Source organism: Pinus tabuliformis, chromosome 5_1 (assembly GCF_031772625.1).
Source record: "Pinus tabuliformis cultivar Carrire ecotype Pingquan chromosome 5_1, CPIR1, whole genome shotgun sequence".
Classification (NCBI taxonomy): domain Eukaryota; kingdom Viridiplantae; phylum Streptophyta; class Pinopsida; order Pinales; family Pinaceae; genus Pinus; species Pinus tabuliformis.
Window position 1 is genome coordinate 610,839,044 of NC_142305.1, and position 144,179 is coordinate 610,983,222.

Here is a 144,179-nt window from a genome sequence, read left to right on the forward strand (position 1 = left end):
GATGCAAGGAAAACAAGGCATGCTAAGATTAATAATTAATCAAAAAGCACTAATAACAATAAGTATATCCTCAGGAAGTTGGACAGAAGATTCTATATGTCTCATAAATCTGCTATTATCAAATAGAGTTTGTACAGCAATGATATTCGAAATTGGATGGCAGGAACAAGGACATGTCAGTCATCAGTGCAAATTATGGGTTCAAGCAGCTATCGAACAGTCAGTCAGCATGTTTCAAATCTTTAGATGGGATTTATTAGATGGAGTTGAGTTGGCAGTGCAGTCTTTGCCAGACTTTAGAAAAAGAAAAAAAGATTCTTTTCTTGGAATTCAAATTGATCCATTTGCATATGTGAACAGATGAAATAAAGATGATTATCTCTTTCCATCAAAGAGTTTACAGAAAACTGCAGATTCGATAAAGTTTTCTTATGACACAGGAAAAAGTTCACATGCACCACAAAAAGAAGAATCTTCAATAGCAATTCATGATCCAAAAGGAAAAGCAAAAGTTGAAGATGAAAGAGAAACAGTATTTGTTGATGTTTATCAAGATGCGCAGGTACAAAATGACCCCACTTGGGAGAAGGAATATTTATCGTGGCTTACATCTTCCTGGGAAAATCCATATCAAATTATTGAATAAAACTTATTGATCAACTATTATTAATATTGTTAACTAATACAAGATTTTTTAAATAATGTTAAAGATGTAATGGTTAATAAAATCACATTGTGGTTATATTAATTGATAAAATATACTTTATGGTTATAATGTAATTAAAATCCAAAATATAAAGCTTTGAAAGAGGGAAAAGAGGTTCCTTGGCCATATATCAACAAAAAACAATTTTCTTAGTCTCTTGAGTTTCTTCACTATTAGAGTCTTACCAAACTATGACAAGTCTTTGGGTTGTTCTTGGGGAAATAATATTTTGTTCCCAAAAATTTATTAAATCCAATGCAATTTGATGTTGACATTATATTAATAAATATAAGTGTTTTCATGGCTAACATTTAATGATTAATAGTTGTATTATAATATAAAAGAAGCTTTCACTATTGCAGAACCTAATGTTGAGCATTTAAAAGTGTTTGGGTGTGTTGTACACATGCACACACCATATGAGAAAAGAAAGAAAATATAGATTGCATGAGCACAAAAACAAAAGACATACATCAATAGGGATTTGATCTTTGGCCAAAAAACACACTAGTCAAGATGAATAGTAAGCCCAATTGTGATCATATTGATGTGGAGACATTCATACTATTCGAAGAATCAAATAGTGATCAACAAAAAAAAATGTAAGAATGTTCAACAAAACGATTATGAATTAGATGTAAAGGTCAAAGAGTTGAGAGAGGACAACACACTGATTTCATAGGAAGTGCCTCTAATTTGACCACCAAAAAATGAGAGTCAATGACGTGTTGGCATTATGATGCATGTGTTGTACTTGATGGCAACCCACTCGCAGAAGAACAACTCACTTATATATAACTAGATGAATCTACAGAAGAGATATCAGATGTGACAGAATACATGGGATGCAGGACAGCTCAAAGGAATCAGATGACAGTTCTCAGTATGACAAGATAGCTTTGCCATCAAGTCCAAAGGCGGAGATTGTTGGCATTATGATACAAGTGTTGTCCTTGATGGCAACTCACACAGATGACAGATCATAGTGCAGCAAGTCAGTAGCAAAGAATTGATGATCAGACTACAAAGAATGAAGAAAGAAGAGTATATACATAGGTTCACTATATACCAAGTCGTGTACACATGCAGGTTCACTATATACCAAGTCGCGTATATATGCAGGTTCACTATATACCAAGTAGTGTATACACGCAGGTTCACTATATACAAAGGTGCGTATACATGCGGGATTGCTTATCAAAAGTCGCGTATGCGTATGCACGGAAAAGCGCGTACATGTGGGAAAGCTTATTTTTGGGTCCATGGTATTTAGAGCTATGGTTTTGGACCTTGGTATTGCGTCCAAAGTGTTGAACCCGGGTATTGGGTCCCTAGTATTGGTTCTAAATGGTTTTGGACCATGGTATTGAGTAAGGCCTAAGACTATAAAAGGAGAAGAAGATCATTAGGCAAATGAAATTTAGAAAATCTTGAATATCTGATGATGTATGAGATCCAGTATGCAGGTTATGGGTTCATGATACCTTGCTTGATCTAAGCTAAGGAGAAATCTCAGCGGTTGATGGAGAACAAGATCTAAGGATAGATCGGGATCTAATGGCTTGGAATGAATCATCTCTATACAGTTTGATATTGTTAAGTCTAGATCTGTATACTGACGCATGTAATGTTCTGTAAATATTATGATCTGGGTATAACTCAAGTTTGGAATAGCTGCAAATCATGAATGAATATTTACAGATGTATACGCTGGTTGACTATGATAAAAGTGTGTACATACGCAAGTTAGATACATCTAAGTAGCGTATACCATATGAGCTATGATGTTTGAAGTTACAGGTGGTTCTAGTTGTTGATGAGTTATGATGACTGTTTACTAGTGTCAGTATTCTACATATTCAGTTTGGTTGATTGTGTTTAGCTTCAGTTTCGATGGATGAGATCTATAATGGATCAGGATCATAATGACGTATCTTTATGTGATCTCATGGACTAGATCTGGTTGCTAACATATGTATTATCCTTGTATATGTAATGATCTGGGTATGTCTGAAGTCAGGAAGTGCAGTGAAGTTATAAGTAAGTAATTGATGACATATACACTGGTTCGCTTTGGTGAAGTTGCGTATACACGCTGGTTCGGCTCTTCCAAGTAGCGTATGCACTCTGATGCATGATTTTTGATGATACAGTTAGATCTGAACATTGTTGCAGAGTTCTGTGTTCTGGTGACTGCAGTTTGTTGACAGGGTTTCAGTGATTCAGTATTGGGTGATTCAAAGATTGATGATGCTAGTGTTGATTGATTGTGTGCTTCAATGATATTGATGGGTCCAGTATGAAAATTGGATGAAACGTGGCCTTCAGATTATGATGTTGTGTTCCATGAGTATCCAGTCTAAAAATTTATGAAACATGGTACCTGGAGGAAGAAAGAGAAGGTTGTTGCCTTCTGTAGGTCGGAACCTATGTACTAGTACATCATATAGTACAAGAGATAAGGGGGTGGTAGCTCCCTTCCAGTAGCAGCTAGAAAACGAGTAAACGTTGGAGCATTTCAGTAGGCCGACACCTACGTACTAGTAAATGGATTGGCTAGTACAAGAGCTAAGGGGGTTGTAGCTCCCTTCTAAGAGAGTCTGGAGAGCGAGAGAAGGTTGTAGCCTTCTACAGGTAGAAGCCTGTGTACTGTTGTAAGACTGCACCAGTACAGAAATATTGTAAAAATAAGTTTCTTATTAAAAGAAGATAGAGACGAATTGCAACAGGTGGTTTTCACCCACATTGCGTTTCCACCTTATATCATGGTGTTCATGTGTGCTTCTTGTGTGTGATGATCTATTATGTTTTACTACTCCTATTTACTGTTCATATGGCTAATAATGTTCCGATGCACCCATTAAGGATCAACTAATTGAATCATAAGTTTACTGGATATACGCTTGTTGCACTACACACAGTTGCGTATACACGCGGTTTGCCTTAACTGAAGTAGCGTATATGAATCTTAATATGGAAATGAAAAAGTTATATTGATTTGATAATACTGATTCACCCCCCCCCCCCCCCCCCTCTTAGTATTATTTCCAACAATTGGTATCAGAGCAAGTCCTTTGGTAGAAGCTTGATCGCTTGAAGGAGATCCGTAGAACAATGGGAAAGAAGCTTAAGAAGAAGGCGCTTAAGAAGAAGAAGATATCTCACAAGAACTATGAAAGTGGGAGAATCGATTAGGGAATATGTGGAAGAAGCACTTCAGATTCAGAATCACTTCAGAATGAAGATGAACAAGCAAAAGAACTATCAGGTATGAATTTGTTATCCTCTGGTGATACATTTATCCATCCATTTGAAGATGATGAAAGTGATAGCGAAACAACTGAATTTGCTCTTATGGGTGAGCAAGAAAGATATCAAATAGAGGCAGAATTTAAAAGGCTTACAGACAAAATTAAAGATCAACAATATCTATTGAACAAAAGGGAATGTGCCTTCAAAGAAGAAGCTACCAAACTAAAAGCTCAACTAGAGGAAGGAAACAAGGTAAGGAATTTATTCAAGGACAAGGAAGATCAATGTCAAAAGTTGCAGGATGAAGTGACATCATTAAGAAATGAAGTCAATGAAAGGAGCACAACAATCAAGAAACTCAGAGATAGATCCAGTTACTATGAAAGTCTTGAAGCTACGATCCTCTCGCTAAAAGAAGATCTTGAAGAATCAAATAAGCAGAATAAAGAACTACTCCAAGCTCTTGAAAAACAAGAAAACGAAGTTCTTGAACTAAGACATCAGTTGGAATAAGGAAGAAAACATGAAGAAGCAGTATCATGAAAAGGAAGATCAACATCAGGTTGAGGTAAATATTCTAAAAGATAACTTAGAAGAAAAGGATAAGCTCTTACAATTTCAAGATAATACTAAGATCTTGGATAATATCCTTAGTAGTCAAAGGTCTCCTGCTATCAAAACTGGCCTTGGTTTTTATGAATCTGTTGAAGATGAATCTAGCTCACAAGGAAGGCAAGGAACTCTAATGACAAATCTAAAAATAATCAACAAGGAGATGAGAGGACAACCCCATCAACAGCGAAGGAAAGAAATTCTTCAAAGAAAATCTTTTACTCCTCCGATGAATAATGTTGAATGTTATGTATGTCATAATCTTGGACATGTTGCAGCCAGATGCAGAAGAAGAATGGTTCAAGACCATCACACAGAAAGATCATCACATTCCAGGTACTTTAAGGGATATTGCTTTGCTTGCAATATGTTTGGTCACAAAGCTGTTGATTGCTATAGAAGGAATATGAAACATGTAAGATGTTATGCATGTAACAAGCTTGGACATACAACAAAGGAATGCAGGAACAAAGTACGGGAACCATACCAAAAGGAGAAGACATCATCACACTTGAAGATATGGAAGAAGAAGGAAATACAGTCAGAAAGATGTGGCACAGCACAATATACAGACATAACAGACTCAGAGGGAGCTAAAAGTGCAAAACTTCAGTGTCATAAATCTCATACACAAGTTTCATAAAGGGAAGTCGTGTATATACGCGAGTTAGTTACTGCACAGTTGCGTATATGTTAGTTTGAGGAAAAGCAGTAGGGACAGGCTCACGAAAAGGGTCTGATATGATTCAGTCCATTAATTGCTCTGTTTGATAATGGTTACAATCTGCTGATGATGTGTGGAAATGTCTTGATACTTGTAAGATGTTTAGAAATGTTTTGATCTTAACTTGTGGATGATGATGCCTTTCTTGCTGATATATGCATGATCAGATCTGACAGTAAACAAGATGGCACAGGTTCAGGGGGAGCATATGCTTTTAATAATGCATTGTTGGCATTATGGTTAGTAGTCCTTGGTGATGATGCTTATATGGCTAAATGATACATCTTGCTATGATATGGTTATGAGTTGTCCATGACAAAATCTCATATGATTCTTGGGGTTACATAGTTGGTGTTCAGATCAGATTTGTGGTTGATTCTCTGATGATGCATATATGGTGCTTACATGGTGATCTTCATAAGGATAAGGAGAAGTACAAAGCTTGAATACACAATTTCATTACTTGATGATGAGTCACTCATATGCTGTTGTCGACATATAATACAGTTATGATGCAGGATTCCTATAGTTCTTGGCGTTCACATGGATGAGGATTGTTGTTGTTGATGATATCAAGAAGTCTTGACAAAAGATCTTGAGCTCAAGATACATAGTGCTATATACAGTATGCTGGATACATGGATGATTACTCAAAGTTTCATTGTTGGAGACATGATGATGATGAGTTCTTACCCATATGATGACAGGTTGATACTTACATATGTTGATTGATACAGATGAGGGATGTCCCAGAGTGTTGATACATGAATGATATATAAGATCATGCAGATCTTGATGTTGATATGGCTATGGTGTCTTTCGCATATGATGTAATTTGAATGATTTTATAATGCTCAAGATCAAGAGGATGAATTGATATCTATATGCAGACATATCTTGTCACAGGTTGATGCTATCTACACTAATGGACATATACAGGTTGCTGGTCTAGATGTTGTTGACAGATGCTTATGGAGCAAATCATACACTGTGTATGATAGTTGTTGATGACTATCATGGTCTTGTTTAGATGTTTGGTCTCTGTTATAAATGTCATGTATATCATTCAATGTAAAGGTCATATCAAGACTCATGATGTAATAGTTTGTCTCTGTCTATTGTAGTCATTTGATGAATCCCTTTTGGTCATATGATGTAAATTGTACCCCCACTATGCATGGGAAGAATGATGTAATATTTCAGTCATGATTGGTATCTGGTATATCCCCACTTGGTTGGGTGGATGAGTCAATATTGGTATATCCCCACTTGGTTGGGAGATGGATGTCTCTATGAGTCTTTGGTGTTAGGAAGGTCATTTATGATGTATAGAGTCATGTTCTTTTTGTAGGACATCTTTTTGCAGTCAGGGGGTGCATGAACAGCACACTTTAGTAGAGCAGAGATTTTAGCATGGACAAATCGGTACACCTTGGCATATACAAAGGGCGAGCTCATTCAGAAATTTCAGCAGATACTCAAGGAGAGTACGGACAGCAGAATGTTTATCAAGGAAAGAGAATATCTTGGTCCGCCCTTTGCCCTTGATGTCAAATGGGGAGAATTATTTGGTGTTGTTGCCATCAAGTCCAAAGGGGGAGATTGTTGGCATTATGATGCATGTGTTGTACTTGATGGAAACCCACTCGTAGAAGAACAACTCACTTATATATAACTAGATAAATCTACAAAAGAGATATCAGATGTGACAGAATACATGGGATGCAGGACAGCTCAAAGGAATCAGATGACAGTTCTCAGTATGACAAGATAGCTTTACCATCAAGTCCAAAGGGGGAGATTGTTGGCATTATGATACAAGTGTTGTCCTTGATGGCAACTCACATAGATGACAGATCATAGTGCAGCAGGTCGGTAGCAAAGAATTGATGATCATACTACAAAGAATGAAGAAAGAAGAGTATATACGCAGGTTCACTATATACCAAGTCGTGTACACACGCAGGTTCACTATATACCAAGTCGCGTATATACGCAGGTTCGCTATATACCAAGTAGTGTATACACGTAGGTTCACTATATACAAAGGCGTGTATACACGCGAGATTGCTGATCAAAAGTCGCGTATGCATATGCACGCACTTTCATGCACGGAAAAGCACGTACATGTGGGAAAGCTTATTTTTGGGTTCGTGGTATTTAGACCTATGGTTTTGGACCTTGGTATTGCGTCCGAAGTGTTGAACCCAGGTATTGGGTCCCTAGTATTGGTTCTAAATGGTTTTGGACCATGGTATTGAGTAAGGCCTAAGACTATAAAAGGAGAAGAAGATCATTAGGAAAAGGCAATTTAGAAAATCTTGAATATCTGATGATGTATGAGATCCAGTATGCAGGTTATGGGTTCATGATACCTTGCTTGATCTAAGCTAAGGAGAAATCTCAGCGGTTGATGGAGAACAAGATCTAAGGATAGATCGGGATCTAATGGCTTGGAATGAATCATCTCTATACGGTTTGATCTTGTTAAGTCTAGATTTGTATACTAACGCATGTAATGTTCTGTAAATATTATGATCTGGGTACAACTAAAGTTTGGAATAGCTGCAAATCATGAATGAATATTTACAGATGTATACGCTGGTTGACTATGATAAAAGCGCATACATACGCAGGTTAGATACATCTAAGTATCATATACCATATGAGCTATGATGTTTTTAAGTTATAGGTGGTTTTGGTTGTTGATGAGTTCTGATGACTGTTTACTGGTGTCAGTATTCTGCATATTTAGTTTGGTTGATTGTGTTTAGCTTCAGTTTTGAAGGATGAGATCTATAATGGATCAGGATCATAATGACTTATCTTTATGTGATCTCATGGACTAGATCTAATTGCTAACATATGTATTATCCTTGTATATGTAATGATTTGGGTATGTCTGAAGTCAGGAAGTGCAGTGAAGTTATAAGTAAGTAATTGATGACATATACGTTGGTTCGCTTTGGTGAAGTTGCGTATACACGTTGGTTCGGTTCTTCCAAGTAGCGTATGCACTCTGATGCATGATTTTTGATGATACAGATAGATCTGAACATTGTTGCAGAGTTCTGTGTTCTGCTCTGTGTTCTGGTGACTGCAGTTTGTTAACAGGGTTTTAGTGATTCAGTATTGGGTGATTCAGAGATTGATGATGCTAGAGTGATTGATTGTGTGCTTCAATGATATTGATGGGTCCAGTATGAAAATTGGATGAAACGTGGCCTTCAGATTATGATGTTGTGTTCCATGAGTATCCAGTCTGAAAATTTATGAAACGTGGTACCTGGAGGAAGAAAGAGAAGGTTGTTTCCTTCTGTAGGTTGGCACCTACATACTAGTACATCATCTAGTACAAGAGCTAAGGGGGTGGTATCTCCCTTCCAGTAGCAGCTGGAAAACGAGTAAAGGTTGGAGCATTTCAGTAGGCCGGCACCTACGTACTAGTAAATGGATTGGCTAGTACAAGAGCTAAGGGGATTGTAGCTCCCTTCTAGGAGAGTCTGGAGAACGAGAGAAGGTTGTAGCCTTTTACAGGTAGAAGCATGTGTACTGGTATAAGACTACACTAGTATAGAAATATTGTAAAAAGAATTTTCTTATTAAAAGAAGATAGAGACGACTTGCAGCAGGTGGTTTTCACCCACATTGGGTTTCCACCTTATATCATGGTGTTCATGTGTGCTTCTTTTGTGTGATGATCTGTTATGTTTTACTGCTCCTATTTACTGTTCATATGGCTAATAATGTTCTGATGCACTCATTAAGGATCAACTAACTGAATCATAAGTTTACTGGATATACGCTTGTTGCACTACACACAGTTGCGTATACATGCGGTTTGCCTTAACTGAAGTAGCGTATATGAATCTTAATATGGAAATGAAAAAGTTATATTGATTTGATAATACTGATTCACCCCCCCCCCCCTCTCAGTATTATTTCCAACATGACGATGTTGCATGTACATGACCATCTTGAACACTTTAGTAAAGCATTCTTCCTAAACTAGATAAAAAATCGCACTTAGGAGGTTTAAGAAAAGGTTGACCCAATGAAAAAGAAAATCTATGTGTGGACAACTCAATAAAATGAGGAAGCTACTCTTGCTTCTAATTATATTTAGGATTTTCATGCTTTAGCCACTATTGTAAAGCCAATTATTCTCAAAAGCTTATAGTTGATAAGGGAAGAGAAAGGATTATGGAGGACTACGCTTTTCCCTCAAAATTGAGACACAAGAATTCACTATACTTCCATAGGAAAGAATGCCAATTGGTAGTAATTGTTGAGAGGTGTATCTTGAATTGTGACTTCTTGCACAACTTAGGTGTAAATGTGCAAGAAGTGAAAGTTTAATTTCTCTTGTTGAAAAGTGTGCAACAAGAAATGCTTGTTGAGAATACAACAAGATGATGGAGCTTAGTGAAAAGAGTCGCCTTCACTAAGTGGGCCCGCAGGCTATTTTTGGCGCAAGTCTATTTTTAGACTATGTCTATTTTTAGACATATGGATCATGTCTATGGATTGCAGGTTGCTGTTTATGGATGATTGGTCAAGTTGGGAAAAATAGATGGACTTCTATTTTTGATCAAAATGTGAATGATCACAGTGTGAGTGATCAAAGTCTATTTTTAGACTGGCTGTCAAAAATAGAAAAGTCAAATATTATTGTCTCATAATAATATTTGGACTATAAACTTGATCTTATTCTCTTGGAGCACTTCAGAATGAGCTACGGATGTGGTACATGCAGATCCCACAAGGAAATACGTGGTTACCTATGGGATGACTAATATTTGCATGCAGGACTTCAGTTAGAACTCAAGTGAGTTGAGTTTAGTGGACTGGAGGTGCAGTTGATGGAGTTGTGTTCAGTTTAGCTTTGTTAAACTGGTTGTATTTAGTCTAACTGATCAATAGACTAGAGATGAGTTGGGTGAATTAGTTATTAATTAATTCACAAGTTATTAACTCATAATACAACTAATGAATACATCAGTTAACTCAGTTGCATGTCAGTGCATGTTCAATTCAACAGGGACAAGTGGTAGAGAATCAGATTGCTATCAGTTGTGACTATAGTTGTGCATCAGATCTTGCACAATGAAGGGATTGAGTATGCCAATGAGTTTGCTCACGTATTTGGCCCACATTTTAGCCTTTGCTCACGTCCACAAAGAGTGAGTGACTATTTTGCAAGTGAAAAACGAGTTTGGGAAGCCATTCTCATCAGTTCTTGAGCAGGTATTGAGCAGTGGAGGCAGGCAAGCAGCGGGGGAGATTTGGAGATCAAATCTGAGCTGTATTGTGTGTAACAGGTGGAGATACTTGTGAGAAGTATTATGCTTTGTAATGTTACATGATTCAATCAATATAATATACAGATAGTGTGGGGTTTTTAGCGAGATGCTTTCCCCGAGATACATACTGTGTTTATGAGTTTGATTGATGCTTCTATGTGTGCGTGTGAATGTTTCTGCTTCTGTAAATTGATGATCAACGTAGAGGAGATTATGTATTATACATGTTCCACTTATAATTGTATGATCAGGATAATCTCTGTGAATATGTGTTAAATTATTCAAAATTTCTACATCTCTAGGTCTCTTAAATTTTAGAAATCTAAATGAAATATTCTAGAGATCTTTGGAATATTAGTGAGTTGGTATTGATCTAATCTTATTCATACATATTATTGTTGAGATCAGTGGTTGCTAAGGTTAAGGAGATTAGTTATCTCACTCGAAGCATAAATAGGACAAGATGTAAGAAGTGGTACACACACATGTTAGACATCAAGAATACTCAAGATATCAAAGAAGTTTAGTTCAAAAAAATCATAGCACAAAAGAGGAGAAATGGTTATATTATATTGAACAATGTTGTACAACAGTTTAGTAAAGTGTAGATTTAAATATCCAACAGCCAGATCTAGTAGGTTTAAGTGATCAACAGGGAGATCTAGTGTATATCTAAGTGTTTAGTAGCTAAAAACCTTAGTTTTGAGGTGTCTTTGTAAGTTTTGATCATTAATGATAAGTTTATGTGAAAGACATAATTTCATGTGTGATTGAAAAAGTTATTTTGCTTCCATTATTTATGCTTTCCAAATATATGTCATTGTTGCATGTTCAGAATTTTAATTATGTTATTAAAGTGATTTAACATATGATTATTTGATAAAGAAACATAGGACAAAAATCATGTTGAGTTTGGAAAATTTTATAGTAACGAATTAATAAAATCAAATATAAGGTCAATGGTGCCATTTATAGGTACAAGATTAAACTTGTGAAAGGTTATTCCCAAGTTGAGATACTAACATTTTCTCTAGTTGAGAAAATGATCATTGTAAAGACATTATTGGTTTTTGCCACCGCACAAGACCTTGAAGAACATGAAATGGATACATCAAAATCACTAAGATTTGTATGAAAAATTATATGCAACAACTCAATGTGATTGAAGTTAAAATTTCAAAGCATTTGATGTGCAAATTGAAAAAATGTGTTGTAAAGGTTGAAACAAGTCTTAGGATCACGGTGTGTTTAAATCGATGTTATCATAACCAGAACAGACTGAAATGACCCTGCTCGTCCAACCCTTTTCGAGGGGAAACCAATTTGAACTAGTGTCACGAACCGGAAAATTCCCATTTGGTACTGAACCAGCGAATTTTGTACAACGCTACCAAAGAAACTTCGAATGCAATTTAATAATAATAATTTATGAGTAGGGAAGGCTAGTATTTGACTATATTTCCTTACTAATGCTATGTAATTACTGGTAATGTTAAATTCTTAAAGTAAAATAAATTCTCCTTTATCTTTCATTTTCATCATTTTACTTAAATTTTTAAAATTACATTACCATTAATTGACTCAGGATGTTTGAGAGTAGTCCCAAAACCTCATTGCTTTTGTAATGAACTAAAATTATATAAAAAATAAACATAAATAATGCAAAAGATAACAAAAAGGATTAATGACTCATTAGTTAGCAATTAATGAAAATGTATGTCCCTAAGGACATTAATGTTCGTGAAAGGGTACTTACCTGGCTATATATACAAGACTCTCATTCTCATTGTAATCATCCTACATTAATTCTTTAATACAATATACAATTTACAATTCTATCCTACGGTGGATGTCTTTGTCTACGAAGTATTGTAATATTTCCGCTACGTATACGACTTTTGGTAGTTACATTGGTATTAGAGCCACGTCTAATCCCAACTTTTAGCCATCAATTGTTTGTCAACCTTGTTGTTGTCAAAGAATTCAAGCACAGTTGGAGGTTCTCCATTCTATTGGATTCACTGTCAGGCCTTTGGCCATTGAAGAAAAAAAGGTCAAGATTTAAAACTTAAAAAAAAATAGATTATATATATAAGAGGAAAAAAAAATAAAAATAAAAATAAAAACTTATTAAAAAAAAAAATAGGTTTAAAAAAAAACGAGTCAAAAAAAAATTATATACAAATATATATATATATATAGCACAAATAAAAATTATAATAAATTAAAAGTTAAAAAATAAAAAATAATTAAGATCCGTCGAGAGCCATCGTGGCACACAACCCTGCCCACACCATCGTTCAACAGCCATCTACAGCTGAACGAAGCTTCCCCTCGCACGAATTCTTGCATGCAACTGCACAGACAGCGTCCGCCATCTACACAGAACGATCTACTCGATGACCAGCTGCCACTACTCCTCTGTGTATGCTCGACTGCCCACTCTCCCTCACCTGTTTTCGCTGCCTACCGTCACCACCCGTACAACTCCGTCCTTTTTTTTTTGCCTCCTTGTCATCCATTTGCTGCCCGATCTTGCGCACCCATTGGTCCAACCACAGCCACAAGTTTTGGTAAACCAACCATTACCCTATCCATTCCACCCATACGCTGCCATACATGTCAGTCGTGCACCCTTCTCCGTCGTTTACCTTCGGTCTTGACGCCGCCTATCACTCTCTCGACACGCCGATTAAAACCCTGGTCAACCACCGGAGGGCAACTACTAATTTCATTGGTCACATATTTCCGTTCGGTTATAACGTATCATTGGTATCATTTGGTCACATTAACTATACCATTTGGTCACGTTATAATTCAATTATATAGTTATATAATAATTATATATATTATATAATTAATTCAATTAAAAATAATTATTATTATTATTATTTAATTTTAATATATATATATAATTTAATTAATTAAATTATTTATAAAAAAAAGGCGATTACATAACCTTTAAGTTCATCTTGACAAGGCAAATAAAGAAGTCAAAATGAGTTCCACACAAGAATCACTGTTTTGGACTAAATGTCCATCTTGTCTAAAGGTAATTGGATATACATATATTCAAAAAAATTGCAATCTAAGGTGTCCAAGGTGTGGAAGACTATTTAATATAAAAGAACATCAAGACGATGAACAAATGCAAATAAAACTATTAAAGAAAGAGATCATGAAACTTCAACAAAAGAGCGAAGCCTCAAAGAAGAAATATAAAGATCTCGCAAAGTGGTTTCATGCAAAATCAGCAAAATGCAACGAAGAAATTTGGCATCTAAGGAACCACAATGAGAAATTAATTTCACAGATTAAAAAATCCAAAGCTGAGAAACAAAAATTAAAGCAAAAAAATGGAAGTTCTAAAGAGAAATTTAACATGAATCTGTCGAAGAAGGAAGAAGAAAATTTATGTTTAAAGACCCTAAATCAAAGGTTTTTAGAACAAATTAAAAAAATAAAAGATCAAGAAAATTATAATAATGACAAGGTTAATGATTCAGAAAAAGAACTTTTACGTCTAACCAAAATCTGCTTAACTAGGTTAAAAAACTTAAGGCTACTAAGAAATCATTGAATAATAGATTTGAAGAACTTGTCGCAAAGGAAGCATCAAAATCTCTAGATGTAACAGTCCACGCTGAAGAAATAAACATTGATTTCACTAATCTCACAATTTAGGCAAATCCAAATCCTACTAAAGTAAAGACATACTCAAAGGTTGTCGTTCAAACGATGGACGCTCCAAATGAGGATTCAGTAATCAAGTCAACAACAACAATGCCTGAGGAAAATCAAGAAACTACCATAAAAATGTTTAAGGAAGTTCAAATGAGAAAAATACCTTATCTACATCTGAATCTCAAGAGTAGACACCTTAATCAATCTACAAGTCTATATCATGCAGAACATAAACAACAAACTTATGTTCCGAAGAACACTGAAGTGAGCTCAATCCAGTCATACAATAATTGTTCACCACACATCTCCAAGGATCAAAAGATTCCCCAAAAGATTAATCTAGGATGGTGTGATCCGTTTTTAATACGACAATTTTGTCTATCGCTCAGAACATCATATCGTCTTGTATCAACATAGATAAAAGCTCAGAAACGAGAAGATATTGCGAACAACATAAGAGATCTGATCCTTCATCAGTAAGCTTTGAGGACAACTCTTTTTTGTTAGGTCCCTGTACTACTAGTGTAACCCCTTATTGTTATTAGTACAACCCCCTTATTATATTGTTGGGCCTATGTAGTCCCCATATTGTTATTATTGTGCCCCATAGAAATCCGCTATTATTATTATTGTGCCCTTACATTATTATTGTTATGTCGGCTCTGATTATATTATGACCCATTAGACTCTTATATATAGAAATGGGGTCTTGTCATTTGTATCATCCAAGAATTGTTCATTTGTGTAATGTAAAGGAAGTTGCCCCCTTGAAGAGACTTATTTTGAAGGTGTTTATCTATCTTTTTGTGAGTTGGTTTTATAACATTTTCGAAGGGGAAGGCAATGTAACGAACTAAAATTATATAAAAAATAAATTTAAATAATGAAAAAGATAACAAATAGGATTAGTGATTAATTAGTTAGCAATTAATGAAAAGGTATGCCCCTAAGGACGTAACTGTTCATGAAAGGGTACTTACCTAGCTATATATACAGGTCCCTCATTCTCATTGTAGTCATCCTCCATCAATTCTTTAATACAATATACATTTTACAATTTTATCCTATGATGGATGTCTTTGTCTACGAAGTATTTTAATATTTCTGTTGCGTATACGACTTATGGTCATTACAAGTTTTCATATAGAGAAAGTAGAATTTTAGATCCCACTCAAAATCCAACAGACTTACCATTTTTTTAAGATTATAGGATTGGGGGGATTGCAATGTTTCCATTGGATTTTTTCATGTACAAGAGTATGGAACTAGCATTTAATCAAAAGCACCAAGCCCTATATGTGTTTCGATGTTTGTGGCATTGATTGTTGAACTCCTCTATCATGACTCTACTAAAAAAGTACCCATCACTCCAACAAAAACTTGACTTGACATGCTAAGTTTTTCTATCTTATTTTAATGCTTAGAGAATGATATTGATGACGGAGATCCCATTATAGGAAATGATTTTGATGATATGTAGATATTTGTTGCAGCATGATTCTTTTTTGGATGTTAGAAGCCATCTAGGACCTATTTGTTGATGTATTATTGGTTCATAAATGGATTGCACTCAGTGTTAATCTAGTTATGTGCACCCTTACATGCTATAGAAATGAGAACTTTGTTTATTTGTGTATAAATGGGCTAGATTCATATGGATGCACATGAATATATATGTTTTTCCTTGAAATTTTAATATTTTGTGTTTTGGGTTGATTTGCTTTTTGGTTAATTCTTTTTACTAATTCTAGTCTGATTCTAACCGGTTCCCGATTTTGGGGAGAGCCACTAGTTCGATCAACGTTTCAGTTCTAATAACATTGGTTTAAATGGATTGTCATGGTTTTGTTTGTGGTTATGTTGATATGTAATATATACATTAAGAGTCTTGGTTTAGGATTTCATCAAGTTAGCTTTGTTTATTGACGATACATTATTTGTTAGCATCAACAAAAATCAAATGAAGCATGTAAATCGTCCCATTATTGTTTGTATTTTGACAAACAACAAATCAAAAAACAGAACTTGTTTTTTTTTAAACCAAGGGAAATATATTTTAAAGTGTTTGGAACAATTCTCCATCACAAATTGACTAATAATGAGGACCAATACAAGCTATCAATGATAAATTGTAATTTGCAATCTTTTTAAAACTAAGAGAAATATATTTTAAAGTGTTTGGAAGAATTCCCCGTCACAAATTGCCTAATAATGAGGACCAATACAAGCTATCAATGATAAATTGTATGACTCTAATTTGTAATCTTTGATAAATTGTATCTAATTTGTAATCATTCATATATATATATATATATATATGTTTTTTTGGTTCAGTCTCAACCATGTTAAATCTATCAGTGGTCGTTATCTTTGGAAAAAAAAACATTAAGTGTTTAATGGAACTATGAAGTATGACTTAACCTTACCTGTGTGAAAATTCTTAGATCTAACAATCTCAGGAATCCTACTACAACCAGCGAAATCTACTTCACCTAGATCGTAAATTACATCACAAACTTATTTCAAATTTCTTCTTGAAATATTGAAGCAAATTACTGAAGCAACCTACACCAAATTAAATATGATTCTCAAAACATAGAAACTGAGCAAGAAAATACAAACACATAGGACACCATTAGTTTTGGACAAATGTCCTTGGAAAAACCCAATGCGGGAAAACCAGTGCAGCGACTCTAAGGGTTTTATTATTATTCAGGAGAAAATTTGAGTACAATTCTGAGATGTTCAACTAGCAATCTGATACAGAGAGAATATTAGACAAACGAATGGTGAAATGACTTCACCCTATCACTGGGAGAATCAGTCACTGATCCTGCTGAACTAGAGCCTTTGTGTCACCCTCTACGTGGCCTCTGTGCAAAATTGCGTCACTCCCAACAGTGTTTGTGTCACCCCTTTTGGTATTACGCTGCCCCTCTTCTGGATCCTCTGTTGACTAAGAAAATCGATCTTTTGCCTCCCAAACTCACACCCCGACTCCCAGCAACTGAAACTCGACTTTCCTTAGCAGGAAACTTGACTTCCCCTCTAAGACTACATTGCCACTGCGTGGACCAGCATCAGCATCTCTCTGGATGTCTTTCTATCCTCCCTCTGCTTCGTACTCTCGGAAATTCCTTCTTCTGTATTCTCACTACCCCTCTACTGCAAAAGATCTTCTTGATCAAAACTTTCTCTTGAAAACTTCTCACTTCAAAAATTCGATCTCTTGATCTCTCTTGGTGTGTCCTCCAAATGACCCTCAATCCCCTTCTTATATTTTTCTGTTGGACAACCAACAACATAGATTAACTCATAATCAAAGGCTCAGATTGTTTTGGCTTGATCTTTGTGTTTATCTAGAAAATTCACCCACAATTAGATTAATACCCATTAATATTTTAATTTTCCTAAGTTTAGACTTAGGAACCCCATTAAAAATATTAATTATTTTAATATAGTCATCTCTAAGTGGAATTTCCCAAAACGGTTTCTGGTTTTTTGGAATGCATGCCCAAGCCTCCCTGCAAAATTTGAGGCCTAGATCACATCCGATGTTATCCCAAATCAACAACCTGATTATGTTAAAAATATTTTTTTGCTCATAGCATATCAAATACTAACTAGAGAAGTTGCCTATACACAAGTCGGTCACAAAAAATTGTCATTATGTGCTTGACAGAGCAGCAATTTATGTAAAAGTCATCTCACCCAACTTCACTCACCTAGCCTAAGTCGAGGTAAATGAGCATATTATTTCTTTGTTACAGTGAGGAAGGGACAACACAAGCATGGATGCTTGGAATAATTTAGACTTGAGTTCAAGCATATTTTTAGCATTTAAAGGAGAAACTTAATTTTAGTATGTTGCTGATATTTCTGAACATTGGTTGTTGCCTGTAAGTAATTTTCAAATATCGCAAGCAACAAAGAATTAATTTCCAAATAAACTGATTACATGCAACTCCATGCAACTTGTCACTGATATAGAAAATAATTATTTTATGAAACAGAAAAAGGCAATGAGGCATGGACCTTTTGCAATTAACATGTTGAAATTGCATGTTGCAATTAAGGGTGTAATCTTCACTTTGGACCATGACGGAATCATATTTGTATAATTATTCCATATGTATTTATGGTAAGACCAAACTTAGACATGTAAGCTCATAACCCCTCTTGGGGAAAGTGCCCAACCCCTTGAGTTGTGTATACATACACCAACTTTCCTTTGTATTATTCCCTCAAATAATTCATTCGTACATTGTTAAAGTGATTAGCCTATGGGCAACATTCTGTATTGATCTCTCTTGTCCTTTGGTTCATTTATCTCTATCTCACTCCTATGCTTGGCTATTGTTTCTATTTCTAGCCCATTTGTGCTTTGTTATTACTCTGAAATTTGTGTTCGTTCTTGATTCTGTTCAATTCTCTCTTGCTATCACGTGAATTTCAATATGTTTTCAAAGCAAGGGTTCAATTCTCTCTTGCTATCACGTGAATTTCAATATGTTTTCAAAGCAAGGGTGATCCTTAATTCAGCGGCTGATCCAATGACTTTTTGGTAGTGGTGTCGCTCAATGTTTCTTTGTGATAGAAAAACTAGGGTTCTCTTGCATCTTCCTTTTCCTAGAATTGGAACCCTCCCCCAAAGCCATCACGTCGTTGTTGCACCCTGACAAATTACAATGAATTTTTCTAGGAATATTGTCTCTATGACCCTTCCACTCACAAGGTAATTAAATGTCAGTAAGTTATCTTTGTTTAAGTCACTACTCACAGTATGTGAAGATCTTCTCTGCTACTTGGATGATTTGCCTATTGATGAGTCTCAACTTGTTATAGAAAATCATTGTCCTTCACTTTCTGATGCTGATTTCCCTATCATTTCTACAAGTGCTTCCTCAAGAGCTTCGACAATTGTCACTCATCTGAAGGATATGGTTGATGAGGACCCCATCTATGACTCATATATACAGGATCCTCCTAGTACTCCTCTTCCAGCTGATGTACATTTTCAGTGACACAAATGACAACTTCGCTTGTCCATCTAATCCAACATCTCAATGAGGTCATGCCCTGTGCTCAGGTGGGCCTATCCACATTTCTAGACAACGCTGAGTTTCTTGTCGACCATTAGATTGTTATCTTAAGTCACCTCTGCCATGAACTCTCTTTCTATAGTGAATGATACTTTGTTAAGTTGAAGCTTTGTCTACCACCATCACTCTAGAGCACAAAACCCCCCTACTTGCAACCCCAATTGATTCATGAGGGAACAATAAGGCATTCAACAAGGATGATTTGTAATGAGTTCCTAGTATGGCCCTTGTTTAGCATTAAGAGTTCTTGTGATGTAACATCTTCTCTCCATGGCCCCCAATTCAAATTAAGTGGGGTGTTGAAATTGTGTATTATGTAAAATCTTCACTTTTGGCCATCACCGAACCACATTGTTATTATTATGACATTTATGATTATGGCCAGAGATAAATTTGCACCTGTAGACTCAACCCCTCTTGAAGAAAGCACCTGCTGCTTGAGTTCTGTGTGCACATGACTGTATGTACTATGTACCAACTCTCGTTTGTATTATTTACTCAAGTGATCTGTTCACCCACTGATAGAATGATTAGCCTATAGGCATTTAAGTACTGTGCTCTCTTGTGCTTGGGTGATTTTCTCTTTAGCACATTCTCTCATTCTTGGCTATTGTTTTGCTTTCTAGTGCACTTTTGCTTCCTCTCTCTACCACACTTATGCACGGTTATTACTACAGAAATTGGGTTTGTTCTTGGTTCCATTCAATTCTCCTGCTATCACTTGTGAATCTCAACAAAAATATCCCTTGTTTCTCCACTTGTTATTTTTCCCTCTCAGTCAGGTTAGTGTGTGAACAGCTTGGCTATTGTTTTGCTTTCTAGTCTGCTTCTGCTGCTGCGTCCCCTCTCTACCACACTTGTGCATGGTTATTACTACAAAATTTTGGTTTGTTCTTGGTTCCATTCAATTCTCTTGCTATCACTTGTGAATCCCAACAAAAATATCCCTTGTCTCTCCACTTGTTATTTTTCCCTCTCAGTCAGGTTAGTGTGTGACTGTGAACAGCTGTAATATTCTGTTTTATGGAACAATTTATCACAAACTTAGGCAAACTATCTCTGATACCAAATAACTGGACGATGCCAAAAACATTCGACTACTGGTTGGCATTACAGATTACTTAAAGAAAAAATGTAAGCCAGGCCTCAGAGGATACCACCCTTAACACTAACCTCAGCCTGTAAGGTTTTGCTTATCATTTTAAATATGACACATGTATAATACCAGAAACCACAAGCATCCAGAGATATGGAACTTTCGGCACATCCCTGTAAAATATACTCATTTTGATAATATTGACAGTTGAATGATGACTGAAATCTCCTTTAATTTAGCATACGTGCCAGAGTAATTCACATGATTCCAATATCTTTAAAATGCATCCAACAGGTGTTTGCAATCACAACCTGAGAATAAAGGCTAAGCACCATGAAGAACAGCAAACAGCTTTTTTCCTCTACTGCATTCTTCAATTGTCAGGAATAAAGCCAACTTCAATCTAAATTTAGTCCCAAGTTTACATCAATAATAAATTTCCAGGTCAGAATTCAAGAATATTATTATTGACTAAAATAAACCTTCATAGGCTGAAGTGCAGATCAGCACTCCAAACCCTAAGCAGTTGATCACACAAATTTAATTACATCTCAGATCTTTTCACCAAGCATATGGCTGGATAAAATTTACAAGGGGAGTTCAAATTTGTCTAGTTCATTTGAAATCTGTAAAAAGAATCCAAAGCAGGTTTTCCTTCAACTAAATATATGGAAAATGGAATGTGCATAGAGAGTTTCCATATACATATGGTATCTCACATGGTTTCCAAAAACCCTCAAAGTGATAAGAAAGACTTTAACCTTGAAGCAATAAAAGAGGGACACAGTTGCATTTTTCTCAATAAAATGAATTTGCAAGACGAACACAGTTCTGCATTCTTCTCAATAGAAAAGAATTTGCAGCCAATATTTCATGCTGGTCTTCGCAATTTAATCTTTAATGGGAGTTCCTTGTAAGAAGTGACAATCTCTGCTGCTTTTCGCATTGGCCTTCCAGTCAATGATCTCCTTGACAGATGACTTGCCTCTAAAGCCACATTCAAAGATGAACCTGAAGGAGGAGCAAGATTTTCTTGGTCTTCAAGTTCATGCTGTTCCAACTTAACCCTTGTCGTCTTTCTTATGACAGCTGATATATTCATGGAAGAAAACAAAGAATTTTCAGGAGCTTGACATGAATCTGTCGAATCAGAGATATCTTGAAATTGCCCAGATGTTGAAAGATCTTTAACTGTGGGCTCAGATCGAAGAAAAGAAGTAACATCCTGCACCTCATTCTCAGAGACCTTTTCCAGTGTCTCAAGACCATCATCAGAAACACCAGAGACACTGTTTCCAGATGAAGTTTGAGTTGATGCATCACTTTGATCTTGCTGCCTGAGTTTTTTAAGCAGTGAAGGTTCTTTGTAGCTAGGTTTGGCTGACCGCCGCCTCAAACAGATTCTGCTTAGGACATAGACTATTAGGACTCATATTCAAATTTCAAAGTATTAGAGCAGTCCAACGGAATTTGGAAATTGTTAAAATGTAAGAAAACATTATTTGTAACAACCTCTTGTCACTTGAATTTTCTTCATTTGTAGCCCCATCTGGTTTTAGCGAGCCATTATCCCTGTTCAAGAATTTCCCTGTCATAACGTTTTCTTTTTGCCATTAGATGGTCCTTCAGACAATATGACTAGTAAAACAAATTTTCCAGAGAGGATTTACCAGATTTGCAGGTAGATAAATCACTATTCTCGCTGGAAGAGGTAATCTTTGATTGCAATTCTTGTGCATCTTGCTTTTTTCCATAACCCTACAACACAATATCCAAGATAAAAATAAAGACAGAAAACACAAATATAGATTTCACTTGGTCAAACATTATGAAACATAACTATGCCTAGAATACCTTGCGTTCACATGCTTGCATGCCTTCCAGTTGCCGGGACATGCCATTGACCTTATGCTGGAATGAAAAATAATGGTTCAGAGAATATATTGCTGTAAATTTGCAAGTAACAACAAATCTTGAAAGCAAGTACTCACTTCCAGATCTTCTATTTTAGCTTTGTACATGGCAGACATCTGCTTGTATTCATGCCGAAGCAGCTTTAACTGTCCAAAAATTATTAAAAGTTTTGTCATTTTCCCATTCTGAAGAACATGTAGAATTTACATTTCATCTATGTGATTTGAGGTATTGGGTAGTTAGAATTAACACCTGACCATATATGAAGCTGACTAGTGTTGGTGCCAAATAATTAACTGTTATATTTTTCCGTGTCATCTATTGTGTCCTATAATAACTTAAACATGTTCTCATAGAGAAACAAATACCTGCTGATGGTGTATTTACTTTATGAGTGAATGTCAGTTAAGTCACATGGTTATCATTAGTTGTACCAGGGGCACTTCCCCACCCCTGGGGAATGCTGCCCTTGAGAATTTATGTCCCTGATGGACAGGAAAACATCCACAAGGCAGAACTGGGGCCATCTCTCCAGTCCCAGAAATGTTCAGAGGATGTCTCCAGTGTCCCCAGGGCAGTTTGGTAATGCCTCAGCATCCCCAATCCAAACCAGCACAATGCAGGCCTTTAAGAAATAAAATAAGACAGGAAAACTAAAATTTAAACAAGTCTCTAACACAATAACCCTAAAACTAAACCATTAACTTAGCACATCACTGACTCACTTGCATTTAAGGTATTGTTTCTCTTTCTTTTTTTCTTTATATTGACTACCCATGCTGTTCTGTACATAATCGAAACATCAAGATTATGGGCAACCTTGACAATGGTATTCTGTTATGGACACACCCCAGATCCTCTGCATGTTACATTACGTTTTTTGGCCAGGGTCAACACCAATGTTGACCGAAGTGGGGACATTTTTTGGAAGCGAAGCGTCAGAAGCATCCTATATATATATATAGGACGCTTCTGACGCTTATATATATACTCAAAATACCAAATTAGTTATAGAAGATATGAAAACATGCATATTTGTACATAAATCAAGATAGATATGGCATCAACCATCTAGATTCTAACAATTACAAACATACCCCAAATTCTTAAGCATATCATAGATATTAGAAGGTAGAAAGTACCAAAATTTTAAGCATATAACAGAAAGTAGACACTTCGAAGAAAAAATCATAAAATATTCAAATGACTTATCTAGCAAGTGAGCAACTGTCAACATGAGTCATGTCCAAAATTCAAATAATAATGTTTACAAAATAGGCCACCTGGCCACCACCAACTACACATTGAACTAGGAAGAGTAAGACAGAAAAGTTCAAATTCACAAGAAGTCTAACACTCTAGAGTCTAATCTATGACAAAAGTAGTAAATTGTGAATATATCTACTAATCTCTCCTCCTTCCCCTATTGAGAAAATAGGGGCAGCTAAATTAGATGATTTCTCTTACTTTGATAACTGCTTGTGATGTCTTTTTACTTAACTTGATTAGCCTCTTCTTTAACTGGATTCTTATTGTGTTTTCTATCATCAAACATCTACCAAACAATGAAGATCAAAGACACAAGAGAATGCAAAATTTAGGCTGCTAGCCAAGGCTAAAACCTCTCATCTTCATAGGAAAACCCACAAGAATTCTTCTCTTCTTATAGAATCTTCAAATGGTGAATTCCAAGACCTAAGACCCTTGACAAAGACCCCTCCAAGGCCAAGTCAACCTTCCTTCTTGATGAGCTTTCCTTACAAAGTTTACAACAACAAACTTTGACCTTTCCAGCAACAACTTCAACCCCAGCAACTTTTCAGCAACTTCTAGAACCTTCGACTTGCCCAACAACTTCCTGCAACTTCGACTTGCCCAACAACTTTAGAAATCCTAACACAAGAGAAAGAGAGAGAGAGAGATCCAAAACTTCGATCTTGCTTCTTTTCTTCTTATCCTTGATTTTCGTCCTTTTCTTCTAATCTTTCTGCTTCTTTCTTCTGGATATCGAACTTGCTTGTGTTGTGTGTCCAAATGCGGTCGAGATCTTTCTTATATAGGCTTTCCAGGAATACAAATTGCTTCCATGACGTCGACTTGATCTTCATGTAGGCACACTTGCTAGACAAGGTCTTGGAGGGTCTTTATGACATTTTTGACACTACAAAAATTTTATTTCCAAGATACAACATGCCCAAAGGGGCCTTACATGTATGACAATGATTCTTGACTTCATAATTCTATGACAAACCTAGAAGTACTCAATGGGTGCTTGACCTACAAATAAATTTACTTTGAGAATGAAACCCATGCATCAAGAATGAAATAATAAATTTCTTTTTCTCTTTTCATCAAATACATAAAATCATGATTATAATAGACATTATGAAGACTGAACCTAGTTACACATTTCAACACCACCATGACCACTACGTGAACCTCCACGTGGTGGTAGTGAAGAAGATGGTGGTTGTAAAAGTTGTGGAATTGATGAAGATGAAGTCCATGTTGTTGGTGTTGAAGAATGGAACCTAGGAACCATGGGACCGGATGGGGGTGGCATCTCAACTCGATCATCATCATCCTAGATAAGAACATCCTCCAATTGCTCTAATCGCAACACTCCATCCTCCAAAAATGGGTCTCCTCTAGGCTTTTGTCCCAAAGCATAAGGTCTTTATTGTTAGAAAATCAAGAAGGCAGAAAAATTTTCTTATATTGATAATTACTTGTGATATTCCTGAGTTCTTATTAACTTTGTTTATCTTATTCTTTTATCTTCCTTTTATCAAGCAATCATCAAATCAAAAACATGAAGATCAGGGACACCAGATATAGGCACTCAGCCAAGGCTAAAAACACTCTATAGGGGAAAACCCAGTCAACTCTTCCACTAGTAGATTCAAATCAAGATGAGACAATCCAAGACCTCTTAGACCCAGACAAAGACCTCCTCCACCCACCAAGTTAGCCCTTCCTTCCTATAGATGATCGTTGCCAAAGTCTCCAAGTACTAGCTTCAAAGTTGCAACTTCAATCCAAAATTTCGGCTTGCCAACGACATAGTTTCAGCCCCCAGCTTCAGAACTTCAGACCTACAGTGAATTTTGAATTTCGGCCCCAGCAACAGCCTAGTAACTTCACATGTGTGAGAGATAGAATGCCCAAAAACTTGTTTTAGGTTTTCTCAGCTGATCTTCTTTTTCTCCAGTAATTTCGCTCTCTTTTTATGCTCCTCTTTCTTATAGATCGAAATTCTTGAGTGAGTGTGAGAAATAGGTCAAACTGCCTCTCTATATATAGCCTTTCTGCTGAGTCAAATTTCCCTACTGTAGGCCGGTTTCATGGGGACAGGGGACAGGGCCGACTTGGTATGGAGGTGGCAAATAACCTTTTTGATTCAAAAATAATTCTTTTTACATGATACAAAAGCCCAAGGAAGGTCTAATAAAAATGATAATGACTCTATTGACTCAAGACAAAACCTAAAAGCCTTCAATGGAGGCTTTGACCTAGAAAACATTGACCCAAGCATGAAACCCATGCTTTAATAAGTCATTTTCTTTTATAATAAAAAGTCCTTTTTCTTTTTTTTGAAAATTACATTACATAGTGACTCAAGTACAATTATGAAGACCAACACTAGTTACATTTTTCAACACGCCCTCTTAACTAGGGAGGTATTCATAATTACATATATAGGTACATGGAAGATCTCAAAATGATATGATCTACAAAGAGTAATAGCACACATGCGGTGTTACAGATTAGATACCTGACCAGGGTACTCTAATCGGATGGAACTAAGATGAACTCAAGCTCTAGCCACTCTAGGTACAGTTGGGCTTTTAAGCTCTATCAACAACCTAGGGATCTAGGTGTGTATCCAAGCTTGGAGGTCCATGACCAACGCCACCCTCCCTACTTCGAGATCTAAACATCAACACATAGGCCGGCCAAATGTCCTCCCAAGCATTGGACACTCAGCCCCAGATGCTTACATCTCTCCTTATAAACTAAATATATATTCACCACTCCAAGCATGCTTCAAACATTCAATCTTTTTACGGAGATATTGTTGGAATTTCTAAGTCTAACCTGTTAGAAACCCTTCATGTACCTTCTGATTTATTTATGCCTACTTGTTCTAATTAAATAAGAAGTTATTTACTTTGTAAATACTAAAAATAAATACAAGTACATGCTCAACACATTACAAATCATCAACTGAAGGAAACAAAACAAGCACACAAGTGACACCGTTGTTTTTGGACCAATGTCCCCAGAAAAACCCAATGCAGGAAAACCGGTGCAGCAATCTGAGGGTTTTAATTATTAAGTTGTTTCTAAATACAATCTAGGTGCCAAAACTGGCTCACCCAACAGAGAATAATCTCGGCAATAGTACGTCTCTACTCTGAAGCAGATGTTCCGGCTAAAACCCCGAATAAACACTGCAACAGCTCCCAACTCCAATCTGCCCCATGAAAACCCCAGCGACAGCCTCTAGGGACTACGTTTGCCCTTTTTGGCCCAGAGTCTGCCCAGTGTCACCCTAGCTCACATTGCGTCAGCCTCTGGAGGCATTGCGTCAACACTTAGAGCCTTTGTGTCACCCACGCTGGCTCTCTAAGGCACTGCGCAACTCTTGATTGCCTCTGCATGAGCCCTGGCTGGCTCTACGTGAACCTCTGGCCGGCTCTACGTCCCTCTCTCTCGGCTTCTGCGTTGATCCTCCTGGTACTATCTCTGCCTCTCTACTTTTGTATTCACCGCGCCTCAGCTACAACTCTGATCACTCTTTCGACTTCCTCAGCAAACCCTGCCCCAGAAAATCGAAATCTTGATCAACTCGGTGTGTTCTCCAAGTGACCCTCAAGCCTCCTCTTATACTTTTCTCGTTGACAAATCAACGGTCGAGATTAAGTCCCTAATCAACGACTAAGATTAGATCTGACTTGATCCATGACTTTTGGACCATTCTAACACAGTTTTATATTAATTCACATTAATATTTTATTTTCCTTAAGTTTAGACTTAGGGACTCCATTAAAAATATTAATTATTTTAATATCTCCCAAACTGTTTTCAATCTGCCCAAACCCTTTCTCGGTATTAGAGATCTTATGTGACTTATCCTTTCCACCAATTTTCATGGCTAGAGCACATTCGATGCTACCCCAAATCAACACTCCCTCTTAGTGAGGACTGTGCTCTAACAATACTCCTCACTGAGTATCACCCTGATCATCCGGCATCATTCCCTATGTTGATGCTAGGCCTGCTGCCCATCATCTGCACTGTTGCATCCTGCACTACTACCCATGGCCCTGCCACTACCACTACTGCATCCGTACTGCAACTCCCTCTCATCTTGTTGCATCATGCTACCCATAGCACTGTCACTGCTAACTGTTGCACTGCAACCCAGTTATTGAGAAGTAAGTAACTGATCTCCCAACTCTGACATCTCTGTTAGGCTAGAGACACCCATGATGTTGAAGCTCCCTCTGTCGCTGACAAGTGCTCCCTCTCTGACCTCTGCGTTGTTGCAACTATTCCATGCATCTCGCACCGTTGCACACCTCTCTATGCCATCTTGCACTAGTGCAACACTCCCGTGCTTCTCGCACTGTTGCCTCACGCTGTCCTGGGAATCTTGCACTGTAGCTCCCTCTGTTGCTCCATCCGCATCCGTCTCTACTGACATCCACCAGTACTACTACTCCTCTTCGGGGCTCCCGTAGTAAGGTATAATCCAAGAGGTTGGGTGCCTCGAGGATCTTTCCCCTCATCACCTATAGTCCACCTGACTACAGCTCGATGTCTCCCCACTTCCACTCAAGTGGCGTGTGAGCACTCATGGCACAGTCATCATCTGTCTCCACTTCCTTCTCCGCCCTTGCTAGCGCAGCCTTGGTCTCGAAAGCCTCTCCTTTGCTCTTCTTCCTCGGACACTGGATCGCATAGTGACCCAATTCCCCACATTTGAAGCATTTGACCTTCGAGAGGTCCTTCTTTCGTTTCTCCTGCTTTCCCTCAGATGTTAGGGCAGCAACCTCCTCTTCCTCCTTCTTGATTCTTAACCCCTTACCGCTGTTTCCTGCCTTTCTTAGCCTTCTGATCTCTTCTTGGCGAAGAGCCGCCCACATTTCCTCCCAATCTGGAAGGGATGCCCTACCCAATATGCTTTGGACAAACACCTCCCAGTCTTCTGAGACTGCGTTCAAGGTTGTTCTCACCATCAATTCTTGATCCGGCATGACCCCTATGGAAGTCAGTTGATCCCGAATTTCCTTCAATCGACCGAAGAAGGTGTCGATCTGTTCTCCCTTTTGCATTTAGTATGACCGCAACTGATTTTCTAGTAGCATCTTCCTTTGCAAGGAAGTATGTTGATACAACTTCTTTAGGGACTTCCACATCTCGTTTGCCATATTCTTCTCGACAATGTGTGGTACTACATGGTCCTTGACCCATCAAGGATAATGCTCTTGGCCCTCGCCATTGCATCCTCGTACTTATCGTTATCAGTCGGGTCAACTAGGACCGCTATTGTCCTCAAGGCGAAGTGCTTGAGACGGTTCTTGTCTAGAATGGATAAGATTCTGGCCTTCCAGACTACGAGTTTGAGGTTCCGTCGAGTCTGTCCTGGTCTCTTACCTCGTTCACTGCCATCTCGCTGCTCCTCTACTTCCCTGCTGGAAGTTCTCGGTGTGACTCCCTCTGAGCCTCGATTTCCCTCCTCAAAACCCCTTTGCCAATGTCGAGATGCCCCCACTTCGATCCTTAGTGCAGTTGTACCACTAATCCGGATTTCTTGGCTAGAAATCCTCGGTCGCAACTCCCTCCTCCTTGGTCTTGCCCTGTTAGGTATTGTTCTGACTACAGTACCCCACCATCTTCACTCTGCAACTTACCCACAACCTCCTAAGCCCCAACAAACTAAAGGTTAGAGCTTCTAGGCTCTGCGCAATCCCGGTACCAACAAAATCTACACCTCCTGGCCACGGGCGTCAATCCTTCCTAACTGAGAAAGATGACCGGGCACTGCGTAGGTCGAGTCTATTCCCCTTTGCCACTAGGATGATCCTCTTCCTGGCTCAAACTTGATGATGTAGGCACTGCGTCACCCCTTCCTTGTTGCTTCTCTGCTAGGAACAGCGTCTGTCACTCGGGACAACTATTTTCTGCTGCTGATGCTCTACTCGGCTGATGTCCTCAGTTCTCCTGTGATCTACAACCACCCTCTGATACCATGTTGGAATTTCTAAGTCTAATCTGTCAGAAACCCTTCATGTACTTTCTGATTTATTTCTGCCTACTTGTTCTAATTAATTAACAAATTATTTACCATGTAAATACTAAAAATAAATACAAGTACATGCTCAACACATTACAGATCATCAACTGAAGGAAACAACACAAGCACACAAGTGACACCATTGTTTTTGGGCCAATGTCCCCGGAAAAACCCATTGCGGGAAAATTGGTGCAGCTATCTGAGGGTTTTAATTATTAAGCAGTTTCTAAATACAATATGCATGCCAAAACCACCGGCTCACCCAACAGAGAATAATATTGGCAGTAGTACCTCTCTACTCGAAAGCATAGGTTCCGGCTAAAACACCAGATAAACACTCCAACAACTCCCAGCCCCAATCTGCCCACAAAAACCCCAGCGTCAGCCTCTAGGGACTATGTCTGCCCTTTCTGGCGCAGCGTCTACCCAGCGTCACCCTAGCTCACCCTGCGTCAGCCTATGGAGGCACCATGTCAGCCCTTAGAGCCTCTACGTCACCCACGCTGGCTCTCTAAGGCACTGTGTAGCTCCTGGCTGCCTCTGCGTGAGCCCTGGCTGACTCTACATGAGCCTCTGGCTGGGTCTACGTCCCTCTCTCCTGGATTCTGCGCTAATCCTCCTGGTACTATCTCTCCCTCTCTGCTTCTGTATTCACTGCCCCTCAACTGCAACTCTGATCACTCTTTCAACTTCCTCAGCAAACCCTGCCCCAAAAATTGAAGTTTTGATCAACTCGGTGTGTTCTCCAAGTGACCCTCAAGCCTCCTCTTATACTTTTCTCGTTGACAAATCAACGACTGAGATTAAGTCTCTAATCAACGGCTAAGATTAGATCTGGCTTGATCCATGACTTTTGGACCATTCTAACACAGTTTTATATTAATTCACATTAATATTTTATTTTCTCTAAGTTTAGACTTAGGGACTCCATTAAAAATATTAATTATTTTAATATCTCCCAAACAGTTTAGAATCTACCCAAACCCTTTCTGGGTATTGCAGATCTCATGTGCCTTAGCCTCTCCACCAATTTTCATGGCTAGAGCACATCCGATGCTACCCCAAATCAACAGAGATCCTAGCACAAGCATAGCCCCAACCAATAATAAACCTTTAAGTATGTATATACAAGTAAACACAAACCTTCGGGGTCCTCAATCATCTTGATGCTACTCATATCAAGTTATCCAAATACAACTTGTCGGAAACTTTCTTCTTTCATTTCTTCAGTAACACCAAATGCAACCTTGGTACTTCTCAAGCAAATCCATCTGTAGTACTTTCATTCATTCTGTAGTTTCATTCTTTCTTCAAGGTATTCACTATGGTTGTCATAATATGCCCTCCCTCTTAACTGGGGAGATGTAACTTTTCTATATAAGCTCCCTCCCAACTTAGGGAGATCAACAACTTCCTTCTTTTATAACATCAGAGAAATTACAAGGCTTCATTCTTTGATCATTATTCTTATATCTTCCTTCATCATGCTCATCATTATTACAAACATCTTCAACATCTGGAAGATTGTGTCCCTGCAAAGCTATAACAAGTACAATCAAATACAAACATACAGAGCCATGAAGTTAACTATATCAAAATCATGTCATTACAATCAAAACATTCAAATTTTAGACATCAGATACCTAAACCTAGTTAGGTTCATAATCAACAAAGGTTACATATTTTTATAGTCTATACTTTAACATGCTAGGGTTTTGTCATAAACCCTAGACTCCATCTTTGAGACACAAAGCCTTAGATATCAGCAATAACAATCCAATCATAGTACTATACATCTAAGGTTTCAACGATATGATTTTAGAATTCACATGTCAGATTTTGCTAGGGTTTGTTACCGACCTTGGATATTATCATCAAAACTAAATCACATTGAAAACAATATCATCATATCCTACAATATCAATCTCTACTAGGGTTTTGCTATATAAGTTAGATTTCATCAACTATCAAGCTAACATATGTGTAGATACATATTTAGGGTCTCATTATCATGCACTAACATCTCATATCAATATTTATACCTACTAGGTAAGCCTAAGACACAAATATTTATACATCAAAGTGGACATACAACGATTTTGACCAAGCTAGGGTTTCGATCAAACAAACGAATATACACCTAGCACTTCATTCCTAGGATCTTACTATAACTATTACAAGGGTTTAATTCATAAAACCTAAATTACAAAACCCTAAAGATTTAGGGTTGCATTTAGATATTAACATCAAACCCTAAAGGACTAAGGCTTTTACCATAACATTATCAAAGCCAAAAACTTCAAAAGAATAGGATTTCTAGACTTTATCAACAACCCCTAAGTAGATTAGGGTTTCATTATTTAACAATGACATACCCTTAGCAACAAGAGGCTAGGGTTTTATAGTGAACCCTAAGGGTTAGGGTTTCACAAGAATGATCAAATGACAAGAGATAGTATAACAAGGGTAGATTCAATCTAATGATTAATCACCCTAACAAGAATCTTTGTGATTCAAAACCCTAGACATAAGAATGTTAGTAATATGAAGCAAATTTCAAAAGAGAATGATCATACCTATTGTATGGAGAGAACCTTGTGAGACAACTTATAGTCTAAGACATACCTTGAATTATTCTTTACCAAATCTTGTAGGACTTCAGATCTTGAAGGGCTTCCTTTGTAGCAGAACTTCCTTGCTGATTCAAGTCATCCTTTGAAATCTCCTCCATAACCTTTGTGTATTTTGCAAGCTTTCCTAACCAAGTGACGCAAGTCAAATAACATCTACCCATAGGGTCTTCACAAAAACACATAAAACTGAATTGAAACCCACACCAAGCATATACACATAAAAATCCTCAACAAATGGTTAATTAATCAAGAAAATATTTATAGGAGAAATCATGGCCCAATGATTGGCCTCTCATTTCTCACACTCACACACTTCTACATACATCATGCCTCATGGGCTCACCTCAATTTATACAAATGGATTAGAACCCCTAAACTAACTCCAACAATATCTCTCTTGTTCCCCTAAAATCTCTCATCCAATTCCTTATCCCTAGATAAGAGCTAACTAATCCATAATCTTCTCAAACCTTCCACAATACTCTCGAATCTTCTCCTATTTACAATAATCTTCATTCTCTCTTAAAAACTATAGAAAATACAATAAATAATTAAATCCCAACTTTTCGAATTAACTCCTCTAGTAAACGATTGACCTAGGTTAAATGCACCTATATCAGACTCCCCAAGTAAGAAGAATTCATGGTCTCCTGACCATCAATCTTCATAAGATGACAAAAATCCTCCTGGATCCCAAACTTTAGTTTGTCGCTGATCATGTACTTTGTTAGTTTGTTGATGTTCTGTGGTTGTCTTTCTTGTCTTCCAAGCTTCCAAACTTTATGTTGAAATTCTCCCTTCTCCTTGCTGATGTATGCTTGTTCTGTTGTCATCAACAAGATTCTGCCATCTTCTTTCCTTCCTACAATATGTCTCTTTTGTGACACTTTCACCATCAATCTTCTAATCTCTTCAATTTCCATGTCCAACTTGTCTTCTTGCTAGTAAAAATCACCCATTCTTTGTTGAAAATGACTGTTGTCCTCCATGAATTCACTAGGATACCACTCATCTTCTATCATTCTCTGCTTCTTCTCCTGGAAGTTGTCCTTATTGCTGCCACTTTGTTGTTGCATTTTCTTCATTGAAACCTCGTCCTCATCCTCTATGAAATTGTTGCAATCCATCATCATTTCATTTGCTTCACAACTATTCTTTGGATTGTCCAACCAATCCTCTAAAAAATCCATTTCTGCAGCAACAACCTCCATATCTATGCCTTTGTAGACTTGCATAGGTTCCTCCAATGGTTCCTGAGCTTTCTTAATTTCCAGTTTACTCTCAGTTTCTTGTGATTCTCCACTACTTGCAAACTCAAAATTGTGAAAATTTCCAAACTAAAATTCTATCATTGCAGCAACTGATTTATTCAACTTAATTATTTCACCTACTTATTATTCTCAATAAGTTATTTACGAAATTCCTTCAGCAAATATTAAAATAAATTCTACTACAGTTATCACACAATTACCCAGAGAAAAAAATACATGCACAAGAATCAATCACATCGACACAGTTATTTTTGGACAATTGTCCTCGGAAAAACCCAATGCGGGAAAACCGGTGCAGCAGATGAGGGCTTTATTAATCTTCAACAGCAATTGCTTTTACAAGGAATGATTTTACAGAGAAACTGAAAGAAAACACATGATACTTTCCCTCTGAGACCATCTGACACTTTGGAGACCCTGCTCCCACTTCTGCGTCACTCTGATTGACCCAGCATGGCTCTGAGTGGCTCTACATCCCTCTGCGTCAGCTTGCGTATGCTCTGCGTCTCTCCTCTGGACTGTGTCTCTCTTTCTGCGCTATCTTCCAATGCCCATGCATCACCTCCTCCTCGATCACTACCTGCTTCTAAAGCCCTCCTCTTCCTCCACCTTGCAACTCCCTCTGAAATCGATCTCCTCTTGAGAATCGAAATTCCTTAAGATACTGAGTATCTGCCTATCTCCAAATGACCCTCAAGTCTTCTCTTATACTTTTCATGTTGATGAATCAACGGTTGAGATCAAGCCCCTAATCAACGGCTAAGATTAACACAGACTTGATCTTCGTCTCTTAGAAGCGTCTCATCCTAATCTTTATTACTACCCATTAATATTTTTATTTTCCTAAGTTTAGACTTAGGAACCCATTAAAAATATCAATTTTTTAATAACTCCTTATCCGAATGGAATTTCTCAAAACGATTTATGGGTCTTGGAGATCTCATGTGCCTTAGCCTCTCCTCCAAATTTCAAGGCTAGAGCACATCCGCTGCTACCAAAAATCAACACTCTCTTTTAGCGAAGAATGTGCTCTAGTAATGTTTCACTATAGAAACATCACACTGATCTTCTGCATCGGTACCTGTGTTGATGCCTAGCTTGCTGCCTCACATCCCCTGCACTATTGCTTCCTGTATTGTTGCCCATGACACTGCCACTGCCACTACTACTCCTGTACTGCAACTCCCTCTCAACGTACTGCATCATGTTGCCCATAGCACTACCACTGCTAACTGCTACACTGCAACTTCTGATACTTATCCATTATTGAAATGTATTCTTTACCATCCCCATCTTCTCCCTGAAATGAACAAACTTTGTTCTTCCTAGAGCCTTGGTGAGGATGTCTACCACCTATTCTCTTGTAGGAGTGTATCTCAATTGTACTGCCCCTTGTTGGACACAGTGTCTAACAAAGTGACACATGATATCAATGTGCTTCGACCAATCATGAAATATTGGATTCTCAGAGAGATTGATGCAACTCTGATTATTACACATGATCCTAGTCACTTCCATCCTTCTCCTAAATAGATTCACAAGCAATTTCCTAAGCCATATGGCTTCACACGAAGCTGTGCTAGCTACCATATATTGTTCTTTCGCTGAGCTCAGAGCCACGGATTTATGTTTCCTACTACACCGGGAGGTCATTCCTGATCCAATGTTGAAACAGTACCCAGTTGTACTTTTTCGATCTACTGGACTTCCAGCGCAATCTGCGTCAGTGAACCCACTCAGCCTAATGTCATTGCCTCTAGTGTACAATAATAGTCCATGCTCGACTGTTCCTTGTATATACTTAAGAACATGTTTGGCTGCTACCCAATGCGCCCTCTTAGGTTCTACCATGACCTGACTGAGGGTGTTGACAGCGTAACAAATGTTTGGCCTGGTATTGACCAGATACTTCAGGGACCCTATAAGCTGCCTATACAAGGTGGGATCAACATATTTATCTTTTGATGCATTAATCATCTTCCAATTGGTGATCATTGGAGTAGCCATAAGTCTACAGTCCTGCATCCTGAATCTCTTCAAGATTTCTGTAGCATATCTCCCTTGTCCTAAGAAGATCTCACCCTTTTGCTGCCAAACGTCAAACCCCATAAAATAATGCATCTGTCCCAAATCCTTTATGTCGAATTTTGTGGCTAGGTTCTTCTTGCAGTCTTTGATGAGCCTGGATGATCCTGTTAGGAAGAGATCACCCACATATAACACTAGGATTAGAGGCTTGTTCTCTACAACTAGATAGTAGAGATTAGGGTCTGTGTCACTCTTGACGAACCCCATCTTCTGCAAGTAACCATCAATTCGATCGTACCATGCCCTAGGTGCCAGTTTCAGCTTATATAAGGCTTTCTTTAATCTGCATACATGAGATTTCTTCTCATGTGTCTCAAAACCTTCTGGTTGTTCGATGTATGCTTCCTCTTCTATTACCACGTTCAAGAATGTCATCTCGACATCCATTTGATGAATCTCCCACCCCATCTGCACTACGAGAGATATCACTACTTTAATAGAAGTATACCTGGCTACTAAGGCGAAGCTTTCTTTATAATCTATCCCTTCATTCTGAGCATACCCCTTAGCCACGAACTTGGCTTTATATTTCTCCACACTACCATCTGCAACATATTTGACCTTGTAGATCCATCTCGAACCTACCACTGATCTGTCCTGAGGCCTAGGTAACACTTCCCAGACATCATTGACCATAATAGAGTTGTATTCCTCCACCATAGCATCCACCCATACTTGATGCTGAACGGCCTCCTAAAAACTAGAAGGTTCCCCAACCTGAGCTACTAAGGCCTGGTATCTGTCTAGCTGTCTTCGCTCCCTCTTAGAAGCTTCTCATCCTTATCTTTATTAATACCCATTAATATTTTATTTTCCGAAGTTTAGACTTAGGAACCCATTAAAAATATTAATTATTTTAATAACTCCTTATCCGGATGGAATTTCTCAAAACGATTTCTGAGCCTTGGAGATCTCATGTGCCTTAGCCTCTCCTCCAAATTTTAAGGCTAGAGCACATCCAATGCTATCAAAAATCAACAAAAATAAGTATTAGTTTCAAAATCATGAGACCTGGAGGTCTCTCTTATGGCTTCCTGCATCCCTTCCTTATGTAGCATACAATCCTTCAAGTTGTCCACTAACTCTTCCTCATGTTTTTCAATTTGCTTATTAATGTCCATATCCATACATTCATCATCCTCATCACCAAGCAATGGTCCTTGCTCTGGTTCACAAATATATATGTTTGTCTAGAGTTTCTCTGCTTCCAAAATTTTTAGTTTATGCTTTTGTCATCTTTCCATTAACTCTTTAATTGGCCATTTAACTGTTTGCTTTATTACCCATCTGTGTCTGTCTTTGTAATAGCTCCATTAATATGTCAAGTCGTGCCTTTAATTCCATGATCTCTTTCTCTTCATCAACAATGCTAACTGCTATGTTATCATTGTGACTTTTCTCTCGATCCATCTTCATCTTCTTTTGTGAATTTCACCTTGTTCACTGTAACCTGCAACTAAATCACTTTACCAAGTTATCTCCTCTGAACTTGCCAATGGTTCCTTTCACTTGAAACTTACTCTTGAGCACTTCTTGCTCCTTTTTGCTGCAAACAACAACTGCAGTAACTCTTCAAATTGTCCTTACAACACTTTGACCAGACTTTGGGTGTCGGGCTTCGCTGATCATGCACCCATTACAATCAATGACACTTTTGACTTGACTCTAAATTTCCTTTTGACTCTAGACTTTTACTTTAACATCAACTCTTCATTAAAAGACCTTGACTTGATTTTTTTACATTGAGAAACTCTTTAGGAGTTTTGCTATTTGAGGACTTGTCTTGACAACCTCACTTTGACTGTTCAAATTCACTAAATCTTTATATGATTATATCACTCTATATAACACACTCAATACTTTTCACGTTCCATTCAAACAATTATTCCACTCACTCTCCACTATTCTTAAATAAAACATAAAAATTTCACTTATGAAAATTTATCCATATGAAAATGTGAAGTAGATCTAATAAAGGAGTCATTTTCAGTTTCTCTAGCACACGGCCAGCGTCCTTCTTTATATCAAATGTCACCAACTCAGGGTCGAAGTGGTCCATGGTGGCCTTGATCAAAGATAAACAAGCAGTAATTTCCCATATCTCCCTCAAACAAAAAGGTAAGTCGCGCTCATGCTGTGACAATGTATTCGAGAATGAGATAATGAACACATAACCCTGAGAAGCAACCTCTACTGGACAATTCAATTTAAATAAAAGTTGTGATTGGCGAACAAAAAGATATTGTTAGAAATCAAATTCTCTTAATGTGTCATCTTGTGCAATTTGGCTCAAAGATTTGCGCCCTGGTTTCAACAATGCACCTTGATCATCACTCTGATCCACTACACCAAACTCATTCTACTTTATATTCGCACCATTCACTGTTTCCAAATAGCAAAGTTCCAATTCATCATATTCATGCAATGCGTCATCATGGAGGTGTGACATCTCAAACATGAATGCCAAGCTCTCCTTGAGAGTGCAAAAATTCCATACTCACATGAAACAGTGTTCATCAAGTTTACGAAGTTTACGAAGTTCTTCTTCATAAAATTGAACATGGCAGATTGGTCAAGGGTCTTGGTCTTGGTATTCCTCAATTGGAATCTCTAAATGAAGAATTTGTTCAAGTTTTCCCCTCAAAGAGTGAGAGGTTTTGGCCCTTGCTGATAGCCTATATTTTATGTTTCTTGTCTCTTTATGGTTTATGCATTGGTAGTTGTTTGATGAAGAAGAAAACTAATAACTTCAGTAAAAGAAGATCCTAACCTAATGAAGTAAAAATCACTCACAAGCAGTTACTAGTAGAAGAGAAATCACTTAATCTCTATGTCCTAGATTTATGAACATGGTATCAAAGCTAAGCTGACTAAGTCAAGGAAGGGCATCTTATAAAGGGACACTCAAGGATCAAATTTCAAGGAAGGCATCAAAGCAAAGATCATCTTGAAGCATCATAACCCTAGATCAAAGAAGTATTAGGATCATCATCAAGAAGTTAAAGGCCAAAACCCTACATCTACTCAAGTTGAAAGGATCTATAAATCAAGTTGAAATGTTTTGAAGTCTATTCATCCAAAGGAAGCTAGAGGTGATGTCATCAAGACTCTAAGGCGATCTCTCTCAAGAAAGATCCCTACCATTGAAGACATCATCATCATTAAAAGATCCAAGGGATCTCCCTCTCTATGGGATCAAGGATCATTATTGAAGAAAACTATCTTCATCAAAAGGAAGTTTTCTATCCTCTATATCATCATCAACATCAAGGAAACAGCAAGAAGGAGCATTCTATCAAGTAAGTATATTTGTCAAAATGTCTTTTTGCAAGGAAAGAAACAAAATGGTTGGGGTTTCAAACTATCTTGCATGGAATAAAAGGATAGATCTGAATCTCAATGAAAATGAGGTTATGGAACATGTCAAAGGTTCTATCACTAAACCAAGAGAGGAAGATGCTCAAGCTCTTGCCAAGTATATGAAAGGGGAAGTTAGGGCTCAAAGGATTCTCATAGAATCCATCAAGTATCCTCTCATCCCATATGTATCTAAACTTGAAACTTCAAAAGAAATTTATGACAAACTGGTAGAGTTATATTCCATAAGCATTGTTGGAGAAGTCATATCATTAAGGCAAGAACTCTACAAGCTGAAGATGTCAAGAGAAGATGGAATAGCCTCATACTTTATGAGGAAATCTGAGATCACTACAAGATCTAAGAGAAGTCATGACTGATAGTGAAATGACTACAGTTGTATTAACTGCACTACCAATGGAGTGGGGTAACTTTACTTCAAGTGTGTATGGGAAAAAAGAAGCTACTCCATTCCAGGATCTATGGTCACTATGCAAGATTGAAGAATCTAGACTAAAGGCCAAATCTGATGTGGGAGCAGGTGAGCAAAATCAAGCTTATGCTACAATGACAAGAAGAAAGGGAAAATTTGGAAAGTCTGGTTCTTGGAAAAAGAAAAGGGACATGTCTAAAATTCAATGCTATGGGTGTCAAGAATATGGGCACTACAAAAGAGATTGTCCTAAGGTCAAGAAGGACAACAAAAGAGGAAGATAAGAAACCCATATCGCCAAAGAAGTAGAGGAAGTTGAAAAGAAGAAGTCCAAGAAAGAGGAAGTAAGAGATCTCTATTACTGAGACAGTCTTCCTCACCTAAGTTCTTCTCAAATTCTTAAGTCTTCTATTGTAAGATATGGCTATCATGATTCACTAAATGGGATGCATCAAGGCATCATAGAAGCATTGAAAGCAAGAGCTCAAGACATCATCATATAGAAGAACGAAAGATGGTTAGAATCTATGAAAGTCAAGAATATAGCCCTTGGGAATCTCATAGGGAACATAATTGGCAAGGTCATCTAGTACAAGGTTCATCATACATCTATCAAAAGGAAACATCTGTTGACGGGGTACTTTATATCCTCAAGATTCTCTGATGGAATCTTCATTGAAAGCATCATCGATCATGAGGAAAAGCAAGTGTTTCATCGAGAATTCCAAACTTGTGGAATTCATGGAATGATGGTATGATGACATAAAAGTGAAGCAGACCAAGGGAATGAAGCTCTTTCAATCAAGAAAGTTGTTGCAGGAAGTCTGGATGACCCAAAGGAAAAATGAAGTATATATACTTACATTTGATATTGTGGAAGTCATGTCATATGGTTGCAGATAACATGGATCAATGCTCTATCTTGAGAAGCATAATCAAAAGGAAGGAGTTCCTCCCTCGAAGGAATGTAGGAATGCATGGGTCATACATTCACGAGATGAATGTAAAAATTTCTGTTTTCCCACCCCGGTTTTCAGTTTCTCCTTATTTCTCCCATGTAGTTAAATGCCCATTCCCATAACCATACATTTAACAGACTGAAAAAATAAATATTGCTGAAAACACAAATTCTGGAAATTTTTCAGAATGCTGGAAATTGCAGAATTAAAAATCAGCAATTAAAAAACAGCCATTAAAACACATTAAAACACTGATATTTTTGGTCAACTTGACCCTGGAAAAACCCCCTACAACTCTTGGGGAAAACCAGTTTGAGAGCTCTTCTTTATTTCTGAAATTTGTCTTTTTACAGTGAGAATTATTCAGCAAAAATCAGCAAGTAAATTTACAACTTATCTCCTTTCCCGTGCCTCACAGCAATTTGGAAATTACAGCAAACAGGACAGCAATAAATGCTGTACGACCTCCGTTTTGTGTGCAGAAAAATCAGCAAACTGCTCCTCGATTTTTGTGCAAAAATCTGCCTTTCACTATGTGCTGAATTAGCTGTACAAATCTGCTCAACTGCTGCCTTGGAATGTGTGCCAAGCTGCTGTCTCCTTCTCCTTCCTGCTCAGAAATCTCTCTTGCTCTCTTGCTCTCCTTCTCCCAATCTGCTCATGAAAGAATGAATGACCTTTTCCTCCTTTTCCTCCTTTAATATAACTCCAAGTGACTTTTGGGTGATCCAAGTGACTTTTGGGTGATCTCTAAATCCAATGGCTGAAATAGATTTAGATCAATGGTTGAGATTAAATGCTCATTTAAATCTCACTTTCTATTTTTTAATTCACCCCACTTTAATAAAGACCCACTTAGTCATTTATTTCCAAAGTCACTTTTCCTTTCTAATTTTTCATTGACTTTATAAAAGTCACTTTAAAATTAGACTTAATAACTTTATCACTTAAAGTCATTTTTAAATTAGATTTAACTTTATAAAATTATAAAGTCACTTTAGGAGAAAAATTAAATTCTTTTGGACACTTTTCCCTAGGCCAAAGATCAAAGCCTAAGGGAACCCCCTGTCCTCCGGTACCAAATTTCAACACTCCCTCTTACCGAGGAAGGTGTTCCTCACCACACCCATCTTGTCTCTGAAGTAGACATGCTTGCCCCGTGGTAAGGCTTTGGTAAGGATATCTGCAACCTGCTCATCAGTGGAAATATACTCAAGCTTCACAGCTCCCTTCTGAACATAGTCTCTGATGAAATGATATCTGATCCCGATATGCTTTGACCTGTCATGAAATACTGGATTCTCCGTGAGTTTAATGCAACTCTGATTATCACAGTAAATCACTGAAGGTCTCAACGGCTGACCAAATAAGCCAAACAACATCTTGCGAAGCCAGATAGCCTCACAACTAGCTAGACTGGCTGCCATATACTCTGCTTCCGCTGAACTCAGTGCTACTGACTGCTGCTTCCGGCTGAACCATGACACTACTGCTGAACCCAACCCAAAACAACACCCTGAAGTGCTCTTCCTATCAGAAGCACAACCTGCCCAATCAGAATCAGTGTATCCTGCCAATCTCACTCCATCTCCCTGCCTGTAGTCCAGACCATAATCCACTGTCCCCTGCAAGTACCGCAAAATGTGTTTTGCAGCCACCCAGTGAACCTTCCTAGGCTCACACATAAACTGACTCATCGTGTTGACTGCAAAACAGATATCTGGTCTAGTGTTGACCAAATACATCAAGGAACCAATCAGCTGCCTGTACAATGTGGGATCCACCAACTCGGAATCCGAAGCATGAAGCTTCTTCCAGTTGGTGATCATCGGTGTCGACATGGGTCTACAATCCTCCATGTGGAATCTGCTAAGGATGTCCACAATATACTTCCCCTGCCCCAGGAAGAAATGCCCCTCCTCCTGCCACACCTCCAAACCCAAAAAGTAATGCATCAAGCCGATGTCCTTCATCTCAAACTCCGCCGCAAGATCTCTCTTGCAGTGCTCTATGAGTCTCTCTGCACCTGTAATGATCAAGTCATCCACATACAGCACCAGAATGAGAGGCTCCTCACCAATCACAATAAAGTAAAGGTTCGGATCTGCCTCACTCTTTGTGAAACCCATCCCCTGCAAGTATGCATCTATCCTGGAGTACCAAGCTCTGGGAGCTTGCTTCAGGCCATAAAGGGCCTTCTTCAATCTGCACACATGGGACTCCTTCCCATGCACCTCAAAGCCCTGTGGCTGCTCAATGTACACCTCCTCCTGTATGAAGCCATTGAGAAATGCGGTCTTCACATCCATCTGGTGGATCTTCCAACCCATCTCTGTTGCTATCGATATAATGGAGCGGATCGAAGTATATCGAGCCACGGGAGCGAAGGTCTCCTCATAATCAACTCCCTCTACCTGGGAGAACCCTCTAGCCACAAACCTCGCTTTGAATTTCTCAATGCTGCCATCTGCAGCATGCTTTACCTTGTAAAGCCATCTGGAAGTAACCACAGATTTGCCCTCAGGCCTCGGCACCACCTCCCAAACATCATTCTTCATGATAGAAGAATACTCCTCCTGCATGGCCTCTCTCCAGACCTGCTGGCTAGCTGCCTCCTCATAGCTAGAAGGCTCAGAGTCAAGGATGCTGGTAACCATCGCCATATAACTACAAAACCTCTCAGGTGGTCTACTCTCTCTGACCGGCCTCTTCGGCTCAGCAACAGATGTGGCATCTCTCAAGGTGTCCTGAAGCCACTTGGGCTTCCTCTTCCCTGAGCGCACTTCTTCCACCGGAGAATGAAACTCCTCCTCCTCATCATCATCAGTAGCCTGAACTCCTGACTGTCTGTCTGCTGTCCTCCTGCCTGCACCTGAACCTGTAGAAGCTGAGGTACCGTGTGAACTGTCCATCAGTGGACTCCCTAGTGAACTGCTCTGTGAACTGCTCTGCATGCTGCCCGGAGCACCACCCCTCTGGCTCGATGAGCCACTGCTCACTGATGGACCTGACATCCTCATAGATGTACCTCCGGATCCTCCTGATCCCTGCCCACTGGATCCTTGCGACTGACTCAACTGCTGCTGAGGGTCTGGCTGATCCAGATACTCTAACTCCCGTGACCTCCTAAAGGCCCTGTCCTCCTCGAACTTCACATCCCGTCTGACAACAACTCTCCTCTGTGCAGGAATGTAAATCCGAAAGGCCTTTGAGGTCTCACTGTAGCCCACAAAGATACCCTTCTCTGCGGTGGGCTCTAGTTTGGTCCTCTTCTCTTTGGGTATATAGGAGTATGTAATGCATCCAAAGATGTGAAGATGACCAATATCAGGCTTCTTCCCAGAGAAAGCCTCCTCCGGAGTCATGTGCCCCAAAGCACGATGCGGACTCCTGTTCTGCAAGTAAACAGCTGTGTTGCAGGCCTCTGCCCACAAGAACAATGGCAACCCCTGATCATGTATCATGGCTTTGGCAGCCTCTATGATGGATCTGTTCTTCCTCTCCGCAACCCCGTTCTGCTGGGGGTTGTAAGGAACAGTGAACTCCCTCCTAATGCCTGCCTCCGCACAATAGTCAACAAACTCTCCAAGGGTGTACTCTCCTCCATTGTCCGACCTCAAGGACTTGATCTTTCGACCTGTCTGAGTCTCCACAAGAGCTCTGAACTCCTGAAACCGCTTGAAGACCTCACTCTTGGTCTTCAAAAAATAAATCCAGGTCCTCCTGGAGTGATCATCAATGAATAAAACATAGTACTCATATCCACTCAAGGAAACATGAGACATCCGACCGCTCACATCGGAATGAATCAAATCAAGTATCCCCGTCGCTCTGCTGTCACTGCTGGGAAAAGGGGATTTGGCAAACTTGCCCATCGCACAACCTCTGCAAGTATCAAAGTGATCAGTACTGAAATCTGGCACACCTGTAGTGATCTCCCGCAATGTCCTCAAGGCTCCATGATACATATGTCCCATCCTGCGGTGCCAAATCTCACACAGCTCAGAATTGCTAGCTCTGCTGTCGGTACTACTGCTCAATGCCAAAAGGGGCTGAAATGCAAACTTGTACACCTTTGCATGGCGTACACCTATCACTCTAGCTGAATCAGCTGGAGCGCCCCTGGGATACATCAACACTTGTCCTCCCCTGAACAGTACCTCATATCCTCTGTCCTCCAAAGCTGAGACGGATATGAGGTTCTTCCTCATCCCTGGCACATAAAGAACCTCTGACACTTTCAAGGGAGGTTTGGACTCCCTCTGAAATGTCACTGTCCCCACCCCGACTGCTCTAACAACTCTGTCATCACCGAGTACTACCTCAATATCAATACCACTCTCTGAAAGCTCTGAGAAGTACTCACGGACTCCTGTCATGTGACGTGAAGCCCCACTGTCCACATACCAGATACCTGTAGATGCTCCGCTAATCGAGGGAAAAGCATGCTCCCTCTGAACTTGTGTGGCAGGTGATCCTGTACTAGAGGACTCACATGTAGTGAACGCAAACTCTCGGTCAAAACGACCAGCAAAGTCCTCAATCTCTGCTGAAGCTGCCACGTCCTGGTTCTTCCCCTTCTTCTTCTTCTTCTCCGGACACACAACTGCATAGTGTCCCATCTTTTGACAATTCCAACACTTCACCTTGGAATAGTCCTTCTGTGTGTTCCCCTGTTTACCTTTACCTTTGCCTTTGCCTCCACCACCGCTTGTGGAAGCCTGCTTCTTCCCTTTGCCTTTCTTGCCTCCTGCCACCAGTGCTACGTCCTCATCCTGCTCAACTGACTTGGCTGCCCCAAGTTGCCCTTTCCTGATCTCTGTCTGAATACAATCATCCCAAAACCTCTCCCATGTGGGAAGGGTCTCACGTGCACAAACCCCATCAGCAAAGTTCAACCATGAACGGGGGAGGCCATTCACTGCAATCTGCACCAACTCAGTGGGTGGAATGGCCTCTCCAATCGCTGCCAACTCATCTCTCACATTAGTAATCTTTGTGAGATATCCAGCTGCACTATCATTACCCATCTTAATGTTCTTCAGCTTCTCCTTCAGGACCATCTTCCGGTTCTCATTGGTACTCTGGTAGAGATTGGACAATGCTGTCCACATCTCATGGGCATTGCTCTTTCCTCTCACATGAGGAATGCAATGGTCTTTGATTCCGTCTAGAATCAGCCTCTTACCCTTATTGTTCTTCTTTTTATACTCAGCCAACTGAGTAACATCAGTGGGCACAACAACAGGGTTCTGTGCGGTATGCACCATGATATCCCAGACTTCTGCCTCCTCAAAGATACTCTGCATTCTCTCCTTCCAAACGCTGTAATTTGTATGCCCATCCAACCTATCCTCCACCCTCAATCCCAATGACATCCTGCTGTCCTAAAACTGAAAAATAGCACTGCTGTAGTAAAGGTAAAACTGCTGTTTATGAAAAAATCAGCTTGCTGGAATTTTCTGAGTGAAAAATCAGCAACTGTAATTTTTCCTTTTGCTGTCCCAAACTGCCCTTCAGCACTCAAGCTCTGATACCATGTAAAAATTTCTGTTTTCCCACCCCGGTTTTCAGTTTCTCCTTATTTCTCCCATGTAGTTAAATGCCCATTCCCATAACCATACATTTAACAGACTGAAAAAATAAATATTGCTGAAAACACAAATTCTGGAAATTTTTCAGAATGCTGGAAATTGCAGAATTAAAAATCAGCAATTAAAAAACAGCCATTAAAACACATTAAAACACTGATATTTTTGGTCAACTTGACCCTGGAAAAACCCCCTACAACTCTTGGGGAAAACCAGTTTGAGAGCTCTTCTTTATTTCTGAAATTTGTCTTTTTACAGTGAGAATTATTCAGCAAAAATCAGCAAGTAAATTTACAACTTATCTCCTTTCCCGTGCCTCACAGCAATTTGGAAATTACAGCAAACAGGACAGCAATAAATGCTGTACGACCTCCGTTTTGTGTGCAGAAAAATCAGCAAACTGCTCCTCGATTTTTGTGCAAAAATCTGCCTTTCACTATGTGCTGAATTAGCTGTACAAATCTGCTCAACTGCTGCCTTGGAATGTGTGCCAAGCTGCTGTCTCCTTCTCCTTCCTGCTCAGAAATCTCTCTTGCTCTCTTGCTCTCCTTCTCCCAATCTGCTCATGAAAGAATGAATGACCTTTTCCTCCTTTTCCTCCTTTAATATAACTCCAAGTGACTTTTGGGTGATCCAAGTGACTTTTGGGTGATCTCTAAATCCAATGGCTGAAATAGATTTAGATCAATGGTTGAGATTAAATGCTCATTTAAATCTCACTTTCTATTTTTTAATTCACCCCACTTTAATAAAGACCCACTTAGTCATTTATTTCCAAAGTCACTTTTCCTTTCTAATTTTTCATTGACTTTATAAAAGTCACTTTAAAATTAGACTTAATAACTTTATCACTTAAAGTCATTTTTAAATTAGATTTAACTTTATAAAATTATAAAGTCACTTTAGGAGAAAAATTAAATTCTTTTGGACACTTTTCCCTAGGCCAAAGATCAAAGCCTAAGGGAACCCCCTGTCCTCCGGTACCAAATTTCAACAATGAAATCAACATAATATGTCCTCATATGAAGTATGAGGTGGTTGACAACAATTGAGGAACTCTAAATGGAAGCTCCTAGGAATGCAATGTGTGAAGAAAGGAAGGAAGAGATCACAAAATATGCATCCATGGTAAAGCCTATCAACATCCGAAAGACCAAGAAGTTTTGACTAGGATATCTCTATGAAATATATGAAGACTCTAATGGAGTCTGAAAAAGAAAGCGACCCTTGAAAATATATATCTTTGGGAGTTGTGTCGATATGTATGTAGGATGCTAATGCAAACTAAAAGATTTCATGATGAAAGACCATCACAAAGGTAATGTTGATTTTAATGTTCATTCGTTTATTATTGAATATCTGGAGGGGTTTATGTAGGGCTGCCTAGGGAAGATCTATAGATATCTTCCACCATAATGCACATGTAGTAGGATGAAAGATCCTTAAGTAAACATGGCATGAAGAAAGCAGCATGGCATGAAGGAAGGCCAGATATGGACTAATGGATCACTTTCTGATGATCACAGGGCTGAATCATGGATGAAGGTGATGGATGGTCGATGCCCTATGTAGAAATCCCAAACATGAAGACTCCAAGATAACCAAAAAAAGTTCATGACATCATGAAGACAAGTTCTTCAAGCAGCTGGTTGTCCCATCATCTCGACCTGAGAGGCTGTTGTAGGTCTCTAATTAAGAGGGAGCTTGGAAACAAATTTCTTACTCGGAAGAAACTTGCAAATTCCTAAGCCAATAGGGAGCTTAGGTGCATTCCTTCCGTAGGTTCCGTAGGTTCCTTAGGTTCTGTAGGAATGAGTACATTCTTTTATTGGAATAGATATGACCTCCCTAATTAAGAGAGAGATAGACACATCAATATTGTCTTACACTTGGGAAGACATAATGGAGGATTGGGTAAGCATCTAGCATTCGATGCTCTTTGGGGATGTATTAGGGCATCCAAGATAAGAGTAGTCGTAGAGGACCATTATTCTTTGACAACTGGGAATCCAAGATAAGAATAGTCCTGGTGGAACGTGAGTTTTTGGTAGCATCGGATGTGCTCTAGCCATGAAAATTGGTGGAGAGGCTAAGGCACATAAGTTCTAAAGAACACAGAAACTGTTTGGTGAAATTCCACCTGGATTGTATTTTATTAAAATAATTAATATTTTTAATGGGGTTCCTAAGTCTAAACTTAGGAAAATTAAAATATTAATGGGTATTAATCAAAATATGGGTGAGAATGATCTAGAAGGCAAATCAAGTCAAGTTTTAATCTTAGTTGTTGATTAGAGACTTAATCTCAGTCGTTGAAGTCTCAACGAGAAAAGTATAAAAAGGAGGCTTGGGGTTCATTTAGAAACACACACGGAGAGAACAAATTGATCTGGAGTTCGACTTTTGGGGCTAGGAAGCTGAAAAATTCAAACTAGGTGATCAGTTGCAGCAGAGGGGCAGGGATAGTTCGAGAGTACTGACAGAGAGGCAGAGAGAAGCTACTGGAGGTAGTGCAACAGCTAAGACAACTGGCGTTGGGCCAATCTGGTCCAAGGAAAGCCTGACGCAAAGCCAGAAGGGCCAGCGTAGAAGCAGAAGGTGCCCTCCACGCAGAAAGCCGAAACTGTCGGGGAAATGCCGGAACAGCTGGAATAGCTGACGCAGTAGGTAGTAGAGACAGCATAGAGCTGACACAGAGCCTATAGGGCTGACGCAGGGCCAACACAGAGGTAGTCAGGGTTAGCCAGTTTTGCTGCCGGATGAGCCGTAATCTGCCAAGTGAAGTGAGGTAAAACTCACTCAGTTTTTCCGCCATTGTATCTTCCTTGTCACTGGATTGTCGAGAAGGCATCCAACATTTGTTTTCAGAATTACTGCTTAATAATAGAAAACCCTCAGAGTTGTTGCACCGGTTTACCCGCATTGGGTTTTTTCAGGTACTATTTTGTCCAAAAATTACTGTCCTATGTATCTTGTTCTTTGCTTAGTTTTTTGTTTCATGTAATCAAATACTAAAGTAGTGTCGGCTGCAGAAGTAATTTGCTTCAGTATTCAAAGAATAACTTGATGAATGTATATTAAAATCAAGTAGGTGACGTAGATTCAAATTTGCTGCAGTAGGGGTTCCTTGAGGATTAGGAATTTTCACATGATATCAGAGCATTGATTTTGAAACGAGAAGAGCAAATCGAGCATTGAGCAGAGAGGCCAAAAGCTGCACTTGGTAGCAACTCAAATCCCCTTGAAGGGATTGCACAATCCTTATCGAGAAGCAAAGATTCCGAGGAAATCTCTCTCTGAGAGAGTCGACAAAGAGGTACGATTTCCAGCTCATGAGTTTGCAAAGGCAGAGGGAGTGACGCAAAGCCTCAGCGCAATGCTTGAAGGGCGTAGCTTCTGCCGAGGCAAAAATCTACCAGAAAAGAGCGAAGACACATAGAAGGGGAATTTTCTCCTCGGAGAACTTTTTGCCAAAAAGTTCGAATTCTCACTTGTTGGGCAACTAAGCAATGTCGAGCATCGACTAGAGGAGTCAGTTCAACAGTTGGATGGGATGGCATCGCTTGGGCTTAGAGATCAAGACAGGTTGGAAGGAGCTTCCAACTATGTCATATGGAAGACCAGAATCTTAGTTGTTCTGGAGGAGTATGATCTCGAAGCCTACGTCAAGAGTGTTGGGGTTGTTCCCGCTGACAATGATCAGAAGAAGTACAAGGCCAAGCACGGGAAGGCGAAGATATTCATACTCGATGGAGTTCGAGATCATGTGGTCTCACACTTGCAGGGAAAAGATACGGGCTGAGAAATGTGGGAAGCTTTATCTTCACTGTATGAAGGTTCTCCCGAACAGTGGAAGATGTATCTAGAACCAAAATTGCAGCGGGCGTTGATGCAGAAGGGAGAAGGCGTTAACTCCTATCTTCAACGTCTTCAGGACACCAGAGACCAGCTTGCTGCAGTGGGGTCTACTCCTCAATTGATCGCAATGGTAAGGACAGCCCTGAATGGAGTCTCGGATTAATGGCAATTCTTTGTCCAAAGTATATTGGGCAGGGAAAGAAGGTAGAAAGACTACCTTCATGGGAGGAGATGTGGGCAACCATTCAATAGGAAGAATTAAGGAGGGATTTGGTTAAGGTCAACCTCAATGACAACAGTGGGAGTGGCACGAAGACCAAGGAGGAGGAGTAGAACGCAGCTCTAACATCAAAGGGACAGCAAAAGCAGAAGCAGAAATAGGACATTTCGAAGGTGAAATGTTTCAGATGTGGCGAGATGGGCCACTTTGCATCCCAGTGTCCTTTGAAGCAGAAGGATAAGGATGAGCAACATGATCCTAAGGCTGCTCCAACAAAGATTGACGAAGACGAGTTTGCCATGAGTGCTTATACATCTCTAGGAGGGAAATGGGGCAATATTGAGTTGTAGTCAGGAGGACTACGTGTGGGCAGGATCCTTGAGGAAGTCCACCTCTTGGATCAATTCCTTGCTATGGGATCCCAAGGTTTAGCAGTAGAGAGATGGACTTAGTGTTAGATGATGCAGTGGATTGTTTAGAGAGATAGATATAGTAGCCGGAGACAAGAGACTAATCAACAGAGCAAGGTTGGCAGCAGTGCAGCAACGCAGAAGATTCAAAGGGTCAAAGATTAGAGCAATCAGATTCCAACATTCATGGTATTATGCTGGCAAAACTTCATGTGGGTCATCTTATTCATGGCTAATAATATTTTTATTAGATTCCTCTCGTCGAGAGGTGTAGGATTGATATAAAGATCATCCGATTCCAATAAGTATTCATGGAGATATGAATTTATTTTGATTATGGAATTATTATCAAGCCGACCTACAACTAATGTAGGCTCAGAAGCCCAACAGTCGCATCTATTCACCCACCAACGTTGTGTATAAATATAAGAGGACTTTTTCCTCATTTGGACTCACTCATCCCATCACATCTCTCTCTCTCTACTGCGCAGATATGAGTCTCTTCTCTACTGCGCTGAAATGGGTCTCTCTCTCTCACACGTTTGAAGCCGGAAACTGCTGAAACTGAAGTTGCAACTGCAGAAGTAAAGATTGACTTGCATGGCCTAGAAGATCTCCTCATCTGAACTGTGTTGTAGGTTCATCTGAACCTCCTTTGAAAGCCGCAACTTTTGGTGGTGGAATGAAGTCAATCCGACGTACGGTTTGCAAGATATCGACTGCCCTAGTTTGAAGCCGGAAACTGCTGAAACTGAAGCTGCAACTGCAGAAGTAAAGATTGACTTGCGTGGCCTAGAAGATCTCCTCATATGAACTGCGCTGTAGGTTCATCTGAACCTCCTTTGAAAGCCGCAATTTTTGGTGGTGGAATGAAGTCAATCCGACGAACGGTTTGCAAGATATCGACTGCCCTAGTTTGAAGCCGGAAACTGCTGAAACTGAAGCTGCAACTGCAGAAGTAAAGATTGACTTGCGTGGCCTAGAAGATCTCCTCATCTGAACTGCACTATAGGTTCATCTAAACCTCCTCTGAAGCCGAAACTTTTGGTGGTGGAATGAAGTCAATCCGACTGTCGGTTTGTGAGATATGGTCTGCCCTAGTTTGATAATGAAGCCGCTAACGTTGATGCTACTGATCTAGGGTTTGCTACTGCTGATATGAATCAGATTTATTGTACTATTTCTCTCTGCTGAATTATTGAAGATAAAAGAAGATTTGATCAAAGGGTTTCCCCACACATTGTGGGGTTTGTCCCTGGCTAGCTGCCACATCTTGTGTCTCTTGTCTTGGCTTGTTTTCTGTCGATCGTTTAATGTTCTATCTGCACTTTACTTTATGTACATGTGATTGCTAATCGGTGGAATATAATAAGAAAAAAGAAGTAAACTGTTATAAGCATAGAACATACCATAACTTAACATGGTATCAGAGCTGAGGTGAAGACAAAGCCCGAGCAAGAACAAGAGCAATCATTGAAGAGAAGATTGGCAAGGCTATCCTAAAAGAACTATGGGGTCCTCAACACTCTTTCCTGCCGAAGACAAGCTCCGTGAGAAAGCTGACTATCACGGATGGAAGATGTCTATCGATCTAACGCTTGAAGATCAAGGAGTGCTGGACCATGTAAGAGGCAATATTGTTGAGCCTTCATCAAATGCATCTGCTGCTGCCTGGAACAAATGGAAAAATGGAGAAGTCAAAACAAAGAAGATCATTCGGGACTCTATCGACAAGCGCGTGGTGGCCTACATCTCTGATCTAGACACCTCCAAGGAAATCTACGATAGACTGGTGAGTTTATTTAAAGTTAATGATGCAAATCAAGTTTTGTTTCTTAGAAATAAGCTGAGGGAAATCAAGAAGGGTAAAGATGAAAGTATGCAAGCATACTTCTTAAGAATCACCGAGATCAAGAACGATCTCCTATCTATTGGGGAAACTATTACTGACAGAGAAATGGCACTCACAACTCTTGGAGGATTGCCATTTGAATGGTATGTGTTCGGGACTACTCTTTTGAACTATAATGTAATTCCTGGTTTCAAGGAATTAATGGCTAGATGCATTCAAGAAGAAACAAGGGAAGAAGTGCAAGAAATGCCCATGCCTAAAGGTCCTCCTGCTGCCTTTTCTTCTCATGCAAAGAAAAGAAATAATTCCAGGACTAAATCAAAAGGAAAGGCTGGACCTAAGGCTTGAAGAAAATGACGATGTTACATTTGCGATAAAGCAAGTCACTATGTATGAGATCATGAGCATCATGATGAATGAGATCATGGACATAAAGGGCAACATGAGATCATGGACATATAGGATAGCATGATGATAATCATGATTAGAGAAGCATGGTACAGTATGCAGTGGTGCAACTCGAAATCCCTCTGATGGCAATCAAAGGAATGCCAAATTCAACAGCAAAGGTAAGAGGAGAGCTGGGAATCAAGGAAGAGGACAACCATTCAAGAAGGCTAGAAAGTCCAGGATGTATTAAATGCACCTGACCTCAAAAGGAACCTAGTGTCCATCTTGGCAATGGAAGACAGAGGCTACAATGTAACCTTCAGCAATGGAAAGGTATGTATATGGAAAAATAACGTTAAAGATGCCTTTACTCTTGGGTTTAGTGTTGATTCATTATATCAGGTCGATGGAAGTCTGCTAGGTGTCATGTCTTATGACACATCTCTTCAGTTCGAACTTTGGCATTAGAGGTTTGCCCCCCTTCATTATAAAGCTATACTCGGTGTAAGACAAATGGTGTCAGGGATGCCCGAATTTTGAGTAGAGAAAGAAGGTGTATGTCCGGGATGTGCCGAAGGAAAGCTCAAAAGGGGACCATTCCCCTCAAGCCAAAGCAAGACCTCCGATATATTACAATTGGTTTACTCAGGCATACCTGAGGTTGGCATTAAGAGGGAGACTTCTACACCACATACTCCTGAGCAGAATGGTGTGGTGGGAAGGAAGAACCACACGATGATGGAAGCTGTCCGGGCCATGCTACATGATCAAAGACTTCTGAAGTTTCTATGGGCTGAAGCTGCAAACGCTGCCGTATATGTACAAAATCGATGCCCTCATCAAGCATTGGGTTCCAAGACTCCTGAAGAAAAATTCACCGGTAAGAAACCTAATGTTTCTCATTTTAAAATTTTTGGAAGCCCTGTATACTTTCATGTGCCGAAAGAGAAGAAATAAATTGGGAGCATCTGGAAAGAAGGGAATTTTCGTGGGCTATGGTGAAAATACTAAAGGCTATAGAATCTATGTAGCCAGTCAAAGGGAAGTCATAATCAGTCATGATGTCACCTTTGACGAAGATATGGCTCTCAGCAAGGTGATCAATCTTCCGACTTTGAGGAGCTCTCAAGAAGCCGACACCAGGGAACCGAAAGAAAAGGATGATGAATCAATGCCTGATGTAGAAGAACCCATGGATCCGATTGATCCTCCTCCATATGAGCCTTCCTCTTCTAGGAAGAGGCCTTCATGGATTAAGGGGTTACTTGATGATGCTGAAGGACATGCTGCACCCCGAGGAACCTTTCATCAAAGTAAGAAACTTAACAGGTATCAGGGATACCTGACCATCATGAGCACGATCATACAAAATGAACCTTCATCATTCTCAGATGTCATCAAGCATTAACTATGGAAGGATGCTATGACCATAGAATATGAGTCTATTATGGAGAATAATGTCTGGGAAGTAGTTCCCAGACCCTGGACAAGACAATTGTTACTTCAAAATGGCTTTACAAGATAAAGCATGCTGCAAATGGAAGTATGGAAAAGTATAAGATTCATTTTGTTGCTCGTGGTTTATCCCAGAAGGGAGGTATAGACTATGATATTTGAACCTGTTGCCAGATATACGACCATCCGCTTGATCATAGCCCTTGTGGCTTCACAAGGATGGAACCTACATCAGATGGATGTCAAGACTGCGTTCTTGCATGGTTCTTTCAAAGAAGAGGTCTATGTGGAGCAACCTGAAGGATTTGAGATTTATGATTGAAAATCTCATGTATGCAGGTTGAAGAAGGCTCTCTATGGGCTGAAGCAAGCACCCCGAGCATGGTATGAGAGGATCGATAGCTACTTGATGAAGCTGGGATTCACTAGGAGTGAAGCTGATCCTAACCTTTACTTTAAGGTTGAAGATGACAAGCCTCTCATACTGGTGTTGTATGTGGATGACCTCTTTATAACAGGTGCAAACCCTCTCATTCACAAATGTAAGAGGGAGATGGCTTCTAAATTTGAAATGAAGGACCAAGGACTTGAAGTGTGGCAGAAGCCAAGGGAAATTTTCCTATCTCAAGGAAAATATGTGGTAAATATATTGGAAAGATTCGGTATGATGGACTGCAAGCCTGTGACTACCTCGAGGATCTTAACTTTTAGAAGTTATATGGTAGTGATGTCGGACCAGATTTGGGAAATGCCTCTGAGTTTCATAAACTCATTCACATTGATGTTCTTGGTGAACCTCCATCCGAACATATGTTTTGCAGTTAGCATTGTGAGCTCATATTTGGTTGAGCCTCATTGGATTGATGCCAAGAATCTTATGAGATATCTTTGTGGTACAATGGGTTAAGATACACTGCCGGAGATATAAGACTACTTGGATATACTGATGTTGATTGGGCAAGCAGTGTGGTGGACCGTAAGAGCACATCTGGGTGCTGTTTCACCTTGGGATCTGCTTCAATATCCTGGATGAGCAGGAAGCAGAAGTCGGTGGCTTTGAGCACCGCCGAAGCAGAATATATTGCTGCTAGCATGACCTCGTGTGAGGCAGTCTGGTTGCGAAATCTCTTCAGTGAGTTGTTTGGATTTACATTGGATACCACTGTGATTCTCTGTAACAACCAGAGGTGGGATTCGATTATTGAGGAATCCCGTATTCGTCGATTGCTCCAGCAGATAGACATCATCTGGGATATGGTAAGTCAGTGAGCAAGGAAGCTCCATCACATTAAGATGATGTACAGGTTGATACACCTTGTCAAAGCCCTGAGGAAAGATCTAATCTGTGATTTTCCCAAACGACTTGGAGTCGGCAAGAAACCCTTGTACAAGGGTCCTGCATGTTGCATACATTAAGCTTTGGGAGCTCTAAGGGCTTGCAGTTCCTACTGGAGCAACATATGACCACAGGGTGACTCACCCTCCCCTGGTGGTGCACACTGGAACAAGATGATTCGCTCTCTTGTGAGACAAGATGATTCGCTCTCTTGTGAAACAGGATGATTCGCTCTCCTGTGTAGCAGGATGATTAGTTCTCGTGTGAGGCCTGGATTGATGTGTTCTCCATGGCAGCCTGGATTGATGTGTTCTCCATGGCAATTGTAGCAGGATTGATGTGTTCTCCTGTGAGGCTTGGATTGATGTGTTCTCCATGGCAATTGTAGCAGGATTGATGTGTTCTCCTGTGAGGACAGGATTGATTAGTTCTCTTGTCGAGGCATCCTACCCATGCAGTCTGGGACTCATGGGAAGTACCTCTCATCTGATCAATGAGCAGGGAAATGAAGTTAGGGACCATAGTAGTACCAATGGACGCATTGTTGTAACTACTGTACTCCCTACGCTAGGATGACCTCCATTGATCTGGGATCAATGATACTAATCTGGGACCAGTGGTAGGAGTTGTACCATACTATGACACTGACTTCGGGTCGGTTGAGACTGGTCTGGGATCAGTGGTACATACTCTGAGACTGACTTTGAGTCAGTGGAGGATGATATTGGTCTGGGACCATTGGAGTTATACTCACTATGACGCTGACTTTGGGTTGGTTGAGACTGGTCTGGGACCAGTGGTACATACTCTGACACTGACTTTGAGTCAGTATGATACATCCTCGATCATTTCTTCTTCTTCATAATTCGAACAAAAGCAAAGTAGAACAAAACAATGCAAGAGCAGAGCAGAACAGAACAAAATAGTACAGATCAGTGCAGGGCAGAACAAGACAAAGCAGAACAGGCAAAATAGAGCAGAACAGGGCAAGGGTCAGGCTGTACAAGGCAGTGCATTTGATGGATGAATAGTAACGACCGATAGACAGATTGCAGATGAAGTTCTCCATGGTTGAGAGGGAGTGTTAAAATTGGCAACCAGGGCAAAACTTCATGTGGGTCATCTTATTCATGGCTAATAATATTTTTATTAGATTCCTCTCGTCGAGAGGTGTAGGATTGATATAAAGATCATCCGATTCCGATAAGTATTCATGGAGATATGAATTTATTTTGATTATGGAATTATTATTAAGCCGACCTACAACTCATGTAGGCTCAGAAGCCCAACAGTCGCAACTATTCACCCACCAACGTTGTTTATAAATATAAGAGGACTTTTTCCTCATTTGGACTCACTCATCCCATCACATCTCTCTCTCTCTCTACTGCGCAGATATGAGTCTCTTCTCTACTGCGCTGAAATGGGTCTCTCTCTCTCACACGTTTGAAGTCGGAAACTGCTGAAACTGAAGTTGCAACTGCAGAAGTAAAGATTGACTTGCGTGGCCTAGAAGATCTCCTCATCTGAACTGCGCTGTAGGTTCATCTGAACCTCCTTTGAAAGCCGCAACTTTTGGTGGTGGAATGAAGTCAATCCGACGAACGGTTTGCAAGATATCGACTGCCCTAGTTTGAAGCCGGAAACTGCTGAAACTGAAGCTGCAACTGCAGAAGTAAAGATTGACTTGGGTGGCCTAGAAGATCTCCTCATATGAACTGCGCTGTAGGTTCATCTGAACCTCCTTTCAAAGCCGCAACTTTTGGTGGTGGAATGAAGTCAATCCAACGAACGGTTTGCAAGATATCGACTGCCCTAGTTTGAAGCCGGAAACTGCTGAAACTGAAGCTGCAACTGCAGAAGTAAAGATTGACTTGCGTGGCCTAGAAGATCTCCTCATCTGAACTGCACTGTAGGTTCATCTGAACCTCCTCTGGAAGCCGAAACTTTTGATGGTGGAATGAAGTCAATCCGACTGTCGGTTTGTGAGATATGGTCTGCCCCAGTTTGATAATGAAGCCGCTAATGCTGATGCTACTGATCTAGGGTTTGCTACTGCTGATATGAATCAGATTTATTGTACTATTTCTCTCTGCTGAATTATTGAAGATAAAAGAAGATTTGATCAAAGGGTTTCCCCACACATTGTGGGGTTTGTCCCTGGCTAGCCGCCACATCTTGTGTCTCTTCTCTTGGCTTGTTTTCTGTCGATCGTTTAATGTTCTATCTGCACTTTACTTTATGTACATGTGATTGCTAATCGGTGGAATATAATAAGAAAAAGAAGTAAATTGTTATAAGCATAGAACATACCATAACTTAACATATGTTGAACAAGGTTAAGTTTAGTTAATTTTGGATGTTTTTCAGTTTCTTCTCTCAGCAAGTTACAGTACTAATCCAGTGTTAGCAGTGGCAGTGCTAGCAGCATAGCAGATGCATCATTTGAGAGGGAGTTGTAGTACAGATGGAGCAGTGGCAGTGGCAATGTCATAGGTAGAAGTATAGTTGCAGCAACAACACAGTGTTAGTGGCAGCAATAGTGCAGAAAGGAGGTGCTTCAGAAGCAGGGCAGCATGCAATTGGACATTGTTGCTAGAGCACTTTCCTCGCTAAGAGGGAGTGTTAGTTTTTGGTAGCATCAGATGTGCTCTAGCCATGAAATTTGGTGGAGAGGCTAAGCCACATGAGTTCTAAAGAAATCAGAAACTGCTTGGTGAAATTCCACCCGAATTGTATTTTATTAGAATAATTAATATTTTTAATGGGGTTCCTAAGTCTAAACTTAGGAAAATTAAAATATTAATGGGTATTAATCAAAATATGGATGAGAATGATCTAGAAGGCGAATCAAGTCAAGTTTTAATCTTAGTCGTTGATTAGAGACTTAATCTCGGTCGTTGAAGTTTCAACAATAAAAAGTATAAGAAGGAGGCTTTGGGTTCATTTAGAAACACACACAAAGAGAACAGATTGATCTGGAGTTCGATTTATGGGGCTAGATAGCTGAGAAGTTCGAACTAGGTGATCAGTTGCAGCAGAAGGGCGGGGATAGTTTGGTAGTACTGACAAACAGGTGGAGAGAAGGTACTGGAGGCAATGCAGCAGCTAAGAGGACTGACATTGGGCCAATCTGAGCCCACGCAAACCTGACGCAGAGCCAGCAGGGCCAACGCAGAAGCAAAAGCTGGCCTACACGCAGAAAGCTAGAACTGTGGGGGAACTGCCAGAACAACCGAGAAAGTTGACTCAATGGGCAGAAGTGACAGCGCAGAACTGACGCAAAGCTTGTAGGGCTGATGCAGGGCCTACGCAGGGCCAGTGCAAAGGTAGTCAAGATTAGCCAGTTTTGTTGTCGGATCAGCGAGAATCTGTCGTGTGAAGTGAGGTAAAACTCACTCAGTTTTTCCGCCATTGTATTTTCTCTGTCACTGGATTGCCGAGAGGGCATCCAGCATTTGTATTCAAAATTACTGCTTAATAACAGAAAACCCTCAGAGTTGCTGCACCGATTTTCCCGCATTGGGGTTTTCCGGGGACTATTTTGTCCAAAATAAATGTGTCCTATTTATCTTGTTCTTTGCTCAGTTTTTTGTTTCATGTAATCAAATATTAAAGTAGTGTAGCTTGCAGAAGTAATTTGCTTTAGTATTCATAGAATAACTTAATGAATGTATATTAAAATCAAATAGGTGAAGTAGATTCAGATTTGCTACAGTAGGAGTTCCTTGAGGATTAGGAATTTTCATAGAACACACCCTAAGAACCTGGGTGGGGTATGTTGCGAGAGAGACAATGATGACGGTGTTTATACATCATTGGTCTCGCCAGCATTGTGCTCAGATCTCGTGGAGAGATATTGTTAGTCAAGGCCTTGTTATGTCATAGTGCCGGTTGATATGATGCCTACACAAATGAGTTACCAATCCGACTCTTCTTATGAGAAATTCTTCATATTGAGAATGACCAAGTACCATTATGAATACCTCCCTAGTTAAGAGGGAGTGTTGAAAAATGTACCTAGGTTCAGTCTTCATAATAACGTGTAATGATGATTTTAGGTAATTGATCAAAAGAAAAAAAATAAAATTATTATTGTAATGCTTGTCTTATGGGTTTCATGAACAAGGAATTTTATTTTCAGTATGACTCCCATTGTGAGACCTTAGGATTGGTCATAAAGTCAAATTGAGTCAGTGTCATGTATGAAGGACCCTTCTTGGGCATATTACATTTTGTATGAATCATTAGATAAGTATAATTAGCCCTCCAAGACCAAGCAAAGTCTCCTCCTCAAGTCGGCTTCAAAAAGAAATAATATAAACCCTCCAAAGGACATGTCAGCTCACATACACTCATGTCAGCTAATTACAGAGGCAAACCACTATAAATAGGCAGCTCGGCCTAAGTTCAAAGTACAGAATTTCAGTGATACAGTTTGGTCAAGATCTGAAGTGTGAGGGTCATCAAGGGAGCCAAATTACAAGCGAGGAAGAAAGAAAGAGCAGCAAGGTATTTTGTGTTGATTTGGGACTGTTTTGTGGGCCAACTTACCTCCACACACACGAAATTGCAGACCTGTATATTGCAGCAGTGAAGGCCGAGGAAAGGTGAAGTCTATTGAAGCAGTAAAGGCTGAGAAGAGGAGAAGTCTATTGCAGCAGTGAAGGCCGAAGTCTGTTGTGGCAGTGGAAGCCAAGGAGAAGTGCAGTCCTCCTAAGGAGCCGAAGTGGAAGAAGGTCGAAGGTCTAAAGCAGAAGAAAGCCAAGGTTGAAGAAGAAGTCGAGAAGGAGGAAGGAGCAGAAGGTTGACTATCGTTGACTAAGGATCTTGTGTCTTGGTCTTGGAGTGGCAGATAGATCAAGGCTCTTGGTCTTGGTATTCATCAATTCGAACAGTAATAACCTAAGTAAAAGAACACTAATAACCTAAGTAAAATAAGATTTTAATCAAAATAAGTAAGAAGCACTCACAAGCAGTTACTAATAGAAGAGAACTCACTTAATCTTGATATCCGAGATTTCTCAACACTTCAGAGCAATTTTAGTCCTCTCGAAAAGAGGAATTCAATGCAATCGTCATCTCCAACAAATGAGCTGTCCAAAGTGGAATTTGGGCCTAGTAGTCAATTTTAACACTAATTGAGTAGCCTTTTTCGGCTTCCCTTCATTCCAAAGATCTATCTCATTCTACTGTTGGGCTCGGCATAATTGCGAGCAACTCTTACCTTTCTTTGCTCTTCCTGGATCTAGAAGTCATCTTTCCCCAGCCTCAAGGGAATTACAATACAATGATTGCAGCTTCCCACCAAAAAACCCATCCTTACTGTCCTATTGGTCTCAGCACCAAATTCCAGATGTGTGCAATGGCACACATGCACATGTACCTCTGACTCTAAAAGAAAGAAAATCACTAACCCTGTCATGATTTTAACCAATTTGCAAGGCATCGTTCAAAATACAGATCCAATTTATTGAGCAACTTTCTCCAGTCTTTCAGGGTTTGCTTTCATGTTCTTAGAATCATTTTTCAGAAGTATTCATATGTCACAGAGCTTACACAAAAATCATGGCAGAGAATCCAAATTCATTTTTATTAAATAGGAAGCATTAAGTAAAGAGCAAAAGAAAAGACATGTTAAACTCAGACAGTACACTTACTTTTTCTCGATCAAGTGCCAACTCCTGCAAAACACGCACAAAAACAAATGTATTACATGTTGAAAAGGAAAAAATATGAAAACACAAACTCCTTCAGTTGCAGAATCCAAAATGGGGCAAAACTTGTAAACCTTGGACATTTGAGAATTTGTTTTTACAAGTTCTCTATTTTGTTGAGATGCACGACAGTAATTGTTCCACCACTTCTTTGTTTCGCCAGTTTGGTATTCAACGCTTGCTCTATAAAGTTGTCGGTTAAGGATCTTTTTTTCGAAACAACCCATTAATCAATAACAAGATGTACTCATATCATCAACATTATCAATCACATCTACAGCTAATTTGGCCTTTGCTAACAAGGTCATTAACAGTTATAAAGCAAATGTTCAAAATAAATTTATCTCACATTAGAAACTACCTTAAAGCTTGACAAACATCAAACAATCAAGTTCAAAAACGATTTCCCAACAAGATAAATAGCTGTGTGGATATTTGACTTATTCCATTAGATGATTTTGAATATCACACTAGTTTACTATCCATATTTTGTGAACTCAGCAAGGCAAATTCTAGAGAGAACACTCATGTTCTACTGTAAATCATCTTCATCCATTATACTTACATCCCTGCTTAAGAACTTCGTACAAAAACAAGAACAGCATTTATTGTTATTAATGAGCGCCATAAGGACAACCTTACTATGCACTAATTAACTTAAATGAAAGCTGTACTATACTCGAAATAGCAGTTGCACAATGCATTGATCACAGCTGCACTATGTATATTAAATGACAATAAGAAACACAGACCTTATTTGTAGTATTTCGACCTGGAAATCAACCAAGATACTCACTGTAGTTTTCATAGTTTGTATGGTTTTCCAGTGAAGTTTTTCTACAAACACTTCGCTGATATACTACTGTAGGTGTAAATTTCATTCATTTAACTCATATAGCATACACAGAGATAATAACATACCATGAAAGTGCTCCTTAATAACTTGGACTGAATTATGAAAAACTCAGAAATATAGATAACACTGATACAAGGTCCTTAGCAATGGACACTTGACCATAAATATCCATTTAATTAGTTTGTAAAAAAATACACAGTGAGCAATGGGAATAGGAGGACCTGGTGTATTTAGCAGCCATATAAATATATATAAGAGTCTCAATCAGCTCCAGCAAGTATTCTTTAGCAGAATGGAAAAACCTCAAGTCTGATATACATATATAAACTCAGAAAATAAACAGCAGATTGTTCCAGGCGGTAGACCAGAGCAACTTGTCCCTTTATAACCAAACAAACAGAGGCACAAGATGACCTTTGAGTCCAGCTTCACTAACAGGAAACAAATGTATAGAAACTCGTCTCTCCTCAAGTCTGCTACAACCACCAACTCGACCCAAGGAATATCTAGCAAGTCTGCACTAATATGGCTTTGACAGCAGGGGAATACACACAGGGAAGAGAGATATTCCAGCTCCCACGATCAGCAATAAATAGCACGACCAGTCTGAGAATGATGATAATCTCCAGCAAGGGAATACATCCCACTTAACCAAACACAACAATTTAATTTCAGACCCTTTGGAAGTACGCTTAGCCAGCTATGTACAGAAGAGAATGCGGCCCCCACACAATGATAAACTCGACCCTTTAGTTGTCAGAACTCAATCCAAACTTCAGATAAAAGCTCGGTCTCTGAGATGGCAGGAAACATGTCCCTCTTAGACAGGAACTTCTACCCCAATGTTGAATATCACAACCCTTTTATTGGGAAAACTCAGCCTTATAGTCACAAATTTGACCCATTAAATCAATGGCAGTGTATGGGTCTTCTTCACTAGTGATATCGACCCCAACTTTGGCTTGGGCCTCCAACTATGAGAAGAAAATATAGAAAACACAATATCAAAAGATAAAATCAACTAATAACAACTGTTTACCTCAATTTCTTATGCAAATCTGTCATGTCTCTTATCAAATACATTTGTAACAGAGTACTGCTACACAATTTTGCACAATTTTGGCTATGGAAGCGAACCCATCATTTTCGACTTAGGGACTTAGTAGGCAATTCAGCTTTATTTGGTTGCTAGTGGAATGTGGGGGCCACCCACAAGGGAGTTCGAATTGGCCCATTCGAATAGCTTGGAGGGAAAGTCGAATAGGATGGATGGAAGGAGTTATAAGGAGGGAGCAGCTCTCATTTTGGATTAATTCTTACACCTTGCAATCAAAATTACTTGACTGTTCGCTCTACTGTTTAGCATAGTCAACCGGTTATTTAGCCACGAATCTCTCAAGCAGGAGATTCAACCTCTACTTCGTGGGACCATCCGTGCCCGCCCTAGAGAGGCAGTTCCATAAGTATTTCAAGAGTTCAGGGAGTGTGTTACAGCACTACCACTCAACCACAACAAGGAGTGTGTATTTCTGACTAGCTGGAGAATACGTAGGGGGAGTTTGGAGCTATCAATGATCAAGCATTTGCCAGGAGAGTTAAAAGATTGGAAGAGCAGCAAAGGGCCAGCATTTCTTGTGAGTTTCGGAGCTAGCAGAGCCAGCGTCCCAGCAGTTCGAATTACTGGGCTTGGGAACAGCGAAGAGGGCCAGTCCAATAATTTCGTGGAGCTAAGAAGCAGGTGCCATAGGCCGGAAGCCCATCCGGGAAGTCAGGGGATTGATAGCAAAGGTCAACCTATCACTGTGGGTCTGTTTCCGGGAGGATTTACAGGCAGATTCCAGCAAGCCGAGTTTTACAGTTGCCGCTAACGCTGGGCTCCAAGGGGGTCGAATTTCAGAATACTAAACCAGCCAAATTACTTTCTGGGTTTTGGGCAAGGATCACACTCCTAATTTTATAGAATTTCCTGGGCAAATCTAAGGGGTCAAACAGAGGACCCAACTGACCCAACAGCAAGGGGAGCTAAGGGGAATTGGGGCCAAAATTCCGAGTCAACATTTGGCCAATTCCTTCGTGGGTTTTTTTGGGTTTAGGCCAAGGAGCAAGGAGCTGAAACCTCATAATTGTCCGAGCACGGGAAGCAGTGATTCCAACCCTTCGAAGTCAGTAGATAGAACAATTTTGAATTTTCTAGGTCAGCAGCAGTTGTAGCAGCCTTCAGTTCAACATTTTCTCACCTGGGTTTTGTCATGTTTGTCCATTGAGACAAGCTCAGGTGCACCATTTTATTTTACTATTGTATTTTCTCCTGAAGAAGTAATAAAATGGCTCAGCAATTCTCTATTCCCAGTGTTTCCATGGGTGCTTAATGTATATTTCGTTTTTCTGATTGTTGGATTGTTTGCATGCTTTGTATATCACTTATATTCTTGTTTAGGAACATTATAGTGGTATCAGAGCCTAGTTCTTGGCTCAGCCTGTGGGAAAGACTAGAATCAAACAACATGGCGGTCACCTAGAATGAGGTGGTGAGGATACAACAAATGATGATTGATGTGGGGAAGAAGTTGATTCATTTCTCAGTTGGGAATCCGGACATGATTGTAGTTGATGTGGAGTTATTGGGGGAGAACTAGAGGGCATACCAATCATTAGGTTATGACATTCAGGCATCCCTCTCTTTTTGGGAATTTCGTGAACTAAGGAGTATGCACAAAACAATGGAGATTTAGTGGGATTTTGCAGGGATGATGAGAAGAATTAAGGAAAAAGATGAAAGAGTAGTTGAAGGGGCCATGGTTGGCAAGGAGACAGTTGAGCATAAACCCATTGATGAGGTATTCGGGGTTGTGACCAAGTTCTTAGGTGATAGCAATGCACCACAGGTTGAGGAGGTGACGGAAGACAGCTCCACCGTTGTTGAGGAGTCGTAGGTGCAAAGGACTCTAGATTTATAACTGAGTTGCCAAACAACAATCGCCTACAGCTAACTAGTGAGCATATCGTGCATATTGGGTTGTCTATGGAGGAGCAATTGAAGGCTCATGTCGAGCCCGTGATGGAGGAGAATGTGCAGCTATCCCTTGGGCTAACCATGGATGAGGGGCAGCATAGAGGCCGCGCGTTGGGTTTTCAGGACAGTTCACTTCAGAGGCCCACTGGCGGGGTCTATAGCATTATCAACCCACCCTTATGCATTGGATTGTGGGAGGCCAAGTTATCTAGACGTACCCGAGGGGGTGGACAGGTTAGCAGGATTGAGCTGAGCATGATACCACATCAACTTGGAGGGCTCGTTCCTTCCACAAGGGATTACAATTTCGATCTCTCCTTTGAGATTGGATGGTGAGAGGTACTAAGCTAGTACTCAATGGAGCAGGTAAGGCGATTGGATACATCCATGGCCACATGTCAACAAAGGCCATGGATTACCAGATGGACTCGAGGGCCAGACTGTTTTTGGGATCTAGGTGGGATTCTCCATCACATCATAGAGCTAGTAGGTGATGGTAGTAGCTACGTGATGGACTTGATGCTTGAGCGCACCCACATATTCAGATCTCCATCAGAGCCCCAGTCAGCACTAGTGACAGGAGTTGTCTTGGCATATTGATGATGCGTGGAGTCACAGGGTGACTAGCTTACTCTGGCAAGAGCTGGTAGGAGGAGGTGGCATCGGCAGGCTATCAGACAGGGCATGGTATGGAGAGAGTGCTCTCTTACTAACATATGGGACGCAAGGACTATTGAGGATAGGCGCAGTACTGTCATTTCCGTTAGCATGTGGGGAGTCAGGTTGCTCAGGTCTTTCAGAGCAGATGGGGGGTGTACTAGCAAAGAGGTGGATATTTTGGCCCATGCAGGATACTTAATGTTACAGGGTGGTACGACAGTGGGCAGTTTACACAAGACTACACGGAGTTATGTCATAGGGTCCAGTGTTATTAAGAGGGATGCAGTCTGATGCATACAGACCCAATGTTAGGCCATAGCATCCAGTGGTGTGCAGGGATATGGAGTGAGGAGCAGGGGCTTGCGGAGGAGCATGCAGATGCAGGGTGCTGTGTGTTGAAATTTCTAAGTAATACTCGTTAGAAATTGTATCTGTATTCTTCTGGTTTATTTCTCCTACTTGTTAATTACCAACAAGTTATCTAAACATATGAACATCAAAATAAACACAATACAGTCTCAACCATTTACAGATCAACCGCTGAAAGAAATAGCAAACACACAAGTGACATTGTTATTTTTGGACAACTCGTCCAGGAAAACCCCAATGAGGGAAAACCAATGCAGCTATTCTGAGGGATTATTATTATGCAGTATTTCCTTGAGTACAACTGGGTGCCAAACTGGCTCACCCGACAGAGAAAAACAACCGGCAGTAATACCTCTCTATTCGGAAATAGGTATTCAGAAAACCTGTCCCACGAAACCCTCTCCAGCAACTCTGAAGCACTGTGTCAGCCTCCTGCTGCTCTGCGTCAACCTCAGAACCCTCTGTGTCAGCCCTCTAAGGCACTGCACAACCTCTGGGACCCTTTGTGTCACTCTTGTTGCCCTCTGCGTGGATGACGCAGGCCCTCTGGCCTCTGCGCTATCTCTGTTGGGCTTTGCATGGCCTGCTCTGGCTGCTGCTTCTCATTCTCTACCTCTATGATGGTCTCTCGGCACTATCTCTGCCACTTTTTCCAGTCCTCACTGCCCCTCGCTGCTGATCACTTATTCGAATTTTCTTAGCAACCCCACTCTAGCAAATCGAATGACTGGTCACTCTGGTGTGTTCTCCAACTGACCCTCAAGCCTCCTCTTATACTTTTGTCGTTGGTCCTTCAACGGCCCAGATTAAATCTCTAATCAACGGCTAAGATTAAATTTGGCTTGATCCATGACTTTTGGAACCTTCTAACCCAGTTTTATATTAATACCCATTAATATTTTAATTTTCCTAAGTTTAGACTTAGGAACTCCATTAAAAATAATAATTATTTTAATATCTCCCAAACCGGTTCGAATCTGCCCAAACAATTTCTGGGTCTTGGAGATCTCATGTGCTTTAGCCTCTCCAACAATTTTCATTGTTAGAGCACATTCGATGCTACCCCAAATCAACAGTGTGTCGTTGTGTGTTGGACTGCGCTGTGGAGTGGGAGTGTCTCACATCGCATTGAGTACATGCAGGGAGTGACAAATACAGTAACACATGCAGGACACAGGCCAATACAGGGTGGCATAGCCGTAGCCGAGGGTATCCACCAGTGTACAGGGTAGGTCGCGGTGTACAGTGGTATGTCAAGGAGTACTAGGATGATCGATGGTATGCAGGCGTGTATCGTGACACACAACGAGGTCTTGGAGTGTTGCCTCCAGGGAGACCCTTGGACGAAAACACCGAGCATACCTTTGGGCATAGTTCACCCAGTATCGACGAGGACACAGATGAGCTATACTTGATGGTATCCGCAGGGTTTCACACGCCTGACCCTCCTCTACATCCCTCACGGGCGCAGTCGATTTTGTTGTTGACTTTCTGCACTTTAGCCATGAGCGGCGGAGGATGAGGAGCTCACCCGAGATATTTGGGTGACGCTCAGTGCACTAGGAGGGAGACTTTGCAGCAGTGGCATTGGGTTGTTGTGTCAGTTGACAGCCACAAGTTGGGGGAAGACGTGATCATCTGCAGGGGTGGCATATCATTCATCACAGAGCCTACGTCTAGGGATCTAGTCACGAGGGAGACATGTGTCACTCTTTTCTCAGGGCATGTCGGGACCATGCATGAGCAGAGGATACCGAGTACAACTGAGGTAGTTTCCAGTATGTGTCCATGCTTCAGACCTTATATTGGCACATTATCAAGAGGACGAATGGCAGACCTAGGGGAGATGGTTGGCAGGGACAGGAGGAATACAAATACCCTAAGTCGATTACGAGTATCGGATATCCATCTTTCGGTTGCATTCAGAGGATAGCTCTTTGGCACACGTGGCTTCTAGCAATCATCGGTACTACACAGTGGCAGGTAAAGGGCAGATTAGCACACATCAAATTAGCCCACGATATATGGAGCCTATATAGTGATCACATGCAGGGACTAGAGACGAGGGCCAGAGGGATTTCATCGATTGACAGGGCTATGTCGCAGCAGGTCTGGCTATGGGATGCATGGATTCAGTTGATCGATAGATCACTCGTGATGAGCGTAGTCGTGGCAAATTGTGATATAATTCACTCTTGGGATGACACATGGGGGTTCATAGAGGATTTCATGATATGGGGAGGTAGACATTCTCTGTTGCTGCATAGGTTCGGAGTTAGATTTGGATGGGTAGGCCTTGGTGCCATGGAGATGCCCACACAGAATGTGTCTCGCCTCTTTCAGTATTCCACCATCGAGTTCCAGGAGAGGAGAATACTGACTGCGCACGATGGGGAGTATGACAAAGTCAGAGTAGTGCAGCGTCATCATGGTGACACCATTCTGGGACTATCAGGAAACTGGGGCATCACATCTATTCACAGCTCAATAACCTTTAGGGACGTGCCGGCTACTGCAGGCGGAGATCATACAGATCTTCCATTGGGCTTTAGCGAATCACTGATGGAGCAAGGGACTTCTGGTACTTTCACCGAGCAGGATAGTGAGTGGAGTGAGGGGAGCTTCATGTTGGATAGGATTGCCTGCGATCCTAGTATTGAAGGATTCTTTCATATCAGGACAGTGCAGAGGTCAGGCACAATCCAGTGGCACATTTGGGACCCTGACACATTTTGCAGTGATAGTGGAGAGCAACAGTTAGAGATGATGCGTGCTCAAGCATTGCTTGAGGACAAGTGATTTATGGTGCATTGGAGGAGCTTGCCGAATGAGGATACCACCTTGGAGGGTGAGCACATTTTGGAGTGCCCAGCTTTGAGGTTGCTTGAGGGCAAGCAACATTTGGGAGGGGAGGACTGTCATGTCCCTTCTCAAATACATTTGTAACACGCTGCTCCTACACAATTTTGCACAATTTTGGCTAAGACAACCCATCATTTTCGACTTAGGGACTTAGTAGGCAATTCGACATTATTTGTTTGCTAGTGGAATGTGGGGACCACCCACATGGGAGTTCGAATTGGCCCATTCGAATAGCTTGGAGGGAAATTCAAATAGGTGGATGAAGGGGCCCACATGAAACTATGGAGGCCCAAGGAATTATAAGGAGGGAGCAGCTCTCATTTAGGATTCAGTCTTACACCTTGCAATAAAAATTACTTGATTGTTCGCTCTATTGTTTAGCTGAATCAAACGGTTGTTTAGTCATGAATCTCTGAAACGAGAGATTCATCAAGCAATTACCATATTATGTGTGTATCGGTGAAGCACCACCCGTATAAGACCCGCGAGTACCCGCAGGTCTTGGGGGGTTCTATAGTGAGTTGGGTCACTCACATAGAACCTGTGCTTAAGACCCGGACTCAGCAGGTATTTTATTAAACCCGACTACCCATATAAGACCCGCGGGTTTGCCATAGGACCCGGATCGGACCCTTATAAGACCCGTCGACCCTCAAAAGGCAATTTTTTTTTTTTATTTTCTTTTTCTTTTTTGGAAATGAGGAATGCTTTATTATTGTTGTAAGATTATTGCTGTAATAGGCCTTTGAAGGCGTGTTGTCACCCAGTAAGAATAGACTCTTCAAATTTGGTTATTTGATTAGTCTATTTCTTTTTCTTATACTTCGAAATCCTAAATTATATGTTCATCTCGGTTGGCTGACTTATTTTCAAGGTTTCATGTGTAGGGGGCACCTATCTACTAATAATTTTTCTTGGCAAAGATCTTAAGGAATAGCAGGTGCCTCAAAATTTGAAGACTTGGGATCCTCCTCGGTTGGAGTACCCATCTTCAAATACAAAAGAAGCTCATTCCCACCTTGCACCAAGTTTCACCTCCAATCCTTTGAAGATTTCTCCAAGATATTTCCTTCTTTTCTTGCACATAAAATTCTCTTCAATATCTCGTAGTTTGATTTTGAAGATTTTCATTGCTAAATCTAGTATTTGAAGGTTAAAATAGTTGTTGCCCTAACAGCAATAAAATCAGCTATGAAAAAGTTAAGTTACCTTGGCTTTTCCTTAGTAGCATGGTGTAGAAATTGATATCTTTCATTCTATCATTTCACTTGGTGTTTTTTGGGTTTTGTATACTAACAATTTTGAGTGTTCCAAAAGCATTTTGGGCACTTTTCACATTGATTTGTTTGCTGGTTTTTAGATGGCCAGTTATCCTAAATGCTGGAAAAATTGTTATGAGACAATCATTTATCATTTATGACATGTATTTGAATTTTGAACTTGCTGACATTTTTATTTTAATTATGGAATCATGAGTACTTTTCTTATTCAGTATCTAAATGTTTTGCTTACAAAAATTGAATATGTTATGTTGTACTTTTATACATGTGAGATGATGTTATGAATTATTGCATATATTGTGGTTTTTATAACTTACAAGGATTGGAATTGTCATTAGCTTCTTTTTTGTGCTTAAAATTTACCATATTTTAACATTTTTTTGTATTTTTACGAGTCTTATACGAATCTTATATGGGTCGTTCCCGAGTCTTATACGAGTCGATAGCGTGATGAGTTATACGAGTATGAGTCGTGCAACATTGGTGTGTATAAAGATCACAAAACAAAAGACACAAGATATAGGCACATGCCAGGGCAAAAACCCCCTCCAAGGGTAAACCCAGTCAAGATAATTCTTCCTTTCAATAGTATTCTTTGAGACTCTTTACCCTAGACCAAGACCAGACTTTCCCTCCACACCATGTCAGCCTCACAAATCTTCGACCTCATCCAGAAACTTCGACTAGGTAGCAACTTCCGGCAACAGCGAAATCTTAGGAGACTTCGATCTCCCAATCTAGACCACGAAACAGAGAGAGAGAGGCACCAAAAGTTTGATTTTCTTCCTCTCTGTAGACTCCCCCAAACTCGCACTTCTTTTGTCCTCCCGACATCAGACTTCGCACTTCTCCAGCTCTTCTTGAGATATTGAACTTGCTTGAGAGTGAATGCTCCAAATGACTTTGATCTCCTTGAATATCTAGGCTTCTTGTGGGTCAAATGAGGGTCCTTAGGCCGACATGATGTGGAGGGTACATAATTCATATTTGACTTGATACAAAACCTTTTTACGTGATTCAAAAGCCCAAGAAGGCTCTCTTTGAATGTACAATGACTCTATAAACTCAATATTAATACTAGGAGTCCACAATGGGGACTTTGACTAATATAATGATGACCCAAGCATGAAACCCATGCTTTAATAAGTCATTGTTATGATAATAAAAATTCTTTTATTTAATCTTTTAACAAGTACATTACATAATGACTCAAGTACATTATTGAAGACCGAACATAGTTGCATTTTCTAACACTTTATGTGGATGATTTTTTCTAACAGGTGCAGACCCTCTCATTTACCAATGCAAGAGGGAGTTGGCTTCCGAGTTCGAAATGAAGGACCGAGGACTGATGCACTACTTCTTAGGCCTGGAGATCTGGCAAAAGCCAGTAAAGATTTTCCTTTCTTAAGGAAAATACATTGTGAAGTTGCTTGAGAGATGTGGGATGATGGATTGCAAGTTTGTGTCTACTTCGATAGAACTCAACTTCAAGAAGCTATTTGGAAGTGTTGTTGGGCCGAAATTAGCAAACCCTTCCGAATAAAGGCAACTTGTGGGGGCCCTAATGTTCTTGGTAAACTCTCATCCTAACATATGCTTCATTGTGGATACGTTGAGTCAATTTATGGTCAAGCCTCATCACATACATTAGATTGCTACTAAGAATCTCTTGAGATATCTTTGGGGCACAATCAATTATGGACTGAGATACATTGTCGGGAATTTGAGGCTGCATGGATATTCAGATGCTGACTAGGTTGGCAGTGTGGTGGACCGTAAGAGCACGTCTGGATGTTGATTCTCATTAGGGTCTACTTCAATTTCTTGGATAAGCAAGAAGCAAAAATCAGTTGCTCTAAGCACCACCGAGGCCGAATACATTGCAGCTAATATGGCATGTTGTGAAGTTGTTTGGTTGAGGAAGCTCTTTAGTGAGCTATTTGAGCACATGTTGGATACCACCGTGATCTTCTGCAACAACCAAAGTGGGCTTTTCCTTTCATAGAATCTCGTGTTCCACAACCGCTTCAAGCACATTGATATCAGGTACCACTTTATCTAGGATGTGGTACAGCGGGGAGCAATAAGGGTCCAACACATCAAGATTAATGAGGAGGTCGCAAATATCCTCACAAAGCCTTTGGAGAAGATCAAATTCTTAACCTTCCGAGAGAGACTTGGAGTTGTGGAAAGATCCTCCCATGAGAGTCCCGCTTGACTTGGACACTGAACTCTAGGAGTTCCTGGGGGCTTGGGGTACTTCTTGGAGCTATTGGCGACCATAAGGTGTGTGTTTCACCTTCCCCTATTGGTGCGTTGTGTATTGGGTGAGTGGTTCACCTTCCCCTGCTATGTCGCACGGGTTCGCGAACCCGAGGGTGGGGTTCTCAAACCCCACCTGGGTTCTTGTCCCCAAGTACTGGATTCTGGTACGGGTGCTTCTGAGAAGAACCCATCAGAACCGGCTTCTTCTATCAAGAACCGAGTTCTCCATTAAAAAAAAAATTGGTTCTTTTGTCTTGATGGGTACAGAGAACCCCGATGATGGGTACCTAGAACCCCAAAATCGAGTTCTTTGGGGTTCATTTTAGTTTTTATTTTTAAATTTTTAATTAGTTTAATTGATTTCCCCTAATATTCCAGGTAGCTAGTTCTTCATCTTACAAGAGGAATTTGAGTACTTATGCCTTTATCCATTCAGTAAAGAGAAATAGGTTGGGCTCAAAAAGGCAGAGAAGTTAGTGTACATTCATAGCACACTTCGTGTCATATCTCGAAAAGACCCTAGGTACAAGGAGGGTCCTTTCAAGAGATGGGACCAATACATAAATGATGTTGTGTGTGGATGAGGAGATACAACCAAATGGCCTTATTGAGCTACCTCTAGTTGCTATGGATGAGCAGGAGCCTCAAGATGAGAGTGATTCCTACCTAGAGAGCATGCTAATTGAATATCTGAGTGATGTTGATGACATGGATGTTGATGACATGGCTTGAGGAACTCATTGTTCACTATTAGCTATTTTTATTTTAGTATTTTAAAATTTCCTAGTTCATGTTTGGAGATTCCTTAAGGCAATTTTTAAATGTAGTATGACAATGGACATATATCATGATTCTTATCAATATGTAAACTCCAATTTGCACTTGATATCAAACTAGAAATTTTTGAAATTTTTAAATTTCAATGTGAATGTTCAATGTTCAATGATGTGCATGTTTAAATCTTTAGAGTTTAAATCATAAATATTTTAGTTTTCTTGTTTAAAGTTGAAAATATACAAATTCATATATATTATAATTTTTAAAATGTAATATTTATATATATATATATATATACCCCTGACGAACCCATGCACCTTGTTTCAAAATATGGCGTACCCGTCCCTGTCCCCGAACCCACATTTCTTGGCAACATAGTTCCCCTGTGACATGCGTGTAGGGTGAGTGATTCACCTTCCCCTATGATTGACATATGCATAAGATGAGCGGTTCACCTTCCCCTATGATTGACATATGCATAAGATGAGTGGTTCACCTTCTCCTATGGCATATGAGCAAGATGAGTGGTTCACCTTCTCCTGCTGATGCCCCAGCATACATCCTACCCATGTAGTCTGGGACTCATGGGAAGTACCTCTCATCTAGCCAATGAGTTGGGAAACGTGGATAGGGACCATAGCACTACCAATGGATGCATCGTGTACTGTCGTACTCCCTATGTCTAGGATGCATGGTGTTCAACAACTTGATCTGGGATCATTTGAGGTTCTACCTCTGGACTGATTTTTGTCAGTGGAGAGTGGTAAGGTCTTGTGACTCACTCTCGATCGATTCTTCTTCATTATTACATCATGGTTCAGTAGAGCAGAGATGAGATGACAGAGATGATACATGACGACAGGATGGCATGATGATCGATGACAACAGATGGATTGGCAAGTGGAATTCTCCCTAGTTGAGAGGGAGTGTTAAAATTGGCAACTAGGGCCAAATTCCACCTTGAGACAGCTCTTTTGATGGAGATGATGATTACATTAAATCCCTCTTTTCGAGAGGACCAAAATTGATATAAAGATCATCTCATTTGGACAAGCAGAAGTATGATTTTGAATTTATGCCCACTCATGTACTATTTGTTCAGGTCGGCCTCATCATCATGTAGGCTCAGAAAGCCCAATGGATGTGTCTCTTCACCCACAACAAATTGTATAAATACAAGTGTCCCTCCTCCTCATTTGGCACATTCATCACTCACTCATTCTCTCTCCTTCTCTAATTGGTTCATACAACTACTGGGCAGCATCTCTCTCTCACACGTGTGGCAAGAAGGACAAAATTTCAGACTAAATTACAGGGCCGAAAATCATAGGAAATTCTGCAGTTTGACCAGCATTGACCAAGGGTTTGTTGACCAGCTTTGACTGCGATTTTTGGAGTATCATTTCTGTCTTTTTAGGCCGCATTTCTGGGCACAAAAGTCGAGGGAATCTGGGTAATTTGACCAACACTGACTTCAGGGTTGACTGCATTTTGAATGCAGAAAATTACAGTAGGTTTTCTCTCTCCTTTGACAGAGTTTGACCAAGTTGTTTTGGGCTGACTTTGACCTCCTTATCAAGCCGAGTTTGACTATGGAAGACCGAGTTGCTTTGAGGATGATTTATTGTTGATTTGACCAGCGTTGACTTTCTGGTTAGGGCTGAAGTTTGACTGCAATTGACTGTTTTAACTTTGAATTGGGCAAGTCAATTTGACTTTTGTACTCTCTCTATTGAACTTTTGATATAATAATAAGAAGAATGGATCAAAGTGTTTTCCCCACGTTGGGGTTTTTCCTTGGCATCCACCAAATCTGGTGTCCTTTTGTCTTGGCTTGTCTTCTGCATTTTGTTTCATGTTCTATCTACTTTTACTGTCAATGTGATTATTGTGATTGCTATTGGAAATTGGAAATTGTTATTAGGCTACTAAGGAACATTGAAGTAAATTGTGCTAAGCATAGAACATACCATTGTTAACTAAAATTAACACAAATCTACAAAGAGGAAAGGGCGTGGGCCTACAAATGCTACAAAGAGGAGTTTGGGGGACAAGTGAATTGGCTAGAGAAGCAAGAATGTCAAGGTTAGAGGAGCCTTGGCCATAGGAGGAGAAGCCATGATAGGATGCACAAGTAAGGGCATCAATACAGAGTTAAGGCATCATGGAGCAGTGTAAATTTCATCTATCAATTAGTTGATACAAATATTTTGAATATAGTCCTCCAAACATATTTATATAATTTAGAATGTAAAGGCAAATGTGTTGTCTCAAAATACTTTGATCCTTGAGGCTAAAGCCATATCAAAATCAGAAGTGTATTAATATGATGATGTCTTTAATATTCAAACCTTCACTATTTCTTACATGGGTGGACTGTGGAATAGATCATTTGTATCATGTTACTCATAGTTTCAACATTAATGGCAAAGGAGAGATAAGATCTTCTAGATTCTATATGTTGATGGACAATTTAGGTTCATTAATTTGTTGTCTATCAAATGCAAAACAAGAGTCTTTTTCTCATTTAAAGAGACCAAGGCTTTCTCATCCAAGGAAGCAAAGCAAAGGATGAAAACTCCCATTGTGGGGAAATTCAAAGGAACTGAGAGGTGCAATCATGGAACGAGATAGGGGGTATCTAGTTGGAGTCTAGGATGGGCATGAAACCTCTATTAATGGCAAAGGAAGAGATGAGAGGAACCCAATGGGATCCCGATAGCAATTCAGGGGGAGATATAGATCACCATTTGCAGCTAGAAAGAAGCCTCTCCTCCACAAAGCATGCATGCCCCTGCTATGAAAGTCACTCGACTAGAAGCAAGACAAATTTGCTTGACAAGCGTGGACATTATAGGGAAGGGTGGCTCAAAATAAAAGGCAGCAAATGACTTTCATAAAACCCTCAACTTTCTATTGGATAGCAACTCAATTTCCAATCCCTCCTAGCCAGATAACGGCAATGCCCATAATAGGTATAACAATACGAATAAAATATATATATATATATAATACTAATAAATAAATTCAGTTCACCTTATCATGTTTTTGTGTTGTTTACCAAATTGAAAGGAAATATCAAGGCCCTTATAGTTATGAGCATTTTGGTTTTTGTAGGCTATGTGTATTAAGTATTATGTTATCATGGGGTGTGCACATTAATAACACCATAAAAAACCCTCACTTCTCTCCTTTGTATCCATAGCCAATAACAATGGAAATTACCTAATAAGGAGTATAAAATACACACCCTTTGTAATATTTGTATGTACTTAGTGATGTAATAAAAAATTATAGATCGCTAAGCAAAATAAAAAGATCTTCTAGTCTCCAAAAGTATCTAACTTCTCATTGACACCATGGGAAATCTCTCAATCATCAACATCAAACTAAGAGTTACGATTTGAACTAATGTTAGTAGCGTGAAGATAATAAGGCCAAATAAGATAAGTTTATTCATGTCCAACTATTGATTTTTAATGTACCTTGGACAAGTGGTTTCCCATGGGTTAGTCTCTACCTAGGGAAAAGTGTCCAAAATAATTATTTTCCTAAGTATGACTTTATAAAGTTAAAGTGACTTTATAAGTGGTAAAGTCAATGTTAAATTATAAAATGAAAAGTGACTTTAGACATAAAGTACAATGTGGATACTTTATTTAATGGGTGAGTTAAAATATAGAAAGTGAGAATTAAATGCACATTTATTCCTATCCATTGATCTAAATGAATCTGAGCCATTAGATCTTAGGGTTGCCCAAAAGTCATTTAGCGAAATAAAAGGGGGAAAAAAGAGAGACTGTATTCATTCTTCATGTGCAGATTGGAGAAAGGAGGCTGAGAGCTAGAGAAAAGTTCTAAAGGAGAAATTTGTTGCAGCAAGCTGAAGGAGTGATTTTTGGGCAAAGCTGGGCATGGAAATCAAGGCATAGAAGACAGCAGAAGGTACAATACGAACAACATTGAATGTTGTGAGTTGCACGTCGTTCGAGAGAAGTTAAAAAAAATGAAAAAGAATCTGTACATTTTGTACAGTGGTACGAAAAACCGTATAATTTGTACGAAGTCCGTACAATACAGCATGTATAATTGTATCTGTATAGTACATATTTTCAGCTTCAAGTGGACATGGAAATCGAGGCAAAGTGGGCACAGTTTTCAAGGAATTTTGCGCTGAGGATATAAGTTTTATTTTGTTGTTTTGTTTTGTCTACAAATGTATTTTTCCTAAACTTGAAAGATAAAATAAATTTGAAGAGCTCTCTAACAAGGTTTCCCCGAAGAAGTTTGAAGGGGTTTTGCCTGGGTCTAAATTGACCAAAAATCTGTGTATATTTTTATGTGTGTTGTTGGTCTGGTTATGTCCATATTTATTTTCAGCATGTGTGGACAGTCCCATGTGTTTTACTCTGAAAATTTCATTTCCAGAATTCTATATGTTGAATGTATGTTTATGGGAAAGGGAATTTAACTGAATGGGAGTGATAAGGTGAAATTAAAACCGGGTTGGGATTGCATGAAACTTTTTTTTAGTCATCAAATTTCAACATGGTATCAAAGCTACAGGTTGAAAATTACAATTTGAACAGCAGACAATAGTTTGGGAGAGCAAACAATAGTCTGGACAACAAACTAAATTTTTGGGACAGACTGAACTTTTGGGACAGCAAGGTGTGCTGGAAAGTTCATTTCTCCATTTTCTTGGTTTTGTGAATTTTGGATAGCAGTCATGGCCATGTTCTTAAGAATAGAGGACATACCGGATGGGATATCCAACTATGCCATTTGGAAGGCCAAGAAAGGAGCCTCATCAGATGGGGCTAAGGGAAAGGAGAAGAAGAAGAAGAAAGATACGGATATATCCAAATTCAAATGTTGGGCATGTCAGAAGATGGGACACTATGTTGCTACGTTTCCTAAGAGGAAGAACAAGGGGAAGAAGGGTACTGTAGCTTCAGCAAAGGTGGAGCAGTTTGCTTCACAGTTTGACCAAGACTTTGCATTTATTACTTCTACATCTAGTAGGAGTACATCATCCAATGTGTGATACATAGACAGCGAGGCTTCCCGCCATATGACAGGTGCACGGGAGTTCGTTGCAGAGATTGCAGAGAGGGCACTAGATATTGATATTGTGCTAGGAGATGACCGCACTGTGAGAGTTGTTCGTGTGGGGACTGTGACCTTTGAAAAGGAGCCTTTGACTCCTTTGAAGGTCATGGATGTTTTGTATGTTCCGGGGATGAAGAAGAACTTGATTTCAGTGTCTTCTATGGAGGAGAAGGGGTTTGACGTCACTTTCTCAGGAGGGCAAGTATTGATGCATCACAGGGGAGCTTCCATCATTTCGGCCAAAGTGATTGGAGTCTGCTCTGGGAAACTATTACAGGTTCAGTTTTCAGTCGGCAAGAGCATTGGTGGGTAGCACATCTGCTAGCACTCACACTAGTACTTCCAGCAGTAGAGACTTGTGTGAGTTACGACACCGGAGGATGGCGCATATGCATCATGGAGCTTTGAGAGTACTGAGGGAGATCACTACTGGAGTTCATGATTTCAATGTCGAGCATTATGAGGTTTGCGGAGGGTGTGCTTTGGGCAAGTACACCAAGTTACCATTCCTAGCTAGCAACAACAGATCTACAGGTATACTAGACTTGATTCATACTAATGTTAGTGGTCGTATGTCTCATGTGTCTTTGGGTGCTTATGAGTATTATGTTATATTCATTGATGACTACTCTAGGAGGACTTGGATATATTTCTTGAAGACCAAGGGTGAGGTATTCAGTCGCTTTAAAGATTTCAAAGCTCTTGTGGAAAAGCAGACAGGTAGGAAGATTCAGGTCTTGAGGTCAGACAATGGTGGTGAGTACACCGATGGTGGGTTTTCTGACTTCTATGCACAGGAGAGCATTAAGAGAGAGTTCACGGTTCCTTACAACCCCCAGCAGAATGGGGTGTCTGAAAGGAAGAACAGAGCTATTGTTGGGGTTGCTAGAGCGATGATTCATGATCAGGGGTTGCCTTTGTTTTTGTGGGCTGAGGCCTGCAATATTGTTGTTTATCTTCAGAACATGAGTCCTCACAAAGTATTGGGGAATATGACTCCGGAGGAGGCTTTCACTGGAGACAAGCCTCATGTGGCACATCTTCGTATGTTTGGATGTCTCACATATTCTTATATCCCCGAGGAGCAAAGGACGAAGATGGAACCCATGCAGAGAAGGGTATCTTTATGGGTTACAGCGAGACTTCAAAGGCCTATCGGATCTTCATTCCTTCTAAATGGAATGTGGTGATTAGGAGGGATGTGAAGTTCGAGGTGGAGAGGGCCTATCAAAGATCACGGGAGTATGATGAGAGAGAGTCACAGACTTCTCCTCAACAAGGAGGTCAGGTATAGGGAGCAAGACCTCGGGGTTCTGGATTGACAAGTACAGGAGGTACTTCAGTGTCAATGACATCTAGGGCACCAGTGGCAAGTTCACCGAGCACTTCTTTAGGGATTCCACTGGTACAGAGTTTACTTGGCACTTCAGCTAACACAGGCACAAGTGCCAGTACAGGTTCTTCAAGGACAGGTGTTGGTACAGGCACACCAAGGTCAGTTGGCAGACCTTCAGGTTCACCAGACTGGGGGGCAGAGGATAAGGTTCCCTATGGGGAAGCTTCTTCAGGGAAGAGCAGGCCCAAGTGGCTTCAAGACACCTTGAAGGAAGCAGAGTCCATTGATCCTCCAAAGAGGCTGAACAAGGAGAGTGTTGATTTGGGGTAGCATCGGATGTGCTCTAACCACAAAAATTGGTGGAGAGGCTAAGGCACATGAGATCTCCAATACCTAGAAAAGGTTTGGGCAAATTCTAAACAGTTTGGGAGATATTGAAATAATTAATATTTTTAATGGAGTCCCTAAGTCTAAACTTACGGAAATTAAAATATTAATGTGAATTAATATAAAATTGTGTTAGAATGGGCCAAAAGTCATGGATCAAGCCAGATCTGATCTTAGCTGTTGATTAGGGACTTAATCTCGATCATTGATTTGTCAATGAGAAAAGTATAAGAGGAGGCTTGAGGGTCACTTGGAGAACACACCGAGTTGATCAAGATTTAGATTTTCTAGGACAGGGTTTGCTGAAGAAGTCGAAAAAGTGATCAGAGTTGCAGCTAAGGGGCAGTGAATATAGAAGCAGAGAGGCAAAGAGGGTACCGGGAGAATCAGCGTAGAAGCCGGGAGAGAGGGCACAAAGCCAGCCAGAGGCCAGGCAGAGCCAACTAGGGCCCACACAGAGGCAACCAGGACCTGCGCAGTGCCTCAAAGAGCCAGTGTGGGTGAAGCAGAGGCTCTAGAGGCTGACGCAGTGCCTCCAGAGGTTGACGCAGGGGTTATTGGGCTGGTGCTAGGCCAAGAAGGGCTAACGTTGTCCCTAGAGGCAGACGTTGGGGTTTTCGTGGTGCAGATTGGAGCTAGGAGTTGCCGGAGTGTTTATCCGGGGTTTCAGCCAGAAAATCTGCCTCCGAGTAGAGAGGTACTATTGTCGAGATTATTCCCGGTTGGGTGAGCTGGTTTTGGCACCCAGATTGTATTCTGAAACTGCTTAATAATTAAAACCCTCAGATAGCTGCACCGGTTTTCCCGCATTGGGTTTTTCCGGGGACATTAGTCCAAAAACAACAGTGTCACTTGTGTGCTTGTTTTGTTTCCTTCAGTTGATGATCTATAATGTGTTGAGCATGTACTTGTATTTATTTTCAGTGTTTACATGGTAAATAACTTGTTAATTAATCAAAACAAGTAGGCAGAAATAAATCAGAAAGTACATGAAGGGTTTCTAATAGTTAGACTTAGAAATTCCAACATGGTATCAAAGGGAGGTTGCAGACCACAGGAGAACTGAGGACATTAGCCAAGCAAAGCAGCAGCAGCAGAAAACAGCTGTCCCGAGTGACAGAAATTGTTCCTAGCAAAGAAGCAACAAGGAAGGGGGACGCAGTGCCTGCGTCATCAAGTTCGAGCCAAGAAGAGGAAGCGCAGAGGTTGAGGGATGCAAAGACAGGCTCACGCAGAGGCTAGGAGGGCTGACGCAGTTAGGTGAGGAAGCTAATGTTGTTGGTGCCGAGATTGCACAGAGCCTAAGAGCTCTAACCTTCAGTTTTGCTGGGGTTTAGGAGGCTGTGGGTAAGTTGCAGAGTGGAGCTGGTGGGGTACTGTAGTCAGAACAGTACCTAACAGCACAAGACCAAGGAGGGAGTTGTTGCCAAGGATTTCTAGCCAAGAAATTTGGATCTGTGGTGCAGCGGCACTAGCGATCGGAGTGGGTCATCTCGACATTGGAAAAAGGGTTTCCAGGAGGGAAATCGAGGCTTAGAGGGAGTCACACCGAGAACTTCCAGGAGGGAAGTAGAGGAGCAACACAATGGCAGTGCACGGAGTAAGAGACCAAGACAGACTGGACGGAGCCTCAAACTTCGTAGTCTGGAAGGCCAGAATCTTATCTGTCCTTCGCAGAAATCGTGTCAAGCACTTCGCCTTGAAGACAATAGCAGTCCCAGTTGACCCGGTTGATAACGACAGATACGTGAATGCAATGGCGAGGGCTAAGAGTATCATCCTTGACGGGGTCAAGGACCATATAGTACCACATATTGCCGAGAAGAACACGACACAGGAGATGTGGGAGGCCTTGACAAAGTTGTATCAGCATACTTCCTTGCAGAGGAAGATGCTCCTAGAAAATCAGTTGTGGTCATACCAGATGCAGAAGGGAGAACAGATCGACACCTTCCTCGGTCGATTGAAGGAGATCCGAGATCAGCTGACTTCCATAGGGGCCACATCAAATCCAGAATTGATGGTGAGAACAGCCCTGAACGCAATCTCAGAAGACTGGGAGGTGTTGTCCAGAGCATACTGGGAAGGGCGACCCTTCCAGATTGCGAGGAACTATGGGCGGCTCTTCGCCAAGAAGAGATTAGGAGGCTGAGCAAGACAGGAAGCAACAGCAAGGGGATCAAAATCAAGGAGGAGGAGGAGGTGGATGTTGCCCTAGAATCTGAGGGAAAGTAGGCAAAGTGGAAGAAGGACCTTTCCAAGGTCAAATGCTTCCACTGTGGGGAGTTGGGTCATTATGCGACCCAGTGTCCAAGGAAGAAGAGCAAGGGAGAGGCCTCCAGGACCAAGGCTGCGCTAGTAAGGGCAGAGAAGAAAGTGGAGACAGATGATGATTGTGCCATGAGTGCTCACACACCACTTGAGCGGAAGTGGGGAGACATCGAGTTGTACTCAGACAGACTACAGGCGATGAGGGGCAGGATCCTCGAGGTACCCAGCCTCTTGGATTATACCTTGCTACGAGAGCCCCAATGAATAGTAGTACTGGCGGATGTCACTAGAGACAGATGCAGCTAGAGCGACAGAGGGAGCTATAGTGCAGGATTCCCAAGACAGCGTGAGGCAACAGTGCGAGAAGCATAGGAGTGTTGCACCAGTGCAGGATGGCACAAAGAGATTTGCAACAGTGCGAGATGGATGGAGTAGTTGCAGTGGCGTAGAGGTCAGAGAGGGAGCACTTGTCAGCGACAAAGGGAGTTTCAGCGTCGTGGGTGTCTCTAGCCTGACAGAGATATTAGAGTTGGGAGATCAGTTATTTACTTCTTAGTGACTGAGTTGCAGTGCAGCAGTTAGCAGTGGCAGTGCTATGGGCAGCACGATGCAGCAAGATGAGAGGGAGTTGTCGTACGAATGCAGCAGTGGCAGTGGCAGGGCCATGGGTAGCATTACAGGATGCAGCAATGTAGGTGATGGGCAGCATGCCTAGCATCGGCACATGGACCGATGCCGGATGATCAGAGTGATGCTCAGTGAATATTACTAGAGCACAGTCCTCGCTAAGAGGGAGTGTTGATTTGGGGTAGCATCGGATGTGCTCTAGCCACGAAAATTGGTGGAGAGGCTAAGGCACATGAGATCTCCAATAACCAGAAAGGGTTTGGGCAGAGTCTAAACAGTTTGGGAGATATTAAAATAATTAATTTCTTTAATGGAGTCGCTAAGTCTAAACTTAGTTCTGGAAGCTTGGCAAAGATGGTAGCAACTATATCCTAAAGGAAACATGCGAAACCTTCCTCTTATTATCGCTTGGGGCATTTGGATAGCAAGGAATAACTGTATATTTATGGATCAGACTTCTCCTTGTGAGATTATTGCAGTTCGATGTGCGTCAGTCTACACAAGTATTCCCGAGCCAAATAGAGAGAACATCCCACGACCAGTAAGAGAGGAGTATATTAAGGAAGGAATCCCCTGGGCATATTTCGATGGGGCATCCCAAAATAATAGCAGTGGAGCGGGCCTGGTAATCTACATAAATCAGAACAGATGTCTTAAAGCCTCGGTGGGACTGGGGAATGGAACAAACAATTTTGCAGAATTATCAGCGCTCAAACTACTTCTCTGTTGGCTTACCCATTTAGGCATTCTCTCGGTTCAGATCTTCGGGGACTCTCTGAATATCATTAAATGGTTCAATGGAGAGAGCAGATGTCAGAATTACATTTTATCACCTTTACTAGAAGAAACAAAACACTTAAAGCATTTTTTTAATGTTTTTTCTTTATGCCATATCTACAGGGAACGCAATGTTGCAGCAGACCAGCTTTCTAAAACGGGTTTGCAACAAGATTTGGGCAGTTGGAGGATAGAGGATGAGGACCAGGGCGAGATCCGTGTGTCGGATCAACCACCATATGCATAGTCTTTTGTTGCTGTCACACTGTCTTTATATCAGACAGCGATTTTGTTTTACTTTCATATATGTATGCTCAAAACATTACTATTATTTTGATTTTACTTTTTAGACTTATAGTTGATGACACTCCTGTTTGGGTTGTTTTCCTCATTGAGGAGGTCCAGGGGTGACTCAACAAATAAATATGATGCTGAAACTTTTGGACATATTTTGAGTTTTTTGTAAAAGCTGATCAAAGGGGTTGTTTTCCTCTTAAAGAGGAGGCCTGATTAACAACTGATCAGTGAAATATTCAGGTCTGAAGGATGACAGCTCTTTACATCATCCCGGCAACTCTATGATCAGAAAAATTATACAGTAAAATGAATGTTCAACGCATATACTTTGTAACTTTTTATGCTTGTTAATAAAAAGTTCGATTTTTTCTCCCAAACAAACAAACAAAAAAAAGAGTCTAAACTTACGGAAATTAAAATATTAATGTGAATTAATATAAAACTGTGTTAGAATGGTCCAAAAGTCATGGATCAAGCCAAATCTAATCTTAGCCATTGATTAGGGACTTAATCTCGGTCGTTGATTTGTCAACGAGAAAAGTATAAGAGGAAGCTTGAGGGTCACTTGGAGAACACACCGAGTTGATCAAGATTTCGATTTTCTGGGGCAAGGTTTGCTGAGAAAGTCGAAAGAGTGATCAGAGTTGCAGCTGAGGGGCAGTGAATACAAAAGCAAAGAGGCGGACGCCGGGAGAGAGGGACGCAGAGCTAGCTAGAGGCCACTCAGAGCCATCTAGGGCCCACGCAAAGGCAGCCAGGAGTTGTGCAGTGCCTCAGAGATCCAGTGTGGGTGAAGCAGAGGCTCTAGACATTGACGCGGTGCCTCCAGAGGTTGATGCAGGGGTTATTGGGCTGACTCTAGGCCAGGAAGGATAGATGGAGAATATTGACAGTACCAGTAGATTACATACATGAACATATATGAATGGCTGGCTACAGGCAGCAAATGAGCTTACTGACTATACTGGCAGATGCATATATAATAACACATATAAATGGCTAGCTACAGGCAACAAAGAAGCTTGCAAATCTAATTTATCAAAGCAGAGATAAGATGACAATTATCTGGCCTTAAACACAAAGAAAACCTGAACAAATTGTTCAAGTGCAAGCATGAAACAGCAAAGAGAATGGGTGTTGAACATATTATGGCAAAAGAAGCTTGTATTACTAAAGAATGCAGATGAGAAGCTTGAATGAACAAAGGAGGAATAATCTCCAAAAGTTGAACCCTTATTACATCTTACTTTAAACTATTTATAACTTGTTTACAATGCTCCCGAGCTCTAAGAGGCTCGGAGTCTTAATCTGCCTGATATGCATTGTTAACTGATTTGATGCCCTAAAGACAAGCATGGCTTGGAGGTTTTCCCTCCTTCTCACAAAGGAATAACGACTTTCAGATATTTTGGCTGCTTGTTGCGCTGTCTGAGAGTTCTCCTGTGCCAGAGAGGCTCCATGATGTTTGTTAGTGTGGCTATTGCGCTGTTGGAGCTCCCTGAACTTTCTGTTTCGGGCTGCAACGTGCTGTGGCCCTTCTCTTTTCCCTTTCCGGGCTCTGTTTCCCGGCAAACTATATCCTGGGCACTGTTATATGGCGAAATAGGTCTTGGGGCCTTTGTGTTTCCCTTTAAACTGCAAATCGTGACTGTTTTGGTTATAAACAGCGAAACGCTGCAACACTGCTAATTCCCGCCCATCACTGTGTATTTTGGACTTCAAAAAGTCCTAAAATATGGTTTAGTTATCCATCAGGTCCGCCTTGTCGCCATCGCAAGTCGCATTCAGCCTGGCCTGTGTATTTCCTTTATATAATGAGATATGCGAAAATACTGCAAAATGCATAAAAATTTCTTTGGGCGGACTTCAAATTTCATATTATCGCTATCAACACTAGCCAAAGGTTCCATCGTATTTCATTTAAACAATGAAAACACACAAAAACATTAAAAATGGGCCTTCCGCGGACTTGAAAATATATCCATTTTGCTTCCTGAAACCCTTTCGGGTCCAGGCTTTATCGCATCACAAATACGTATGTGCATAAGCCCCGCCCGTGATATATTATCAATGCGATACAGTCATGTGATCTGATCGCAATCGTTGATCGCTCAATGCCCAAGCCCCTTTATATATATATATAACATATGCCTCTCGCCGATGCGACCCGTTGATCCGATCATCGGTGATCGCTGATCGGCAGTGTCGTGCACCTGCCTTATGTCTGTCCCCTCTGCTTGGCCAATTGCGATTAGCTGCGTAGATCTGGGCCGTTGATCAGCCAGATCTAACGGTGGTTGTTCCTTCTCTGTTTAAGCCTACAGTCTTTGGAATGTCGACTTCCTTCATGCGAATTTGGTGGTAGCCTGAGCGAAGATCCAGCTTAGTGAAGAATTGAACCCCATTGAGTTCATCCAGCAAATCGTCAACCACCGGGATGGGAGATTTATCTTTGACTGTCAACTTATTGAGGGCCCTGAAGTCTGGACACATCCGCCACTCCCCATCTTTCTTGAGCACCATGACCACCGGTGATGAATAAGGACTAATGCTGGGACAAATGACACCTGCTTCCAAAAGTTCCTTGATTATTTTTTCTATTTCGTTCTTTTGGGTGAACAGATATCTGTATGGGCGCACATTTGGGGGTTGGGCCCCTGGAACCAAGGTGATGCTATGATCATGTTCCCCTCTCGAGGGTGGAAGCTCATGAGGCTTGTCAAAGATCGGCAGATGGTTATTTAAAATCTGTTGCATCTCAGGATGAATTGGCAGAGACTTGGTTTCGACTGCCTGGATGGCATTAAATTGAGCTATAACTCCATGATGGCCCTTTTTTAGCAATTTTTCCATCCTATGCACGCTGATGATAGAGGGAGCTCCCGCCTGGAGTCCACGAAGGGTATGTGTGTAGTTGTTCTGCTTAAAACTCATATATAACTCCTGGAAATCCATTGTGATTGGCCCAAGAGTGCGGAGCCATTCAGCGCCGAGGACAATGTCGCAACCTCCCATGTGTATGGCAAACATGTGGGTTTTCAACTGATAATCCCCCATTTGAAGTTTGACATTTTCACAACGGCCTTCACATTTCATTGTGCCCCCATCCGCAATTTGGACTTGGAAGTTAGAAACTGCTCGTACAAAACAATTCACTGCTTCTGCGACTTTTTGATGGATGAAATTATGTGTACTTCCACTATCAATCAAGACTACTACTGGGCGATGTTTAATAAAACCTCTGATTTAGAGAGTTTGAGGTGAAGAAATACCTGCAAAAGCATGCAGCGAAATAACTGGTTCGTCAGAGACATTGGCCTTTTGGTTGTCCTCTTCTAGCGCCTCATGTTCCTCAAGTGGTGGATCTTCCTCTGTTAAGCTGTAGTCAGTGGCATCAATTTGAAAAAATTTGGGCTCCTTGCATTTATGACCTGGGGAGTATTTTTCATCACAGTAGTAACATAATCCTTGCTTTCTTCTTTCGGCCATTTTCGCAGGTGACACCTTTTGGACCTTAAGTGTTTGAGTCGTGTTGTGAGCCTGTGGGGGGCGACCTTTAGCAGAGAGATTTGGGCGACTGTACTGGGCTGCTAATGCACGTTCCACGTTACGAGCTACCTTGCAAGCCTCCGTCCATGTGGGAGGGTGGTGCAGTAGGACTTGGGCTTTGATGGCTTCTTTAAGACCGCTGATAAAACATTCCTTGTAGAACACATCTGAGAGACCCCAAGTGCGGAAGGCCAAGGCTTCAAAAGCTGTAATATATTCATCCACTATACCAGTCTGTCGGAGCTTAGTAAGACGACCCAAAAAAGAAGATTCCTGGTCAAAGCGGTCTGTAAGAGCTTTTTTGAATTTGGTCCAAGCCAGAAAAGGTCCATTGCAACGTTGATGCCATTCCCACCATTGCCACCTTTCATTGTCCAAGTACATGCTCCCCACCATAAGCTGAGTCGCATCATCTAAGATGTTATTCAGATTGAAATACTGCTCCATTTGTGCTATCCATGCTGCCGGGTGAGAACCGTCAAATTTATGCATATCCAACTTGGGAGGTTGCTGACGGGATTGTTGGTGGGTGCGCCAGACGTGAGGAGAGTGGCTAGACTCACCCTCACTGTGTCCATTGCCATTATACGCCTCCTCGTGGGCTTCCTCCTTGCCCTTCGGGATTATGCTCGGGATCAGGCTATTTAGTCGGTCAAGCTGAATGTGGAGGGATTGCAAGGATTCTTCAAGTTTGTCCATCCTTTCATTGGCCATAGCTTGAGCTCTAGTTTCTACCATGCACCGACCTGATGTTTTTGAAAATTGGGACCGCCTAAATTTTTTTTTTCACTAAGAATTGAATGGTACCACCGTGCTCAGCTCGTCGTCCTGATTCTGATGGGCTAGATCACCAATAAGCGCCCCGGGAGATCTCAGTTTTTTTTTTTTTTCATCTGAAAACTCCTAACGGAGTTTTACTCCTTCCTTATGAATACTGCAGTCGCCAAATCCTCAAAATGTCAATGCGGCCAAAAGTCCTGCGAAAATTATACCCCGGTATAGGAACCCCACACAACTACTCAGATTTGGTGGATCTGAGAGATCTGAATGGCGGATCGGATAGCTCTGGGCGGTGGAACAGACTGCTGCTGCGGATCTGATGGATCTAATAGATCAGAATGGCTGGTCTGCTAACTCAGAACTGCAGGATTGATGTATGCTGTTGCTGCACCTCTTTGCGCGTTGATCTGGCAGATGTGATGCGTGATCCCCAGATAGAAAAGGGAACTATGGTCTCAAGGAGTGTCAGGTGCTACATATCGCAATATACATAAGGGTCTGACAGTAGTACTCGGCCCAATGTTTCAAGGCTCTAACTAAGGAGGATCAATTGTACCCTTAGCCGTACAACCCGACTACCCTATCGTACGGGCGAGTAATCTCTCCGAGTGCTGTTCTCAGTGTACTGTAGCAGCAAGACGGCCGGAGGTTTATCTATGGCGAGGTTGCAGAGGAGCTAAGGGGCTTCCGATATACCTAGAAGGTACTTGGAAGGCAGTCCGTACGCGGTTCTGTCTAATGCGCTACTACTTGAAGGGGTACCCACAGGGGTTACAAGGGAGTCCAACAAGCGTGACCACCTCTTGTAATTCTTGCGTGCATGCCTCCCCAAATCCGCAGGTTTATGCGCTCAACGACAGATCCCGTGGTTTAAAGACGCCGAAACACGTCTCTAGCCATAAAAATTTTGCTACGAAATGGAGATCCCACCGGCCCTGGAAAGTGCTATGATACCACTTGTTATGCTCTTAACCTGCAAAAGATACCCAAATACAGAATATGCGAAGAAAGATACCCAGAACATAGAACAATGAGAGACAACAGCAAATATTTTATTATTCAGAAAGCAATGTTCACTGGCCTCTTCGAGGGGGCAACCTCCAATAGAGCAGAGCTCGATACAAAAATAAGACACGATGCTCCTCGCAGGGACTCTCTATCCTTTATATATGACTCATACATGCAATACCAAGGATCAATACCATGGGTTTTATTAATACCATCTATCTAATACTACGGCCCATTTGCAACTAACTGTGGTCCCGTCATTAATTGTGGGTTAACAACTTACAATTATTAATATGGGCTTTATTGACTCTTAACTATGACTCGATCCCATTACATAAATAAGGGGGTTAGGGTGGGACCCTAACACTGAATCCATGGGCATTCAAGTGGTGCATTCTACCTCATATTATCCTCAAGGCAATGGCCTAGCAGAATCATCTAACAAAAGTCTGGTAAGGGTAATCAAAAAGCTGTTAGAGGACAACAAAAAGAGTTGGGATTCCAAGTTGAAATTTGCACTATGGGCTGACAGAGTTACCATCAAAAAGTCCATAGGGAATTCTCCATTCAAACTGGTTTATGGTGCTGATGTTGTTTTCCCCATCCAACTCATTCTCCCTGTGGCTAAGTTCTTGCAAGAAGACCAAGATGAGGAGAATGATATGGTAAGAAGAATGAATAACCTGGTTGAACTACATCAGATGAGAGAGCAGCTGGTTGAGAAATCAAAGGCTCATCAAAAGGCAATCAAAGAAACCTTTGACAGGAAGGCAAAAGTGGACAATTTCCAAGTTGGCGATTGGGTGCTTAAATGGGATGCATTTAAGGAAAAGAGAGGTAATCATGGCAAGTTTGACTCCTTGTGGACAGGTCCTTTTATCATCGCTCAAGTTCAACACAACAATACATTCATCCTGCACAATCTGGAAGGGGGAGATACTTTTGGTAGCCTAGTAAATGGGCGGTTCTTGAAGCTCTATTTCATTTAAGGCCTTAAAGCCTTGGTATTGTAAATATGTTTTTCTTTCAGTTTTTATGTTTATGCTAAAAAGACTCCATGCCCAATGGAACACTAGAAGGAAGATTTAATTTTTGTTTTACAGGAAAGGCATTGATCTATGGTTCTTGAAACCTCACAGGGAGGATTTCATCCCCAGAAGGAGCCAATGTTAGCTTCGCTGACAAAAGGCCCAAAATTGGGTCCATACATGTCCTAAAAATCTTCAAAGTTGCTTAAAAGTCATCCCAAGGGATCCATATATACTCCAAGGCACTCCCTTAGTCTTCAAAATGCTCAAAAATCATCCATCGATCGAAATGAGAAAGGGAGGAAAGCCCTTGGAAGGGCTGAAAATCACTATCGGGAGGCGAAAAACCAAAGGAGAATAGTTTTTGCCTAGCTCTAAGGGCATGGAATGAATCAACTGTAGACTTGAATTGGAAGAATAGGGTGGAGTTGGTATCAATCCAAGCCATGCCAAGGGCTACATTAGGGAGGTTAAGAGCATCTTGAAGAAATAAAGCCCCAACATCCATGGGGTCTGATGATGGAAAAGGTAGAGGGAACTTACTTGCCTTGAGGTTCAATGCTTGGCCCACCCACTTTAACCCGTTCCAACAATATAGTGATGTTGCGGATTTGGGTAGCTAATAAAACTTGGTCTGTTGAGAGAATTATCGTGCTGTCAAAATTGTTGAGAGAATTACCGTGCCGTCGAAATTAAAAATGTCACTCGAATATTACTATTATGCTTTGTGTCCATTCAATGGTTTTGTGGTGCTGGTTGTTTGTTTTTTTTCTTTGTTTCCAATGTTGGAATGGCGTCCACACTTCGTTCCTAAGTGACTGACACATTTGGGTCTAGCAAAAGGGGATGGTGGGTTTACTATCTATGGGAAAGCCATTGTTTGTAGGTTAGTAGGTAGGACAGTAGTACAGGGGAGAAGGCTGGGGAAGAGCAAGTGAGAATGGGAATTGGGTGGATTGAAGAGAGGTGGAGGAGTGAGGTTTGGAGAGAGGAGTTGAGGTCTAGTTGGGGGGGAGGTATGGATAAGAGGGGGTTGATTGTGAGAGGAGAAGGCAAGGATGCAAAGGAGAAGGGGAGAGATGAGAGAGAAGGGGGTGTAAGGATCATGGGCATAGGTGTAGGTCATGGATGCAGGTGTAGTAGTGAAAGGCGTAGATGTAGGCATTGAGGTCGCAAGCATGGGTGCAGGTGTAGGTGTAGGTGTAGGTCATGGATGCAGGTGTAGTAGTGAAAGGCGTAGATGTAGGCGTTGAGGTCGCAAGCATGGGTGCAGGTGTAGGTGTAGGGTTGAGGGCACAGGCATGGAGGTTGAGGTCGTGGTCTAACCCATTGAGATAAACCTAGTCACTCTAGTGTCTAAAGAGAATCATTCCCACTTACAACTAGACCAATCCCAATGGACAAAAGAAACAAAGGATTTCTAATAATGTTAAGGGTATGAAAGTATTTGCAAAATTTCCTTTCTTTTCACTTCTATATATAATGACATGTACATAGGCACACAAAAGCAGCTAACCATACATTTATGGTTTTTGCTTGTTGTTGTTTATAAACTTATACACCAATATAATGTATAGAAATTTAGAAATTTCCCAATATGTAAGTCCTATTGAGGAAAAATGATAATCTCGATTTATTTCCAATGCTAAAACGGACCATTGTCCTACATAATGCCAAATTGAGCAAGAATAGTTATTTTGAGTGTCATTGGAGGTAGAGGCTCCTAGGGGTCTTGTCACTTTTGAAGTTCAAAGAGTGCGAACCCTATTCTCCCATCGTTAAAATATAACTCATTGCATTTCTCACTTGTTTCCATTTAAAATAAATTTCTTGACATCTTCAAGCTTTTGAGTAAGTCTTTAGGACAAGTGAATGGGTTTAAACTTCCCCCAAGTCTCTAACCCAGGCAACTAACTTTGCCTCTTTTTCTTGTATGATATCTATGCCTCTCCTTTTGCCCCATTACATACTTTTAGCATTGGATGCGTGGGTTCAAGATCCCCCTAAGCTAGTTCAAAGTGGGTTCACATTAGCTTTGGGAGGACGCTGAGTACCAGATACCAAGAGAGAATAGATTATACGTGAATTTGCCATAGATAGTTGACAGAGATAGGGGGCACTTTATTACTATGAGATAACAACAATTCCATTGCCTATTTAGAGAGTTCTACAACTTTCACTCCACCTTTTTCTAGTATCTAGACTAGCGATGCCTAACATAATGCGCAATTTTGCCATAGATAGGAGATAGAGATAGAGGAGCACTTTATATTTTAGTGTCCTCATTACTATGAGTTAACAGTGGTTCAATTGCCTATTTAGAGTGTCTTAGAACTCCTTCTCCACCTTTTTCTTGTATCTAGACTAGTGGTGTGGCAATGCCTAGCATTATGCTTGGGAGAGGCACTTAGGCTTGAAGTTGAAATTATCTACCCTCCACTTGATTGAATATTACCCATATTTCTTCTTGATGCTCCTAGTAGATAGGGGCTCCAAGAGGTAGGTAGAGTGCAACACTGCCCTAACCCCCAAATTTGTGAGCCACAGGGAGACAATGCAACATTTTATAGTGAGACCCATTCGGGGGTGTTGTTTGATAGTGAGAGCCTTTTCACTCCCACTTTCTATTGCTACTTATGCACAAACTCGTTGACTGATTTTTGGTCATTTGTTGGTGTTGAAATTTGATGACTAAAAAAAGTTTCTTGCAATCCCAACTCGGTTTTAATTTCACCTTATCACTCCCATTCAGTTAAATGCCCTTTCCCATAAACATACATTCAACATATAGAATTCTGGAAATGAAATTTTCAGATTAAAACACATGGGACTGTCAACACATGCTGAAAATAAATATGGACATAACCAGACTAGCGACACACATAAAAATACACACAGATTTTTGGTCAACTTAGACCCAGGCAAAACCCCTTCAATATTCTCCGGGGAAAACCTGTTAGAGAGCTTTTCAAATTTATTTATCTTTCAAGTTCAGGAAAAATACATTTGCAGACAAAACAAAACAACAAAATACAACTTATCTCCACTTGAAGCTGAAAATATGTAATGTACAGATACGGTTGTACAGATTGTACTGTATGGATTTCCATATCGCTGTACGGACTGTACAATTTTTTTCTTCCATTTTTTTAACTTCTCTCAAACGACGTGTAGCTCACAACATTCAATGCTGTTAGTACTATACCTTCTGTTGTCTTCTATGCCTTGATTTCGATGCCTAGCTTTGCCCAGAAATCACTCCTTCAACTTGTTGCAACAAATTTCTCCTTCAAAACTTTTCTCTAGCTCTCACCTCCCTTCCTCCAATCTGCTCATGAAGAATGAATGTAGTCTCTCTTTTCTTTTCCCCCTTTTGTTTCCCTAAATGATTTTTGGGCAACCCTAGGATCTAATGGCTCGGATTCATTTAGATCAAGGGATGAGAATAAATGTGCATTTAATTCTTACTTTCTATTTTTAACGCACCCATTAAATAAAGTACCCATATTGTACTTTATGTCTAAAGTCACTTTTCACTTTATAATTTAGCATTGAGTTTACCACTTATAAAGTCACTTTCACTTTATAAAGTCACACCTAGGAAAAGAATTATTTTGGACACTTTTCCCTAGGTAGAGACTAACCCATGGGAAACCACTTGTCCAAGGTACATTAAAAATCAACACTCCCTCTTACCGAGGAAAGTGTTTCTCACCACACCCATTTTATCCCTGAAATGGACATGCTTGCCCCTTGGCAAGGACTTTGTGAGACCGTCGACCACCTGCTCATTTGTTGATATATACTCCAGCGTCACTGCCCCCTTCTGAACATAGTCCCTGATGAAATGATATCTGATGTCAATGTGTTTTGACTTGTCATGAAACAATGGATTCTCCGTGAGTTTAATGCAACTCTAGTTATCACAGTGAATAACCGTCAGTCTCAACTCCAGATCAAATAGGCCATACAACAACTTGCGAAGCCAAATGGCCTCACAACTAGCCTGACTAGCAGCCATATACTCAGCCTCAAAAGAGCTCAAAGCAACTGACTTTTGCTTTCGATTGAACCACGACACAACTGCTGAACCCAATCCGAAGCAACACCCTGAAGTGCTTTTCCTGTCAGAAGCACAGCCTGCCCAATCTGAATCTGTGTAACCTGCTAACCTCACTCCATCTCCCCGCCTATAGTCCAGACCATAATCAACAGTCGTCTGCACGTAGCGAAGAATGTGCTTTGCAGCTACCCAGTGCACCTTCCTGGGCTCAACCATAAATTGGCTAAGTGTGTTCACTGCAAAGCATATATCTGGCCTAGTGTTGACCAGATACATCAAGGACCCAATAAGCTGCCTATACAATGTGGGATCTGTTAGCTTCGTTGACAAAAGGCCCAAAATTGGGTCCATACATGTCCTAAAAATCTTCAAAGTTGCTTAAAAGTCATCCCAAGGGATCCATATATACTCCAAGGAACTCCCTTAGTCTTCAAAATGCTCAAAAATCATCCATCGATCGAAATGAGCAAGGCAGGAAAGCCCTTGGAAGGGCTGAAAATCACTATTGGGAGGTGAAAAACCCGCAAACGCAGGCTTAAACAGAGAAGGAACAGCCACCGTTACATCTGGCCAATCAACGACCCAGATCTAGGCAGCTAATCGCAATCGGCCAAGCAGAGGGGACAGACATAAGGCGTGTGCACGACACCGCCGATCAGCGATCACCGATGATCAGATCGGCGGGTCGCATCGACAAGAGGCATATGTTATATATATATAAAGGGGCCTGGGCATTGAGTGATCAACGATTGCAATCGGATCGCATCGTTGTATCGCATCGACAATATATCACGGGCGGGGCTTATGCACATACGTATTTGCGATGCGATAAAACCCAGACCCGAAAGGGTTTCGGGAAGCAAAATGGATATATTTTCAAGTCTGCGGAAGGCCCATTTTTAATGTTTTTGTGTGTTTTCATTGTTTAAATGAAATACGATGGAACCTTTGGCCAGTGCCGATAGCGATAAAGCCCGGACCCGAAAGGGTCTGGGAAGTGGAATATATGAAATTTGAAGTCCGCCCAAAGCATTTTTTATGCATTTTGCAGTGTTTTCGCATATCTCGTTATATAAAGGAAATACACAGGCCAGGCTGAATGCGACTTGCGATGGCGACAAGGCGGACCTGATGGATAACTAAGCCATATTTTAGGACTTTTTGAAGTCCAAAATACAGTGATGGGCGGGAATTAGCAGTGTTGCAACATTTCGCTGTTTATAACCAAAACAGTCACGGTTTGCAGTTTAAAGGGAAACACAAAGGCCCCAAGACCTATTTCGCCATATAACAACGCCTAGGATACAGTTTGCCGGGAAACAGAGCCCGAAAAGGGAAAAGAGAAGGGCCACAGCACGCTGCAGCCCGAAACAGAAAGTTCAGGGAGCTCCAACAGCGCAACAGCCACACTAACAAACATCATGGAGCCTCTCTGGCACAGGAGAACTCCCAGACAACGCAACAAGCAGCCAAAATATCTGAAAGTCGTTATTCCTCTGTCAGAAGGAGGAAAAACCTCCAAGCCATGCTTGTCTTCAGGGCATCAAATCAGTTAACAATGCATATCAGGTAGATTAAGACTTCGAGCCTCTTAGAGCTCGGGAGCATTGTAAACAGGTTATAAATAGTTTAAAGTAAGATGTAATAAGGGTTCAACTTTTGGAGATTATTCCTCCTCTGTTCATTCAAGCTTCTCATCTGCATTCTTTAGTAATACAAGCTTCTTTTGCCATAATATGTTCAACACCCATTCTCTTTGTTGTTCCATGCTTGCACTTGAACAATTTGTTTAGGTTTTCTTTGTGTTTAAGGCTAGATAACTGTCATCTTATCTCTGCTTTGATATATTAGATTTGCAAGCTTCTTTGCTGCCTGTAGCTAGCCATTTATATGTGTTATTATATATGCATCTGCCAGTATAGTCAGTAAGCTCATTTGCTGCCTGTAGCCAACCATTCATATATGTTCATGTATGTAATTTGCTGGTACTGTCAATATTCTCCATCTATCCATTAAATCTATAAACTATTGAGCATTAGTGGTCTAAAGCCTTGTGTTGTTGAGGGTGTTCATGCATGTCTTGAGTGGGACTAGAGCTGAAATGGTCATCTAACTTGAACCAAACCATCATCCATTCCAATAGTTCTGAGAACAATATTGAAGATTATATGTTACCAGGCATCTCCGATCTACAACCTAGGAGAGTTTCCTGGAGTGCTAACATAATTGGCGCTGCTGCTAGGGAGAGGAAACTAAAGTTTAGCTTCCCTGGGAAACGACACAGATCCAACTTTGATGATAGACAAAGTCTGGGCACCTTTTTGGTTGTAATCATCTATCTGGCGACTCTACTCGAGGCCGAACCTCTTGGCGACTCCATTTCATAGTTTTGGCTCAGTTTGTGAGGCATACTCGGAGAAACCCTCAGAAGTCACAAGTTGACCCAGTACCTGACCCTAAAAATATCATCAAAGAAAGAAGGGTATTGCAGGGAGTTGTTGTCTGATTTCAATAAGAGGTTTAACCGTATGTACAACAAGATTCCAACTGAAGTAAAACCCACTACTACCTCTGCTAAACTCACCTATGCCAGCGTTTTTGATTTTGACTTATGCCTACTGTTGAGGGAAAGGAGATGTGCTACTTTGGCGGACATGCAAGATGCAGCTTTGGAAGTGGAATCAAACATCATGGCTGCAGAGAAGCTCAAGGGAAATGTTGATAGAAGAAGACAGAGAGACGAGTCTTCATCATCCTCTGATCCTAAGATAGATAAAATGACCAAAATGATAGAGTCATTAGCCTCTGAAATCGCCAAACTAAAGGTTGAGCAGCACCCAGGGAAAGGGAGAGCTCCTAATACCTTTGCTCCTACAAATGCAAATTCAAATCCATATAGAAGAAATAATGAGCAGTTGCAGATTTTGTATAGAAACAAAGATGCTAATGAAGACCAAAGGGTGAGGGCTCCTTTTCAAAACACAGTCATGGAAGAAGAGCACTTTGAAGAAGAAGATGAGATCCATTGTTTGGAAGACAAAGGCAATGCCTCCTTTTTGACCTCAGCTGCCTATGAAAGGTCATTATTCAATGACCAAATTAACCAAGAATGGGATGGTGAAGCTGCTCTACAAACTGTAGATCAGCAAAGATATGATCTGAGGTCAAAGGTAAATAATGCCAAGGAAACTCCTGTTCAAAGAGTTGCTGTCCCTACAGTACAACCAACTAATAAGCAGAAGCAACTAGTAGTTAATCCCATCAACCTCAACGCTCCAGCTCATGAGGTAAGAGGTCTTGAAAAGTCTCCTTCTCCTTTCAATTTTCAATCAGAAATTCAGAAGCTAAAGATACCCATGCCTCTGATTGAACTATTGAAGAATGAGTCCTTCAAAAGATCCATCCTCAAGGCCCTTGAGCCTAAAGCCATCCAAGCCTCCACTGATTGTGTGAATTTGCAAGATGACAAGCCGACTATTATTCTTAGCCCAATGATTGAAAATTGTGAAGATAGCTCCCCATCATTCTATGTCTCTCTGACTATTCATGATAAAATCCTTCACAACTGCCTTCTGGACACTGGAGCCAGCCATAATCTAATGCCCAAGGTTGTCATGGATGAGTTGGGTCTTGACATCACAAAGCCTTATCATGACCTGTTCTCTTTTGACTCTAGAAAAGTGAAATGTCTGGGATTAATCAAGGACCTAGCCATCACTTTGTCTCAGCTGCCTATGAAAAGCATGATGATGGATATTGTGGTGGCAGATGTACCCCCCAAGTTCGGTATGTTACTTTCCAGAGGTTGGATCAAGAGACTAGGTGGATCATTACAAAATGATCTGTCTTATGCTACTGTCCCAGTCTTTGGAGGAGAGAGCAAGAGATTATACAGAGAGGCGCAATTGGCTTATATAATCAGCGATGAAAGGAATCCCACCAATCATCCCATATATGCTGTTGACACCGATTTTGGAGCATGTATTCTCCATATTGAAGATTCTCAGTTGGCGTCCACGCAGCTCAAGAAACTAGTGTGCTAGATCGCAGAGGAGGAAAACCCACAGGTTTGGGATATGTTTTTTGATGGGGCTTGCTCTAAAGAAGCTGCAGGGGCAGGTATAGTCCTTATGTCCCCAACACAGGAATACATTCATTTGTCTTTCAAATTAACCTTTCAGGTCACAAACAACATCGCAGAGTACGAAGCTTTGATTTTGGGCTTGAACGCTGCTAAAGAAATGGGTATCAAAGGCCTGAAAGTGTTTGGGGACGCAGATCTCATTATTCAGTAGGTAAATAAAACTTTCCAAGCTAAGCATCCAAGGCTGAAAGCATACAGGGATGAGGTATGGAGGCTCAAAGATTCTTTTAATGATTTCAACATTTCTTATATTCCAAGAATAAAGAACCAGCTTGTCGACTCCCTTGCTGTCTCTGCTAGCATGTTTATTCCGCTGTTGCCTCCCAAATTGACATATGAAGTTCAGATAAGATATAGACCGTCTCTGCCTGACAATGTCAAATATTGGAGGGTTTTTGAGGACGATGAGGAAATTAACAGGTTTTTGCAAGTCGTTGGGGAATTTTCTGAAACGCGCATCGATCAGGAAAACGAAACCATGGAAGAAGGCGGCCAGTCCAAGCTGAAAAGTGAAATCGGCCAAAGAAGCATCATCCAGCTGCCCAGTAATCACATACCAAAGGGATTGGTGCCTCTAGAGAGGCTTTTCGATCATAATGACGTGCCCTATAATGCGGCCAAAACAGAGAATGAGTCTGTTGTCTGTAAACACAATATAGGCAGCCCAGCCTATCCAAAAAACATAAATCTGTCCACGCATTTATCCTCTGCCCAGAATTCCGACTATTGTACCCTCATGAAGCAATTCGCTGACATTTTTGCCTGGGAATACAACGATCTTAAAACCTATGATGCAGACATCATTCAGCATAAGATCCCGCTGGAAAAGAACACCATCCCTTTTAAGCAAAAATTAAGACCTATCAGCCCTCTCTTATTGCCTTTGATCGAGAAAGAAATCAAGAAGCTGTTGGCTGCCAAAATCATAGTCCCCCTAAGGTATTCAAAGTGGATAGCCAACCTTGTGGTGGTAAGAAAGAAAAATGGAGAAATCAGGCTTTGTGTCGACTTCAGAAACCTGAACAAGTGCTCTAAAAAAGATAACTATCCCCTGCCCAAGATGGAACACTTGCTGCAAAGAGTTTCAGGGGCCAGAGTTATGTCTTTCTTAGATGGATTTTCAGGTTACAATCAAATAGCTGTACATCCTGAAGATCAGGAAAAGACCGCCTTCACTACTCCTTGGGGCACTTTCATGTACTCCAAGATGCCTTTCGGACTGATGAATGCTGGGGCTACTTTTCAGAGGGCCATGGACATAGCCTTTGTGGGAGAGAAGGACAAGTTTGTCCTTATTTATCTTGATGACATAACAGTCTTCTCCGGTAGCCACAAAGACCATTTACAGCATTTGAAGAAGGTCTTCCTAAAGTGCAGACAGTTTGGAATTTCAATCAACCCAAAGAAGTCACAGTTTGCTCTAGAAGAAGGCAAACTTTTGGGACATATTGTTTCTGCTGAAGGTGTGAAGATTGATCCAACAAGGGTTCAAGCCATTCAGACATTGTCCATCCCAAGGTCAAAAAGGGACATTCAATCCTTCTTGGGTAAGATTAACTTCATAAGGAGGTTCATTCCAAACTTTGTAAAGCTTGTAAAGCACATCACTTCCATGCTGAAGAAAGGAGCAGAAATAAAATGGATAGAGGCTTCAAAAAACTCTTTTGAAGCCATCAAGCAAGCTATCATGGAAGCTCCCACTTTAATCTGCCCAGCTTACACCAAGGAGTTTTGCATCTTCTCTTATGCCTCTTATGATACACTTGCAGCAGTTCTGTTGCAGAAAAATGTTGAAGGCATAGAGCACCCTGTTGCCTTTTTCAGCAAAACTCTAAGGGATGTTGAATTAAGGTATGACCTTATTGAAAAACAAGCTTATGCTCTCATAAAATCTTTAAAAGCATTCAGAATTTATATTTTGCATTCCAAAGTGGTTGCATATGTACCTTCAGCCTCAGTAAAAGATGTCTTAACGCAGCCAGATATTGATGGGAAGAGAGCTAAATGGATTGCAAAATTCATAGAATTTAACATAGAGGTGAAGCCCACTAAGCTTGTCAAAGGCCAAGGCTTGGCTAAACTTATGGCTGAAGAGAATTGTAGCTTGTTAGACATAAATTCCATGAGTATGAATTCAGATTATGAGCAGGCAGAGGGAGCAACAGAAGAGCAAGAGCGGAATCAGTCTTTGGCCAAAATCTAGCCACATGTGAATGGTATTACATCATAGTTCATTTTTTGCAAAAGCTAGAAGTCCCTTCAGGGCTTAGCTCAAGTCAAGCTCGTGCCATTAAACTCAGATCAGCCAAATTCTATATTGATAAAAATCTGCTTTATTGGAAAGACCCATCAGGAATCCTCTTGAGGTGTTTAGATAAAGAACAATCTGTGGAAGTCATGCATCAGTTCCATTCTAGCATCTATGGAGGGCATCATTATTGGAAAACCACAGCTCACAAAATCTTGAGGGCTGGATATTATTGGCCTACCTTGTTCTCTGATGTGTTTTCTTTTGTAAAAGCTTGTGACAAGTGTCAGAGGTTTGCAGGCAGACAACAGCTAAAATCTTTGCCCTTAAAGCCAATACATGTCAATGGTCCCTTCCAGCAGTGGGGCTTGGACTTTATAGGTGAGATCAACCCACATTCCAGTGGCCAACACAAATGGATCTTAGTAGCCACTGATTATTTTACCAAGTGGATTGAGGCTATACCCACTAAGAATTCCAATCATCAAGTTGTCATAAAATTCTTAAATGAGAATATTTTCACTAGATTTGGTTGCCCAACCAAACTAGTCACTGATAACGCAGCATCTTTCAAAGCTAAAGAAGTGGTGGACATGACTGAATGTTATGCTCTTAACCTGCAAAAGATACCCAAATACAGAATATGCGAAGAAAGATACCCAAAACATAGAACAGTGAGAGACAACAACAAAGATTTTATTATTTAGAAAGCAATGTTCACTGGCCTCTTCGAGGGGGCAACCTCCAATAGAGCAGAGCTCGATACAAAAATAAGACACGATGCTCCTCGCAGGGAGTCTCTATCCTTTATATATGACTCATACATGCAATACCAAGGATCAATACCATGGGTTTTATTAATACCATCTATCTAATACTATGGCCCATTTGCAACTAACTGTGGTCCCGTCATTAATTGCGGGTTAACCACTTACAATTATTAATATGGGCTTTATTGACTCTTGACTATGACTCGATCCCATTACATAAATAAGGGGGTTAGGGTGGGACCCTAACATGCCCTCCCCCTTAAGACTAGCCTTGTCCTCAAGGCTAAAGCTGCGGAAACTGCTGAAGAATAGTGGCTGGTTCCCAAGTTGCATCTTCCGGAGAGGTGTCTTTCCACTTGACGAGGACTTCCCTAATCATGCGGCCCCGCAAGTGCCTGTCTCGTGTGTCTAGGACCTGTTCAGGTTGGAGCCAGATGGACCCTTCTTCGTCCAATTCAGGTAGACTGGTTTGAATTATGCAATTGTTCCCAATCACTTTCTTGAGGCATGAGACATGGAAAACTGGATGGATTTTTGCAGTAGGTGGCAAAGCCAACTTGTAAGCCACTTCTCCAATGCGCTGAAGTACTTGATATGGTCCGTAGAATTTTGGAGATAGTTTCTGACAACCCTTGTCTTTGAGTGATGTTTGCTTATATGGTTGCAGCCTCAAAAAGACCTGATCCCCTTCTTGAAATTGGCGCTCTGAGCGATGCTGGTCTACCTGTTGCTTCATGCGGTTCTGAGCTTGATGAAGATTCTCTCTAAGATGGGCGAGCATGGTTGCGCGGTGTTGTAGGAGTTGATCCACTGCTTGTACCTTTGAGCACCCCTTGAGATAAGAAGTAGGGGACGGAGGGAGTTGACCATATACTGCTTCATAGGGAGTCATTTTGGTGGTGGCATGATAGTTGGTGTTATACCACCACTCAGCCAGAGGTAACCACTATACCCAAAGATGTTGCTTTTCTGAAGTGAAACACCTAAGGTAGGTTTCCAGACATTTATTGACGGCTTCAATTTGACCATCCTTTTGCGGATGATAGGAAGTACTGAGTTTTAGTTGAGTGCCTTGTATCCTGAAGAGTTCCTGCCAAAAATTATTGGTGAAGATCGGGTCGCGATCGGACACAATAGAAGTGGGCATGCCATGCAATTTGAAGATCTGATCCATGAAAGATTGAGCAACCAAAGTTGGTGTAAACGGGTGGGGTAGGGCGCAGAAATGAGCATACTTCGAAAGTCTGTCCACAACCACCATGATGACTGACTTGTTTCCTGACTTTGGAAGACCTGTAATGAAATCCATAGAAACCTCCGTCCAAATTGATGCCGGGATGGGCAACAGTTGTAATGTGCCTGGTGTGTTGAAGGTCTCCCCTTTGTGGTGTTGACAGACATCGCATTCTGCTACGAAAGTAAGGATGTCCTTTTTCATGCCTGTCCAAAAAAATGATCTTCTGGTGCGAGCATACGTCTTCTGGAAGCCTGAATGTCCTGCAATGGGGGATGAGTGCAATTCTGCCAAAATGCGACTTTTGAGGGTGGATGTTGGTGATATTACGACTCTGTCCCTGTAGCGAAGAATATCATCCTGCCACGAGTAGCCCTTGGTGGAATTTGGATCTACCTGCAATTGAGAAATGAGTTGGGAGAGCCCGGGATGTGAAAACCATTCCCTGCGAGCCTCTTCAATCCATTCTGGAATGGGGAGGGAAATTGCTAGCATAGTACTTTCCTCCTCAAATTGGCGAGATAATGCATCTACTACACTATTGTCTTTCCCTTTCTTGTAAATGATCTCATAATCATATCCCAGCATTTTGGCGAGCCATTTATTTTGTTGTGGGGAGGATAGGCGTTGCTCCAAAAAATATTTAAGACTGTGATGATCTGTGCGGATTTGGAAACGTCGCCCCAATAAGTAAGGTCGCCAGGTCTCTACTGCATGTAAGATGGCCATCATTTCCTTCTCGTAGGTAGATTGGCCCAGATTCTTCCCACTTAGTTGTTGGCTTGTGAAGGCCAAAGGTTGCCCTTCCTGCATTAAGACCGCCCCAATACCTGTACCCGAAGCATCACATTCAATGACAAAAGATTTGGTGAAGTCAGGTAGTGCTAAGACTGGAGTGGAACACATGGCATTTTTTAGAGCTGTAAATGCCTGTTGTGCTTCCTCATTCCAGAAGAATGATTTTTTCTTTAGGAGTTGAGTGAGGGGCTTCGCTATGCGACCATAGTTGCGGACAAATTTACGATAATAGCCTGTGAGACCCAAAAATCCTCTCAAGCTCTTCAAGGTCTTAGGTTGAGGCCAATCCTGCATTGCCTGGATCTTTTTGGGGTCCACCTTGACACCTTCATGCCCAACAATGTGGCCCAAATACTCAACTTCTTCCATGCCAAACGAACACTTGGACATCTTGACAAATAATTTATGCTTGCGGAGCAGTTGCAAGAGTAAATCTACATGCTGAAGATGTGCAACCCAAGTGCAACTATAGATGAGGATGTCATCGAAGAAGACAAGGACAAATTTCCTTCTTAACAAGATCTTCCAAGATGAAGACATACCATATCATTCATTGCAGAGATCTAACACTCCAAGGATTTCGTTATGGCAAGACCATAGGCAGGGAAACAGACAGTCACTAGGAAGCTCGCAGTTGTGATCTAGGACTCCTTCCCTCCTAGTTGGGAACCCCAATGGGCCCAATCTAGGTTTCCAAATAATGGGCTCAATGGGAGAGGCAACAGAGCAAAACAATCTTAGTTGCTTGTCGGAACAACAAATGGATCTTTCTAGTCATCATCAATTTTGATGTAATGGTGCTCTTAGGTAATTCGACATCCTCTTCATCACCAAGACACAAGTGAATCCTATCCAACCACTCCTAAACATTGTAAGTTACCATTGGTTTTCAGTTTGCAAACAAGAGATGAGGTTCACTGACATTGTTACAAGTTCAAGAGTGGTAGATTGTTTAACTAGGGACTCCCGTAGGAGAAAAGTCTCTATGGTTACCACTTATCAGTTTTCTAGGTTCATGTGAAAGCAAAGTCGAGGGAAGAACTATGGTGAGTCTTATCGATTTTGGCATCACTCATCCTTTCAAAGATTCCAAATTGGGTGTTAAATTTGGCAACTAGGGCCAAACTCCACCTTGGACAACTCATATGATGCAGCTGATATTTTTATTGGATTCCTCATTCCGAGAGGCATAGAATTGATCTAAAGATCATCTCATTCTAACATGTACAAATGGAATTATGAATTTATTTTGTTTATGGACAAATTGTCAAGGTCGGCCAACAATGTAATGTAGGCTCAGAAGCCCAAAAGTCACGTTTCTTCACCCTCAATGTTCTGTACATATAGAGGAGTCATTTTCCTCAGTTGGACACACATCAATCACTCATTTTTCTCTCTCCTCTCCTCATTGGTTCGTACAGCAAGCAAGAGTTGCCTTCTTCTCTATGCGTTGACCTGTTTTGACTAAAATTGCAGGTAGAAATTTCATATTTGTTTTTGGGCTATTACAGGGACGTTGACCAAGGGTCAAACTTCATCTTTTGACTGCATTTTTCACGCATGAAATTCGTTTTTCTTAGGTCACAGCTCTTGGCACAAAAATCGAGGTGTTTGCAACTATTTGACCAATGTTGACTACAAAAGTTGACTATGCGTTGACCAAGTTTGACCAGATTTTTCCGGATTGTTTTGGGCTGATTTGGTCTATCCTTAGAGGTCGAATTGATTGGGTTTGACTGAACTGATTTGGAGGAAGATTTCTGCTAAGTTGACTAGCGTTGACTTTCTAGTTAGGGCATCTTGTTGACTACAGTTTGACTAGACAGATTTGACTATAATTGGGCAAGTGAATTTTGTATATTGTACTCTCTCTCTGCTGAACTTTTGAAGAATAATAAGAAGACTTGATCAAAGGGTTTCCCCACATTGGGGTTTTTCCCTGGCATCTGCCAAATATTGTGTCCTCTTGTCTTGGCTTGTCTTCTGCCTTTTATTTATGTTCTATCTACATTTACTGTCATGTTACTGTGATTGCTAATCTGGAAATTGATATTGGGCTCATAAGAAAAATTGAAGTAAATTGCTCTTAAGCATAGAACATACCATTGTTACCTAAACTTAACATGGTATCAGAGCTGAGGTGAAGACAGAGCCCAAGCAAGAGTGAAAAGAGCAATCACTGAAATTTGTTGGACAAGGACAAGATTCAATGGCCTTCGCATCTTACTTCAAACCTGATGACAAGCTCAATGATAAGTCTGATTATCATGCATGGAAGATGTCTCTTTATTTGAGTTTGGAAGAGCAAGATGTTATGGACTATGTGCAGGGAAAGATTACTGAACCTCCTTCTAGTGCACCGAATGCCTCTAAGACAGTACAAGAAAGGTGAAGTCAAAGCAAAGAAAATCATCAAGGGTTCTATTAACAAGCATTTGGTTGCATACATCTCTGATTTGAAAACATCCAAGGAGATGTATGACAGGTTGGTGGCATGTTCAAAGTTAGCAATGCAAACCAAGTTCTCTTCCTCAAGAACAAGTTGAAGGACATAAAGAACGGGAGAGGTGAAGATATCCAATCCTATTTCATAAGGATTACCGAGATCAAAAATGATCTTTCAATTGGAGAAGTTATTGCTGATAGGGAGCTCACTCTCATTATCCTTGGAGGTCTCCATTGTGAATGGCATGTGTTCAACACTACTATCCTCAACAATGACAGGATTCTAGGTTTTGATGAATTATTAACTAGATGCACTCAAGAAGAAACAAGGATGATGGAAAGAGACATGCCTTCAAATAAGAATGAACCTACTGCATTCTCCGCTCATGCTAACAAGAAGAACAATGTAGCTTCAAGGAAGACCGAGATTCAAAGATGGAAGGATGGGAAGATGCTTCATTTGTAACAGGTTTGGCCACTATGCTAAGGAGTGTCCTAATAAAAAGGATACACCTCATGATGATGACAACCACAATCACAACAATTTCAGGGGCAATAACAATCAAAGGAATGGCAGATTCAACAACAAAGGAAAAAGGAATGATCCCGCTACTCAACATGGAAATGGTAGACCTCCCAAAAGATCAAGAAACTCCAGGTCTGATGAATCTAATGTTGTAGATAACAAGCAAAAATAATTTTATCTTATATCTGCCCTCTCTACTACCTCTCCTCCGGATACCTTGGGAAATTGGTTGATTGATAGTGGTGCCTCAAGGCACTTCACTGGGCATAAGGAAGCTCTTTCAAATCTGATAGAAAAGGATACAAATTTGGAAATCATTCTTGGAGACAATGCCACCAATCCCATGAAGGGAGTTGGGATGTTACTCTTCAATTGAATTAAGGTAACACCATTCATCTACAAGAAGTTTTATATGTACATGATCTAAAGAAGAACCTGGTATCTATCTCGACGATGGAGGACAAAGGATTCAAGGTGGCATTCGTTGATGGAAAGGTACGCGTTTGAAATAGAAATTTCAAAGAAGCATTTACTATTGGATTCAGGGTTGATAGCTTATATCAAGTTGGCGGAAGCCCATTGGGAGCTATGTCTTGTGACACATCTCTTCAATTCGAATTATGGCACCGGAGGTTTGCTCATCTACATTATAAGGCTCTACCTGATGTGAGGAAGATGGTGACAGGTATGCCCGAATTTAAATTAGAACATGAAGGTGTTTGTCAGGGATGTGCCGAAGGAAAACATACAAGGGGACCATTCCCCTCAAGTGATAGCAAGACTACCGACATTTTGCAATTGGTTCATTCTGATCTATCTAGTATGATGTGTGTGACATCTTTGGGAGGATATTTATATTATGTTATCTTTGTGGATGACTTCTCTCGCAAAACTTGGATTTATTTCTTGAAGAAGGACGAAATGTTCACATGGTTCTGTTCTTTCAAAGCCTTCGTCGAAAAACAAACAGGGAAGAAGATCAAAATATTGAAGACCGATGATGGAATCGAACATGAATCAAATGAGTTCAATGACTATTGTAGAGAAGCTGGTATTAAGAGGGAGACTACTACCGCATATACTCCCGAGCAAAATGGTGTTGCTGAAAGGAAGAATCGTTCTATTATAGAAGCCACTCGTGCCATGCTTCATGATCAAAGCCTTCCGAAGTTCTTATGGGCGGAAACTGCCAACACTATTGTGTACGTTCAAAATAGATGCCCTCATCAAGCATTGGACTCCAAAACTCCCGAAGAAGTTTTCACCGATAAGAAACCTGATGTTTCTCACTTTAGAATTTTTGGTAGCCTCGTATATTTTCATGTGTCGCAAGAAAAGAGAAGCAAATTGGATGCATCTGGAAAGAAAGGAACATGTGTGGGCTACAATGAAACTTCTAAGGCATATAGAATCTATGTGCCTGGTCAAAGAGAAGTGGAAATAAGTCATGATGTCACCTTTGATGAAGATGTGGCCCTTGGGAAGATTAGTAACCTTCCTATTCCAAGGAAGGACAAAGAAGAAGATACAGGAAAGCAGGGAGAACCGCAGGATGAGTCGATGCCCGATGTTGAAGGACCAAAGGATCTCATTGATCCACCTCCTCATGAGCCCTCCTCCTCAAAAAGGAGACCCTCATGGCTTAGGGAAACTCTCGAAGATGCCAAGAGACATATTGCACCAAGGGGGACATTTCGTGAAAGTAAGAAGTCGAATAAGTACCAAGGGTACTTCACTGCCATGAGCACCATTGTTCAAATTGAGCCTTTGCACATTTGAAGAAGCTGTGAAGCACCAAGTTTGGAAGGATGCTATGAATGACGAGTATGAGTCGATTATGAAGAATGATGTCTAGGATGTGGTCCCTAGACCCAAGGACAAATCCGTTGTCACCTAGAAATGGCTCTACAAGATCATGCATGGAGTTGATGGAAGTGTTGAAAAGTTCAAGGCCATATTTGTTGCTCGAGGCTTCTCTCAAAAGGAAGGTGTGGACTACAATGATATATTTGCACCAGTTGCCCGATATACCACCATTCGTTCAATCATAGCCCTTGTTGCCTCGCAAGGATGGAACCTACACCAGATGGATGTCAAAACCGCCTTCTTGCATGGTTCAATTAAGGAGGAAGTCTATGTAGAACAACGCAACCCGAGGGGTTCGAAGTTCAAGATCGTCAAACACATGTATTCAGGTTGAAAAAAAGCCCTCTATGGGTTGAAGCAAGCTCCCCGAGCTTGGTATGAGAGGATAGACAGTTATCTGATGAAGCTGGATTTTACAAGAAGTGAAGCTAATCCGAACCTTTACTTTAAGGTTGAGAATGATAGACCTCTCATCTTGGTACTTTATGTGGACGATCTCTTTCTGATAGGTGCAAACCCTCTCATTCATCAATGCAAGAGGGAGTTGGATTCCGAGTTTGAAATGAAGGACCTAGGATTGATGCATTATTTCCTAGGGTTGGAGGTCTAGCAAAAGCCAGGTGAGATTTTACTTTCTCAAGGAAAATACATTGTGAAGCTACTTGAAAGATTTGGGATGGTGGATTGCAAGTCCGTGACTACTCCGATGGAACTTAACTTCAAGAAGTTATGTGGAAGTGTTGTTGGGCCCAATTTGGGAAATCCTTCTAAGTATCATCAACTCATGGGGGGCCTGATGTTCTTAGTGAACTCTCGTCCGGACATATGCTTTGCAGCGAATACATTGAGTCAGTTTATGGTTGAGCCTCATCACATACATTGGATTGCTACGAAGAATCTTTTGAGATATCTTCAGGGCACAATCACCTATGGACTGAGATACACTGTCGGGAATGTGAGGCTCCATGGTTACTCTGATGTTGACTGGGCTGGCAACAGTGGTGGATCGTGAGAGCACATCTGGATGTTGCTTCTCACTTAGTTTCTGCTTTGATATCCTGGATGAGCAGGAAGCAAAACTTTGTTGCTTTGCGCACCGTCGAGGCCGAATATATTACTGCTAGTATGGCCTCCTGTGAAGTTGTTTGGTTGAGGAAGCCCTTTAGTGAGTTGTTTGGACAGGTGCTAGATACCACTGTGATCTATTGCGAAAACCAAAGTGGGATTCGTTTTTCAGAGAATCTCGTGTTTCATGACCACTCCAAGCATGTTGATATCAGGTACCACTTTATCCGAGATATCGTACAACAAGGAGCAATAAGGCTCCACCATATTGGGACTGATGATCAAGTCGCAGATATTCTTACAAAGCCCCTGGGGAAGGTCAAATTCTTAACCTTTCGTGAATGACTTGGAGTCATGGAGAGACCCTCTTATGAGGGTCCCGTTTGATTTGGATATTGAGCTCTGGGAGCTCCAGGGGGCTTGGGGTACTTCTTGGAGCGATGAGCGACCATAGGGTGAGTGGTTCACCTTCCCCTAGTAGTGCGCGATGTACAGGGTGAGTGGTTCACCTTCCCTTGTGATACCTCATGATGGTTGAGATATGCATAGGATGAGTGGTTCACCTACTCCTATGGCATATGAACAGGATGAGTGGTTCACGTTCTCCTATGGCATATGAGCGGGATGAGTGGTTCACCTTCTCTTGCCAATACATTCTACCCATGCAGTCTGGGACTCATGGGAAGTACCTCTCATCTGGCCAATGAGTAGGGAAATGAGAATAGGGACCATAGAACTACCAATGGACGCATCGTGTACTACCGTACTCCCTATGCTAAGATGTTTGATATTGATCTAGGATCAATGGAGACTGACTTCAAGTCAGTAGAGAGCAGTGAAGCACCACCCGTATAAGACCCACGAGTACCTGTGGGTTCTATAGCGAGTCGGGTCACTCGCATAGAACCCGCACTTAAGACCCGGACTCGGCGAGTATTTTATTAAACTCGTCTACCCGTATAAGACCCGCGGGTTTGCCATAAGACCCGCATCAGACCCTTATAAGACCCGTTGACCCTCAAAAGCCAAATTTTTTAATTTTTTTTATTTTTTCTTTTCTTTTCTTTTTTGGAAATGAGGTGGAGGGAAAGGGAAATTGGAGGGAAGAAAATGCTTTATTATTGTTGTAATAGGCCTTTGAAGGGGTGTTGTCACCCAGTAAGAATAGACTCTTCAAATTTGGTTATTTGATTAGTCTATTTCTTTTTCTTATACTTCGAAATCCTAAATTATATGTTCATCTCGGTTGGCTGACTTATTTTCAAGGTTTCAAGTGTAGGGGGCACCTATCTACTAATATTTTTTCTTGGCAAAGATCTTAAGGAATAGCATGTGCCTCAAAATTTGAAGACTTGGGATCCTCCTCGGTTGGAGTACCCATCTTCAAATACAAAAGAAGCTCATTCCCACCTTGCACCAAGTTTCACCTCCAATCCTTCGAAGATTTCTCCAAGATATTTCCTTCTTTTCTTGCACATAAAATTCTGTTCAATATCTCATGGTTTGATTTTGAAGATTTTCATTGCTAAATCTAGTATTTGAAGGTTAAATTAGCTGTTGTCCTAACAGCAATAAATCCAGCTATGAAAAAGTTAAGTTACCTTGGCTTTTCCTTAGCTGCACAGTGTATAAATTGATATCTTTCATTCTATCATTTCACTTGGTGTTTTTTGGGTTTTGTATACTAACAATTTTGAGTGTTCCAAAAGCATTTTGGGCACTTTTCACATTGATTTGTTTGCTGGTTTTTAGATGGCCAGTGATCCTAAATGCTGGAAAGATTGGTATGAGACAATCATTTGTCATTTATGAAATGTATTTGAATTTTGAACTCGCTGACATTTTTTATTTTAATTATGGAATCACAAGTCCTTTTCTTATTCGGTATATAAATGTTTTGCTTACAAAAATCGAATATGTTATGTTGTACTTTTATAGATATGAGATGGTGTTATGAATTATTGCATATATTGTAGTTTTTATAACTTATAAGGATTGGAATTGTCATTAGTTTCTTTTTTGTGCTTAAAATTTACCATATTTTAATGTTTTTTTTGTATTTCGACGAGTCTTATACAAGTCTTATACGGGTCGTTCCCGAGCCTTATACGAGTCGACGAGTCAATAGCGTGATGAGTCTTATACGAGTACGAGTCGTGCAACATTGGTAGAGAGTGGTATGATACACTCTCGATTATTGGAGACTGACTTCGGGTCAGTGGAGAATGGTATGACACATTCTCGATCATTTCTTCTTCATTATTTCTTCATGGTTTAGCCGAGCAGAGCAGAGTATAACAAGGATGTCAGAGATGGTACAAATTGTCAGATGATTTGGCAGGTGGAGTTCTTCCTAGTTGAGAGGGAGTGTTAAATTTGGCAACTAGGGCCAAACTCCACCTTGGACAGCTCATCTGATGCAACTGATATTTTTATTGGATTCATCTTTCCGAGAGGCGTAGGATTGATCTAAAGATCATCTCATTCTGACATGTACAAATGGAATTATGAATTTATTTCGTTTATGGACAAATTGTCAAGGTCAGCCAGCAATCTAATGTAGGCTCAGAAGCCCAAAAGTCATGTCTCTTCACCCTCAACGTTGTGTATATATAGAGGAGTCATTTTCCTCATTTGGACACACATCAATCACTCATCTTTCTCTCTCCTCTCCTCATTGGTTCGTACAGCAAGCAAGAGCAGCCTTCTTCTCTATGCGTTGACCTATTTTGACTAAAATTGCAGGCCGAAATTTCAGATCTGTTTTTGGGCTATTACAAGGACGTTGACCAATGTTGACCAAGGGTCAAACTTCATCTTTTGACTGCATTTTTTAGGCAGGAAATTCATTTTTCTTAGGCCACAGCTCCTAGCACAAAAATCGAGGTGTTTGCCACTGTTTGACCAGCGTTGACTGCAGAGCTGTTGACTGCAGAAGTTGACTGTGCATTGACCAAGTTTGACCATATTTTTTGGACTGTTTTGGGATGATTTGGTCTATCCTTGGAGGCTGAATTGACTGAGTTTGACCGAACTGATTTGGAGGAAGATTTCTGCTAAGTTGACCAGCATTGACTTTCTGGTTAGGGTATCCTGTTGACTGCAATTTGACTGGACAGATTTGATTGTAATTGGGCAAGTGAATTTTGTATATTGTACTCTCTCTCTCTGCTGAACTTTTGAAAAATAATAAGAAGACTTGATCAAAGGGTTTCCCCACATTGGGGTTTTTCCCTGGCATCCGCCAAATATTGTGTCCTCTTGTATTGGCTTGTCTTCTGCTTTTTATTTATGTTCTATCTGCATTTACTGTCATGTTAATGTGATTGCTAATCTGGAAATTGATATTGGGCTCATAAGAAAAATTGAAGTAAATTGCTCTTAAGCATAGAACATACCATTGTTACCTAAAATTAACATGTCCTCTATGGGCCTAAAAGTCGTCTCATTATTGATTTAAGTGTCAATGGCCAATGGAAACTCGGTGGCATCCTTGGGCATAAAAGTTGTCCTATTATTAGTTCCCCAAGCAACAATGGCTAATTGTATTGTGGTTATCAAAGGAATAAATTTCAGCTGGTGAACTACAATCTAACTTTTCAGTTGTAGCCTTAGGACGTGGCGATGTTGTCATGGGGGCACAATGGTTGAATACTATGGGTGAATTTCCAATGAACCTTCGTGAACTATACATGAAATTCAAACATGCATAACAATAGATCAGAATTCATATTGAAAAATAACAATAGATCACAATCATAAGATTGCAACCAAGTGTGAATTGACTTATCTTAGCAAACAGAATGACCAAACAACTTGCCCAAGATAAATTATGCCCATCTGTAATTCTATGAAGAACCTGAAACATTTGATTTGATGAGTCTGAATATCTATTCCAAGAACCACCCCCTAGATTACCACCGGATCTAGGACAAGACCACCTCATTGAGTTGGATTCAAGGTCTGAAAATACTTCAATATCCAGTGCTCCAATTGCTCTAAGATTGATTCGAAGTAGGCCCATAGATGACACTATGATGGGCAGCAAGGGGATTATCAAAGAAATAAATTACAGTTGGATAAGTACAAATTGAGTTCTACTTTTTAAGTTGTAGCCTTGGAAGGGGCTGATATTGTCATCGGGGCACAATGGTTGAATGCCATGGATGAATTTTGCATGAATCTTGATGAACTGTACATGAAACATGAACAAGGACAACAATAGCTCACAATCAGAAGGTTGCAACTAGGTGTTAATTGACTTATCGTGGAAAACAAATTTGACAAACAACTTGCTTACTATGCTTCATCTTCCAATGTAATTCTATAAGTGGCCTGCAACAGTTAATTGATGATCTTGAAGATGTATTCCAAGACCAGCCTCCAATACTACCAACAAGTTGGAATCAGGGTTTAGAAATGCTTCAATTGCCTTAGGACGCTCAAAGGTAAAGTGATTCAAGGAGGGGGCACTATTACAATGCTTGAAAATAATGTAGCTTGTGCACTTCGTGTCAGTTATGTGCTCATCAGTACTTAATGTTAGCTATTAGAGTTTTTAGTAGATTTACTAAATGTTAATCATAGAGGGTTAATATTAGTTGTAATTTTTGGGGCATTCATTGCCACAACTCGTGCTAGTATAAATTACAAACAGAATTGATTTATAGTTTGCAATAAGAGTCTTGTGTGGTGGGTGTCAGCAAAATAAACCCACAAGTCACAATAAGAGTCCTGTTAGTTGGGAGTTACTAAAATAAACTGGTGGCGATAGGAAGCATGCCAGGTGGTGAAATACTAAAAGACAATGCATGCAGGATAAGCCATCTACCCAACATGCAAAGCAAAAAAAAGTGAGAGGGAGATCTTATAAAATAGGATCACAAGTCCCAAGAGAGGTCATGTTGTTAGGATGTTTTGTTGTAGCCAGTCATGAGAGGCAATCTCTTTGGCCAAGTGCAATGCCCACACTGCTCTTGGAGTTGGCCTAGGTTGGCATCCATACTTTCTCTGGAAAGTACTTATGTCCATATATGGTTGGAAAATTTCCTGCAATTACAAATGTTCTATTTATTCTCTGACTATTTATACAACTGGGGCATTTGTTTAGTTCTATGATTTGATTCTTTTCAAGTTCCTTAATTGCTAGCGATGTGTTAACACCATGAGTTGTGTTACTGCAATATTATAAATCTGCTATACTGTTCCACTTTCACAATAGAATGGCCTTGCATGTCGTTACATGGTGCTACTTAAGTATTTTAAGCTTTTTCCAGATTTGTTAGTAGCTTAAAATTTTGCCTAATTTTGCATACTGCTCTATTCATCAGCTGTGATCAATTTAAGATCATAACAATGGTATTGGAGCCCCAACTAACGGGCAAATTCTTATTATATTTAAGTTATAATATATGATTTCAAATTAGGCCCTGAAGACATACAGTTGTATATTATCCATGCTTTTATGTGCTGCAGATATGGCAAACATGAATGTAATTCTTTCCACTTTGGTGATCATGCAGAGAACACGAGAAACGCTTTAACTTCAGCTTTCTAACTTTGCCTCATTTTGGAAGTTCTTGATCTTCCTGTCAATACATGATACATCACTTCCAATTCTATTTATTTGCATGGCATATTTTTATACCATTCTTTACTCTTTATACATGCAGTTTATTTCAAAGTTCTAAAACTTGGACTCAGACTCAAAATCGATTGAGGGTCAAAACTCAGACTTGGAATGACTCAGACCGATCTGATTTCAAGGACTCGGTTTACTAAAAGTTAAAAAATATTCAAGTTGTAACGAAAAATATATTTTAAAAAGATTCCAAACCATTAGAGAAAAAATATGTGAAGTCTGCCCATGTATATACCACGTAAGGGTGAATATATCAAAATGGCACTGATGGCAATACATATCAGCCTCAAAATACATAATGAATAAGGCTCTAAATAGCCTCAATAGTCCAAAAAAGATCCTCCAAGCATCTCCTTTTGCTAGCCTTGTTTTCTTCAAATTCCACACACTGATTTTGCAATTCCAATCTAATCTGTCCAATCTCCTCTAATGGTGCCATACATGGGGCCAACTTGGCCTCTTATACCAGCCAAGTGTTTTTTCAACCTATGAATCCCCCCTCGTCTCACCCCCACCAACCTTTATGTGTTTCTTGCAATATTTGCAATACATTTTCAACAAGGATCCATGCAAGGTCTTTGCCTCATGGGGCCATGGTAAAATTCAAATATGCAACATTGCAAACCCTATCTGCATATGCAAATTCATGCTTCAAACTTCAAACTCGTATAAGGTTGAAAGTATGAAACTTTAAAGACATTTCAAATATGCAATTTAAAGAGGAAAAAAAACAAGGACTAATTTATCATTTTACTGTTAATATACCTAGAAATGAGAAGAATGGGGAGAGGACACAAGGATCTGGTCCACAACTCCTCCAAGCTTGAAGATGGGTTGTAGCCTCCTCATTCAGATGCCAAATCGACTGTATACAACCCAATAAACCAGCTCTAAGCTCACTTTAAATCACTAATCTTCAACGCTACTCCAAAACTCCAAATGCTCACAAATGCTCAATGAAAAGGGTGTGAGGCAAATGGGGGGTGGGGGAGTCTCTATATAGTTTTTGTTGAGAAATGCAGCTTGGACAAGAACTTCCACACATGTTCAGTGCGAACATGTGAGAAGCAGTTTGAGATCTTTTCAAAAAGTAATTTTCGAAAAAATAATTCCATTTTGTAATTCACGTTAGTAAAATAGTGAAAGTCTTATATTTAGTTTTTAAGTTTAAAACATTGTATCTCATGCATACATGACTTAGATTAGAAATAAACTCAAAAATAGATTAAGGTTTTGGTCTCAGCTGAAAGTATAAAGACATGTCAAGACAGAGGTTTTCACACACAGATGAGCAGTTGAGCAACCAAGAGAGAAGGGAAGCCAATTCAGATAGATGCGAATCTACACAGCTTCTAGTAGGCTACAGTGTAGATTCATACAAATTCATACAATACTATCGTAAATTTCAAACAGGTACATGTAGTCATATGAACAGACCGTACAAGTGCACGTACAATATGTACAGTTCTTCGTACAGTCCAGACTCCATACATCTAGGCCATAAAGTTGCACAGCAATCACAATCTCTCAGCAGATTGATCCGCTCAAGTTCAAGGTGATTTCTGGAAACCATGCAATGCTGTTTTTTGTGGGCAACATGCAGAGGTTTCTTTGTAAGTATTTTCGAAGGAAGGAAAAGCTGATTTGGTGTAATTACCTGAGTATGTGCGAAATTGATTTTATGCTTCCTCTATTTAATTTCCAACTATTGTATGATTGATGTTGTGGCATGAAATTTGTTTCTGCATTAGTCAAATTCAGCAATTACTTGGCTGATTGAAATCATAAGGACTTTAGTCACCTGGGCTTGTAAATTTTCACAGTTTTCTAGTAAGGTTTAAGTTGCTAGAAATTAGGTTTTTGATTTTTTTTATTTAAAATGACTTTTTCATGCACAATCCACCACAATGGGGTCCAAGACTGACTCAACTGAGTAGGACTGATTTGTACCAAACTAGTTGAGCCATGCCTTGACTTGGCCAGTTCAGTGCCAAACTTGCCCTTCAAACCGACTTATTGGCCAAGTCGGTGCAGTCAAGGGTCAACTTGGCCAAGTTAACAAAGTCTGAGTCAACTCAGTCCGTTTTAGAACACTAGTTCCATTTAAAACCATCGAGCAATCATTTAATAATTTTTGGGGAGTAAAAGAAAGCTTTCCCATCCATTGCTATATTCTGATTTGAGCTTATCCAAAAGCAAGATATTCAAAAGAATAATCAAATCCAACAAGTTACAACAAGGTAGTATGGGGGAGAATATCTTGGTTAACGAACACTTCAATATTATCCAATGCACCAATCAGACATGCACACATAACAAAAACAGAAATAGAAAAATCGCAACCACCTCTAGTTTGCCATGAATAAGGAACTAAGGATACTCTTTTTCTGCGAGAAGTTTCTTTAGACATTCTATTTCCTGTAACATACAAGCTTTCTTCATTAGAGTGTGGCTAAAACATCAGACCCTACTTCTAAATAATTTGAACAAACACAAGAAAAATGATTTCCACCTCACTTTATTCTGAAACTAAAAAGGTCTTTAATCCTATTAAGAGAAATCTCCGCAATAAAACTACTAACACATTCTCACAGAAAAGTATCTAGTCCTCTAGTCCTCTGCGTCTCGCATGAAAATAAATACAAGCTTCATCACTCTAAAATTCTGTTCTAGAAAAAAAAAGTCCACAGAAAAGCCATATGGCATATGCAAGTATTGTTTTCCCTGCACCCTGACCAAGGCCCAAAAGTAACTAATTCCATACCTTGAGCAAATGAGTAGCATTTCCCTTACTTAAAGGTGACGAAAGCACACCCTTGACGGTGTTTGTCAGGTTTGAAGCAAGTGGCACGCCAGTGTTTGTTATATCTGACAGCCGCCTTCGCCCAATTATTGTAGATTCTGTTCCAGGAGTATTTAACTCGGACTTTTTTTTGTCCATGACCTCTAATAAGCACATCCATTTCATATCAGCTTAACAGAATCTATTGGCACGAATTTAAAGCTTAAAGAGAGTAAAAAATAGTATCAATAAAAATCATGAAGTAAATAACAATGAATTTCATTTGTCCGTCAGGCTGTGGTTTGGTAATTAAGACAGGGCATAGCCACATTAATGACAGTTCAACCCTGGCAATAATGAAGTTCTGGATTCTAAGTTCACAAAGTTTAACAAGTTTCATATGCAGCATTATCTCATAAAATTAATGACGAAAAAAAGCATGCATTTAATTTGGGTAATAAATTGGTTTTCTTCAAATCCAAAATCCCATTTACTAGTAAATAGAAAGCCACAAGACTGTACCTGGATAACCAAGGTTCGGATGTAACTTTCCTAAGATTGCCACATTATCCTACACCATGGGAGTAGCCCTGAATTGCCTCGCTGATCAAAACCTCCTATTATTTTCAAAGCAAAGTCCTGTAGTGCTTTGAGATCTCTCAAAGACACACGAAGATCACCCCCGCCCCATGGAACTACCTATATAATATGTTCACATGACACATGAGAGCGATGAATACGGAGGAAATTAATAATTATAATAAATTAGCAAATTAATTAACCGTTACAGAACCCTTTATTACAGAGTCAAAAACAGATATGAAGCAGAGCCCGCGAGGAGATTCGAACCGTCAACGATTTAAACAAACATCTGAGCCAAATCAAAAATTCAGCATACCCAGAACCAAATAGAATGAAAGCCAAAACATCTTGGTAAACCCTAGAATTCCAAATGTTGATCAAGCAAACAATAATGATGCGCTGACTACAATTTATCATCTGGAGTATAACACTTGGCTAAATAGTTGGTCACAAATCCTGAACCAAATTCAGCCAGACTAACACTAAATGAAAAGGAAATTATGTCCTTACTTGGCCAGATGTTTCAAATTGCTTGAAATTTTGGAGGAGCAAACAGTTCTGGAGAAATTTAGATGAGGTTTCACCTGGAAGTGAATGAATGGAATAGAACGTTTTAGAGAATTTTTTTCTTTGTAATGTTATAGCGGACTGCCAACAAATGTGATTTTGAATATCTCACAAGCACCGCTCCTACTCTTTACAATTTGAATGCAGTTCCACCTGGGAGAGAATGGATAGAGTAAAACGACCTGGAGAATTTTCAATGTGAAATTTGAATATCTCACACGCACCGCTCCCACTCTTTCCAGTGATGATTTTAATTTGAGGTGTTATTTTTATGTATAATTTATTTATAAATTAATTTTTTTTTTTTGGAAAATAGTAATTATTATTATTATTATTAGTGTATTTTTAAATTTGTGGTGTATTATTTAATATTTACCTTTCTAATAAATATATATTTTTAATATATTAAAAAAATGATTAGTTAATAAGTTTATCGTTTTATTTGTCAAAGAATTGTGTTTTCACCCATGATGGAAGTATGTTATGAGTAGGCCATTTTGGAGGTGGTAGTGTCTTGAGTTAATTTGTATCATGTAAAGATTGTTGAGTTTGACCTACATTGGGTAAGAAATCGTATTTTTTCATAACAACGAGGATAAGTAATAGGAGTAATAATTAAAGGAAGAGTAGAGTTCTTTTCAAGATTCCATATATTAGTTATTTTGAGCTCTAATATGCTTGATAGTGTGATCTTTGCAAATATTTATGTGGCCTTTTAACCTATAATTTGTTGGTGGAAGATTAGTTTTAAACACTATTTAGAAATGATATCTAGTTTCAACCCTATAATTTGTTGGTGGAAGATTAGTTTTAAACACCACTTAGAAATGATATCTAGTTTCAACCTTTTAGTGTGAAGTTTTTAAAGGTAAGATTTAATTAAGGATTTTTTTTATATTAGATAATGTATAAGCCATAGTTTTTACTTTTCATGTTTTTTAATTTGTCTTTTAAGTTTACCATTTATTAATCTCTTTTTTATTGCATCTTTTCCTATACATAATGATGTTAGTCTTAATGTGCTTCCATCTAGCATGATACGCAAGTAGAGCTTTGATTATCACATTTGATAATTGCTAGCTTTTTATGTTCTTCTCCCACATTTTCAAGAATCTGCCTCAAGCAAATTGTTTCACAAGTAGCACCATAGAAGGCTTTGTATTCAACTTAAGTTGATGACAAATAAAGAGTTGGTTGTTTCTTGCTACTTTATGATGTGATTCAATCTCTCCATTATTTATGCTCTTTAACTTGTTCAAAACTAAAAGGTTTTATAACATTCATTACTTCAATCATCGAACCTTAGTCTTTATACCTTATGTTAGTTTATGTAGTTCAGACTAGTGTTCTAGTTTCAGGAGGTGTCAATGAGCCTAGGAACACAAGAGAAATAATAATCTCCAAGCCCAATTTATTTTTCTAACAGCAAATGTCTTAATTATATTACTAACCAATCTTTAATTATTTATCTAACTTAGGGAAAATGGTTAATTAGTTAGTATTAATTGAGACAAGTCGATTTCTCTTTAATGACTTGTAGAAAAAGTGTTTGATGGAGTCAAGATGATCTTAGTCATTGATCGTGATTAGATATTGGTTGTTGATTGCTCAAAGAGAGATTATAAGAGGAAGTTGATAGGCATATTGGAGACATAATTCGATTGAGCAAGGGTGTAGTGATAGCTTGGGACACTAATAGAGGGTTTCAACAGTGATTAAGAAGAAATTTGTCAGAGATATTTCTTCATAGTGATCTCCATATTCTCAGAGCCAGACGGAGGTTGAATTATTCTGCAGAGGGTCGAATTTGTCCAGTGGTCTGAATTGCCAAAAGAAGGTTGATTTTCCAAAGAGATCGATTTGCAAGAGAAAGTTGAGTTTGCTAGTGAAGATCAATTTTCTAGTGGAGGCCACATTGTTTCTCCAGGAGGTGTGAGTTGTCAATGGAGCCCAAGTTTTCTCCAAGGTGCATGTGTGGGTTGAATTGAGGTTGTACAAGAGGGCCTAATTGATTCTCAGAGGCCAAATAGCTTCTAGGAGATCGAATTAGCTTGCATAAGTGAAGAAAAAAATTGTCAGATTTTTACCAGTTTATGGAAAGTAATGTATGTAATTTTCCATTACACATTTGTTGAAGAATAATAAAATCCTCATCTACAGAACTGGGTTTCCCCATATTGGGGTTTTTCCAGGGACAACTTATCCAAAAATCTTAGTGTTTATTTTATGTGTGTGTTTTTTCAGTTCCTATGGTTTATTTAAATGGTAAAACTTGCAATTGTGTTTTTATTCAATATTTGTAGTAAATTAATTTGTTGGGCCAATAATCATTAAAAGATAGGAGAATAATTACCAGATCAACCGCAATAGAATTTTCACATGGTATCATATCATATCTAAGGGGGAGCAGATTATTTGAGAAGCTCAATGCAGGGTACAGGAGAGAATACCGAGGCTATATAAAACCCAATTCGATTTGTTCTAGATTTACTTGGGATTTGCTTTTTTTTTAGGGTTTTAGAGAAATGGCTTCAGTTGGCTTACGAGATCATGACAGATTAGAGGGAGCATCTAACTTTGGCATATGGAAATCTAGAATCTTGTTGACCTTGGAGAAGAATGGTCTCAAGGAATATTTGGCCAATGTTGTACCTGTGTCGACAAATGCAGTGCAACTCCTAGCATACAAGAAGGAAGATGCCAAAACAAGACGCGTTATTATGAATGGGGTCAAGGATCACATTGTATTTCACGTAACAGGAGAGGATACGAGAAAGAGGATGTGGGATGCATCCTGTAAATTCTATCAAGATTCCAGTGTGAACATGAAGTTGATCCTAAGGGAGAAACTTCGAAGCACAAAACAAAACAAGGGTGAAATTGTTGTATCTTACCTTACTATGGTCAAACGTGTCAAGTGCTAGACAAACATGGAATTTGGATAGCCAAATAAGGTAAAGCATGAATGCATTTACTATTAACAATGATACACATTTATAATACATGGGAGTGACCATTGCATTCCATATTCCAAGGTCTCTTGGACTCCCTTTGATTATTTATCTTCCACACCATAACCCTTAGAGGATTAGGTGTCCAACATTCCCCCCTTAATCCGAATGGGTATGTATGAGTCCAAGAAGAGAGTTGTAATGGGAAAATATGCATGGCAGCACTAGGTTGAATGTGCTCTCTAAAATGTTGGTATAAGGGGGGTGGTTTAAGGATGACCACCAACATTGGAATGCTTAGTGCAGTTCCCAGAACTCTTCCAAATCTGGCATGAAGCTGAGGTCTTTTGCTAGAGGAAGTGTTACTAGTGTTTTGAAGAGGTAAACCTTCAACCTTGAAAGGGAGGTATCACCCCGCATAAAAAGGGAGAACCTCAACCTAAAAAGGGAGTTCTCAACCTGTGATGGTTTAAGGATGAACACCAACTCTGGAATGCTTAACGCAATTCCTGGAACTCTTCCAAAACTGGCAAGAAGTTGAAGTCTTTTGCTAGAGGAAGTGTCCCCAATTCTTTGAAGAGATGTCTCAACCCCGCACAGATGGTTTAAGGCTGATCACCAACTGAAGGCATGCTTAGGGGCATCTTTGTCTCTGGCTACAACTCTGAATCTGGTATGGCAAGTTGTGGCTCAGGCTCGCTTGATGTGGCTTTGAAGCTTGTAGATGATCATCACTTCCCCCACCCCCCCCAAGATACAAGGTAAGATGATAGAGAAAACTCAACTGCAAGACCTTTTAATATTCTAGAATAAACTTAGACATATGACTGAAATATCTTCTTGGTTGTTGAATCCCATTGCCAAGAAGCAATCCATCCAAGATGAATCTTTGTTCTTGCAGGAGGCTTGTTTTTTAAGCATCTGTGTGAAGAATGAGTACGCTGACCACAATGCTTGCATGGATGAAGATCAAAACAATGATCTTTCATATGGCCAACTTGGTCACAGTGTAGGCATTTAACATTTTTTTGTAGTTGTTGTGGAAGAGGAGTAGAATCTGGAAAAACTGAAGGTGAATTGTCATGAAGGAATCCAACACTCTGAACTAAATGGGCTTTGAGTAATCTGGAATATGAAAGGACACATCCTTGTCATATCCAAGACTTGTTATGTGCTTGTTATGGAAAAGCTCTTCCCAATGTTTGATGATTGGCTTGGGAAGTGCAAGCTGAATTTCTGCTTCTGCATGCAATTCTGCTGCTTCATTAGGCAGTGACTCTGAATCAACTTGCTGCTTATGGGAGTTTGTTTCAATGTTCTAAACAGAGATAGGTTCATAATGATGACTACACTTATCTAACTCATCTTGTTGTGGTTGTGATTCAAGCTGCAAAAAAACAATTTTGTCTTGTTCATTTTGTAGGCAAGTTTGAGTGTTAGTGAGAATGACTTTGTTAATTTTCATTGTATCATGAGTAGTAGAGAATATCATATTTTTTAGTAACTCTAATACTTCACTAATTCTAGCCATTTTCTCCAACCTCATAATTAATATCTTAGACTAGAAATTGCACAAAACTTGTTGGACTATCGCTCCAACACTGAATCGTGATTAAAAAGAACATGAATATGCCACAAAATTCAATGCTTCAACTAGTGCAATCGAATCGATTAATATATATAGTGGCGCAGTCCTCAAATATGAATCAACTCAATTAATATTCCATGCCATGTATAACCAATGCTAATTTGAACCGGCACATTCACTAAGGCAAATCAATCACAAATGCGCATGTGACATTTCACATATAAACTCAACGCACGCGCTACAAAATATACTGGCTCTATACAACAAATAAAAATCACCTTGTGTTCCCTTCAATCTTCCTTCGAGTGGCAGTTTGGAGAGCCACGAATGGCGGTTCCAGGCCACCACACTTCCGCTTCAACAGAGCTGACAACGCACAGGCCAAGGATGATGGTGCACAGTGTCAAATTCCCTTCTCTTTCTTCGATTCTTTATAAGACTTCTGCAGTCTTTACATTCAAGTCCCGAATGGATGTCCGTTCAAACACACCAGTAGCAAGAAGAATGTGCTCACGGTCATCACATAAGTAAAAAATAATGTACCTTCAGCTGAGAAGATTGCCTAGCAATCCATAATGACCACAAATAATCACTCCAAGATGAATTTCGTGCTTCTCGAGTCCAAGGAATTATTTGTTGGCACAACCACAAAAATCTGGGCACAGTGGTAAAGAAACTTGACCTCTGCACTCATGCTTAACTTGTCCTCTTCAAGGGTCCAGAGCTATGCTACAACAACCTTGATTTCCTCACAAATTCGCCTTGTTTCTTGGGAGCTGTAACGTTGGGTTTACCACGCTTCCGCCCAACAATTGCATGCACCAGGCCAATGCAACAGACATGCTAGCATTATGATTATGGTATGCGTTTGGAGTGGTATATGTTATGGGAGCGATGGTAACAACTTTTGTATACAGGCAAGGGAATGAGTCATCCCTAGGGTTCTTGCAATGTCGTTTCCTGTCCTTCACATATTGAAATTCAAGATCATGCTCTGTTGGGTGTAATGATCTAAACAAATATTTCAAATTCACTAACTCCTCAGAAAATGAACTCAAAGATTGCATCTTTACATCATCTTTACATCCCTGGGAATAGACGATGATGCCGGTTTTTGGAATGTGGAATTTAAAGATGGGAGTGATGAATGTAATTCGGAGTGGAGTGTAGAGCAGAGTTAAAAACACGCAGTTGGAGGAGGCGATAACAACATTTGGAGGAGGGAGTAATGAAATTATGGATTTATATGGAGGCAGTGTTATATATGACAGAGGAAGGCGGGTTCGAGCCCCAACGTGATATGGAGGCAACAGAGTATTAAAAAACACAATATTAAAAGACACAACGCATATGACTGTTGTGCCGCACAATATTCAAAAAACGTATATATTAAAAACATATGTATGGGAGGTATGTTGACCAACGTAAAGCAGGAGTGAGACTATATCGCAAAGAACTGTGGTATGCAGTGGTAATAAAATTAGAGTGTGGTATGCAAAAAAGGCATGTATTGAAAACACAGTTAATACACGGTGATTTTATACAAACTTTGTGCTATATACATCGTCATACCGCGACAGGTCGTGAGGTATATACCATGCGGTATTCAAGCAATTCAGCGGCTATTCAACGACATTAAACTCAGAGTATATAAGTGTGATATAATTGACAATATTCTTGCGTGGAGAAACCGGCCAAGAAAAAGCCCATATAATGCATTACATCGAACGGGTATGGTTGTATGGAGGCAACGTTATGCAATAAGAATCCATGACCACAGTATTATGTAATGGGAGCACAGTTTGTACATAGCATTCAATCATGTAAATAGGAGAGCATCGATAGTACCGAATTATGGAGATAATTAGGTGGATAGTGGTGGTCACCCATCTATTCCACTTGAACCTTCACCATTGTTTCTTTTAGTTTTTCAGTTTTCTTCTTTGTAGCACAATTTACTATTTTTTGCAGTTTTTTCAGATCATGAACTTCCGGAGTCGTTTTTTGGGAAAATGGGACCAATATGGGTCGTGGACTGATGTTGGTCACTCAAAAGTTGTAGTCCTCAGATAGATATTTCTAACAAACTATTGTGCACGTCAAACGGAGATCGTATGCCAAAGTTACAATCCCAGGAAGTTGATGTACCAATTTCCCCAAACGGGGCCCATAGTTCGACGCTTCATCTCCTAAGGTTAGGTTTTTGGATTTTTAGGGTTTTCCATTATTTCTCAACAATAAATAAGCCTTAGAGCGTCATTGTAATAGAGTTCAGAGGCATGTAGCCACCACATCTCTTCTCAAAGATAAGCTACCATTGCCCCAGCTAGTCTTATTTTCATTATGTTTATAAGCATATTTCAGTATTTGATATTAATGAAATGAAGTGTTATTTCTATTGCATCTTTGTATTTATGGTTATATCTGTAATTTTTTGCGTTCCTGTTTAAATCTGGATCAGTGGTATCAGAGCTCTCTGCTATTTCTCTGTTTTTCTTTGCATGTCCCCAACGAGGTCAGGATATAACGAGTTAGGGTTTGAACTGGTCGAACCTTTGCAAGAACAGCCTCGCAAATCCCGACAGCCTCCCATGGTGGATGAAAAGAAAGACGAGGGGGTAGGAGATCCTATCAAAATCTTGTTCAAAGAAGCCCTCGAGCGTCAAAGGAGTGTGATGATGGACAACTTTGCCCATATCCATCAACAGCTACCCAAGGGTGACGCATTTACTTTTGGCAGCTACTCTTGAAGTGCCACGCCTTTTAAAGTACAAGCTAACTTTGACATTCTCATATTTGAGGGTCAGATAGATGTATATGTTGTAGATAAATAATTAAATCTGTCAGAAGGATATTTTTCCATTCATGATTTTTCCAACCGGGAAAAGATCACTTTTGCACTTCTCAAAGCAGCCCCCCACGTCAAGGACTGGTGGGAAACCTACTGTGAGCAGTACTACCCTGTCGGGCGCTATGAAGATAAACACATAAAGTGGACAACGCTGCGACAGGGAAGGGACCAAGATGTGTCGAAGTTTACCAATGTCTTCCATACCCTTCGCACGAAGTTGGGTATCAAGGATTTTGAGAAGCATTTGGTTCTAAAATACATCGCTGCCTGCACAGGTACATCCAGGACGAGATGGAATTCTTGGACATCTCCTTGCTTGGCACAACTTACCGATATGTTGAAAATAGCAACAAGAAATGCTAAAAATAGAAATTCTATAAATAGCATTGCTATAGATAGCGTTTCAGGTACCAGTGTTGAAAATAGCAACAAGGAATGATAAAATATAAATGCTAAAAATAGCATTGCTATAAATAGCATTTCATGATATATTCCAATTTTAATTAGTTCTTGAATTAAAATTCGAATTTGGTCTCATCATCTCTTTGAAAAATAATTAATTAATTCATCTTGAGTTAATTAGTTGGAGAAAATCAAACATGGAGTCTATGTGAAGACATGTAACAGTTATCCCTTTGATTGAGGAAGATATCCCTTAATTAAGGAGATAAGGATGAGTTGTATTTAAGTTGTAATTAGTTAGCTCAGTTAACTGAGTTAAGTCTAGTTAAATTGGTTCCAAACAGTTTGTGGAACTTATTGTGAGTTCAGTCAGTTAATGCATGCATGCATGCAACTAGTGTTCTCCAGATAGCTGAATATTCTCTCATAAATAACTCATGTATGTCAGTTCAGAGAAAGACCCAGTTGAGATTAAATGAAGGGACAATGTACTATCAGTTGGAGGAATTTTCCTATAAAGGAAACTCATCCATGCAGAAGGAATTCACTCCTTCAAGATTGCGCAGTTATTTCAGAGGTCAATGTTGTGTGTGAGGTGAGAATCACACAGGTTGTAGCTGGAGGACCCATGAGAAACAGCAAGGAAATAGGAGGCTTGGAGGATTGAAGAAATGATTGTACTGAGAGCAGAATAGCTTGAGAGCTAAAGCTTTGTGTAATCCTGAGATATTTCCACTTGTATGATAATACATATAGCGGGGTTTTTAGCTGAGGCTTTCCCCAGAGTATTCTTCTGTGTTTCATGTGTGATTGAATCTTCTTCTCTGTTATCCGTGTTCTGTTTAATCTTGCTCAAAATCGATTAAGCTTCTGCAAGTTTTATTGTAGAAGTAGATTAAGTATTTTGCTTTAGTACATTGCATAATCAGTTTTAATTTACGGTGAAATTTCTACATGGTGTCAGAGCAAAGGTGATCAAAGCGGAGAATAGTATACAAAGAAGTTTGAACTTTGAAGTTTGAAGTTCTTGATTATAGGTACAAAATCGATTTCTTATTACATCTCAAAGTTCACAAATGGCGTTCAGTGGCTTGAGACTCGAGTATGCCCTGGATGGCAGCTCAAATTACATAGCATGGAAGAATCACATGGAAGTAGTATTAGAGGACAATGGTTTGAAGGACTTCATTGATCAAGAAATCCCCAAGCCAACAGCAGCTAATGCCCAAGAATTGGCAGAATGGAAGAAATGTGTGGTAAGAGCGAGGAGGATTCTTCTGGAGGGAGTTCGAGACCATATTGTCTCGAGTCTCCATGGGAAGGAGACTGCATTTTCAATGTGGAAGACATTGAAGGATCTATATCATAATAGCAATAACCAGAGGAAGCTGGCGCTAAAGGACAAGCTTCAGAAAATCAAGTGTGAAAAGGGCGACACAATCTCTACATATTTGAACAAGCTCACCACCTGCAGAGATGAGCTTGGAAGTGTAGGAATCACGACAGTCGATGATGATATGGTGAGTCTTGCTCTCCTCGGTCTTCCTAAGAGTTGGCATAGCTACCAGGACTTAGTGAATGGAAGAGAGAAATTGCCAGATTGGGAACGACTGTGGTCGGATCTGATGCAGGAGGAGATCAGGAGGAGCACCAGATATGGTTCTTCATCCAAGGAGGATGAAGAAAATTTCACCTTAGCGAGCAAGGCAAGGAAAGGGAAGGAGAAGGATTTTGTTAATCTTCTTCTCATGGAGGGAAGAAGATTAACAAATCTAAAGTGAGATGCTTTAATTGTCATGAGATGGGCCATTATGCGACTAATTGTCCATTGAAGAAATCTAAGAAGGGATCCTCGGAAGGATCTGAAGGTGAAGCATTGGCCTCTCAGTTCAAATTGGATTTTACCCTCATCGCATGCATGGTTTCATCGATGATGGGTTGTGGTTGGTTTCTTGACAGTGGAGCCTCATTCCACATGACCGACGATAAGAGTTTGTTCAGTGCCTTGGAGGAGAAAGACCTCCAGATGCGCATAGAGATGGGTAATGATGAAAAGTATAGTTTTTCAGGAGTGGGCACAATTTCTTTTTAGAGGGAGCATGGAGCTTGCATCACCTTGACAGATGTGAAGTATGTACCTGGACTTAAGAAGAACTTGGTATCGATTGCGATGTTGGAGGACAAAGGCTATGATGTAGTCTTCAGTAAGGGAAAGGTTTTCGTTAGACACATCACCACAAGACAAGTGAAGCAGATCAGTTCACGAGTCAAGAACCTGTATGCTCTTGAGGTTCAAGATGCTTGCAAAGCCTTGAGGAGCAAGGCAAATGTTGGAGACTTGGTGGTTGAGAGGGAGAGTATATTACCTCTCAACATGCAGTGCCAAAAGAAGTCTCAGACAATTGTGGAGGAGCCACAATTGGTGAAGCAGCTTTAAGAGGTTATGAAGCAGCCACAACTAGAGAAGATGAGAAGAGACCGAGTGGAGGCATCCACTCATGTAGAGACCTCCAGTAGGGCGAAATTTTGAGCCAAGTGAGCAGAGGGATCACATGCATCCATACCTGCAGGTGGGAGGTGGGGCGATGTGAAGTGATAGTCCCAAGAAGGCTGAAATAGGGGCAGGATCCTTGAGGTACCCAACCTCTTTGATTAGACCTTGCTACGGGAGCCCCGACGAGGAGTAGCAGGACTGGCTGAGTGGGTAGAGACAGATGCGGATGGAGCAACAGAGAGAGCTACAGTGCAGGAGTCCTAAGACAATGCATAGCTAGCAGGCTACAACAATGCGAGAGGCACAGGAGTGTTGCACCAATGCAGGATGGCACAGAGAGGTGTGCAACGGTGCGAGATGCAGGGAGTTGTTGCAGCAGCGTAGAGGTCAGAGAGGGAGCACTTGTCAGCGGTAGAGGGAGCTTCAACATCAGAGGGTGTTTCTAGCCCAACAGGGAGGTCAGTTGGGAGATCAGTTACTTACTTCTCAGTAACTGAGTTGCAGTGCAGCAGTGGGCAGCACGATGCAACATGATGAGAGGAGGTGCAGTGCGGATGCAGTGCTGGGAGATAGGACCAGCAGTAGCACGGATGCAGCAGGAGGAATCAGTGTGATTGATGCAGTCAAAGATCAAAGTGACAGAGGCTAGAGCAGTCAGATACTGAAGGGCATAAAGGTGCAGAGTTTTCAGTCGACAAAGGCAATAACAGTCAGAGACTTTGATGACAGATGCATCATTCTGATTCAGGTTGTATATTTTTTGTTTCTGGAGTTGTTGGAGCAACAACACTTGAGAGAAGTGTTGCATGCAGAACATTCCAAAGGTTCAGGATCGAGTTCGAGTTGAATGCCTTTCTTATTGAGAGGGAGTGTTGAAAATAGCAACAAGGAATGCTAAAAATAGAAATGATATAAATAGCATTACTATAGATAGCATTTCAGGTACCAATGTTGAAAATAGCAACAAGGAATGATAAAATAGAAATGCTAAAAATAGCATTGCTATAAATAGCATTTCAGGATATATTCCAATTTTAATTAGTCCCTGAAATAAAATTTGAGAATTAAAATTTGAATTTGGTCTCAACAACTGTTTGAAAAACAATTAATTAATTCATCTTGAGTTAATTAGTTGGAGAAAATCAAACATGAAGTCTATGTGAAGACATGTAACAGATATCCCTCTGATTGAAGAAGTTATCCCTTAATTAAGGAGATAAGGATGAGTTGTATTTGAGTTGTAATTAGTTAACTCAGTTAATTGAGTTAAGTCCAGTTAAATTGCTTCCAAACAGTTTGTGGAACTAATTGTGAGATCAGTCAGTTAATGCATGCATGCATGCAACTATTGTTCTCCAGATAACTGAATATTCTCTCATAAATAACTCATGCATGTCAGTTCAGAGAGAGACCCAGTTGAGATTAAATGAAGGGACAATGTACTATCAGTTGGAGGAATATTCCTATAAAGGAAACTCATCCATGCAAAATGGATTCACTCCTTCAGGATTGCGCAATTATTTTAGAGGTCAGTGTTGTGTGTGAGGTGAGAATCACACAGGTTGCAGTTGGAGGACCCAGGAGAAATTGCGCAAGGAAATAGGAGGCTTGGAGGACTGAAGGAAGACATATGTGTTGTCTATTCTGTCTATGAGCAACAGTGAGGGATTATATTGAGAGCTGAATAGCTTGAGAGCTAAGGCTTTGTGTAATCCTAAGATATTTCCACTTGTATGATAATACATATAGCGAGGTTTTTAGCTAAGGCTTTCCCCAGAGTATTCTTCTGTGTTTCATGTGTGATTGAATCTTCTTCTCTGTTATATGTGTTCTGTTTGATCTTGCTCAAAATCAATTAAGCTTCCACAAGTTTGATTGTAGAAGTAGATTAAGCATTGCTTTAGTACATTGCATAATCAGTTTTAATCTACGGTGAAATTTCTACACGATATGTCGTCAAGATCGAGCAAAAGTTTAGATAGAATAAGTGAGACTTTGGGTCTACGAATCCGAAGCAAGGGAAAGGTGCCCCCAAACCGTAGAACAAAGGACAAAGCCAAGGTGGGGTAACCCAGGACAACCTGCCAAAGCCGCAAACAAAGAACAACGTCGCGAAGCTGAAGAAGAACATGGTAAAGTGGTGTGAGTTCCATAAGAGCTCCATTGAGAACACAAGTGATTGTCACGCCAAGCAATCACTGGTGGCCAAGCTAAAGGCTTCAGAATCAGATGCATGTTCTGACTCTGAGTCAGAACCCGACAAGGGGAATGACAAAGGGAAATAGATTATCGATGTGGATCACAACGCCACCGTTGCCACCACGAAGATCCAGAAGGAGGAACCCGAAGATCTAGAGGAGGAGGAGCGCCTCTTCCACTCCCAAATGTGGGTAAAGGGTTCCCCGCTACAGTTCATTGTCGACAGCAAGAGCCAAAAGAACCTCATTTCGGCAGAGGTCATGAAGTGGCTAGGCTTACCGACCACAACACATCCACAACCATACACCATCAGGTGGCTTCACCAAAGATGGGATCTTCACGTGCGTCAACAGTGTCACCTTCCATACAACATCAAGCCCTTCATGAATGGCGTATTATGTGACGTTTCTCTCCTTGATGTATTATTATGCCAACCATACTTATGGAAGCGACATGTTGTGTATGAGTCAAGGCCTCGTGCTGTTATTGTTACTTTGGAAAATAGGTTGTATAGGATACCAGAGGTAGCATTGCCTACCGCCATCTCTTTGGTAACTACAAAACAATGCAATAAGCTCATTTCCAAAACTGGGATTTTTATTTTTATTTTTTATTTTTTATTTATTTTTTTATTTTTTTTCTCTGATGATACACCCTCAGGAAAACAAGAAGACGGTGGCCACGACCTCCAGATAAGGTCCCTTTGCACGACAACAACAGATGGACAATGTCGTGGAGGAGTATGAGGACATCTTCACCTCCCCCACAGGGGTGCCTCTTCACTATCAAGTCAAGCACTCCATCGATTTGACCCCGGGTGTCTCGCTACCCAATGAACCAATCTATCATCGTTCCATTATGGAGAATGGCGAAATCAAGAGGCAGATTTAAGAGCTACTGCAGAAAGGTCACATCCGTCCGAGTTCATTGCCCTGTGGGAGCCTGATCGTGTTGGTATAGAAGAAGGATGGGACTTGGAGACTCTATATTGACTATCGGGCGTTGAACAAGATCATTGTCTGGAATAGGTACATGATCCCACAGATTGATGACCTTTCGAACCAACTCAAGAGGGAAAATATTTCAGCAAGATCGACTTGAAGTCTGGATATCACCATGTACCAATCGAACCATCCGATGAAGACTGCCTTCAAAGCCAAGGAGGGCCTTTTCGAATCGTTGGCTATGCCTTTTGGGTTGACAAATGCTCATGCGACCTTCATGAGGCTGATGGATGACATCTTGTGGCCATTCAAGAACTCATTTGTAGTAGTATACTTGGATGACATCCTGATATTCATCCAGAGTTGGGAAGAGCACCTCCACCACATCTGACAGGTTCTCCAAACATTTCGGCAACACAAGCTGTGTACCAATTTGGAGAAATGCACTTTTGGCATGACCCAAGTTTAGTATCTGGGATACATTATTGATGAACAAGGGGTGCATGTGGATCCATCCAAGATCCAAGTCATTTGGGATTGGCCAACCCCAACCACTCTGACAGAGCTCCGTAGCTTTCTAGGTCTTGCCAATTTCTACCACAGGTTCGTGTTGGGATTCTCTCATATCACTTGGCCCTTGAGTCAAGTCACCAAGGGAGGAGCGAAAGCAAAATTATTTTGGTCTGAATCTCAACATAAGGCATTCGCAGAGTTGAAACATCACCTCTGCTCTGCACCAGTGCTCACTTTACCAGACTTGAAATAGCCATTTGAGATCGAGACAAATGCCTCTGACTATGCTATTGGGGCAGTCCTTACTCAACAGGGGCATCCAGTGGCATATCACAGTGAGACACTTTCAGACACAGTCCGGAAGTATCCCACTTATGACAAAGAGATGTATTCCATTGTGCAGGCCTGCTGACAATGGAATCATTACATTTTGGGGAAGGAAATGGTCATCCACACAGACCACCGACCCCTGCAGTTCATACAGATGCAAGGGAAGTTGCAGAATGATCGCCATCAGAAGTGGTCCACATACCTGCAACAGTTCCATTTGAATATCAAGTATAAGAAGGGTAGCACCAATAATGTTGCAGACTACCTCATCCGACCACCGATCATGGCGTTAACCACCGTGCTCAACTCTTGTGGGCACGAGACTTCTGATTGGCCACTTCTCTACAAAAGCGACCCAAAATTTGGCCACACATACCAGATGCTCTTGGAGGTTCAAAAAGTTCCAGATTTTCACCTCTAGGATGCCCTACTATGCCACCTGGGACACCTTTGTGTTCCTTCAAGCGAGCAAGCCAAGATGATTTAGGAAACTCACTACAGTCGGGCCGCAGGGCATTTCGGGGTTTAGAAGTATTTCTATTGGCTGAATCTTGACAGGATGTCAGGAAGTACATCAGATCCTGCACTCCCTGCGCCATTGCCAAACCAACCATCAAGAAGCAAGGCCTCTATACTCCGCAGCCTACCCCTAGTCGACCTTGGGAATCCATCTCCATGGATTACATGTCGGGCCTTCCTTCTACTAAGCATGGCAAGGACTGTGTTTTTCTAGTCGTTGACAGATTCTCGAAGATGGTCATTATGGCGGCCTACAAGAAGAATATCACAGCAGAAGCCACTGCTAAACTCTTCTTTGAACGAGTGTGGGTACAGTTTGGGATCCCATAGTCTATCATCTCAGATCGGGATAGCAGGTTCCTCAGTACATTTTGGTCCAGTCTTTGGTCAATGCTGGACACCAAGCTCACTAAGTCCATAGCTTTCCATCCCTAAACTGATGGCCAGACAGAAGTCGTCAACATGATGATCATGCATATTCTGCGCATGTATAACTCAAAGCATCTACACACGGGATGAGAGCCTCCCCTATGTCCAGTACAGCTATAACCGGGCTCTCCACAAATCGACTGGCCACACGCCTTTTCAGGTGGGCTTGGGATTCCATCCACTATGTACCATTGATGTGGCCATACCTTTTGCAGCTACTCAGGCAGATTTGGCTCATGTCGAGTGGGAAGTCGATAAGGTAAACAATTTCATTGTGCACATCCAACATATCCGTCGGCAGGTGCATGACATTCTGGAGAAATCAAATGCCAAGTACAAGCATCGACATGACCAACATCGGGTGCCACACAAGTTTCAGGAGGACGACAAAGTTTGGTTGCATTTGCAGAAGGAATGCCTTACAGAAGCCTATCAGAAACTCAAACCACTCGGATATGGTCCTTACACCATTACCAAAGCTGTGGGAGACAATGCATTTGAGCTCAACATTCCCCCATTCATTTTCCTACACCTAGTGTTCAATGTGGACCGCCTTCGACCATACTTCCCACCATTGCTAGACACATCAGACATTGCAGAACAACTCACACCTATAGAGTTAAATCAAGATTGCATGGAGCAAGCCACAACTTATCGAATCATGGACACGTAGATCAAGAACACCCAACAGAAAAGGATCCAACTATATTGAGTTTTCAAGGCAGGTCAACTCCTTCACTAGGGCATGTGGCTCACCAGGGACCAAATTCAGCAGAAGTTTCCTCATCTCATTGAGGAACTCAACTCAATGGGGACCATTGCTTCGTAACGGGGGAGGAATGATCTAGGTGGATATTGGTGGCCACCCGCCTATTCCACTTGGACCCCCACCATTGTTTCTTTCAGTTTTTTGGTTTCCTTATTTGTAGCACAATTTACTATTTTTGTTAGTTTTTCGAGTTCTGATCTTCCAGAGCCATTTTTGAGGCCATAAACGACATTTTTTGGGAAAACTTGGACCAACATGGATTGTGGATTGATGTTGGTCACTCAAAAGTTGTAGTCCTCAGATATATCTTTCTAACAAGGTATTGTGCGCTTCAAACTGAGATTATATGCCAAAGTTACGACCCCAGGAAATTGAAGTACCAATTTCCCCAAACAGGGCCCGTAGTTTGGCGCTTCATCTCTTAGGGTTAGGTTTTTCGATGTTTAGGGTTTTCCATTGTTTCTCAATAATAAATAGGCCTTGGAGCCTCATTGTAACAGAGTTCAGAGGCATGTAACCACCACATCTCTTTTCAGAGATAAGCTACCATCGCCTGAGCTACTCTTATTTCCATTATGTTTGTAAGCATATTTCAGTATTTGAAATTAATGAAATGAAGTGTCATTTCTACTGCATCTTTGTATTTGTGGTTATATCTGTAATTTTTTGCGTTCCTATTTAAATATGGATCAGTGGTATCACAATGGTTTGCTCTTTCTCTGTTTTTTTTTGCATGTCCCCAACGAGGTCGAGATATAAGGATTCATGGCTTGAACTGGTCGAACCTTTACAAGGCCAACTTCGCAAATCCTAACGGCCTCCCACAGAGGATGAAAATAAAGAAGAGGGGGCAGGATACCCTATCAAAATCTTTCTCGAAGAAGCCCTTGAGCGACAAAGGAATGGGATGATGGACAACTTTGCCCAGATCCTTCAGCAGCTACCCAAGGGCAACGCATATACTTCCGGCAGCTACTCTAGAAGCGCCACACCCTTTAAGGTACAAGTTAACTTTGAAATTCCCATATTTGAGGGTCAGATAGATGCAGACGTTGTAGATAAATGGTTAAATCTGCTAGAAGGATATTTTTTCGTTCATGATTTTTCCAACCTGGAAAAGATCACTTTTGCAATTCTCAAAGCAGCTCCCCACGTCAAGGACTGGTGGGAAACCTAGTGTGAGCAGAAGGAAGAAAGTACAAACTCATTGTTTTTAGTCACACCCACTTGGAACTCGTTCTGGGATGCCATCAAGGAGTAGTACTACCATGTTAGGAGCTATGAAGATAAATAAATAAAGTGGACAATGCTACGACAGGGAAGGGACCAAGATGTGTCAGAGTTTACCAATGTCTTTCAGACCCTTCGCACAAAGTTGGGTATCCGGGATTCTGAGAATCATTTGGTTCTCAAGTACCGCGACTACCTGCACAGGTACATCCAGGACAAGATGGAATTCATGGACATCTCCACGTCTGGCATGGCATACCAATATGTCATCAAGATCAAGCAAAAGTTTAAACAGAAGAAGCAAGACTTTGGATCTGTGAATCCGAAGCAAGGAAAAGGTACCCCCAAACCGCAAAACAAAGTACAAATCCAAGGCGGTGTGGCCCAGGAAAACCCTCCAAAGCTGCAAGAAAAGAACAACGCCGCGAAGCTAAAGAAGAACACGGAAAAGTGGTGTGAGTTCCATAAGAGCTCCACTCACAACACAAGTGATTGTCGCGCCAACCAGTCACTGGTGGCCGAGCTAAAGGCTTCAGAATTAGATGCATGTTCTGACTCTGAGTCAGAACCCGACAAGGGGAATGACAAAGGGAAGTAGATTATCGATGCGGAGCACAACGTCATCATTTCCACCACAAAGATCCAGGAGGAGGAACCTAAAGATCTAGAGGAGGAGGAGCGCCTCTTCCACTCCTAGATGTGGGTAAAGGGTTCCCCGCTACAATTCATTTTCGACAGCAGGAGCCAAAAGAACCTCATTTCGGCAGAGGTCGTGAAGTGGCTAGGTTTACCGACCACAGCACATCGACAATCATACACCATTGGTTAGCTTCACCAAGGACGAGATCTTCACGTGAGCCAACAATGCCGCCTTTCATACAACATCAAGCCCTTCATGGAAGAGGTATTATGTGACGTTTCTCCCCTTGATGTTTGTGATGTATTATTAGGCCAACCATACTTATGGAAGCGACATGCTGTGTATGAGTCAAGGCCTCGTGCTGTTATTGTTACTTTGGAAAATAAGTTGTACAGGACACCAGAGGTAACACCGCCTACCACCATCTCTTTGGTTACTGCAAAACAATGTAGTAAGCTCATTTCCAAAACTAGGTAATTTCTTTTCCTGATGATATGCCCTCAGGTAAAGAAGAATACAATGGCCACGACCTCCAAACAGGGGCCCTCTGCACGACAAAAACAGATGGACAAGGTCGTGGAGGAGTACGAGGACATCTTCACCTACCCCGCAGGGGTGCCTCTCCACTATCAGGTCAAGCACTCCATCAATCTGACCCCAGGTGCACCACTGCCCAATGGACCAATCTATCGTCGTTCCGTTCTGGAGAACGATGAAATCAAGAGGTAGATTCAGGAGTTGCTATAGAAAGGTCACATCCATCTGATTTCATTGCCCTGTGGGAGCCCAATCGTGTTGGTATAGAAGAAGGATGGGACTTGGAGACTTTGTATTGACTATTGGGCATTGAACAAGATCATTGTTTGGAATAGGTACCCAATCCCACAGATTCATGACCTTCTGGACCAACTCAAGGGAGGGAAATATTTCAACAAGATCGACTTAGAGTCTGGCTATCACCAAGTACCAATCAAACCCTCGAATGTGTGGAAGATTGCCTACATAGCCAAGGAGGGCCTTTTCGAATGGTTGGTTATGACTTTTGGGTTGACAAATGCTCCTTCAACCTTCATGAGGCTGATGGATGACATCTTCAGCCATTCACCAACTCATTTTTAGTGGTATAATTGGTTGACATCCTAATATTCATCCAGAGCTGGGAAGAGCACCTCCACCACATTCGACAGGTTCTCCAAACACTACAGAAACACAAGTTGTGTGCCAATTTGGAGAAATGCACTTTTGGCATGACCTAGGTTCAGTATCTGGGATACATTATTGGTGAACGAGGGGTGCATGTGGATCCAGCAAAGATCCAAGTCATTCGGGATTGGCCAGCCCCAACCACTTTAACAAAGTTCCGTAGCTTTCTAGGTCTTACCAATTTATACCACAGCGTCGCGTTGGGATTCTCTCATATCACTTGGCCCTTGAGTCAAGTCACCAAGGGAGGAGTGAAAGCAAAATTATTTTGGTCTAAATATCAACAGAAGGCATTCTCAGAGTTGAAACATCACCTCTTCTATGCACCAGTGCTCACTTTACCGGACTTACAACAACTATCTGAGATTGAGATAAATGCCTCTGAATATGCTATTAGGGAAGTCCTTACTCAACAGGGGCATCCAGTGGCATATCACAATGAGACACTTTCAGACACAGTCTGGAAGTATCCCACTTATGACAAAGAGATTTATTCCATTGTGCAGGCCTGCTGACAATGGAAGCATTACATTTTTGGGAAGGAAACAATCATCCACACAGACCATCGGCCCCTGTAGTTCATGTAGACGCAAGGGAAGTTGTAGAATGATCGCCATTAGAAGTGGTCCACATACTTGCAACAGTTCCATTTGAATATCAAGTATAAGAAGGGTAGCACCAATAATGTTGCATACTGCCTCAGCCGACCACCGATCATGGCGTTTACCACCATGTTCAACTCTTATGGGCACGAGACTTCTGATTGGCCACTTCTCTACAAAAGCAACCCAAAATTCAGCCACACATTCCATATGCTTTTGGAGGGTCAACAAGTTCCAGATTTTCACCTCTAGGATGCCCGACTATGCCATCTAGGACACGTTTGTGTTCCTTCAAGCGAGCAAACCAAGATGATTTGGGAAGTGCACTACAGTCGGGCCACTAGGCATTTCGGGATCGGGAAACAGTGGCAGTATTGCAGAAGTATTTCTATTGGCCAAATCTTCAACCAGATGTTGAGAAGTACATCAGATCCTGCATTGCCTACGTCATTGCCAAACCGACCATCAAGAAGCAAGGCCTCTATACTCCCCTGACTACCCCTAATCGACCTTGGGAATCCATCTCCATGGATTACATGTCGGGCCTTCCTTCTACTAAGCATGGCAACGACTATGTTTTTTCTGGTCGTCGACAGATTCTCGAAGATGGCCATTATAGCGGCCTGCAAGAAGAATATCACATCAGAAGTCATTGCTAAACTCTTCTTTGAACGAGTCTGGGTACACTTTGGGACCCGAAAATCTATCATCTCAGATCGAGACAGCAGGTTCCTCAGTACATTTTGGTCCATTCTTTGGTCGATGCTGGACACAAAGCTCACTAAGTCCACAGCTTTCCATCCCCAAACTGATGGTCGGACAGAGGTCATCAATAAGATGACCGTACACATTCTGCGCATGTACAACTCAAAGCATCCACGCACATGGGATGAGAGCCTCCCCAATGTCCAGCACATCTATAACCGGGCTCTCCACAACTCGACTGGCCACACCCATTTTCAGGTGCGATTGGGATTCCAGCCACTATGTCCCATTGATGTGGCCATACGATTTGCAGCTACTCAGGCAGATTTGGCTCATGTCCAGTCGGAAGCTGATAAGGCAAAAAAATTCGTTGAGCACATCCAACATATCTGCCAGCAGGTCCATGACATTCCAGAGAAATCAAATGGCAAGTAAAAGTAGCGACATGATCAACATCGAGTGCTACACAAGTTTCAGGTGGGTGACAAAATCTAGTTGCATTTGTAGAAGGAATGCCTTACTGGAGCCTATCGGAAACTCAGACCACTCTACTATGGTCCTTGCACCATTACCAAGGCTATTGGAGACAATGAATTTGAGCTCAGCATTCCCCCATTCCTTATCCTGCACCTAGTGTCAATGTGGACTGCCTTCGACCAGACATTGCAGAACAAATCACATCTACAAAGTTAAATCCAGATTGCATGGAGCAAGCCACAACTTATTGAATCATGGACACGTAGATCAAGAACACCTGACAGCAAAGGATCCAACTATATTGAGTTGTCAAGGCAGGTCAGCTCCTTCACCGGGGCAAGTGGCTCACCAGGGACCAAGTTCAGCAGAAGTTTCCTCATCTCATGGGGGAACTCAATGCAATGGGGACCATTGCTTCCTAACGGGGGAGGAATGATCTAGGTGGATATTGGTTGCCACCCACCTATTCCACCTGGACCCCCACCATTGTTTCTTTTAGTTTTTTAGTTTCCTTATTTGTAGCACAATTTACTATTTTTGGTAGTTTTTTGAGTCTTAATCTTCCGGAGCTGTTTTGAGGCCCTAAATGATGGTTTTTGGGGAAACTATGACAAACATGGGTCGTGCACTGATTTTGGTCACTCCAAAGTTGTAGTCCTCGTATAAATCTTTCTAACGAGGTATTGTGCACGTTAAATGGAGATCGTGTGCCAAAGTTACGACCCCGAAGTTGATGTACCAATTTCCCAAACGAGGCCCATAGTTTGGCGCTTCATCTCCTAGGGTTAGTTTTTCAATTTTTAGGGTTTTACATTGTTTCTCAACAATAAATATGCCTTGGAGCCTCATTGTAACAGAGTTCAGAGCATGCAGCTACCACATCTCTTCTCAGAGATAAACTACCATCATCCGAGCTAGTCTTATTTCCATTTTGTTTGTAAGCATGTTTGAGTATTTGATATTAATGAAATGAAGTGTTATTTATACTGCATCTTTGTATTTATGGTGATATCTGTAATTTGTTGCGTTCCTGTTTAAATCTAGATCGGTGGTATCAGAGCGGTCTGCTCTTTCTTTATTTTTCTTTGCATGTCCCCAACGAGGTCAGGATATAAGGAGTTAGGGCTTGAACTGGTCGAACCTTTGCAAGACCAGCTTCGGAAATCCCCACGGCCTCCCATGGAAAATGAAAATAAAGACGAGGGGGTAGGAGATCCTATCAAAATCTTGCTCAAAGAAGCCCTCGAGCGACAAAGGAACACAATGATGGACAAATTTTCCCAGATCCTTTAGCGACTACCCAAGTGCCACACATCTACTTCCGGCAGCTACTCTAGAAGAGAAAAACCCTTTAAGGTACAAGTTAACTTTGACATTCCCATATTTGAGGGTTAGATAGATGTAGATGTTGTAGATAAATGGTTAAATCTACTAGAAGGATATTTTTTCGTTCATGATTTTTCCAGCCAGGGAAAGATCACATTTGCACTTCTCAAAGCAGCCCCTCACGTCAAGGACTAGTGGGAAACCTACTGTGAGCAGAAGGATGAAAGTACGAACTCACTATTTTCACACGCACCCACTTGGAACTCGTTTCGGGATGCCATTAAGGAGCAGTACTACCCTGTCGGAAGCTATGAGGATAAATACATAAAATGGACAATGGTGCGACAGGGAAGGGACCAAGATGTGCCGGAGTTTACAAATGTCTTTCATACCCTTCGCATGAAGTTGGACATCAAGGATTCTAAGAATCATTTGGTTCTCAAGTATCGCGACTACCTGCACAGGTACATCCAGGACGAGATGGAATTTCTAGACATTTCCTCGCAAGGCACGACATACCGATAGGTCATCAAGATTGAGCAAAAGTTTAAATAGAAGAAGCGACACTTTGGATCTGCGAATCTGAAGTAAGGGAAAGGTACCCCCAAATCGCAGAACAAAGGACAAAGCCAAGGCAGGGCAGCCCAAGACAACTTGTTAAAGCCACAAGCAAAGAAAAAAGCCGTGAAACCGAAGAATGACATGGGAAAGTGGTGTGAGTTCCATAAGAGCCCCACTCACAACACAAGGGAGTGTCGAGCCAAGCAGTCACTAGTCGCCAAGCTAAGGGCTTCGGAATCAGATGCATGTTCTGACTCTGAGTCAGAACTTGACAAGGGGAATGACAAAGGGAAGCAAATTATCGATGCGGAGCACAACACCACCGTTTCCACCATGAAGATCTAGAAGGAGGAACCCGAAGATCCAATGGAGGAGGAGTGCCTCTTCCACTCCCAGATGTGGGTAAATGGTTCCCCACTACAGTTCATTGTCCACAACGGGAGCGAAAAGAACCTCATTTCAGCAGAGGTCTTGAAGTGGCTGGGCTTACTGACCATAACACATCCACAACCGTACACCATCACGTGGCTTTACCAAGGAAGGGATCTTTGCATGAGCCAACAGTGCCGCCTTCCATACAACATCAAGCGCTTCAAGGATGAGGTATTATGCGAGGTTGCTCCGCTTCATGTTTGTGATGTATTATTAGGTCAACCATACTTATGGAAGCAACATGTTGTGTATGAGTCAAACCTCGTGATGTTATTGTTACTTTGGGAAATATGTTGTATAGGATATCGGAGGTAGCACCGCCTACTGCCATCTCTTGGTTACTGCAAAACAATGTAGTAAGTTCATTTCCAAAACTGAGAAATTTGTTTTCTTGATGATACGCCCTCCGAGAAAGAAGAATATGGTGGCCGCAACCTCCAGACAGGGTCCCTCCGCATGACAACAACATATGGAGAAGGTCATGGAGGAGTACGAGGACATCTTCACGTCCCCCGCAGGGGTGCCTCGGCACTATCAGGTCAAGCACTCCATCGATCTGACCCCAGGTGTGTCGCTGCCCAATGGACCAATCTATCGGCGTTCCATTCTAGAGAATGACAAAATCAAGAGGTAGATTCAGGAGTTGTTGTAGAAAGGTCACATCTGTCCTAGTTCATCACCCTGTGGGAGCCCGATCGTGTTGGTACAGAAGAAGGATGGGACTTGGAGACTCTATATTGACTATCATGTGCTGAACAGGATCACTGTTCGAAATAGGTACCCGATCCCATAGATTGATGGCCTTCTGGACCAACTCAAGTGGGTAAAATCTTTCAGCATGATTGACTTGAAGTCTGGGTATCACCAGATACCAATCGAACCCTCCAATGTGTGGAAGATTGCCTCCAAATCCAAGGAGGGCCTTTCGAATGGTTGGTTATGCCTTTTGGGTTGATGAATGCTCCTGTGACCTTCATGAGGTTGATGGATGGCATCTTGCAGCCATTCACCAACTCATTTGTAGTGGTATACTTGGATGACATTCTTATATTCAACTAGAGTTGGGAAGAGCACCTCCACCACATCCGAAAGGTTCTCCAAACACTGCGGCAACACAAGTTGTGTGCCAATTTGGAGAAATGCACTTTTGGCATGAGCCAGGTTTAGTATCTGGGATACATTATTGATGAACGAGGGGTGCATGTGGATCTAGCCAAGATCCAAGTCATTCGGGATTGGCCAACCCCAACCACTTTGATAGAGCTCCGTAGCTTTTTGGGTCTTGCCAATTTCTACCGCAGGTTCATGTTGGGATTCTCCCATATCACTTGGCACTTGAGTCAAGTCACCAAGGGAGGAGTGAAAGCAAATTATTTTGGTCTGAATCTCAACAGAAGGCATTCACAGAGTTGAAACATCGTCTCTGCTATGCAACAATGCTCACTTTACCAGACTTGCAACAACCATTTGAGATCGAGACAGATGCCTCTGACTATGATATTAGGGCAATCCTTACTCAACAGGGGCATCCAGTGACATATCACAGTGAGAAAGTTTCAGAAATAATTCGGAAGTATCCCACTTATGAAAAAGAGATGTATTCCATTGTGTTGGCCTAGTGACAATGGAGGCATTACATTTTGGGGAAGGAAACGGTCATCCACACAGACCACCGACCCTTGTAGTTCATATAGAGGCAAGGGAAGTTGCAGAATGATCGCCATCATAAGTGGTCCACATATCCACAATAGTTCCATTTG

General features: G+C 40.8%; 1 protein-coding gene across 5 annotated transcripts; it reads right to left on the minus strand.

Moving 5' to 3' along the window:
• Positions 1-21,093: 21,093 nt before the first annotated feature.
• LOC149166411 (uncharacterized) lies at positions 21,094-119,499 on the minus strand. Of its 5 annotated transcripts, XM_089432577.1 has the most exons (13): positions 119,437-119,493; positions 119,198-119,271; positions 118,909-118,976; positions 118,628-118,804; positions 118,088-118,269; positions 117,704-117,741; positions 61,341-61,449; positions 61,210-61,233; positions 22,471-22,539; positions 22,334-22,390; positions 22,150-22,237; positions 21,992-22,067; positions 21,094-21,882 (listed from the first exon to the last, which is right to left on the minus strand). In XM_089432577.1, exons 5-13 carry the CDS (start codon positions 118,262-118,264, stop codon positions 21,351-21,353), a joined length of 1,170 nt encoding a protein of 389 aa, XP_089288703.1. In that variant the 5' UTR covers positions 118,265-118,269; positions 118,628-118,804; positions 118,909-118,976; positions 119,198-119,271; positions 119,437-119,493; the 3' UTR covers positions 21,094-21,350. The 5 variants fall into 5 exon arrangements, with proteins under 5 accessions (XP_089288703.1, XP_089288702.1, XP_089288701.1 ...); XM_089432576.1 differs by lacking the exon at positions 118,909-118,976 and having other exon boundaries at positions 119,437-119,499; XM_089432575.1 differs by lacking the exon at positions 118,909-118,976 and having other exon boundaries at positions 119,198-119,494.
• Positions 119,500-144,179: the final 24,680 nt, after the last annotated feature.

Coding starts and splice junctions, on each gene's coding strand:
- LOC149166411 (XM_089432576.1), bottom strand. CDS start 118,264: ATGGACAAAAAAAAGTCCGAGTTAAATACTCCTGGAACAGAATCTACA. Junction 22,540..61,209: donor TGGCACTTGATCGAGAAAAA/GTAAGTGTACTG, acceptor ATTTTTGGACAG/TTAAAGCTGCTTCGGCATGA. Junction 22,068..22,149: donor TTTATCTACCTGCAAATCTG/GTAAATCCTCTC, acceptor ACGTTATGACAG/GGAAATTCTTGAACAGGGAT.